Genomic DNA, 144,179 nt, shown 5'->3' with positions numbered 1-144,179 from the left:
GCTCATCAGTGCAGGAAAAAACGTATCTAGTTACAAAATTTTATAACCTAAACAAAAAACTTTTTTTTTTTTCAAACTTTTCAGTCTTTTTTTATTTGTGCACCAAAAAAGAAAAAACCTGGCGGTGATCAAATACCACCAAAAGAAAGCTCTATTTGTGGGGAAAAAATGACATAAATTTGGTTTAGGTACAGTGTTGCATGACTGCGCAATTGTCATTCAAAATGCAACAGCGCTAAAAGCTGAAAATTGGTCTGGGAAGGAAGGGGGTTTAAGTGCCCAGTATTGAGGTGGTTAAGGTTTGGCATGTTGGGTATCTACTTACTAGGTTCAACCTTGTCTTTTATATTTTACCAAAATGTGGGTAATGTATTGCGTTTCTTAGTCCTAAAATTCACTTTAGTGTGTTTTTTACAGAAATTTGGCGTTTCCTAGACCTTTGCGGTAATATTGTGTGAAATAAAAAATTGTAACTACTACTATTTTATTCCCTAGGGTATCTGCATTCAGAAAATATAAATGTTTGGGGATTTTACATTATCTTCAGGGCTAAAATTATTTTTTAAACATGTGCGCAGAAAAACGCAATAACGCCTCTGGCAGCGAAAAGGTTAAAAGTCCCATGGTTTTAAAGGTACTCAGTTTAACATTAACTCTAAACAATGGGTCTAGAATTATCGGGCTCACTCCAGCATGCGCAGAGATACGTAACCTGTGTAATGTAAACAACGTTTTAGGCCCCGTTCACATAGGGGCGACGCTACTTCGCACCGCGACCTCCGAGGTTGCGGTGCGAGCAGCGCGCCGCGACCTCGGAGCGGCCGCCACGGACTTCATAACATTGAAGTCTATGGCGGTCACCTCCGGGTCGCCCCAAAGAAGCTCCGGACCCTTTTTCTAAGTCGGAGCGACTTGTGTCGCTCCTATTAGAACGGTCCACAGCTTCCCTATGGGAGGCGACCTATGGCGACCTGTGAGGCGACCAGGTCGCCTCACAGGTCGCCTTAGTGTGAACGGGGGCTTAGTGTATGGGCCCTTTAGACACATGCATTTACGTTCCTAAGTGCATGTATGTGGGGGGCTCAAACTTTTTTGAGTGGGATTTTAAGTAACTCAAATTTTTCACACTTTTACAAAGCTTTTCTACAAAGGCATCACCCCGGTACTGTTTTTTTTAGAGAGAACGGTGGGCTCTCTAGTAAATACAACTGATGTGACTAAGCAGCCGTTCAGCTGTTATAACAAGCAGTTGGAGGGGATGTCCCCCCTGTCCCGCCACCTTCCGCCACACCGCCTGGCTCTCCTGTCCAACCAGGAGACACAAGCGATCAGCCGGCATTTCCGCCGGCTGGCTGGAGACCCGAACAAAACCAGAACCAGCTTTGATTGGGTCTCCAATGTAGTAACCCCGAAGGGACATCACAATGTCACTTCCAGTTTACTCAGCAGCCAACACCCCCAGTTTTAAAAAATCCAAAGTATTCAAAAACGCCAATCTTGGGGGTTTGAATACTTTCAAGCACAGAGGATAGATTTGGGGTCTTATAGACCCCAGATCCCTCCATAAAGAGTACCTGTTACTGCCTATTACTGTCACAAGGGAAGTTAACATTCCTAGTGACAGCAATAAAAGTGTTTAGAATTTTTTATTTTTTTTAAAGGGACAGTGTAAAAATAAAAAATAAATAAATAAGATTTTTTTTTTTTTTTTAAAGTGCCCCATCCCTCTGTGCTCGCGCGCCAAAGGAAACTCATGCATAAGTCGCACCAGCAAATGTACACAGTGTTCAAATCACACATGTGAGATATTGCCACGATCATGTGAGAGATAATTTTAGCACAAGACCTCCTCTGTAACTCTAATCAGGTAACTGTTGACATTTTTTAAAGCTTCCACTATAGAGATTTTTAGGTGCCGTAGTTTGTCCCCATTCCACGAGCCTGCGCAATTTTAAAGCATGATATGTTAGGTATCTGTCTACTCATCGTAACATAATCTTTCACATTATATAAAAAAAACTGGGCTAACTCTACTGTTTAGTTATTTTTTTATTTATTGAATTGTATTTTTTTAATGAAAAGTAAATAAAAGACCATTGCGCAAATACAGTGTGACATAAAATATTGCAACAACCACCATTTTGTTCTCTAGAGTCTCTGCTAAAAAATAAATAAATATATATATATATATATATATATTTATATATATATATATATATATATATATATATATATATATTTATTATTTAGGGGTTCTAAGTAATTTTCTGTCAAAAAATACTGATTTTACCTTGTAAACAATAATGGCCAGAAATAGGCCTGGTCTTGAATGCATTTTTGGTGACAGGTTATCTTTAATGAGACATCAAAGGTCTAAGATCCCTAGTGTTTTATCTGCCCTCCAAAAAAAAACAATGCAGTGCATATTGCTTTGCAATAAGTGTCTTTCTTGGCCATCCCAGCTTGGAAAAGTGACATGGGGAACCCATGTTGATGTTTTTCACATTGTTTCTGGGTCAGTAACATGGAAAGGAAGAGCAGTAAATGGACGTTCACTGGTCTCCCTCACCTTCATGGGACAGCAGCAACTATGCTCATGCCAGGCCTGCCAAGGGTTGTATGGACACCCTCCAAAAAGAAAATTGCGATGCTGAGCACCCTGCTCCTGCACTCAGAACCAGGTTCTCAGGCTGCCTCTATCCCGAAACTCACACTTGGCATCCACTATGGCTAAGCTTTGCTGCCCTCTACGACCGGGGTGGTCGACAAAACACTGCAAATAAGAACAAAGAAAAGGGCGCACCAGCCTAGCGCATTATCCTCAGTGGGCTTTTATTGAAAAAGTTAAAAATAAACTACTCACAAACATGCGATAAAATCCAGCATATCAATTCCATAGAGCAATGTCCTCAGAGCTCTGAGGAAGAGGCACGGCCTCGAAACGCGTTAGCCCTTCGTCTTTACGAGACATTGGACTTATAATAAGGACGTTGCTCTATGGAATTGATATGCTGGATTTTATTGCATGTTTGTGAGTAGTTTATTTTTAACTTTTTCAATAAAAGCCCACTGAGGATAATGCGCTAGGCTGGTGCGCCCTTTTCTTTGTTCTTATTTGCAAGGGTTGTGTGGAGCCTGGGAAAACATGGTAGGGACTCACTATGGAGGGAGGGGCCATTACCAGCATGTTTGGAAGTGATCTGGTTGCTGCAGAGCCACCAGATCACTTCAAACTGACAGCCGACAGTAGGAATGTCAGATTTACACACACAATCCCAGTGGCTGCAGCTGGCAGGAGTGTGTAAAAAAAAAACCTCGCTGCCATAGACGTACTGTACTACATATGTTAGTAACTGTAAAAGGGGCATTGTCCACACGCTGCACATATGCGTCCATAGGCAGCAAGGCTTTCTATGCTGAGAGCGCACTCACTGCGGGAAGGGACTAAAGAATATCAAAACCAAAACACTGAAACCTCATAAAATCTTTGTTGATGGAACTTCCAAAGCGAGAAAAATGAGGCTGCAGGAAATCGGCAGCAATGTGATAACAACACAAAATAAAAAAGTTGAAAAATTTTTTGTTTAAAAAAGGTCATTTTTCATGATACACAGTTGCATCGATCTGCTGTCCTCTACCGTTAGCTGCTGATATCACAGTGTTATATATGTATTAGCACTTCCTTTCTCTGGTAGGTGGGTCTAAAAACCCCAGAAGTTGGAAGTGGAGAGAAGGGGGGAACTGACACCACTTCCACAAATAGGGGCTGCATTACTGCAATACTGTATTTTATCCAGGCCAGAAGCAGAGACTTATATAAAAGTAGTCCTATGTTAGCTGCCCATAGCTTCTGGATCTGAATCCTAGTGACACACTGAGTAAAGTCTTTGTCCTATTGTTATTATCTCACATGCACAGTGCCAGACAGCTGGGTCTGTGCTACTGTATGTGTGTAGTGGCCACCTTCCAGTATACTAGTAGGTGAACCTGTTTATATGCAGCTCCTGTTATTTTAGCTATATACAGCTCTTAACCTTGTCTCTTCTGGTCTGGGATTCTATAGCTGGCTTTAGCTTTAGCTTAGAGCTCCATAACCCGCATAGGCTAATGCCAGGTTAGGCATCCGATGGCCACTTCTGGTAGTTAGCGGTCCGGTTGCATGACAGATTAGAAACTACTAGGGACTAAGCGCAGAGTGAATAGGCAGACTCTGAGTTCCAGTTTCACATCACAGTTCCTGTCAGTAAGAAGCTGTGTTCCAGGCTGGTTGGACATCACCTGGAGTTACATAGTTACATAGTTAGTCAGGTTGTAAGACACAAGTCCATCTGGCTCAACCAATAAAAAACAAAAAGCAGTAAAGGAAACCCAACCATACAATCCCATATACACAATCCTATACCCGCAGTTCATCCAGAGGAAGGCGAAAAAACCCCAGCAACGCATGATCCAATTTGCTACAGCAGGGGAAAAAATCCCTTCCTGATCCCCAGAGAGGCAATCGGATATTCCCTGGATCAACTTTACCTATAATTAACATTTATATTATGTACACCTAGGAAATAATCCAGGCCTTTTTAAAGCAATCTACTGAGCTAGCCAGAACCACCTCTGGAGGAAGTCTATTCCACATTTTCCCGGCTCTTATGGTGAAGAAACCTTTCCGTATTTGGAGACTAAATCTGTTTTCCTCTAGACATAAAGAGTGCCCCTTTGTCCTCTGTATTGACCTTAAAGTGAATAACTCAACACCAAATTCACTATTGACCCCTTATGTATTTATATATTTTGATCATATCCCCCCTTAATCTCATAGCTGAGCTCCTCCATACCTCTTATCAGTTTGGGTGCCCTTCTCTGCACTTTCTCCAGTTTCCGGATATCCTTTGAGAACTGGTGCCCAAAACTGAACTGCATATTCCAGATGAGGTCTTACTAATGATTTGTACAGGGGCAAAATTATATCTCTCTCTCTCTGGAGTCCATGCCTCTGGAGTTTCTCCCCATCACCACAGATCTTGTCTTCAGGACACGAAGACAGACACCACATTGTGATCATCCTTAGGGGCCCCTGCAACTGAACTTTGCTGCAACATTCATCTGGAAGTATCTTTATTAACATTTATATATACCTAGGTGTACAGTATGTGTACAGTTGCACCAGGACTCCTATCGGACCCTTTTCTGATACTACCTGTTTGTTCACTGGATGTATGTATTGGTATTAATCATTTCTTAAATAAGGGTTGTATTATTTCCATATTGGTGTGTATCTAAAGTATATACTTATAGTCATTGTTATATGTTGGTTGCAGTCGTCCCCTGCTCCCAATTACTTGGTTTAATTCCCCTGGAAGGGAATCCCCTCTGTCACAGAGGCCCTGTCCTGGGTGTAGGCACTGCAAACTTTATTATCAATCCCACTCTTCCACTTAGCGAAGGTTCTCTTACCTACAGGTTTAGCGCAATATCCTGTTTGGGGAGGGTCATTTCCCATAACCCCCCAAAAGAGAGCTACACAGAGATTTAGCAAACTAAATAATTTAGCTAAAGTATGGGTGCTTAACCTGTGGCCCTCCAGCTGTTGCAGAACTACAGGTCCCATGAGGCATCGCAAGGCTGACAGTTCCAAGCATGACTCCCAAAGGCAGAGGCATGATGAGACTTGTAGTTCTGCAACAGCTGGAGGGTCACAGGTTGAGCACCCATGTAAGGTATCTTTTTTAGCTGCCGCTATATTTAAACACATTCTAGAAAATTCTTATCCGTTATATTCCAGTCATGTGATTTTCCTGCTGGAATTACACAAATATCAAAGGTATAATTTAAAAAAATAAATAAATAAAAAGGTTTTATTTAGTGACTAAGCAGCACAGCAGTAAAAAAATCAAAACACTTATAATAAATCACAGTGACTCCTAGATTAATCCTTAAAATAAAGTGCAGTGATTAGGATTTATTCAGCAATATTTGAAGTTCCCTGAAATTTTCTCTATAGGGATAATCTGTAAATCCATAGAAGGAAAAGAAAACCCCCATGGACATTTCTGGCCAAATATGTTTCACAAGGTGAAGATTTATTTTCTAAACCCAAATTTAGCAGTTGGTTTAACCCTTTGGCTGCCAGGCCCTGCTCTCCACTTGTAACTTCAGATGGCTGGACCAATTTTGTTATTTTTTCCACAAGGTTTCACCTTTTACTAATAGCTTTGACAGTTTGTAAAACACATCCCTAAATCATACATTTTCCCCAAGCACAGGACCTGTAGAATGAAAAGATGCTGCTGCTGATTTCTTTACAGACCCCAATAGTTCCAAAAATGTTTAGCAAAACGATATTTTCTTTAGTGCTCATGTAGCACTACCCCCCCCCCCCGCAGGAGCCGCTTACGTATAACGGGTCCTGCACTCTGCCTTTTAACTCCTTGCTGGACACATGTCTGGCATGCTTGGCTGAATTAGGCGACACCCAGTCTTGTCAGCCAGCTGCACACTGATCCCTTGGAAACTATCAGGGATCCCTAGCTTCCACTCTAGTAGTAAGTAGGTGCAAGAAGTCCCTTGGTCTGGTCTAACATCAATTACCCAAGCCTTCCTGTCTGGGACCAAGGTCTTCACCACTTGGCTGATCTGCTCTTCAGTCCAGGCCTCCCTAGGGAGCTCGATCACCACGCTTGACTCTGGGCGGGCGCCTTCTGCAACACACCACTGGGTGACAGGGTCCATCTTGGTGTTGTCTTGAGGTGTTGCTTGCAGAGTAACGGTAATATCCTGGACGAGCCCCCACATGTATCGCTACCCCCGCAGGAGCCGCTTAAGTATAAAAGGGTCCCGCACCCTGCCTTTTAACCCCAAGAACAGGTTCTGCCCCACTGGCACACCTGGTAATTTGAGAGTGTGTATACACCTTTAAGGAACACACTGACAATATAAATGAGTTTTGCCCTTTTACTTAGTGAAAAGACAGATATAATTATGGCAGCTGAATCCCACCTTAACCAGCAGGATTCAACAGGACTGATGCAAATCAACAAGAACAATGATTTGCAATATCAAAGAACAATGTTAGAACAACACTCTATGATCTAGAATGGTAACTGATGATCTCTATGATAATGATGCAATACTCAGATTAAAGAAGAACTCTGGACTATTTTTTGCACTATCAATGTACTAACTAGCAATACTGCAACAAAATAGAGCGTGTCCCCTTTAAGAAGTAGTATACATCAATACCCCTCCCTTAACAAGGCCTTGCTATATCTTCACCGGCAGTTGGAGCTCTTAAAGACTTTCCAGTGTAATTATAAAATAGCAGGAGGATCAGTTGTTAATTTGTAATCCCATAGGAAGTGATGTATATTGCTGTGTCTGCAGTCAGTGTATAGATGCAAAGGTTATACTTGCGGTCCCACCCCGTCACAGGTACCCTCTCCCTTGGCTGTCTGTCCGATAAGGCCCTGTAAGATAGGCGATGTGCTCTCCCGCGCTCCAGCATTTGGGAACAGGCCGTGCTCTGCCTTCTCAGGATGTCCGGCCGACCTCCACCCTCTTCCTCTTTAGCTATACTGTGACATCTTCCACAGTATAGCTATCAGCATCTGCTTAGTTGAGGCTGAGTTCCACAAGCAGGTCAGGCCTTGTGCACTAGGCCGCAGCTACAGCCGGTCCTTCACACACAGCAGGCTGATGTGCACTTGCTGGGTCCTGGAAGCAAGAGAGAGTTCAAGCTGTGGAGCAGATAGATTTATACCCTCTCCCATTAGGGATGTAACGATATCAAAATCTCACGGTACGATACAATTTCGATATTGATCTCACGGTACGATATTTATTGCGATATTGTGGAAAAGCTCACGGTATTGTTAAATAGCACATTTTGGGCCTCATGCTCTTGTTCCCACTAGCACCTACTATGATACCTCTTCTCTTAGCACTGTCTTCTCAATGTGCTTACTCTGAGACTGTTACTAACAGGTGTTGTACTCATGTACTTCTGATGTCCATCCCATTCCACAGTGTTACCATATCTAGGTAGGTAATGTCTTATACAGCTTGGTAACACTTGTTTTGCAGATTTCTGCAGCCAATTACTGTTTTAACACTAGGACCGAGAGGCCATGTGTGGTTTCTGTGCTCTTTTGGTGTTATCCATCAGAAACCACTATTTAAGACCTCTACATGACTTCCTTGTAGTGAATGTGTCATTTATTTAGAACACAGAGAATGTCATGGGCTTGCTCTGCAGCATGAGTGTAATGCAAAAACAAGTAACACTACATCTTTTACCATGTGCTTTAGTAACTATCCTCTCTTTCTGTGTAAATGAATCCAGTAGTAAAGTACATGAGTGGCGTCAGTGTTTTTTTTTTTTTCATTTAATTTCTTACACATTACTCACCGGCGGTCCGGTGTCACTGTCTTGCCGTGGTGCTGTGGTGCCTGCCTGGTGGAAGCTAGCTCTGCTCCGCCGAGTCCGCCGCTCTCGTGCGCTGGCTCCGCCTCCGCCCCACAAGCCCGCCCACCCACACTGCTCCAAACCAACTGGCAGATGCTCGCCTCGGCTCGGCCAGTAAGCAAGCAGCGCTGCAGCATAGAGGTGAGTGAGTGACAGACAGGAGCCGACGAGACACATAGACGGCGGCCAGACCGTGCACCCACCACGACGATATCGGGCCATGTAAACCACCGCGATACCGCGATAGCGGTAATATCGTTACATCCCTATCTCCCATGGTCCTCTACTTTCCCATTGCTTCCCGGGACAATAATCCCCTCCTTTTTCTGCCTCCTGCAGATCAGCTTCTCTCTTCACTAATACGGGCCCCTCTGCTGGCAGGGAGGGTAAGGGATCACAACCGGGGACAACAGGGGCTACCAGCTGCTTCACCAGATCTGTGTTGGTCCCTACGATCAACAAACTTCCTAGAGACTCTGGTAACTGAAGGCACACAATGGCCAGTGTGTCGAAGTTCTGACGCTTTCCAATCAATGGACCACACATTAACCTGATCTGCAGATAGCCATTACAGAGGTAATCTTCTGTTTGAATACCCTGGATCTCAATATCTTCCAACTTCCTCAGAGCTATATATGACAAATACCTTTCATAAAAGTCTCTAGTCAGCAAAGTCACCTGAGAACCTGAATCAAGAAGGGCTCTTGTATACATTTCTTCCACCAAAACAGGCACTACTAACTTGGCAGAAGGTTTGGTGGGAGCATTTGAAATGTTAGGCCCATCTGACTGGATTCGCACTTCTTTCCTCTTATGGTGCTGGGGACGCTTTTTCCGGGGACTTTTTGGAGGTCGGTAGGCATTCTTCACTGAGACAGCATAAGTGGATACAACCGCAGGTAGTGTCCATTGTTCCCTTGCAGTCTCATTAAGAGTTCTTCTTGAAGGCCCAGGTCTTTTCTCCATACTTGGGTCACTTCTTTGTGGGCCACGTCAGCCATCTACCCTTTTCAATGGACTTGGGCATACTCTATGGGAATGACCCACACCTCCACAATTCAGGCAGATGTCAGAATTTGTTAGCCTCTTGCTAGGCACAACAGGCGAGTCCAGGGGTACATTCCGACCCGTAAGACCCTCGTAGGATGACTCGGTGAACTTTGCTGCCAACATGTTTACCATGTCCATCATCTGAGACATTTGTATCTTTAACGCAGCTATTTCAGACTTGATGTCTGATGGCTCTGCTTCTTTGCACAACCTAGGGCTGGTGACTGGATCAATTTTTACAACTTGACTGACTTGGCTCGATTTCCCAGTCATTGTCTCTTGTAACTGGAACACCTGAGTCTTCAATAGCTCGGTCTCTGGGTCACAACCGGTTGTACTGACCACCCTGACTCCAACACAGACTCTGACCTTCGGCCCTTCTTCTTTTTGTTTTCCAACATGGCCTCTTCCTCCCCGACAATCTGGATTAAATCTGGGTATTTCAAGATGCCACCATCTTGCTGGGTTCTCAACAGTAGAGTGATAGGATCTAAGGGCTGGGCACTCCTCAAAACCTGTTGGGCTCTGACTTCATCTACTTTCCTAGGGTCGATGCCCTTCTTCAACAAGATCTGGTGTATAATCTTGTCTAAACGCCTTGTGTAATCAGGCAACTTCTCTTCTTCATTCTGGAAAGTGTGCTCAAACTGGTACATTTGGTCAGAAGCCTTCTTTGTTCACCCAAACACATCCTGCAGAATATTCAGGTAATCTTGAACGACACAATCTTTCTTACTGAGCTTCAGATTATGGATGGCTTCTGAGGCAGGCCCTCTTAAACTCTCTATAATTCTCTGCTTCTTGTGTACCTCAGCAATGTCCCATTCATCCAAGGTTTGTATGGCCTGGTCCAGCCACTTTTCAAAGTTGTCCTCTCCTGTGGGCACGGGTTATCTCCCTGAAAAAACTTGAAGCTTCCGATACCCATTCCCTGAGTATGTTGGAGCATCTTTCTGACACAAAGTCTCCTAGGGCAACAAAGAACTCTGGCCCATTCATGGCCAGGGATGTCATGGGAGGGACTTCTTCCTTTGTGGCCCCAGATCTACTAGAACTTGCTGGACACATGTCTGGCATGCTTGGCTGAATTTAGGCGACACCCAGTCTTGTCAGCCAGCTGCACACTGGTCCCTTGGAAACTGTCAGGGATCCCTAGCTTCCACTCTAGTAGTAAGTAGGTGCAAGAGGTCCCTTGGTCTGGTCTAACATCAGTTACCCATGCCTTCCTGTCTGGGACCAAGGTCTTCACCACTTGGCTGATCTGCTCTTCAGTCCAGGCCTCCCTAGGGAGCTCGATCACCCCGCTTGACTCTGGGCGGACGCCTTCTGCAACACACCACTGGGTGACAGGGTTTATCTTGGTGCAGTTAGGGGTGTTGTCTTGAGGTGTTGCTTGCAGAGTAACGGTAATATCCTGGACGAGCCCCCACATGTATCGCTACCCCCGCAGGAGCCGCTTAAGTATAAAAGGGTCCCGCACTCTGCCTTTTAACCCCAAGAACAAGTTCCGCCCACTGGCACACCTGGTAATTTGAGAGTGTATACACCTTTAAGGAACACACTGACAGCGTCCACAGTATAGCTTTCAGCATCCGCTCCGTTGAGGCTGGGTTCCACAAGCAGGTCAGGCCTCGTGCACTAGGCCGCAGCTACAGCCGTTCCTTCACACACAGCAGGCTGATGTGCACTTGCTGGGTCCCGGAAGCAAGAGAGAGTTCAAGCTGTGGAGCAGATAGGTTTATACCCTCTCCCATGGTCCTCTGCTTTCCTATTGCTTCCTGGGAAAATAGCCCCCCCCCCCCAGCAATCCAGATAATGATCCTCTATATGTCCAGAACTACATGTCCCACAATCCTGTTCTTCCACTTCCTGTGAGAGACCGATCTCTTCTGAAATCAATCTTAAAGGGGCAAAGAGACAGTCTGAAGGAGCAGAAGGTATATCTGCATTATCAAAGAATGGCAGTCCGCTACACTCACTTGGACATCCAAAGAGATCTGAGTGCCCATTATTGCACCTAATGTGTTAAGATACGTTAAAGGTGCGTATTTGATGTGTTTTTGTTGCATTAAAAATGCTTGCCAGGCGTCCCCTCTGTGCTGGTGTTTTATTAATGTATGGATTTTCGTATTATTATTTTGTAATATCTCGACTAGTAACTATTTCTAAACACACCTCAAACGTGTTGTAAATAGCCATAGGAGCATTTGTGATGCATTTGCAGTGTGCTTACATTGACACCAATAGAAATGTTTGGGGAGCAGCAAAGCCTAGCAAACAACAAGTCAGGCAGGGCCAGGTCTAGCCTGTCTGATGTGGGGTGCAGTAAAAAATGTCAGGGGGCATTGACAGAGGCCATTTGTTTGTAGAGCAGTGTACAGTGGTCTGCAGGGTGGATAAGAGGGGTCAGAAAGGAAGAGGAAAGTAGATATGTGCAGAACGGAAAAATTTGGTTTTGTTTCGTATATATATTTGTGATGTTACTAATTTCCTTTTGTTCCGGAATTCATTTAGTATGATTTTCGGAATTAGTTAATCTTCATTTTGTTTCTGAATTTTTTAACATATGGTTCGGGGAGGGCGCTCGCTGTTTTTTTAATTTTATTTTGGTGTGGGGTTCCCCTTAGAATCCATACCAGACCCAAGGAGCCTTGAATTGATTGGGGTTTTTTTTTTACTATTGTCGGCATTGTTTGGTATATATTTCAGCTGTCAGTGGGGAAGCCAGCTGACAGCTGATGACTCATAGGTTGTTAAGGATGTGGCAGCGAGCTTCCCAGTCCACTGCTTAACAACTAGCTATTCTTCACACAAATCGGCCTATCATTTTTCAACCGATCTGAATTCTAATTGTTCTCAAAATTTGAATTTGTTAGAAAATGAATAAACAAAACAACTTTAGCGAAATGCAACGAAATTTGTTTATATTCTTTGCTGTTTCAAATCAGAGATTCGGATACATCCGAATCCCCCAATAACCATAAATTTGTCAGAATTTGTATTTGGACCGAAAAGAATTGGACAGAATCTAAAGGAAAGGGGGCGAGCAGGGCAGAGCACAAGGGTCAGAAGGGAAGTGTACAGGGTCTGCAGGGTAGAAGACAGGGGTCAGAAGGGCAGAGCACAGGAGTCAGCGGGGCAGTGTACAGGGGTCAGCAGATCCAAGGATAGGGGTCATTGTTGGCAGGGCAGACGAAAGGGGTCATTCAGCAGAGCTCCTTCTCCCATCTCTGCACTGCACACAGCCTGGGCACAGGTTGTTTTCTTTTGGGGGGGGCTCAATTGAAATCTTGGAGGGCATAGCCCACCCCAGCACCCCCCTACATCCAGCAATGGCATCTGGTCAATTTTGATGCGATTCATTACGATGCGATGCTAACGCAACCAAATGAACAAAACTGGGCACTGCAATGCACACAATTTTGACAGGTGTTCATGAAGCTTCAAAAACGCTCATGAAAGCCTACTTTTGAAACTAGAGTAACTTAGTCTAAGGGCCCCTTCACACTAGAACACTGGAAGAACACCAGTCACCACTAGGGCATGTAGAAAACAATTGCTTTCTATGTGCCCCATTCTCACTACAACGTAGCCTGGCCCCCTTGCCCCCCCTTGCGGACGCCCATGTGGAGGTGCAAGAAAATGCAGTCATGCTGCATATTCTTGCACCTCACTAGATGGTACCGCCTATCACTGCATAGCAGGTGCAACACAATGTGCTGCTGTGTGGTGACATGAATCTTGAAGTGTCCCTTTGTACACTTCAAATAAAGTTCCCAAAAAGAAGCGGGCTGGAAAACAGACATAACATCGACCTCTGCCGAAATGAACTGCAGCCCAAAACTGACTGCTGTCTGCACACTAAACCACTCTGGTTTAGGTGTCTGTTTATGAAACTAAGATATGTTTCGATCCTGATGATCGCAGCTCATCTCGGATCATTAGCGGTGTATGAAACTGAGATAAAGGAAAATAAATTGGCAGCACTCCAGGTTGAGTCAAAATCCAGATTTATTGACTGGACATCCAAATATGACAATCGTGACAAGGTAGACGCGTTTCACACACTGACTGTGTGCTTAAGGTAATGATTAAGCACACAGTCAGTGTGTGAAACGCATCTACCTTGTCACGATTGTCATATTTGGATGTCCAGTCAATAAATCTGGATTTTGACTCAACCTGGAGTGCTGCCAATTTCTTTTCCTTTATCAAGTTTTCACGGAGGCGAGCCGGGGCATGCACCGGTGTGAGTCATCAGGCAATTACACCACCTTGAGCAGTGAGTTCTTGTCTCTTCATATGAAACTGAGATGACCAGCAGAGAACCTGTTCTCCACTAAACATCTCAGCACACAGAGAATCTGTCATTGACAGAATCAGAAACGGCCAGTTTATGAAGGTGCGATCTCGGCACCTCACTGGCGATGTCAGTGAAAATTCTCCCTCTCAGATTCTGCAGTCCAGAGGTGGAGAATCGGGGAGAGAAGAGAAAATCCCCGGACCGCTGAGAAGAAGGGAGGAAGATTATGGATCTCTTTCTTTCTCAATCAGACTCCCCAACACAGTAAAAAGGCCCCCTACCTTTCACAAACCGTCAAAACCGGTCAAGCAGGTTAGAAACACAATATACAGGTATTATATACAGTATCTCAAAAAAGTGAGTACACCCCTCACATTTTTGTAAATTTTTTATTATATCTTTTCATGTGACAACACTGAAGAAATGACACTTTGCTACAATGTAAAGTAGTGAGTGTACAGCTTGTATAACAGTGTAAATTTACTGTCCCCTCAAAATAACTCAACACACAGCCATTCATGTCTAAACCACTGGCAACAAAAGTGAGTACACCCCTAAGTGAAAATGTCCATATTGGGCCCAAAAAGTAATTTTCCCTCCCCGGTGTCATGTGACTTGTTAGTGTTACAAGGTCTCAGATGTGAATGGGGAGCAGGTGTGTTAAATTTGGTGTTATCGCTCTCTCTCTCTCATGCTGGTCAATGGAAGTTCAACATGGCACCTCATGGCAAAGAACTCTCTGAGGATCTGAAAAAAAAATTGTTGCTCTACATAAAGATGGCCTAGGCTATAAGAAGTTTGCCAAGAACCTGAAACTGAGCTGCAGCACAGTGGCCAAGACCATACAGAGGTTTAACAGGAGAGGTTCCATTCAGAACAGGCCTCGCCATGGTCGACCAAAGAAGTTGAGTGCTTTTGCTCAGCGTCATATCCAGAGGTTGTCTTTGGGAAATAGACGTATTAGTGCTGCCAGCATTGCAAGGGGTGGGGGGTCAGCCTGACAGTGCTCAGACCATACGCCGCACACTGCATCAAATTGGTCTGCATGGCTATAGCCCAAGAAGGAATCCTATCCTAAAGATGATGCACAAGAAACCATGCAAACAGTTTGCTGAAGACAAGCAGACTAAGGACATGGATTACTGGAGCCCAAGATAAATTTATTTGGTTCAGATTGTGCCAAGCGTGTGTGGATGCAGCCAGGTGAGGAGTACAAAGACAGGTGTGTCTTGCCTACAGTCAAGCATGGTGGTGGGAGCGTCATGGTCTGGGGCTTCATGAGTGCTGCTGGCACTGGGGAGCTACAGTTCATTGAGGGAACCATGAATGCCAGCATGTACTGTGACATACTGAAGCAGAGCATGATCCCCTACCTTCAGAGACTGGGCCGCAGGGCAGTATTCCAACATGATAATGACCCCAAGCACACCTCCAAGACAGCCACTGCATTGCTAAAGAAGTGGAGGGTAAAGGTGATGGACTGGCCAAGCATGTCTCCAGACCTAAACCCTATTGAGCATCTGTGGGGCATCCTAAAACAGAAGGTGGAGGAGAGCAAGGTCTCTAACATTCACCAGCTCCATAATGTCATCATGGAGGAGTGGAAGAGGACTCCAGTGGCAACCTGTGAAGCTTTGGTGAACTCCATGCCCAAGAGGGTTAAGGCAGTGCTGGAAAATAATGGTGGCCACACAAAATATTGACACTTTGGGCCTAATTTGGACATTGTACTCACTTTTGTTGCCAGCGGTTTAGACATTAATGGCTGTGTGTTGAGTTTTTTTAGAGGACAGCAAATGTACACTGTTATACAAGCTGTACACTCACTACTTTACATGACAGTGTCATTTCTTCAGTGTTGTCACATGAAAAGACATAATAAAATATTTACAAAAATGTGAGGGGTGTACTCACTTTTATGAGATACTGTAATATATACAGTATGTATATATATATATATATATATATATATATATATATATATATATATATATACACAGTGTCTTGCGAAAGTATTCCGCCCCCTTGAACTTTGCGACCTTTTGCCACATTTCAGGCTTCAAACATAAAGATATAAAACTGTAATTTTTTTGTGAAGAAACAACAACAAGTGGGACACAATCATGAAGTGGAACAAAATTTATTGGATATTTCAAATTTTGTTAACAAATAAAAAACTGAAAAATTGTGCGTGCAAAATTATTCAGCCCCTTTACTTTCAGTGCAGCAAACTCTCCAGAAGTTCAGTGAGGATCTCTGAATGATCCAATGTTGACCTAAATGACTAATGATGATAAATAGAATCCACCTGTGTGTAATCAAGTCTCCGTATAAATGCACCTGCACTGTGATAGTCTCAGAGGTCCGTTTAAAGCATAGAGAGCATCATGAAGAACAAGGAACACACCAGGCAGGTCCGAGATACTGTTGTGGAAAAGTTTAAAGCCGGATTTAGATACAAAAAGATTTCCCAAGCTTTAAACATCCCAATGAGCACTGTGCAAGCGATAATATTGAAATGGAAGGAGTATCAGACCACTGCAAATCTACGAAGACCTGGCCGTCCCTCTAAACTTTCAGCTCATACAAGGAGAAGACTGATCAGAGATGCAGCCAAGAGGCCCATGATCACTCTGGATGAACTGCAGAGATCTACAGCTGAGGTGGGAGACTTTGTCCATAGGACAACAATCAGTCGTATACTGCACAAATCTGGCCTTTATGGAAGAGTGGCAAGAAGAAAGCCATTTCTTAAAGATATCCATAAAAAGTGCCGTTTAAAGTTTGCCACAAGCCACCTGGGAGACACACCAAACATGTGGAAGAAGGTGCTCTGGTCAGATGAAACCAAAATCAAACTTTTTGGCAACAATGAAAAACATTTGGCGTAAAAGCAACACAGCTCATCACCCTGAACACACCATCCCAACTGTCAAACATGGTGGCAGCATCATGGTTTGGGCCTGCTTTTCTTCAGCAGGGACAGGGAAGATGGTTAAAATTGATGGGAAGATGGATGGAGCCAAATACAGGACCATTCTGGAAGAAAACCTGATGGAGTCTGCAAAAGACCTGAGACTGGGACGGAGATTTGTCTTACAACAAGACAATGATCCAAAACATAAAGCAAAATCTACAATGGAATGGTTCACAAATAAACATATCCAGGTGTTAGAATGGCCAAGTCAAAGTCCAGATCTGAATCCAATCGAGAATCTGTGGAAAGAACTGAAAACTGCTGTTCACAAACGCTCTCCATCCAACCTCACTGAGCTCGAGCTGTTTTGCAAGGAGGAATGGGCAAAAATTTCAGTCTCTCGATGTGCAAAACTGATAGAGACATATTTTTCAATTTTTTATTTGTTAAAAAAGTTTGAAATATCCAATAAATTTTGTTCCATGATTGTGTCCCACTTGTTTTTGATTCTTCACAAAAAAATTACAGTTTTATATCTTTATGTCTGAAGCCTGAAATGTGGCAAAAGGTCGAAAAGTTCAACGGGGCCGAATACTTTCGCAAAGCACTGTATATATACACACTGCTAAAAAAAAAAATGAAAGAAACAGTTTTTAATCAGAGTATAGCATAAAGTCAATTAAACTCCTTCGATATTGATCTGGTCAGTTAAGTAGCAGAGGGGGTTGTTATTCAGTTTCAGCTGCTTTGGTGTTAATAAATTAACAACAGGGGCACTAGATGGGCAACAATGAGACGACCTCCAAAACAGAATGGTTTTACAGGTGGAGGCCACTGAAAATGTTTTCCCTACTCCTTTTCTGACTGTTTTTCACTATTTTGCAATTGACTAGGGTCAGTGTCATTTATGGTATCATGAGGCAATACCTGGACCCTATAGAGGTTGCACAGGCATTGCAACCCCTCCAGGATGGCACATCAATTTGTGCCATTGCCAGAAGGTTTGCTGTTTCTGCCACAACAGTCTCAAGAGCATGGAGGAAATTTCAGTAGTTATTCTAGGAGAGCTGGACAGGGCCAAAGAAGGTCCTTAACCCATCAGCAGGACCGGTATCTGCTCCTTTGTGCAAGGAGGAACAGAATGAGCACTGCCAGGGCCCTACAAAATGACCTCCAGCAGGCCACTGGTGTGAATGTCTCTGAACAATCAAAAACAGACTTCATGGGGGTGGCCTGAGGGCCCGACATCCTCTAGTGGGCCCTGTGCTCACTGCCCGGCACTGTGGAGCTTAATTGGCATTTGCCATTTAACACCAGAATCGGCAGGTCCACCACTGGTGCCATGTTCTTTTCACAGATGAGAGCAGGGCACACGTGAAAGAAGTGAAAAGGTCCGGAGAAGCTGTGGAGAATGTTATGCTGCCTGTAACATCGTTTAGAATGACCGGTTTTGTAGTGGGTCAGTGATGGTCTGGGGAGGCATATCTATCGAAGGACACACAGACCTCTACAGGCTGGACAATGGCACCCTGAATGCCATTAGGTATTGGGATGAAATCTTTGGACCCATTGTCAGACCCTAGGTTGGTGCAGTGGTTCCTCCTGGTGCACGAAAATGCCTGGCCCCATGTGGCCAGAGTATGCAGCCAGTTCCTGGAGGATGAAGGAATTGATACCATTGAATGGCCCCAATGATTGCCTGACCTAAATCCAATAGAACACCTCTGGGACATTATGTTTTGCTCCATCTGACAACACCAGGTTGTACCTCAGTCTGTTCAGGAGCTCAGTGATGCCCTGGTCCAGATCTGGGAGGAAATACCCCAGGACACCATCCGTCATCTCAAAAAGAGTATGCTCTGACGTTGTCAGGCATGCATACAAGCACGTGGAGGCCATACAAACTACTGAGTACCATTTTGAGTTGCTACAATGAAATTTCAGCAAAATGGACTAGCCTGCTGCATCATTTTTTCACTTTGATTTTCGGGTGTTATTTCCAATAAACTATGTGGCATCCTTTTTTTCCTAACACATTACCAAGTCCATATCAGTAGAGATATCCAGCATGATATTTCTCTCCATTGAAATCTGATGTGTTTTCAAAGTGTTCCTTTAATTTTTCGAGCAGTATATACTGTATATGTGTGTGTGTGTGTATATATATATATATATATATATATATATATATATATATATATATATTATAAAAAGGTGCAATAAAATCACTCTAAATGAATCAGTTTACAGCCCTAGCAGCGCTAAATTAAGCATGACAAAACAATGCCTAAACCATACAAATAATGAAAAACATCCACTGTCAGCAACATGGAAGTCCCAGCTACTGAATGAGTCACAGTCCAGCCTGGATAAACGTCATATGGAAGGGAGGGTGTGAAGGATTCACAGACACCACTGATGGATCCCACCACCAAGACGTGCTCCCCGTCAGAGAAAACACTCACCAGACCTCTGCAAAGTAAACGCCTGTAACTCTCAGACAAATCCTTATAGCATGGACATCATGTCAGCTGTACTGCGGTTCCAGACTTAAATCTAGCCTCCGTGTATGTTCACCTCACCAAAGCCATGATGCCTCCGGTGCTGTCCAGTCGTCGCCTCGCCTCGTACACGTCTCTGCGCTCTTTCTCTCACTGACACAGCCCCGGGACGTTGCCGTGTGCGCTACGTCTACGGAGGGGCGTTTACTTTGCAGAGGTCTGGTGAGTGTTTTCTCTGACGGGGAGCACGTCTTGGTGGTGGGATCCATCAGTGGTGTCTGTGAATCCTTCACACCCTCCCTTCCATATGACGTTTATCCAGGACTGACTGATTGGACTGACATTTTTGACACTTTGGGGTTACCAGTGACATTACTACAGTAATCAGTGCTATACATATGCACTGTTACTGTAAAAATGACACTGGCAGGGAAGGGGTTAACTTTATTAGAGATCCAGGCGTTAACCACTTGCCGACCGGTCACGTTGACCGTACTGCGGCAAAGTGGCTCGATATCGTCCAGACATTGTTTTCCGACAGTGGATCCTGCAGCTGTCACAATACACTGATCAGGAAGAAGCCACATGTCCCTTTGACATAATTCAGTTAAATAAATAACTTCTGCCAAGTGGGTGAGGCCACACTGTGATTGAAGTTTGGACTGTTTCTGCTGGACTGGCTGAAGATCAATCAGTGTACGGCATGCCTAAGAAAATTCTCATCAGTATATTCAATGACATGACAATTGTTCAAAGTACTCCAAAATTGTATTTGCGTTTACCTTAGATGTTAGAATGAATGGACCTTGCTAATGAAAGCCACATACGCTGGTAGTAATTCTTTCCTTCCACATACATTTTCCATTCTGCTCCTTTGAATTTTCTCATCAGTGCGGTTGAAAACAAACGGTAAATTGACCCCACTAATGATTCAAAAGTTCCTGATATGACAGTTTTTGAACAAATTCCTTCTAAAAAAGAATGACGGCACTGAATGCAGAAGAGAGGAAATTATTGTGGCTTCCAGTTTCATTCGGGGCAGAGATGATGAAGGAATGGATATTCCTCGGGCTCCTCCTGCCAGTCATTATGAAGCCCTTCAATGTGGTCTTGGTAAGAGTGGGATAGTCCCGGAAATGGAAAGGAAGGGGAGTGGTGCAGGGGACACCCCGCTGCCCACTACAGCCATCGGACCTTTTTTTTACTTTACAGCCGGTAGCCGGCTGAAGAAACTGGGCAGACGCCGATGGCTGCTGATGGCATCTACTTTGGCTTGACCCTTCACTCTTTGGAGGTACATAGCACATCCAGGGCCGGTGCTAGACTATTTTACCCCCTAGGCAAGACCAGCTACTTGTGCCCCCCCCCCAAAAAAAAAATAAAAATAAAAAGGGTAGGGGTTAAAAACTTCTCTATGTCATACCCAGTGACCCTGATCTGATGGTTCCTCCATGTTATGCTGTCGTACCCAGTGACCCCCATATTCCTCCATGTCACACCTGGGGACCCTGATGTCATTCTATGTCACACCCAGGGACCCTGATGTTTTTCCATGTCACATTCTGGGACCCCAATATTCCTTCATGTCTTGCTGTCATACCCACTGACCCCGATGTTCCTCCATGTCACACCCAGGGAACCCGGTGTTCCTCCATGTCATGCTGTCATACCCAGTGACCCCAATGTTCCTCTATGTCAGACCCTGATGTTTTTCCATGTCACATTCTGGGACCCCAATATTCCTTCATGTCTTGCTGTCATACCCACTGACCCCGATGTTGCTCCATGTCACACCCAGGGAACCCCGTGTTCCTCCATGTCATGCTGTCATACCCAGTGACCCCAATGTTCCTATATGTCACGCCAGGGGTCTCTGAGGTTCCTCCATGTCATACCCGGAGAGACCCTGATGTTTTTCCATGTCACACCTGGGGACCCTGATGTTCCTCCATGTCACACCTGGGGACCCTGATGTTCCTCCTGGCACACCTGGTGACCCCGAATCCCTGTTACACCCGGTGACCCTTATCCCCCATGTCACACCTGGTGACTCAGATTCCCCATGACACACCTGGTGACCCCAATTCCCTTTCACACCAGGGATCCTCCATGTCACATCCAGGGGCCCCGATCCCCTGTTCTGGGGACGCTCACTGAGCGGTATGAAGAGACTGTCCTCCTTCACTGTGATTCCTTTTCCCAGGACACTCCTCTCCTGGACCACAGTGCTCACCACAGCTCCAGCCGAAGAGGATCATCATGCAGGCAGCACTCCGGTGGGCTCCCTTCCTGCCTCTTGGGGCCCCCCCAACATTGGTGGAAAGCCAAGGCTTGGTAGTTCCGCCACTGCCCCAGACACCTAGCATCTTCCTCTGACCCTTCTTCCTCCCCCACTGCTGCCCCTCCCCTCAGCTCACAGGGATCATTAATAAAGGAGAGTGCCGATTCGTGGCTGCGCCCCTAGGTGGCAATGCGCCCTAGGCGGCTGCCTAGTTTGCCTAGTGGAAGCACCGGCCCTGAGCACATCCAAAGAGCTGAACTGGTTATAGTGGAAATCTGCAAATACACAAGATCCCTTCTCTGCAACAACATCTTCTCCAGGCTTCTTCCAGGTGCAGTGTCTTCATCTGTCCTAATTGGATGGCAATAGATGATGTGTGTGGGCATGGGAGTAAAATCCCAAAACCAGAAATTTACCAGTGCAGCCCCCTGACCCCAATGCTGCAAGTTTTAAAGTGTTACTAAACCCTCAACAGTAAAATCAGTCTGTATATGCAGTAAAGCATGCTTGTTATACTCACTGTGGAACCTAAGGGGTTAATCCTGCACATTGTGCAAAAAGGCCATTTGATCCTGTCTTCTCTGATCCTTCCCTTCTTCCACAGTCCCCAATCTGTCTGCTGATAGTACAGAGCCTTTTTGAGACACTCTGCACATGCTGAGCTTGGTGTGTATTGCTAGAGAGTTTTTTTTTCCTTGAGAGTACATGTGATCTGTATAGGGCCAATCCTCTGTGTATTGTTGCTTCTCCTCCCCCTAGCTCTTATGCAGCTGAAAACAGAGGGAATGTGATCACTTATAAAAAAGGGAAATAAAGGTATTTAAAATGTTTTGTTTAGATCTATCATTGCCTATCATTTCTATTTTAAACTGAATGGGTTGTTTTATAAGGTGATAATTTAGGCCTCGTGCACACAGGGCGTTTTTGCAGCTGCTTTTAGGAGCGTCAGATGTTTTTTTTTTTGCAGCTTAAAAATGCCCCTTCATTAAGGCCTCATGCACACACAGACGTTTTTAAGCTGTAAGTGGCATAGGCATTTTCAAGCTGCAAAAAAACCCCAGGACCAGTGCATTCTGAGGACCGGCGTTACAGCTGTAAGAACGTGTGACGCTGCTAAAGGCTGATTAACATTGCATAACGTTGCTTATACAGTGTTAAGCCACGGTATACGTTTTTTTCTTATGTGAAAATCCATGGTTCCCTATGGGAGCACATTGATTTGAATGGAAGTCGCATCCAAGTCAGATCAGGATGATCCGACACTTGTGGTGCAACTTGCATTCTGAGGCTCTTGAGGGGGAACTCCATGCCACAAAAAAAAAAAAAAATGGCGTGGGGGTCCCCCCCAGGTTCAATACCAGGCCCTTCGGGTCTGGTATGGATTTTGAAGTGAACCCTACGCAAAAAAAACGGCGTGGCCCCCCCCCCCCCAAAATCCATACCAGACCCTTATCCGAGCATGCAGCCCAGCAGGTCAGGAAAGGGGAGGGGACAAGCAAGCGGCTCTGTACCGCCCCCCACCCCAGAGCACCTTGTCCCCATGTGAATGAGGACAAGGGCATCTTTCCGACAACCCTGGGCGGTGGTTGTGGAGGTCTGCAGGCAGGGGGCTTTACAGAATCTGGATGCCCCCTGTAACAAGGGGGCCCCCCAAATCCTGGACCCCCTATGTGAATGAGTAGGGGTAGATTGTACCCCTACCCATTCACCCCAAAAAAGGCAGTGTAGTGTAAATAATGACAAGAGACGGTCTTGAGAAGTCCTTTATTAGAAATCTTCCTCCGATCTTCTGCCTCCGATCCTCTCCCTCCGGTCTTCTTTCTCCGGTCATCTCCCTCTGGTCTTCTTTCTCCCGTCTTCTCCCTCCAATCTTCTCCCTCCGATCTTCTGCCTCCGGTCTTCTTTCTCCGGTCATCTCCCTCTGGTCTTCTTTCTCCTGTCTTCTCCCTCCGATCTTCTCCGCTGCCAACCCGGTCCTCCTCAGATGATGTCTCCCGTGACTATGCCGGCTCCGCTCTATGCAGATTCTTATATAGCCATGGGCCGTGGCCACCCGGTCACATCACCCAAAAACCCTGCCCCTTGTGTGGTCACACATCATCAAGTGACCACACAAGGGTGCGGGGTCTCCGGTTGATCATGCCCCATGGCTATATAAGAACCCGCAAAAAGCGGAGTCGGCATATTCACGGGAGACATCGTCGGAGGAGGACCGGGTTGGCAGCGGAGAAGACTAGAGGGAGAAGATTAGAGGGAGAAGATTGGAGGGAGAAGATTGGAGGGAGAAGACGGGAGAAAGAAGACCGGAGAAAGAAGACCAGAGGGAGAAGACCGGAGAAAGAAGAAGGGAGGGAGAAGACATGAGAAAGAAGAACGGAGGGAGAAGACCAGAGAAAGAAGAACGGAGGGAGAAGACCAGAGAAAGAAGACCAGAGGGAGAAGACCGGAGAAAGAAGACTGGAGAAAGAAGACCAGAGGGAGAAGATCGTTTGGAGGAAGATTTTTTATAAATCACTTCTCAAAACTCTCTCTTGTCATTATTTACACTGCCTTTTTTGGGGTGAATGGGTAGGGGTACAATGTACCCCATACTCATTTACTTGGGGGGGGGGGGGTCCGGGATCCGGGACAAAACAAAACATGGAGCAGACTCTGTCAAGCAAATCCAGGTTCCCATCCCCCTGCTGATGCATAACAGAAACAGCTCACTGTTATCTATGGGGCGGTCAGATGGAAACCATTCGATCTACTAGATGGATGGGGAATGGGATCCCCATCTGTCTGTTTTTAGTGGACCGAATCACATCGGATGTAGGCGGTTGTAAACTGACTCATGTCCATTTACATCAGCCTCTATATAGAAAACAATGGGTGGTCCAATTGGACCCACTTGAAAAATGGAGAGGCAGACCCGATTGGTGTGCTTGTGTGAAAGGGGCCTAAGGCCTTGTTCACACCGGGCATACACAGCGCACCTTTACACGGATGCACACGTGTTCCGTGCATCCCGTCCCATTGAGGTCATTTCGGATGTAGCAACTGCACGAACAGAGCCGTCGCTCCCAATTTGCCATCCATGTAAGTCTAGTGCATGTTCCTGAGCTCACACTGTCTGTGTTCGGGATCGTGCACCCACACCCACACGGATGTCAGATTGGGAACAGCAGCTATTCCTGTGCAGCCGTTGCATCCCAATTGACATAAATGGGACTGCCTGTACAGGGTTGCACGGAACACCTATGCCTCCCTATGCAAGTAAACATGGCCCTACATGGTCGTACACTTTATTATACCACATGTGAACAATGCTTTAGTAGTAATTTAGAAATTTTGCAACTTATGTTGTGTTTATGTGCACTATTAATGATTAGTGTATGCACATCACATGCAAAGTCTGTGCGATGCAAATTCAGCCATAAAAACTGTATGGCAGAATTTGCATCGCATTCAGATCAAACCCACGCAGGACCCTTTTTTTGTATGCACCAGAATCGGATCGCATAGGTGTTCACACCCATGCAATTCGATTCCTGTCTGAAATTACAGTTCGCACTGGGATCTGCAAACAGATCTGGGGGTGTCATTAAATTTGTATTGACACCCGCAGCAGTTCGCAGAGGGCAGTGTGAACTGCCTGCGATTCAGGTGCGATGCGGGAACTCGCACTGGATTCGCAGGACTTCCAGCATCGCACCAGTGTGAACCGAGACTGTGGGGACTTTTCAAATTCTGAAAGCTGTAAGTGAAAAATGGTAACCTCTGGATTTTTAGAGTAAATTGTTTTTATTTACAGTTTTGCGAACATTCAATTTTCACCATTTCACAAAAAGGTACAATTTAAATGTACAAATATTTGTTATTTATTAACTCAATACAGTTTTAACTTTTATATTTAGTAGGAATTTTTTTTACATTTTGCCATGTATTAATTCACTATTAATGATTTTAATATATTTTTAGCGAAAATATTGGTTTGAGAAACATTTGTGCAAATATCAAGGTGCCTTAAAAATCAGTAGCACTTTCTTTTTATTGTACTGGCCATGTGCTTTCAGACAATATATGGTTTGGGGGGTCTTTTATAAACTCTGAAAGCTGTAAGTGAAAAAAGCAAACCTCCATATTTTTAGAGAAATTTTTGCGTATGTCCGATTTTCACTATTTCTCAAAGAGGCGCAATTTAAAATGTACAAATATTTGTTAATTATTAACTTAATACAGGTTTAACTTTTATATTTAGTAGGATTTTTTTTACATTTTGCCATGTATTAATTCACTATTAATGATTTTAATATATTTTTAGCCAAAATATTGGTTTGATTAATATTTGTGCAAATATCAAGGTGCCTTAAAAATCAGCAGAACTTTCTTTTTATTCTACTGGCCATGTGCTTTCAGAAAATATATAGTTTGGGCGGTCTTTTATAAACTCTGAAAGCCGTAAGTGAAAAAAGAAAACCTCCATATTTTTAGAGAAATTTATGCGTATGTCCGATTTTCACTATTTTTTAAAAAGGCGCAATTTAAAATGTACAAATATTTGTTAATTATTAACTCAATACAGGTTTATCTTTTATATTTAGTAGGATTTTTTTTACATTTTGCCATGTATGAATTCACTATTAATGATTTTAATATATTTTTAGCGAAAATATTGGTTTGAGAAACATTTGTGCAAATATCAAGGTGCCTTAAAAATCAGTAGCACTTTCTTTTTATTGTACTGGCCATGTGCTTTCAGACAATATATGGTTTGGGGGGTCTTTTATAAACTCTGAAAGCTGTAAGTGAAAAAAGCAAACCTCCATATTTTTAGAGAAATTTTTGCGTATGTCCGATTTTCACTATTTCTCAAAGAGGCGCAATTTAAAATGTACAAATATTTGTTAATTATTAACTTAATACAGGTTTAACTTTTATATTTAGTAGGATTTTTTTTACATTTTGCCATGTATTAATTCACTATTAATGATTTTAATATATTTTTAGCCAAAATATTGGTTTGATTAATATTTGTGCAAATATCAAGGTGCCTTAAAAATCAGCAGAACTTTCTTTTTATTCTACTGGCCATGTGCTTTCAGAAAATATATAGTTTGGGCGGTCTTTTATAAACTCTGAAAGCCGTAAGTGAAAAAAGAAAACCTCCATATTTTTAGAGAAATTTATGCGTATGTCCGATTTTCACTATTTTTTAAAAAGGCGCAATTTAAAATGTACAAATATTTGTTAATTATTAACTTAATACAGGTTTATCTTTTATATTTAGTAGGATTTTTTTTACATTTTGCCATGTATGAATTCACTATTAATGATTTTAATATATTTTTACCGAAAATATTGGTTTGATAAATATTTGTGCAAATATCAAGGTGCCCTAAAAATCAGTAGCACTTTCTTTTTATTCTACTGGCCATGTGCTTTCAGAAAATATATAGTTTGGGGGGTCTTTTATAAACTCTGAAAGCTGTAAGTGAAAAAAGCAAACCTCCAGATTTTTTGAGAAATTTCTGCTAATGTCCGATTTTCACTATTTCTCAAAAAGGCGCAATTTAAAATGTACAAATATTTGTTAATTATTAACTCAATACAGGTTTATCTTTTATAGTTAGAAGGAACTTAGCAGGGATTTTGTAAAATTTGCTGTGTTTGTATCTGCTAATAATGATTTTAGTGCATTTTTAGCAACAATATTGTTTTGGCAAACATTTGCGCAAATATGGCAGAGGCCTTAAAAATCAGTAGCACCTTCTATTTATTCTACTGGCCCTTTGCCTTCAGAAAAAGTATAGTTTGGGGGGACTTTTAAAAACTCTGAAAGCTGAAAGTGAAGAATGAAAACCTCCAGATTTTTAGAGAAATGTGGTTATTTACAGTTTTGTGTACAAATATCGCTGATCGCGGGGTTCTCAGGGCTTCCTTAGCATAGAGCTGGTGACGCTCAGTCATTGGCTCCCTACTCTGTCCCCCCCCCCCCTCCTCACTGGAGCACTGGGCTGTGGAGGTGGGAACGGCTGGCTCAGGCTCTCAGCAGCTCACTGAGAGGCCGGTCCGGGTGCCGGTCCAGGCATGTGGGCGGACCCTGACCATATGGTCACAATCTTGCCCAAGCCTGGACTGGCTCTGTGATGTTGGCAAACAGCTGACTTCAGACCGCTGTCTGCTAAAAACGGCTTACAGGAGTGCAGAATGAACTGCACTCCTGTGATCCACAGAAGTGCACCCAAACCAGCTTTGGCTGTACTTCTCCTTTGAAAGTGTATTTTTTGAAAAATTGTGTTTGCAAAACCGCTGCGCAAATACCGTGTGACATAAAAAATTGCATCAATTGCCATTTTATTCCCTAGGGTCTCTGCTATAAAAAACACATAATGTTTGCTGGGTTCTAAGTAATTTTCTAGCAAAATATACTGATTTAAAATTGTAAAAAAAAGCCTGAAAAAGCCTGGTCTTAAAGTGGTTACATTTTTTTTTAAAAAACTATCTAACCAAACTTGTAAAAAAAGTGCTAGAAAAAGCCTGGTTTTAAAGTGGTTTGCTGTGCAAATACCATGTGACAAACTATTGCAACAATCGCCATTTTATTCTCTAGGGTCTCTGCTCCAAAAAAAAAAAAAAAATGATAATGTTAGGGGGTTCTAAGTAATTTTCTAGCAAAAAAAATACTGATTTAAACTTGTAAAAAAAAAAAAGAACCAGAGAAAGTCTGCTTTTAAAATGGTTTGCTGTGCAAATATTGTGTGACATAAAACATTGCAACAATTGCCATTTTATTCCCTGGGGTCTCTGCTAAAAAAAAAAAAATTATAATGTTTGGGGGTTCCAAGTAATTTTCTAGCAAAAACTACTGATTTAAACTTGTAGAAAAATTCTGGTCCTAAAGTGGTTACATTTTTTCTAAAAAATTATCTTATTTAAACTGGTAAAAAAAATCCTGGTTTTTAAATGGTTTGCTGCGCAAATACTGTGTGACATAAAAAATTGCAACGATTGACATTTTATTCCCCTAGATCAGTGATGGTGAACCTTGGCACCCCAGATGTTTTGGAACTACATTTCCCATAATGCTTAATTACACTGCAGAGTGCACGAGCATCATGGGAAATAACTAAACAACTAAAAAAAATCGGCGCTAATTCATTAAAAGGACTTTGATAAAATAAAGAATCAATTATCCACATCTGTGTTGGTGAACAAATCTATATAAGTGAATTAATGGTGAAAAAAGTGTATAATGCTCAAATGATGTATATATAAATAATCCTGTGTAGTAAAATATTGTGTCTCAAAATAAATATCCAAAATATCAAAAACAGTGCTAATGGATGAATGCTGTGAATTGGTGGTACAGATGGACGAATCTCTTACTAATCCTTCAAGGGGCAATCATAATCTGAATAAGTGAAGAAATATTATGAAATATTGCTACTGTGAAATCAATACAAATGTCCCAATAAATAAAGATGTGTGAACAATAAAAATGGTACTAATCCAAATCCAATAAATCATATGAAAGGTCCCAATCATATATAGCTAGTGAAAACAATTGTGTTAAACAATAAATGTCCCAATCAGTCCAATAAAATCTTTTTAAATGACCGTGCAAAAAAGGTGTGCACTCCTATGTGCTTAAAAAAGTTTCCACAATAGTGTCCGAGATCTGATGCAATAAGATGAAGCAAACCAACAGAATAAAGAATCCCAATCTTGATGCTCTAAAGTGTGCAGTGGCCGCTTACCTCAAACACACAGAAAAAATGCATGTGTGTAATCCAATGATGAAGGGGATGTACTTCAAAGACGTTCCACAGACCGCTCTTATGAATGGATGAATGGCGGGGTCTTTGTGCTCCGTAGTACGTATATATCAATAAGACTCTTCCACCATAGGCATCGGTCTCATGGGGGTGTAAAAGAAAAGAGCGCTCATGGTGTAGTATCCTCAAGAATGATTTATTAAATAAAAGTAATGCACTTACATGTATAAAGATAACAAACGCTGACACCGCTCACCAGCGGTACACAAATGGACTTCCGGTTCCGGCCGTGAACACGGAAGTGACGTCACCCGGCTCCTCCCGACGAGTTGCGTCACTAATCATGTGACTTTATCAAGGGATATCACAGCATTCATCCATTAGCACTGTTTTTGATATTTTGGATATTTATTTTGAGACACAATATTTTACTACACAGTATTATTTATATATACATCATTTGAGCATTATACACTTTTTTCACCATTAATTCACTTATATAGATTTGTTCATCGACACGGATGTAGATAATTGATTCTTTATTTTATCAAAGTCCTTTTAATGAATTAGCGCCGATTCTTGTAGTTTTTTAGTTATTTATTGACAGTGGGGACACTGATTAAAATTGGCTGCTTTTTCTCCTGATTTATTCTCATTGCGGATTTGCACATTTATTGTCAGGGTCCAGACTGGCGGCAGGTGACTGTACTGGAGGTGGATCCTCTGTGTCAGTGAGGGATTGGCGTGGACCGTACTAGGGGACCGGTTCTAAGTTACTACCGGTTTTCACCAGAGCCCGCCGCAAGGTGGGATGGACTTGCTGCGGCGGTAGCAACCAGGTCGTATCCTCCGTTAACGGCTCAACCTCAAAGACAGCTGATTTAGGTGCGGTACAAAAGGACTAGGCAAAGGCAAGGTCAGACGGAGCAAAAGGTCAAGGCAGGCGGCAACGGTTCGTAGTCAGGGGCAACAGCAGAAGGTCAGATACACAGGCAGGGAAAATACACCAAAAGCTTTCTCAAGGCACAAAAGGCAACAAGATCCGGCAAGGACAGGAAGGGGAAGTTGGTTTTTATAAGTTTTGGTACTGATTGGACCAGGCACCAATTAATGGTGCACTGGCCCTTTAAATTTCAATGCAGCGGCGCGCGCGCCCTAGAGGGCGGGGCCGCGCGCGCCGGGAGGAGGAAGGCACCCGGCGTGTACCGAGCGGCTGGGATGACGGGACCCGGCGGGTAAGTATTGTAGATGCGGGGGAACAGCCCGCGGGACGCCTCGAGTGCTCCGGGGAAGCCACGGGACCCGGAGCACTCGGCGGCGTTACATTTATATTTATTTTTACCTGTTGTTTACACCACTTACACCTCATCAGTTTCTTGGAGGTCAGATTATCTCTTGGTAGCGCATTGGTTCTCGTCATTTTACATCATGGGAAATGTAGTTCCAAAACATCTGGGGTGCCAAGATTCACCATTACTGCTCTAGGGTCTCTGTTAAAAGAAGAAAAAAAATGTTTGTTGGGTTCTAAGTAATTTTCTAGCAAAAAATACTGATTTAAAATTGTAAAAAAAAAATGCCAGAAAAAGCCTGGTCTTAACCACTTGCCGACCACCCGCCGGCTTTTTACTGCGGCAGGGTGGCTCGGCTGCGTCCAGTCACATAGTACTACGTGACTGGAGTGCATGTGGTTTCGCCATGCTCCCGCTGTGTTTAGACACAGCGGGAGGCGGGCCACGGGAGGAGCGGCAGTGATTGCCGCCTTCCTCCCGTGATCGTCCGGGAAACGGAGAGAAAACCCGCCTGCTTATGTAAACAAAGCAGGCGGATCTTCTATCACACAGGCAGGGAGATATCAGCAGTTTCAGCTAAGCTACCACCCTGATCTCTCTGTGCCTGTCACAGAACCATCCCCACACAGTCAGTAAGCATTTTAGGCATACATTTAACCCCTTTAATCACCCCCAGTGTTAACCCCTTCCCTGCCAGTGTCATTTATACAGTAACAGTGCATATTATTTAGCACTGATTACCGTATTAGTGTCACTGGTCCCCAAAAAGTGTCAAAAATGTCAGTTAGGGGTCCGATCTGTCCGCTGCAATGTTGCGGTCCTGCTAAAAATCGCAGATTGCCGCCATTACTAAGAAAAAAAAATTTATAAAAAGTCCAAAAATCTATCCTGTAGTTTGTAAACGCTATAACTTTTGCGCAAACCAATTAAAATACACTTTTTGGGATTTTTTTTTACCAAATATATGTAGCAGAATACAAATTGGCCTAAACTGATAAAAAAATGTAATTTTTAAATTTTTATTATTGGGAATGTTTTATAGCAGAAAGTAAAAAATATGGCGTTTTTTTTCAAAATTTACGCTCTTTTTTTGTTTATAGCGCAAAATCTAAAAACCGCAGAGATTATCAAATACCACCAAAAGAAAGCTCTATTTGTGGGAAAAAAAGGACATCAATTGTATTTGGGTACAGCGTCGCACGACCGGGCAATTTTTGCATTAAAGTAACGCAGTGCCGAATCGCAAAAAATGGCCTGGTCATTAAGGGGGCAAATCCTTCCGGAGCTGAAGTGGTTAAAAGTCAGCAGATACACTTTTTGTAGCTTCTGATGTTTAATAAACAGAAAAATGAGTGGAACTCCGCTTTAATGTATAGAATGCATTAAGATAAAAAACCTTCTGCCTTTACAACTCCTTTAATAAAGGAGACTGGAGGACCTCAATTACATGGAACGACTACAAGCACCAAATGTATTCTCCCTGGAGAAGAGATGCCTGAGAGGGGACATGATAGCGATTTACAAATACCTCAATGGTGATCCCAGCATAGGAAAAAACGATTCAGCCTTGGGGAGTATAAGAAGACATGGGGCCACACAATGAGATTGAAGGAGAAGCTGTTTAACCTTAAGCTGTCATGGCAGTAAGAATGTGGAAATATGGTGTTTTTTTTCCAGCATTATCGCTCTTTTTTTGTTGATAGCATAAAATCTAAAAATCGCACAGGTGATCAAATACCACCAAAAGAAAGCTCTATTTGTGGGAAAAAAAGGACATCAATTTTATTTGGCTACAGTGTTGCACGACCGCGCAATTTTTCGTCAAAGTAACGCAGTGCTGAATCACAAAAAATGGCCTGGTCATTAAGGGGGTAAATCCTTCTGGGGCTGAAGTGGTTAAATGAAAAAAAAAAAATGATCCAACTAAACTTGTAAAAAAGAGCCAGAAAAAGCCTGGTTTTCAAGTGGTTTGCTGTGCAAATATCGCGTGACATAAAACATTGCAACAATCGCCATTTTATTCCTTAGGGTCTCTGCTAAAAAAAAATGATAATGTTAGGGGGCTCTAAGGATTTTTTTTTAGCAAAATCTACTGATTTAAACTTGTAAAAAAAGTACCAGAAAATTCTGGTCTTAAAGTGGTTAAAATTAAAACTGTAAAAAAGATCTGTAAGATGTTTTATTACAAATGACTTCTGTGGTGTGCATTTGCAAAAATAGGAATTTTCTGTGCTGGTTTTACTCTGTTTTGCACTGATTTCAAAAGGCAAAAAAAAAATACGATAGCAGTTTTATATGGTAAATATCGCCATCTAGTGGGGAAATGCAGTAAATCCGTCTAATCTATTCTTTTCCTAGGGTCCTATAGCCTGAGAGCTCAGCGGGTCGCCAGCAGATGTCGCTGTGGGAGATTTCCGCCGATCCTTTTGTACGGAGCACACAGGCAATGTTCAGTGTCCTGGTATAGCGGAGGGATAGGACAGTGTCCGCTCCTACTCGTCTCCTATCACAGCTTGTCATGAGGGCGGAGCCGGGACCGGATATCCGGCCGGGGAGCACTTCCTGATGTTAAGGTAAGGCTGAGCACACGTGTAGGTGCTGTATGTTTATGTAGGACTGGCCTGTGCATATGAGGACAGACAGAGTACTTTACATGGGAACTTTCCCCACAACCTAGTAAATGAGGGGAGCTCTGCTCACTTCTATCTTGTCCCACAATGTTTATTTCCCTTGTATGTGATTGGCTGTTCTCTGTAAAGTGGAGTTATATCTCATTTAGGAAACTGGGGAAAATTCCCTTGTAAAGTGCATAGCCCATCATTTCTGTGCTCCAGTACACCCTGAAGAGTGATCTGTGTCACCCCCGCTCTTCACCTCTATGCTGATCACAGTACACAGTGACTGGTCACTGCTAGGGTTGTCACCTCATCCCTATAGACTAGGACAGATATGAATTACACAGGTTCTGAGGCTGATATAATGCACAGAAGGCACCCAGTGACATTATTATCCCCTTATCAGCCAAAGAACCTGTGTAATTAACCACTTCTGGACTGGAAGGATTTGCCCCCTTAATGACCAGGTTATTTTTTGCGATTCGGCTTTAACGGACAATTGCGCGGTCGTGCGACGCTGTACCCAAATACAATTGACGTCCTTTTTTTCCCCACAAACAGAGCTTTCTTTTGGTGGTATTTGATCACCTGAGATTTTTATTTTTTGCGCTATAAACAAAAAAAGCGACAATTCTGAACAAAATTATATATATTTTTCACATTCTGATATGACATTCCCAAAAAAAAATGTAAAACATTTTTTTTTACATTTTAGGCCAATTTGTTTTCTGCTATATATTTTTGGTAAATAAAAATTGCAATAAGCATATTTTAATTGGTTTGCGCAAAAGTTATCGCGTCTACTAACTACGGGAAAGATTTGTCATTTTTATTGTTTTTTTTTTTCTTTTACTAGTAATGGCGGCGATCTGGAATTTTTTGCAGGACTGCGACATTGCATCGGACTCCTAACTGACATTTTTGACACTTTTGGGGGTACCAGTGACATTACTACAGTAATCAGTGCTAAAAATTTGCACTGTTACTGTAAAAATGACACTGGCAGGGAAGGGGTTAACACAGTATGTGATCAAGGGGATAAATGTGAGCCTCGGGGCGTGTTTCTAACTGTGAGAGGCGTGGCTTGTGAAATTACCATAGAGACCTGTGATATATACCTATATAGAAGGATCACAGGAGCTCTATGATCATTTCAGGGAGAACGGTCAGCTGTTTTTACAACAGCCGACCGTCCTCTCTCAGCAGGGAATGATTACGGGTGTCAGGCGGCAATTGGGAGCCACCTGACTGCTGCATCAGCTTCCCTGCTGCCGAGTGGGAGGGTGCTCTCCCCCTAGCTGCAGGTGTGCAGCCGACGTATACCTATGTTGGTTCATGCAGGAGGGCCGCCCTGCCTCAGTATAACTGCGGCGGGAAGTGGTTAATCAGCCACAGAACCTGTGTAATGTGTGTCCTGGTTTTACCCCCCTTAATGACCAGGCCATTTTTTGCAATTCAATTGCTTTAATTGATAATTGCACGGTCATGCGACACTGTACCCAAATACAATTGATGTCCCCCTTTTCCCACAAATAGAGCTTTCTTTTGGTGGTATTTGATCACCTCTGCGATTTTTAGATTTTGCACTATAAACAAAAAAAGCAACAATTTTGGAAAAAAAAACCAATATTTTTTACTTTCTGCTATAAAACATTCCCACTAAAAAAAATAAAATCTAATTTTTATATCAGTTTAGGCCAATTTGTATTCTGCTACATAATTTTGGTAAACAAAAATCCCAAAAACCATATATTAATTGGTTTGTGCAAAAGTTAAAGCGTTTACAAACTATGAACAAATTATATAAAAGAACATCCGTGCTAAATCTGAAAAATAAAAATGTATACAGTAAACCCCCGCTACATCGCGGTTCAGTTTTTGCGGTCCCGGTATATTGCGTTTTTTTTAGTAATGTTATTTTACTATATAAATCATTAAAAATGAAATATTTTTGTGTTTTCCATAGCTCTTGCTATGTCTCTCAGTATCTTTTATGTGTTTAACCACTTAAGCCCCGGAAGATTTTACCCCCTTCCTGACCAGGGGTTTTTTTGCAATTTTTTCACTGCGTGACTTTAACGGACAATTGCGCGGTCGTGCGACGCGGTACCTAAACGAATTTCACGTCCTTTTTTTCCCCACAAACAGAGCTTTCTTTTGGTGGTATTTGATCACCTCTGCGATTTTTTTTTTTTTGATCATGCGCTATAAACAATAAAAGAGCGTAATTTTTGCAAAAACAACATTTTTCACATTTTTTATATGAAATTCCCCCCAAAAAAATGTAAAAATCAAAATTCTTTAACATTTTCGGCCAAATTGTTTTATGCTACATATGTTTGGTAAAAAAAATCGCAAAAAGCGTATTTTTATTGGTTTGCGCAAAAGTTATCGCGTTTACTAACTAAGGGAAAGATTTCTGTCATTTTTGGTGTTTTTTTTTTTTTTTTTTAACGAGTAATGGTGGCGATCTGTGATTTTTTTTTTTTTTTTTTTGCGGTACTGCAACATTGGGGCGGACAGATCGGACCCTTGACTGACATTTTTGACACTTTTGGGGTTACCAGTGACATTACTGCAGTAATCAGTGCTATACATATGCACTGTTACTGTAAAAATGACACTGGCAGGGAAGGGGTAAGTGTGTCCTAGGGGCGTGATTCTAACTATAGTGGGACATGGCTACTAGTGTAAAAACGGAGCGGGAGAATGACAGGCGGCTTGTTTACATAAGCCGCTCTGCCTTTCTCCCGCTGTACCGACGATCGTAGTGTGACCGGCGGACGATCGGGTCGCCGTAGGTCCCCTTCCATAGGGAAGCTGCGGACCCGTTCTAATAGGAGCGACACAAGTCGCTCCGACTTAGAAAAAGGGTCCGGAGCTTCTTTGGGGCAACCCGGAGGCGACCGCCATAGACTTCAATGTTATGAAGTTCGTGGCGGCCGCTCCGAGGTCGCGGCGCGCTGCTCGCACCGCGACCTCGGAGGTCGCCTGGGGAAGTCGGATCGCCCCTATGTGAACGGGGCCTTAAAATACCATGTTTATCTGCTCCTCAAGTCTGACTTTAGAATTGATACTTTTCAGTGAGCTGGATGACTCATTCACTCACTCAATAGAAACAGCTCTGGTAATATGATCCTAGAGTGAGAGACTTAGCTCCTCCCTGTAACCAATCAGACGACTCCCACTCAGCACACACCCACATGCTTTTTCCAGGGCTCAGACACAGAAACACTGCTAATACAAGCAAGTTTCTGTAGATAGAATTAGATAGATAGAATTAGCTATATATATATATATATATATATATAGATAGATAGATAGATAGAGATATACATACATACATACATAGGCATAGCAGCATATCATATACATATACACACAGGCATAGCAGCCCACATTACATTATTATATAGCCATCAAGCAGTGTCTGGCCTACCTGGTGATGACGGTCCTGGCACTCTGATCCGATTGCCTGGTCTTTAAAGGGGCAAATCCTTGCGGTCCAGAAGTGTTTAAACCTGGAGGAGGACCGGTGTTTTTATCTATTAATGACTTTACTATTGCTTTAGGCCTGGTTCACATGTATGCGGGTTGGTGGTTCACATGTATGCGGGTTGGGGGCCCACATTTGCACAGGCATAGCAGCCCATTGATTTGAATGGGCCTGAGCTGCTATGCCTGCGTTTTCGGGTGAAAAAAGGCACATGCAGAATTTAAAAAAATGCAGTGGCCATGAAATCCATCCTTCTTTTGCACCATGCGACTTACCTGCCGTTGCTGCACACGCAAACTGTGTTTTTAAATGCCGTGCCCGCGTATATAAAAAAACGCAGAAAGCTTGCCAGAGCAGGAACTGCAGGTAAATTTCTTGGTGCAAAAGCAGGATGGATTTCAAGGCCACTGAATTAAAAAAAAATGCTGCATGCACCTTTTTTCTGCGGAAAATGAGGGCATAGCAGCCCGTTCAAATCAATGGGCTGCTATGCCTGTGCAAATGTGGGCCGCCAACCCGCATACATGTGAACCAGGCGTAAAGCAATAGTAAAGTAATTTATAAATAACAACACCGGTCCTCCTTCAGGTTTAACCACTTCTGGACCACAAGGATTTGCCCCCTTAATGACCAGGCCATCGGATCGGAGCCGAGCGCCAGGACCAGTTAGGCCAGACACTGCTTGATGACCTATTTTAGGCCTGGTTCACAGAGTCTGTACTGACTGACTATATAATAATGTCCATAAGTGAACCAAAGCCCCTAAATTCAGCAATGAAATTCAAGTGAGGTAGAAATTTAATAATTTAAATTCAATAATTGAATACCGTGATAATACCGTATACCGTGGCAAAACCTTAATCAATTAATCGCAGCATGAAAATCTGATACCGTCACAAGCCTACCTGCACCATGCCCGCAGCCCCTGTTTTGGGTCTCATGGTGGTCCAGTTGGGTCAAGTAGCTGCTGCATTTCCCACCCTATGCTTATACTGCTGCATTTCCCACCCTATGCTTATGTTTTCCCAATTTTCTGAGGTAAAATTAGGTGCCTCGGCTTGTATTCGGGTCGACTTATACCCCAGTATATACGGTAAGTAATTTTTCTCCTTCACTGATGTGCGCTGATGAGGCGGCACTGATGAGGTGGCACTTATGGGCACTGATTAGGAGGCACTAATATGCCACACTGATGGGCACTGATAGGTGGCACAGATGAGCAGGCACTGATAGGCGCTGACTGACACCCCTATGGGCACTGATTGTGGGCACTGATGGGCATTGGTTGGGGTGACTTATGGGCCCTGTTTTTGCTTTACTGTAATCAGGGCACTGATGATCAGTACCCTGATTACCTGTCCTAGACTCCCCTTTGAGGAGGAGCTGCTGATCGGCTCTCCTCGCCACACACTCTGACAGTGTGAGGAGAGGAGAGCCGATAAACGGCACTTCCTCCTTTACATGTGACCGGCTGTGATTGGACACAGCCGATTACATGGGTAAAGAGCCATGTCATATGACGTCCTCCCAGAACGAGAGCTGCACTGCTCTGCCGTCATTTGACGGTGGGCGGGCGGCAATTGGTTAAACTTGGAAACAAACCGTGCCAGAAAAAGCCTGTTTTTCAAGTGGTTAAAGGATCTGCTACTGAAGGCTTGGTGCCAAATACCACAACATATCTTCAGAGGTCTAGTGGTGTCCAAGCCTAGATGAATCAGGGCTGTTTTGGCTGCAAAAGGGAGACCTACTAAATATTAGGTGGGTAATCATAAAGGTATGGCTGATCTGTGTATATGCATACAGCCAGCATCTGTTTGCTGGAAGCCATCTATCTAATCCTGTGTTCACAGAAATTAACATCTGGGCATTATGTATAGGATTGACAGGTTACTCTACATCATGTACTTCCTATCTAGCCTTTGCATGGATGTGATCATACAGGTGTGTGCAGATTTAAGGCTTGACTTGTTGGGTATCTATTTACTCATCACAACCTCGTCTGATATATTTTACCAAAATTGGGTCATCTCATATTTGTAGGGTCATCGAGTCTTTGGCAGCCTGTGGTTACAGGAAGCAGGTGAGGCCAAGAACATTTAGTTGTGGGAAGGAATTACTGCTGGGGACGGTTCCAGATGGGGGGGGGGGGGGGTTGTTGCAGCAAAACCAAATTTTTTTTCTCCTATACAGCAGGACAACAAATAAAAAATAAATTAAAAAAAAGACACATGTTCAGATTTAGGTCTTGTATACCAATTAAACAGCATGGCTGTAGTAGGATATCACTGTGTCTAATATATGTGTCATTCAGTCCAGCAGAGCTGTTCGCGGTGCGAAGTCGGCAGCAAAACATTCCTCAGCGCTCTCATGGGCAGAAGGACTTTTTACCAGATGGCTCGGAAGTTCAGGAGACGAAGTTGCAGATCTGTCGTACAGAACAATGGGAACTCTTAGGAGAAGAACGAGTTGAGCGTTTGTAAGTAAAAGAGTAACAAATCCAGTTTACCTTAGAGCGAAGTTCCTGGGAGCTGGCTCATTAAATCCATTTCCCCTAGCAGCGTGCTACAGAAGGTAGTGCTTTGCTGTGATGTCATTTATTCTGTTTTTCAGGCATACTTGTAATGCACAATATACAATGGGGAAAATAATTATTTCATCCCCTGCGGATTTTGTAAGTTTGCCCACTTACAAATAAATAAAGGGTCTATCATTTTTTTCATAGGTGTATTGTAAATGATAGAGACACAATATCAACCAAAAATCCAGAAAAAATACATGAAACAAATGGTATATACAGTTGTGGTCAAAATTATTCAACCCCCCAATGCTGTAAAGGGTTTAGGGAATTTAGTGTACATTTGTAATTGTATTCAGAATGAAATCCTACAAGGACTTCTTAACCTTCCTAGCGGTATTCCTGAGTGTGACTCGGGGTTAGATTTTAGAGCCAAAAGCGGTAACCCCGAGCCACACTCTGGGTAGCGCTAGGAAGATCGCTGAATCCTGTAAGAGGTTTTACTTACCTTTTCTCCGGGATCCAGCGATGTCTGCGGGCGGTATGCGGCGGCGGAGCTTCCTCCCGATCATCTGCGAGCCCCGGCTTCCGTCTCCGGCGACATGACGTCCGCCGGGGGGTGGAACCGGCAGCAAATTCAAATGTAAAACACACCAAACACACTGATACTATTCAAAATAAAATAAAATCACATTACATTGCCCCCCAGTGCCCTTTCCTGCAGTTTTACTGTACTTTTTATGTAAATATATGTGTGTGTGTGTGTGTGTGTATATATATATATATATATATATATATATATATATATATATATATATATATATACGTGTGTGTGTGTGTGTGTGTGTGTGTATGTGTATATATATATATATATATATATACGTAATTCTTGTGAATGAGCAGCCCAAACCATGTATGCATATATATATATATATATATATATATATATATATATATATATAAAATAAATGTATACAGTTGGTTTGGGCTGCTGATTCACAAGAATTACATGCAAAATAATGGTACCGCTTTCAGCACCTAAAATCCAAAAGAATCATACCGCCAGGGAGGTTAAAGAACCATATGCAACTAAAATGACATCAATTGGTTTTGTAATACAGTAGTAAATGTTTCTTTTGTGAATTCTTCATTGACACAATTATTCAACCCCTTAAAGACTACCACTCTGAAGAACAGAGGTTCATTGAAGTGTTTTCAATCAGGTATTGAAAACACCTGTGGATGTCAGGGAGCAGCAATAAAGCCTAATAAGCACCAATTAGGCAGCTTTAAAATGACTGTGATACTCAGCTCCTTCTAGACATTTACTAGTGTGGTTACAAACATGGTGAAGTTAAGAGAATGGTCCAGGAAGACAAGAGAAGAGGTGATTACTCTTCACAGGGAGGGCAATGGCTATAAGAAGATTGCAAAGATGGTAAACATACCAAGAGACACCATAGGAAGCATCATTTGCAAATTTAAGGCAAAGGGCACTGTTGAAACGCTACCTGGTCGTGGCAGAAAGAAGATGCTGACTTCGACTGCTGTGCGCTACCTGAAGCGTACGGTGGAAAAGTCCCCGTGTGACTGCTGAGGAACTGAGAAAAGATTTGTCAGATGTGGGTACTGAAGTTTCTGCTCAGACAATACGGCACACACTGCGTAATGAAGGCCTCCATGCCAGAACTCCCAGGCGCACCCCCTTGCTGTCTCCAAAGAATAAGAAGAGTCGACTGCAGTATGCCAAAAGTCATGTGGACAAACCACAGAAGTTTTGGGATAGTGTTCTGTGGACTGATGAAACAAAATTAGAACTGTTTGGGCCCATGGATCAACGCTATGTTTGGAGGAGGAAGAACAAGGCCTATGAAGAAAAGAACACCTTGCCTACTGTGAAGCATGGCGGGGGGTCAATCATGCTTTGGGGCTGTTTTGCTTCTGCAGGTACAGGGAAGCTTCAGCGTGTGCAAGGTACCATGAATTCTCTTCAGTACCAGGAGATATTGGATGACAATGTGATGCAGTCCGTCACAAACCTGAGGCTTGGGAGACGTTGGACCTTTCAACAGGACAATGATCCTAAGCATACCTCCAAGTCCACTAGAGCATGGTTGCAGATTAAAGGCTGGAACATTTTGGAGTGGCCATCGCAGTCACCAGACTTAAATCCGATTGAGAACCTCTGGTGGGAATTAAAGAAAGCAGTTGCAGTGCACAAGCCTAAGAATGTGACTGAACTGGAGGCTTTTGCCCATGACGAATGGGCGAAGATACCCGTAGATCGCTGCAAGACACTTGTGTCAAGCTATGCTTCACGTTTCAAAGCTGTTATAACTGTAAAAGGATGTTGTACTAAGTACTAAGATTGAATGTCACTTGGGGGTTGAATAAAACTGATAATGATGTGAGCACAGAAAAGACATTTGTGGTTATTTCATTATAAATGTTATGTTATATTTGTCTGACCTACACGTGCCTCTTTGATTTAATTGTAAGCAGGATGACTGAATCATCAAAATCAATGTCAAACTGGCCAAAACAATCAACTTCAGTGGGGGTTGAATAATTTTGAACACAAATGTATTTAGTTGCAGTTCAGTGAGTAAAATAAGTATTTGATCCCCAACCAAAACATGACTTAGTGCAGAAACCCTTGTTGGCAAGCACAGAGTTAAGACGTTTCTTGTAGTTGGTTACCAGGTTTGCAAACATTTCAGGGGGATTTTGGTCCACTCTTCTGTACAGATCTTCTCTAATTTCTTAAAGGTGATTGTAAAGTCTTGTGTTTTTTTGTTTTTAAATAACAAACATGTCATACTTCTCTCCTCTGTGCAGATGGTTTTGCACAGAGCAGCCCGAAACCTCCCCCTCTCGGGTCCCTCTTTGCTGCTCCTGGCCCCTCCCTCCTGTCGAGTGCCCCAACAGCAAGTAGCTTGCTATGGGGACAGCTGAGCTGCAGCTCTGTGTGTCCATTCAGACACAGAGCTGCTGTTCAGCCCAACCCCCTCTCTCCTCTGATTGGCTAACTGCCTTTGATTGACAGCCACGGGAGCCAGTGGTGTCTCTACTGTGTCTCAACCAATCAGGAGGGAGAGTTTTGGATGGCCGAGGGACTCGTGGACATCACTGGACAGAGATGGGGCTCAGGTAAGTATTAGGAGGTGCTGGGGAGGCTGCTGCACACAGAAGGCATTTTATCTTAATGTATAGGATGAATTAAAATAAATAACCTTCTGCTTTTACAACTCCTTTAAATTGATTCTTCTTGAGCCACTCCTTTTGTTGGTTTGGCGGTATGTTTTGGGTCATTAACTGGAAGACCCATCCACGACCCATATTCAGTGTTCTAGCTGAAGGAAAAAGGTTCTCATCCAAGATTTTACAATACATGGCCCCATCTATTGGCCCCTCAATGTGGCAAAGTCGGCCTGTACCTTTAGCAGAAAAACAGCCCCAAAGCATAATGTTTTCACACTCCGTGCTTGACTGTAGGGATGGTGGTCATAGTCAGCATTTTTCTTCCTCCAAACACAGTGAGTCAAGCTCAATGTTGGCCTCATCTGACCACAGCGCTTACTCCCAATCATTCTCTGAATCATTTAGATGTTCATTGGCATTACTGTACATGTGCCTTCTGTGTTTGAGGAAGAAGAATGCTGACTATGACCCTAAGAAAACTATCCCTACAGTCAAGCACAGAGGTGGAAACATTATGGTTTGGAGCTGTTTCTCTGCTAAAGGAACAGGCTGACTTTTACGCATTGAGGGGCCTATGGATAGGACCATGTATTGTAAAATCATGAATGAGAACCTTCTTGGATCAGAACACTAAAGATGGGTGAAGGATGGGTGTTTCAGCATGACAATGACCCAAAAAATAGCACCAAGGCAACAAGGGAGTGGCTCAAAAAGAAGTGCATTAAGGACATGGAGTGGCCTAGTCAGTCTCCAGACCTTCGTTCTATTGAAAATGTATGGAGGGAGCTGAAACTTCGAGTTGCCAAGCAACAGCCAAGAAACCTTAAGGATTTAGAAAAGATCTGTAAAGAAGAGTGGACCAAAATCCCTTCTGAGATGCGTGCAAACCTGGTAACCAACTACATGAAACGTCTTACCTCTGTGCTTGCCAACAAGGGTTTCTCCACCAAGTACTAAGTCACGTTTTGCTTGGGGATCAAAAACTTTTTACTCACTGAACTGCAACTCCATTTATAACGTTTTTGTATCATGTGTTGTTTCAGGATTTTTGGTTGATTTTCTGTCTCTAGCATTTAAAATACACCTATGATAAAAATTACAGACCTTTCATTTCTTTGTAAGGGAGCAAACGTGCAAAATCTCCAGGGGATCAAATTATTTTTCCCACTATATGCTGCTAATCACTTATAATATTCAGTATATTTTAATCCTGTTACAAAATACAAGAAAATAGGGATTTTCAGGGTGCCATTAAGTATATGATAAAAAACAGTTTTATTAAGTTTTACAAATGTTAAAACCATCACAGAAGAATGTGCGGCTTGAGCATTAATGCAGTGACTTCAGCTCTACATGTTTCACCATGATATGGCTTCTTCAGGAGTCTTATGAGTGCTGCATAAATGAGAAAACACACACAAATAAAAAATGCTGACAAATAAAATTATTAACAAACATTTACAAAAACTAATTTTATTTTTGTAAAGGTTTATTTGTTATTATTTGATCTGTCAGCATTTTACTTGTGTGTGTGTTTTCTCATTTATGAATGGTATATTTTATTTATTTTGAAAGCCTACACTAATAAGACTCCTGAAGAATCCATATCGCGGTGAAACATGTAGAGCTGAAGTCGTTGCATTAATGCTCATTTTCTATACCAGGGATCCTCAAACTACGGCCCTCCAGCTGTTGCAGAACTACACATCCCATGAGGCATTGTAAAACTCTGACATTCACAAACATGACTAGGCATGATGGGAATTATAGTTCCTGAACAACTGGAGGGCCATAGTTTGAAGACCCCTGTTCTATACCTAGTCAGTCGCTCGCTCAGATTTTTATGACAATAACTTTGCTTAGGCTTCCATACACACAGCTTTAGTCCTTGCAGGCAAGGGTGACTCCATACAATTTTACCCAAAAAAACAAGAGAATTGCCCTAGGCGTTCAATAATAAATCCTAACCCAACAGCCCCTATGCTCCTAAGAATAATAATATGCACCAATTCACCAAATGCCTTAAGGCATATGGCTACATTAATTATTAAAATTATATAAAAATATGTGAAGGAATCATGATCAACATTAACCACTTCTGGACTGGAAGGTTTTAACCACTTAATGACCAGGCCATATTTTGCGATTCGGCACTGCGTTACTTTAACGGACAATTGCACGGTTGTGCAACGCTGTACCCAAATAAAATTGATGTCCTTTTTTTCTCACAAATAGAGCTTTCTTTGGTGGTATTTGATTACCTGTGCCATTTTTTTTTTTTGTGTTCTATACAAAAGAAAGTGACAATTCTGACAAAAAAAAAATATTTTTCACTTTCTGCTATAAAAAATTTAAAAATTTAAAAATTTTAACATTTTAGGCTAGTTTGTTTTCTGCTACATATTTTCGGTAAAAAAAAATCGCAATAAGCGTATTTTGATTGGTTTGCGCAGAAGTTATCATGTCTACTAACTACGGGAAAGATTTATGTCATTTTTATTGGTGTTTTTTACATTTTTTTTTTTTTTACTATTAATGGCGGTGATCTGCGATTTTTTTTGTGGGACTGCGACATTGTGGCGGACAGATCTGACCCTTGACTGACATTTTTGACACTTTTGGGGGGACCAGTGACATTACTACAGTAATCAGTGCTAAAAATATGCACTTTTACTGTAATGACGCTGGCAGGGAAGGGGTTAAAACAGTATGATCAAGGGGATAAATGTGTACCTAGGGCAGTGATTCTAACTGTGGGGGGGGCGGGGCTTGTGAAATGATCACAGAAACCCGTGATCCTATATATATATAATGATTGCAGGCGCTCTATGATCATTCCAGGGAGAAGAACGGTCAGCTGTGTTTATAACAGCTGACCGTTCTTCTCTCAGCGGGGAGCGATCGCTGGTGTCAGGTGGCAATCAGAGCCGCTTTCCCTGTGCATTGGGATGCACAACTGACGTATACCTACGCCGGTTTGCCCAGGAGCGGCTGCCTGCCGCAGTATGACTGCGGCGGGCGGTCGTTAATTGGTTAAATACCCATTACAGCAGTGTTAAAGGATAGGTTCACTTTTTGCAGGTAAAAAAAATATGCATTTATTATTTATATTTAAGTCTGTAAAGCGTTGCACCAGTGATCAGCAGATCACTGGTGCCATGCAGGTCTCCAGCAGAGCCAGTGTATCTGCCTACCACATTTTTTTAAAATTGTGACAGGGGGAGAGAGAAGAACCCCCCCCTAGCTGTCACAGCGGGGATGGGGGAGGTGCGGGGGCTGGTCTGTTTGAATATGGGTGTAACATGTAACGTGTTACGGAAGGTGAACTTATCCTTTAAAAATGTCCTGTGTGCATGAGGCCCACAGCACCTCTGTTCTATGTATGTTTTGGATTTGAGACTTGTGTGTGAAGAGCTGATTGAAGTGCCTGTGTTATGTGACGCATACAGTATGTGAAGTGCAGAGATGTAAATGAACAATCCTGTTCATGGCACAGAACTGTGAAAAAAATTTCTTGACCAGTTTCCACAGGTTCAAGAATCTTTGCCTAATTCTTGTTTTTTTCTTTTTTTTTAGAGGAAGTTTGGGGAAAGGAGTATGGAAGTCAGAGGAAAACCTAGTGGAACTGACACGGCCTGCGGTATGTATGTTGGTTCACTTTCTGGGGACATTTATTATCTTAGAGCTCAGGGTAGAGCAGGTAAGGGTTAGAACCTCTGCCTGTTATCAGTATACAAGAGAATTCCTCTGACAAGCCCAGCAATGGGAATAATCTGTTTTTAAGCAATGTGTAAAGTACATCCCACCTAACTAATGTGTAGAATATTGTCTCATCCTTATGATGTGTGCATTATAGCCGTCAGGAATGGTGTTCATTGCTGTCTGGAACTAAAATGACGAAAGAGGTCAAATCCTACACCTTCATTTGTGAAAACCTGTGTCTTTAAAGTGACACTATACAGTATCCTAAAGCCCCGTACACACGTACCGAATGTCGGCCAAACGATCGGCCGTCTTTTGTCCGGTGCTGTCCTGTCGGCTGAAAAGTGCAAAAGACTGCACACAAATTTTGTCGGCCAGCAACAGCCGACTGCAGAAGTGATGTCATGTGATGGTTAACTTTCCGTTAGGGATGCACCGAATAATCGGCGGCCGAACATTATTCGGCCGAAAATAGAAAAAATAGCACTTTCGGTGTTCGGCCGAATAAGTCAAAAGGCCGAATAATTTTGTGCCGAATAATAGGGCTGAACGATAGTCGATATGATATTGACTATCGTTCTGTGGCCGTAGGCGATATTTACAGGGGGAAGGGACTCGGAGGAGGACAGGAGGACTCACAGACTTCCGTGTTAGGCAGGGGAAGCCGGGACACTTCAGCGGTGAGCATACATACATTACTCACTCGTGCACTGCAGCCCGCCCCACACATTCAGTGAGTCTTACTCTCCTCCCTAGTTTTTTCAATGGCACATTCAGGAAGCCAATCACGCCGTGATTAGCTGCACAGCGAACCAATCACGCGTGCCTGCACACCTGATTGGTTCCGCTGTGCCGCTACTCACGGCGTGATTGGCTTCCTGAATGTGCCATTGAAAAAAACTAGGGAGGAGAGTAAGACTCACTGAATGTGTGGGGCGGGCTGCAGTGCACGAGTGAGTAATGTATGTATGCGGCTGTGCTCCTTTCCAGGCTCCTACTAGTCCACCTCCAGCCTCCTACTACCACCACTATGAGAGACTGTCTGTCACTGTATAATCTGATCGAGTCCACACTGACACTGACTGACTGTCACTGAGTAATTGATGTTACCACATTAACCCTGACCTGCCCAGTGCCCTGTATCTGCAATTAAAATTTACAAGGCTGCCTGCATGCTTCCTGATTTCCATTCCCAGCATCCTTCCCAATCCCTACAGTGTCACTAACATTAACCCTATGGTACAAGGCTGCAGTGTGCACTGAATCCCATTCCCTACAGTAACATTTAGGGAGAGAGAGAGACATGAGAGGACACGAGAGAGACATGAGAGGACAAGAGAGAGAGAGAGAGAGACATGAGAGGACAAGAGAGAGAGAGAGTGAGAGGACAAGAGAGAGAGAGAGAGACACGAGAGGACAAGAGAGAGGACAAAAAATTGGCAAAATAAATGGAAAAAATGCAAAACACCGCGTTCGGTATTCGGCCTTCGGCCTTCGGCCAAACATTTCATTATTATTCGGCTTCGGCTTCGGCCAAGAATTTCATTTCGGTGCATCCCTACTTTCCGTGTCTTTTTTCTTTTCTGAGCATGCCCAGTCTTGCTAATCTGCTGTTTGTCGGCCGAATTCTGTACTGACTGGCGAACAATCAGCCGTTCTGGTGTTGGCCAACAAAAATTTTAATGCCTGCACACCCGATTCTGTTCGGCCGAAAATGCGCTGTCGGCTGTCGGAAGCATCATACTAACAAGCCTACAATCGGCCGATCGGTCGTCGGCCGAATATTTACGGCCGACAATCGGTACGTGTGTACGAGGCTTAAGTCTTCAAAAATAATCCCTACACATCCACTACTTAATAGTAGTGATCAACCGATTATCGGCAATGCCAATATATCAGGGGCCGATCTGCACTTTCCCCGATATATCAGAATCGGCCCCGGAGGTGACCGATATTTAGGGAAAGTACTGGAGTGATGCCTGCAGCTGCACTTTGCCCGATATATGGGAATCAACCTTTTGATTTACGGATATTGCCGATATTTCAGGAAAGTGCTGTACGGGAGTGATGCCTGCAGCTAGAGGCATCACCCCGGTACCGGCGTCCATAGCCGACGGTCGCCTGTCTTGTAATGACAACCGATGCGGCTGAGAAGCCACTCAGCTGTCATTACAAGGAGTGGGAGGGGACGCCCTCCCGCCACCTTCCGCGGCTCGCCCCGGGGCTCCTGTCCCACCTGGAGACGCCCGCCTAACAGAGGACCCGATCAAAGCTGCATTCTGCAACCCGGAAGTGATGACATGACGGCCAAATTCAAAAAAATTCAAAACAGCCAAACTTGACGTTTTGAATGCTTTTAACTGCCGAGGAGGGGTTTGGGCTCTTTTAGACCCCCCCCCCCCCCCAGTTCCCTCCACAACAGTACCTGCAAAAAAAAAAATTTTAATGTCCGAAAATATCGGCCGATACCGATATCCGATGACCAAAATATCGGTATCGCCAATAAAAAAACAATATCGGTCGATCAGTACTTAATGGTCCTGTAACCAATTTTTTACGAAATTGTTTCTTAGGCCACTTTCACACTTGTGCGACCTGAAAGTCGTGCGATTTTGCCGCGACTTGAAGCAATGCCTATATAAACTTGAGGTCTATGTCACAACAAGGCCAGGCTAAAGTAGTGCAGGCACTTCTTTGAAGTGGATGCGACTTGAAGTTGTACAGATATGAACAATACTCCTTAGAAATCATGGGGTACGACTTGTCATGCTACTTTGCAGTCCCAAGTCGCAGGACAAGTTGCACGGGTGTGAAAGGGGCCTTACTGTGTTTTTCTGTAATGTTCTCAATGAGCTCCCAACCCTCTTTTTTCCCCCCTCATTTGCTTGTAATGAGCAGTGCAGATTAGTAGCGGTCATGTGCACTGCTCTATGCACTCTACAAATTCATAGCCCATCTCAGGAGCAAACGAGAGGCTGGCTACATCCCTACTATACATACAACAGCCTCGTGTAGCCACTCTTTAACAGGAAGTCAGATTACAAAAAAAATGGACTTTGGAGATTTCGAGCAGGCTGAGAGCAATAGAAGAGACTTTTCTGAGTTAAGAATAAATACTTGAATAGATTTTTTTTTTTTTTAAACCGGTATTTTGGATCACTTTATACCTCCAGCAACATAAATTGGTCATTTTATCTGCTATAATGTTTGAAGAGGTGCAGCTAATTATTAAACGTGTTGGAGAGAATCGCTGTATGTCTGTTAATACAGTAACCACGTCAAAGGCCTATTTAACAGAACATTTGATTCATAAAGTAAAACCTGTATTTTTAGAATGGTAAGTAGGTACAGAGCTCTTGGCAGCTGAAGTTATTTGCAGCTCTCGCAATGTTTCTGTAAAATCCAGGCCCCACCCACTTTTTCCTTCAAAGCTTTCCTGTTAATAAGTGAGGCTGCCATTACATTAACTCCTTACCACTGGCTCCCGCCAATCCTTTAAGGCAGGGGTTGGCAACGTACAGCCCACAGGTCGCCGCTAAATGTCTGGCCTGTCGATGCACGTGATGAATTAACGTGCACCTGGCCCGCGGACATTTAAAAGTGGTTGTTAATCCACGTTGTTATGTTTACACAAAGGTTCCGGTTTGCTAATGACAAGCGTCCCACTACATATGCCGCTATATTCCTGATTTACGAGCGGCGCTCACGTGACCGTCTGGCTCTCCTCTCTCCTGATCTGACAGCTAGAGTGGGAGGGGCTGAGAGTCCCCCGCTGACATCAGCAGGGAGGGGAAAAGGAAAGACCTGGCTGGACACATGAGCGCCGCTCTGAAATCAGGTATATAGCGACATTATACAATTAAAACACAGGCACTGGGACACTTGTCATTAGCACACAGGAACATTTGTGTAAACATGACAAAGTGGCTTAAGTGGTAGCTTAAGAAGATATGGGAGGGCTGTATAATGTGTGTGTGTGGGGGGGGGGGGTGGCTGTGTAATCTATAGGGGCTGTGTATTGTAAAGGGGCCAGAGGTGCAGAGGCTGTGCATTTTAAAGGGGCCAGAGGGCTGTGTAATGTAACGGAAGCCAAAGGTGTGGTGACTGTGTAATGTAAAGGGGGCCAGGGGTGTGGGGGCTGTGTAATATGTAGGGGGAGCTGTGTAATGTAAAGGGGTCCAGAGGTATGGAGGCTGTGTAATGTAAAGGGGTCCAGAGGTATGGAGGCTGTGTAGTGTAAAGGGGTCCAGAGGTGCAGGGGGCTGTGTAATGTAAAGGGGCCAGAGGTGCAGGGGGCTGTGTAATGTAAAGGGGCCAGAGGTGCAGGGGGCTGTGTAATGTAAAAGGGCCAGAGGTGCAGGGGGCTGTGTAATGTAAAGGGGCCAGAGGTGCAGGGGGCTGTACTATGTAAAGGGGCCAGAGGTATGGAGGCTGTGTAATGTAAAGGGGGCCAGAGGTATGGAGGCTGTGTAATGTAAAGGGGTCCAGAGCTGCAGGGGGCTGTGTAATGTAAAGGGGCCAGAGGTATGGAGGCTGTGTAGTGTAAAGGGGTCCAGAGGTGCAGGGGGCTGTGTAATGTAAAGGGGTCCAGAGGTGCAGGGGGCTGTGTAATGTAAAGGGGTGCAGGGGGCTGTGTAATGTAAAGGGGCCAGAGGTATGGAGGCTGTGTAGTGTAAAGGGGTCCAGAGGTGCAGGGGGCTGTGTAATGTAAAGGGGCCAGAGGTATGGAGGCTGTGTAGTGTAAAGGGGTCCAGAGGTGCAGGGGGCTGTGTAATGTAAAGGGGTCCAGAGGTGCAGGGGGCTGTGTAATGTAAAGGGGTCCAGAGGTGCAGGGGGCTGTGTAATGTAAAGGGGTCCAGAGGTGCAGGGGCTGTGTAATGTAAAGGGGTGCAGGGGGCTGTGTAATGTAAAGGGGCCAGAGGTATGGAGGCTGTGTAATGTAAAGGGGTCCAGAGGTGCAGGGGGCTGTGTAATGTAAAGGGGCCAGAGGTGCAGGGGGCTGTGTAATGTAAAGGGGCCAGAGGTGCAGGGGGCTGTGTAATGTAAAGGGGCCAGAGGTGCAGGGGGCTGTGTAATGTAAAGGGGCCAGAGGTGCAGGGGGCTGTACTATGTAAAGGGGCCAGAGGTATGGAGGCTTTGTAATGTAAAGGGGGCCAGAGGTATGGAGGCTGTGTAATGTAAAGGGGTCCAGAGCTGCAGGGGGCTGTGTAATGTAAAGGGGCTAGAGGTATGGAGGCTGTGTAGTGTAAAGGGGTCCAGAGGTGCAGGGGGCTGTGTAATGTAAAGGGGCCAGAGGTATGGAGGCTGTGTAATGTAAAGGGGTCCAGAGGTGCAGGGGGCTGTGTAATGTAAAGGGGTCCAGAGGTGCAGGGGGCTGTGTAATGTAAAGGGGCCAGAGGTATGGAAGCTGTGTAGTGTAAAGGGGTCCAGAGGTGCAGGGGGCTGTGTAATGTAAAGGGGTCCAGAGGTGCAGGGGGCTGTGTAATGTAAAGGGGTCCAGAGGTGCAGGGGGCTGTGTAATGTAAAGGGGTCCAGAGGTGCGGGGGCTGTGTAATGTAAAGGGGTGCAGGGGGCTGTGTAATGTAAAGGGGCCAGAGGTATGGAGGCTGTGTAATGTAAAGGGGTCCAGAGGTGCAGGGGGCTGTGTAATGTAAAGGGGCCAGAGGAGCAGGGGCAGTGTTATGTAAAAGGGCTGTGTAATGTTCTCTTCATTTATTAGCAGGTGAATGCTGCCCTCCATGCATTCACATACATTGAATCCGTCCCTTAGGTGAAAAAAGGTTTCTGACCCCTGCTTTTAAGGGGTTCTTTACAACAGAGGCTGGTAGGCAGGCTCTCGGTCATGTGATCGCCATCATTGGCTTCCCATCATAAATGGTGACCTGGTGATGGCTCAGTCACAGTTTTGGGGGTGCTGAGTTAGCACACTTGCAGCACAGCTGCCAGCTATACACTTTTACTGTATATGGCAGCACAGCATTGTAGATCACCACCATGATGCTGTATGTGTTTGTCTGGCTATAGCAGATTAAATGACAAATGTGGAGGCAGAAATAGGCCAAGCAAACAATGCATGTAGGTCTCCTGATTGTTTAGATATACAGTCTTTTCACTGAAGAAAAGATTTTGCTTCTTCAGTGTGATTTGCCCATGTTTGTGACTGTTAACTTCAAATTATGGGAAAACAGTGAATATAATGCTGCCTTCTTTTTGCGTAGGGGAAATTTTGGCATACAATGGGCTTCACCAAGGCAGGCAGACAGTGCCTGCTGCCAGAGGAAGCGCTCTACTTGCTTGAATGTGTAAGTATAATTATGTAATTCTATAATCGTAATAATGTAAGTATTATTTATTTTTTCTATATTCCGGTCTATAATATCCAGGCAGATATATAAAGGATCTCCGGTCTTGTTAAAAAAAAAAAATAATAATTAAAGTCAGCAGCTACAAATCCTGTAACTGCTGACTTCTCCAAGAAAGACACCTGTCCAGGGATCCAGTGCTGTCCTCATTGGTCTTTAGGTCCTCGGCGCCACCAAGCTGACAATGACTTCCTGCTGGCTCCTTGCTGTGCGTGCACAAGATGCACAGTGCTTTCTGATTGGTCCCACAGTCTACGTTGCCCTATGGCTTGTCCAAGGAGGTTGCGGGTAGGTGGAAGGGGGGTACCTGTCAGAAATGGGTACCTGCTTCCTGGAAAATAAAAAGCTTACAGTGAGGAAGGGGGAGGAGGATGATAAGCGGAGCTTATCTTTTCAGGTGAAGTTCCTCTTTAACCACTTCAATACAGGGCACTTTTACTCCCTTTCCTGCCCTGGCCAAGTTTCAGCTTTTAGCGCTGTTGCACTTTGACAATTGCGCGGTCATGCAACACTGTAACCAAAATACATTTTTATTATTTTGTTCACACAACTAGATCTTTCTTTTGGTGGTTAATCACCACTGGGTTTTTTATTTTTTGCTAAATTCTAAAAAAAGTCAAAAAAAAAACCCACTTTTTCTTTGTTTCTGTTATAAAACTTTGCAAATAAATAATTGTTCTTCACAAATGTAGGCCAAAATGTATTCTGCTACATTTCTTTGGTGAAAATAACCCAAATCAGTGTATATTATTTAGTCTGTAGAAAGGATATAGCGTCCTAAAACTATGGTATATAAATCTAAAAATTGACCAGTTCAGATGTGCTGAGGGCCTATCTTATTTCTTCAGGCCCAAACATGCCAGGACAGTACAGATATTCCCCAAATGACCCCTTTTTGGAAAGTAGACAGTCCCAGGTATTTAGTAAGAGGTATGGCGGGTTTTTTGAAGTTGTAATTTTTTTGGGGAAAATTTAAGAAATTTAAAAAAAAAGTTCACTTTTTTTATTTTTTTACATACTGTCACCAGTGCAGTACAGCATCATCATATAACTGGTGTGGCGGTGATCAGGGATGATGACTGGTCACAGAAGGGAAAAAAAATTGTAATTATTTTTTATTACCTTTTTTTAACCACTTAAGCCCCAGAAGATTTTACCCCCTTCCTGACCAGGGGGTATTTTGCAATTCGGCACTGCGTTACTTTAACGGAGAATTGCGCGGACGTGCGAAGTTGTACCCAAATTAAATTGACGTCCTTTTTTTCCCACAAACAGAGCTTTCTTTTGGTGGTATTTGATCACCTGTGCGATTTTTTGATCATGCGCTATAAACAAAAAGAGCGACAATTTTGCAAAAATAACAATATTTTTCACATTTTTTTATATGAAATTCCCCCCCAAAAAATGTAAAAATCTAAATTCTTTAACATTTTAGGCCAATTTGTTTTCTACTACATATGTTTGGTAAAAAAAATTGCAATAAGCGTATTTTGATTGGTTTGCGCAAAAGTTATTGCGTTTACTAACAAAGGGAAAGATTTTTGTAATTTTTATTGTTTTTTTTTTTTTAACGAGTAACGGCGGTGATCTGCGTTTTTTTTTTTTTTTGCTGGACTGTGACATTGCGGCGGACAGATCAGACCCTTGACTGCCATTTTTGACACTTTTGGGGGTACCAGTGACATTACTACAGTAATCAGTGCTATACATATGCACTGTTACTGTAAAAATGACACTGGCAGGGAAGGGGTTAACTTTATTGGAGAAGGAAGGGTTAAGTGTGTCCCTAGGGACGTGATTCTTACTGTGCAGGGATGTGGCTTTACATGTAACAGCAGAGATCTACGATCCTACATAGCAGGACCGTATGATCTCTGCAGTTACACAAGGGAGAATGACAGGCGGCTTTGTTTACATTAGCCGCCTGCCTTTCTCCCTCTGTAACGGACATCAGGTCCGCCGGTCACATGCACGGGGATCACAGTGAGCGAGCGGGGGTGGGAGCCCCCTATTGGCTCGCAGGCGAGTGACGTACCCATACGTCACTTTGCCTGCACGGGGCTGACCGCTGCAGTATATGTACTTGCGGCGGTCGGCAAGCGGTTAACACTTTTTGACCAAAGCAACATAATGTTACCATTGTAACACTATACTACTCTGGGTAAGTGATTAGGATTTTTTTTTTTACAGATGATTGCTTATAGCAGTGAATTTCGTTGCTATAAGCTAGCATTTTACTGAATTAAATCCATTAATTCAGTTTGTTTTGTTGTAAGTAGCTGTCACAGGTAGCAACACAATTGTATACAATGAATGGCATCTCTCTCCCCCTCTCTTGGAGAAGCTGCCAGTATAAACAAGGCTATGAAGACAGGAGATCATGGTGAAGGATAGGAGGGATGGGGGTGGGGCTGAGCAGGCCTAGGCATGCCTGTCTGAAAGACCGACAAACTTTTCAGGAAGTGAGATACAGCTTATCAAATTCAGATAACAGGAGATAAGAGTTGCCAGTGAAGAACAGGAAGAAGCGGTTTGTCCAGCTTAGATAAGACTTTCTAAGCTACACAATCAGCTAGCCAAAAAATTAATAATATCAAAGATAAAGATATTTAACATACTAATAATAGGAACAATTTCATTTTTGACTGGAGTTTCCCTTTAATCAAGTGCCTAGTACTTCAAACATGTTGCTAGCACAAAAAGGAAGACTGGAATGATATTTTCTCAAAGTCGTCTTCCAGGACAGCCCATGAGACCTTAGGCTCCTCCCCCAGGGACAGGAAACACATTCCAAAATTCAAATAAAAGGCGGTGCCTTAGTCCTCACCTTCAGTATTTCATGAGAACCGTAGGACACCCTGTAAAACATATACATAGATATATATATACACATATCATTTATTTAGTGTTTCCTCCGGACAGGGGGTAACATGTTCCTGGAACTGAAGCTCCCGGTCTCCTGGACTGTCCTTGGAAAGACTTGGAAAGATGCATCTCCTCAGCCCATAGCGGTACCCCCTTAGTGCCGCAATAGGGGCTGACCGCTGTCTCCTGTTCTTCTAGCCTCTCGGCAGGACTACGGATGCTGTCTGGTGGAACGTTGGGGAGTCCACTCCGTTGGTCGGCCGGTTCCTTGGAGCAGAGTCCTGTGTACCCGTGAACCGCTAACTTCGGAAGAAATTTTGAAGTTGGCGCCAAAAACGGAGGGGGCGGAACTCAGCGTATCCACTCTGGCCTCACGGGAAGCGACAGTGTCACTTCCGGCGCAGTGACGGCATCCGCGGGCGCCGGAAACCCTCGTTCCAGTTTCCGAAGGCGCGAACAGTGAGTACATATGGGCGACCGATGTTTGCTGGGACCACCATACAGAGCGATGGACACGACAGTAACCGCACAGGCGGTGGAAGTCGGCTCTGGCATCGGCACCTCTCAGGTAAGCAAGGGGAAATGTACACCCTATTTGCAGATACCTGTTAGGAACTCCGTTCCCCTTCCCCCCTCTCTTTTCTATCGTTAGGGGCAGGGGTTAAGCAGCACCGCTCCCTCTTTTCTAAATCACAAATGGGGGATAAGCGGGAGGTGGGAGGAGGACAAGTTTCCCTGATTATAATTCTCTTGTCTTTTATCTTCCAGGCCAAGGCTCAGGACAATAACCCACCTCAGCCCCCCAAAAAGAAGTGTGCTGTATGCGGAGAGAAATTGAGTTCCTCTTGGAACAAAGCAGTGTGCCGGGCATGTATAGCTAAACTGGTCAGAGACGACCCTGCAGTCTCTACCCAGAAAATGCTGACCTCAGTGAGAGATGAACTAAAAAGTACCATTAGTTCATTCAAAACTCTCGTTGAAAAGATGCAGGCACCAGTCCAGCCTTCCACCCCAGCTCAGGCTCCATTGGCCCAGGCCCCATCTTTGAATGTCCCAGTGGGTTTGGAGGAAGTTTCTTCTTCCCACTCCTCCGGTGGGGAGCAAGAAGGATCAGGATCAGGGGAGGAACCCATAGACAAGGATTCCCATGATAGCTCCAACTTTAAATTGAGCTTGGAGGATGTAGATAACCTACTAAAGGCAGTTTATACAACTCTAGAAATTGAGGAGGAAGAAGTGCATCTCTCTAAGCATGACTTGATGTACGCTTGTCATAAAAAGCATGCTAGAGTGTTCCCTGTGCATAGCTCCCTATTGGATATGATTAAACAGGAGTGGAATTCTCCTGATAAAAAGCCTTTTTTTCCAAAGACTTTGAAAAGAAGGTATCCATTTGACAACAGTGGGGATCAGCCTTGGAACAAAATCCCTAAGCTGGATGCCTCCCTTTCCAGAATCTCCAAAGGCACTGACTTGGCATTTGAGGATTCAGGAGCTCTAAAAGACCCTATGGATAAGAGAACTGATATCTCTTTGCGTAGGGTCTGGGAAGCCTCCATTATGAGCTTAAAGCCAGCCCTGGCATCCACCTGCATAGCCAGACACCTGGAGCTCTGGCTATCTCAAATCCAAACACACTTGTCTGCTGGAACATCGAGGGAACAGATTAATAAATCATTTCCGCTCTTGTTTCAGGGAATTGGATTCCTGGCGGATTCTTCAGCTGAAGCTGTAAGAATGGCAGCAAGGACCTCAGCTTTGGCTAATACGGCCAGAAGAAGCCTATGGCTCAAGACATGGTCAGGTGATGTTACTTCTAAATCTCGCCTTTGTGGTCTTCCCTTCACAGGAGACCACCTTTTTGGCCCAGGCCTAACAGAAGCCCTGGAGCGTACAGCGGATAAAAAGAAGGGATTCCCAGAAAAGAAGAAATTCCCCTATGCTCAGAGGAATGCTCGTGGCAGGGGTAAACAGCAGAAGTCTTTTGAAACCCAGCAAAATTTCAAAAAACATTGGACCGGGCATAAAGGAAAAGGGAAGGGCAACATTCTGTTTAACCCTCCTCAACGCCCCGACAAGCCCCAATGACTCCCTTCCCAGGGTGGGAGGAAGTTTAGGGGCCTTCCTCCCACTATGGAAGAGGATTTCTTCCAGCCCTTTTATTCTAGACCTAGTAGGCCAAGGACACAGGCTGGAGTTCTGTCTTCTACATCCAGAAAGAATCTGGGTCTCTCTGAGGGACGTCACAAGAAGGATGTGCTTGATGACCTCCTGTTTCCCAGCGGTCCCCTGGGCAGGGTTCCAACTACGTCCACTCCAAATGTTCTTCCTACAGAATTGGGATGGATAGTCAAGTTCCTTAGAACAGAAAGTAAAGGTTCCCACCAAGTTGAAAAGGACCCTTTGGGGGTGGAAATCCTCTCTTCACCTATCAATAAGGCGAAGCTGGACCATCCAGGTATCACAGACATATCTGCACCACCACCAGATGAACCAGGACAATTGGTTCCTCAACCAAGAGGTGTTTTTCAAAGTCACAACCCCTTGGGGCCTACCGGTAGTGGATCTGTTTGCCTCCTAGGCAAACAGGAAAATAGAAAAATTATTTTCCATAATCCTAGTAGATATAGAGATGATCCTGATAACCCCATACTGGCCCAAGAGGCCATGGTTGGCACGCCTTCAGGCATTGGCTGCACTACCTCCAATGACCTTCCCTTGGAGACTAGATCTCTTAACTCAAGGTCCGGTGGTCCATCCATTTCTCAGGACCCTAAACCTGTCGGCCTGGTATCTGAGGAACAAATTCTAGGTTCTCAGGGGTTCTCAGACAGAGTCATCCAAACATTGACCAGCTGTCGTAAGCCGGTCACTAGGAAAATATATGCAAAAAGTTGGAAGAAATTTCATTTTTGGATGGTGGAGAATCAGAGATTTTCCCCAGATATTCCAACTATCTTAGATTTTTTTCAAGAAGGCATAGACAAAGGTCTCTCCCTAGGGACCTTAAAGGTACAGGCTGCCGCCCTTAGTGTCTTCCTTCGGTTCTCCCTTAGAGAAGACCCTAATGTGAATGCCTTTTTCAGAGCAATTGCCAGGACAAAGCCAACCAGGATTAAAACGTGTCCAGCTTGGGATCTATCCCTGGTACTCCAGGCTTTGGTTACCAGTCCGTTTGAACCCTTGGTAGACCTGTCAGTAAAAATGCTCACCCTAAAAACTTTATTTTTAGTAGCTATTACTTCGGCTAGAAGAGTTAGCGAATTACAGGCTCTCTCAATCAGAGAACCTTTTCTTATGATTTTTGACGACAGGATTGTGCTAAAAACAGATCCAGGATTTTTGCCCAAGAGGGTCTCTTCTTTTCATAGGACTCAGGACATAGTCCTTCCTTCCTTTTGCAATTTCCCAAACAACAATAAAGAAAGAGAATTTAGTTGTTTGGATGTCAGAAGAGCCCTTCTGAGATACCTGGAGGTGACTAAAACCTTCAGGAAGAATGATACTTTGTTTTTACAATTTTCCGGCCCCCATAAAGGGGAAAAAGCTTCTAAGGCAACCTTAGCTAGATGGATCAAACAGGCTATCACAGAAGCCTATATGGTGAAAAAGGTGACTCCACCTTCCATTACTGCACACTCTACTAGAGCACTGTCCACGTCTTGGGCTGAAAGGGCCGGTGCCTCTCCAGAACAAATCTGTAAGGCAGCTACCTGGTCTAACTTTTCGACCTTTGTTAGACATTATCGCCTGGACCTCCTATCTTCTCAGGAACAGGCGTTCGGTCGAAAGGTGCTCCAGGCAGTGGTCCCTCCCTAGACTGGTAAGTTTCTTGCTTATCGTCTCATGGGCTGTCCTGGAAGACGACTTTGAGAAAAGATGGGTTATACTTACTGATAACTCCTTTTCTAATAGTCTTCCAGGACAGCCGGATTCCCACCCGATTTATCTGGTATTATGTATAAATGATATGTGTATATATATATATCTATGTATATGTTTTACAGGGTGTCCTACGGTTCTCATGAAATACTGAAGGTGAGGACTAAGGCACCGCCTTTTATTTGAATTTTGGAATGTGTTTCCTGTCCCTGGGGGAGGAGCCTAAGGTCTCATGGGGTGTCCTGGAAGACTATTAGAAAAGGAGTTATCAGTAAGTATAACCCATCTTTTCTACACGAAAAGTAGGTTATTCAGCTCTACTATTACACTGCGTGTGTGTGTATATATATATATATATATATATATATATAACTGCTCAAAAAAATTAAAGGAACACTTTGAAAACACATCAGATCTTAATAGGGAAAAATATCATGCTGGATATCTATACTGCTATAGATTGGGTAATGTGTTAGGAACGAAAGGATTCCACCTTGTTTGATGGAAATAAATATTCTCTACCGAAGTTTCATTGCAGCAACTCAAAATGGTACTCAGTAGTTTGTATGGCCCCACGTGCTTGTCTGCATGCCTGACAACGTCGGGGCATGCTCTTAATGAAACGACAGATGGTGTCCTGGGGTATTTCCTCCCAGATCTGGACCAGGGCATCACTGAGCTCCTGAACAGACTGAGGTACAACCTGGCGGCAGATGGACCAAAACATAATGTCCCAGAGGTATTCTATTGGATTTAGGTCAGGCGAGTGTGAGGGCCATTCAGTGGTATCAATTCCTTCATCCTCCAGGAACTGGCTGCATACTCTCACCACATGAGGTCGGGCATTGTGGTGCAGCAGGAGGAACCCAGGACCTACTGCACCAGGTAGGGTCTGACAATGGGTCCAAATATTTCATCCTAATACTTAATGGCAGTCAGGGTGCCATTGTCTAGTCTGTAGAGGTCTGTGTGTCCCTCCATGGATATGCCTCCCCAAACCATCACTGACCCACCACCAAACCAGTCATGCTGAATGATATTACAGGCAGCATAACGTTCTCCATGGCTTCTCCAGACCCTTTCATGTCTGTCACATGTGCTCAGGGTGAACCTGCTCTCATCTGTGAAAAGCACAGGGCACCAGTGGTGGACCTGCCAATTCTGGTGTTCAATGGCAAATGCCAATCGAGCTCCATGGTGCTGGACCGTGAGCACAGGGACCACTAGAGGACGTCGGGCCCTCGGGTCACCCTCATGAAGTCTGTTTCTGATTGCTTGATCAGAGACATTCACACCAGTGGCCTGCTGGAGGTCATTTTGTAGGGCTCTGGTGGTGCTCATCCTGGTCCTCCTTGCACAAAAGAGCAAATACCGGACCTGCTGATGGGTTAAGGACCTTCTACGGCCCTGTCCATCTCTCCTAGAGTAACTTCCTGTCTCCTGGAAGCGTCTCTATGTTCCTGAGACTGTGCTGGGAGACACAGCAAACCTTCTGGCTATGGCACATATTAATGTGCCATCCTGGAGGAGCTGGACTGCCTGTGTAACCTCTATAGGATCCAGGTATCCCCTCATGCTATCAGTAGTGACACTGACCCTAGCCAAATGCAAAACTAGTGAAAAACAGTCAGAAAAGATGAGTAGGGAAAGAAATGTCAGTGGCCTCCACCTGTAAAACCATTCTGTTTTGGAGGTTGTCTCATTGTTGCCAATCTAGTGCCCCTGTTAATTATATTACCACCAAAGCAGCTGAAACTGAATAACAACCCCTCTGCTACTTAACTGACCAGATCAATATCACAGGAGTTGAATTGATTTGATGCTATACTCTGATTAAAAAGTATTCCTTTAAATTTTTTTGAGCAGTGTATAATTTATCCCAGAATGGTCTTCAACCTAGATTTCTATTATTTCTAATCTATAGATCTAGGTTTTGTGTTTGCATATATTTATACTTATTTACCCAGCTTGGGAAATTCTAGGGGAATACCAGGCGTAGGTTTTGGTAATACCAAGCAATGACTTGTTTGCTTTCATTTAATAGCCTGCAGTGTAAAAATAGCAGCAGTTCTGTTTGATGGACTTTGCTCCATTTTCATTTTTATATGTCATTCACAATGCTATTTTCTCTGTTTAGGGGACAATCCAGCTGTTCTATAGGGATCTACCACTGTCTGTCCAGGAGGCCTACGAGAAACTACTTTCAGGCGGTTCAATCACCTTGCCATACTATCAGGTACTAACTTGATTTTGTTCTGTTCAAAAGGTCTTCTCATTCTAGTCATTCATTTACAGAACAATTGAATCATTATTGACTCGGGTGCTTTGAGGCCGAATTCTGCTTTCACTTCATTGTCTGTGCATGGTTTGTTCTGCAGGTCTATAGCCATTTGAAGAGACTGGGCTACATTGTCACACGCTTTAACCCAAGGTAAAGGTGCCGTATCCATTTAGTTTTATCTGTGGGTAACAAAACGTCTAAATGCAAGAACAATTCCTAATCCTACTGTTTTCTTCTCTCCCTGCAGTTTATTGCAGCTTTGTAAATAGCCACAGTCTGTGCTGACTATATACTATTGTAATTATCCAAGATAATCTGAGCACACATAAACTGGGGAAATAATCAAACTTCCTGTGCCATTATAAGGTTGCAGGAAATTGTCAAAAGTTGCATGTGCCACATCAACTAAGCAGATGCACTTGTTTCAGGTTAATTTCAAAGTGAAATAAAAAAAAAAAAATTAGCACAGGTCTGCCCCTAAATAACAGAGGGAATATGGCAGTTTTCAATATAGAAAACTGCCTTTGATTCCCATAAGGTGTGACCTTGTCGTAGGGGATGAGAGCGGTCAGCAGACAGCTCACGTCCCCCTCTCTGCATGTGCAGTGATTAACACCCTCCTGCTCCCTCTATTCTAAGCTAAGCAAGGGTGGCGCATGTTACACCAGGTTTCTGTTCTCTATGAATTGTGCTGTGCAGAGAACTGATTGCTCCTAATTAACAAAGGGGCACTTCTAAATTTAGAAGAGTTGTGCAAGTTTGTGCTTGTACAACTCTTTGTTAATTCACCCCATTGTAGGTAAACCACAATAGTAATTAATAGTTGCAGCATTGAGCATTCTTTTGCAAATTGTGGATTCCTGTTAAATTTTTCTGAGGTTTTCTTCCTTGAATAGAATCTAAAGCAGAAACGTTGAGTGAGTGGCGAATCCCCCTATCTTTTGTTAGGCAGATATACTTTCTTTGACTTGCCTAGTCACCAATTCACTGGAGCTACCAGAACCAATAAAACATGACAGGAATAGTGCCGTACTCTATCCAGAAGGAAAAAATAAGGTTTGGCTTTATTTATACATTAAAATGGAAAGAAAAAAGGGGTCAAATAACCAAGCTCATTCTTTTCAACCTGCTCTGCACTAGCCTGTCGTGTGAGCCAGCACATAACCACAGTAACATCCACTCAATTGGCAGCATTGCTGATCAGTGTATTGTGACAGCAGAGGAGTCCCAGCTGTCAAAATACATAAAGGCTGGGTTCACAATTATGCAAATCGGGTGCGTTTTACACAGCATCCAATTCGCAGAACATGGGAGTGTGACCGGCTTTCAATGGAGCTGGTTCTCACATGTCCGGGGTGGCTGCTGTGCGAATTTGAAAAGGGTCCTGTGCGTTTTTGGGTCCAGTTCAGGTGCGAATCAGTTCGCACCTGAACCGGTGAACACAAATGCACAGGACACCGGACTGCAAACCGCAGTCAGACCTGTGTGAACCTTTACTAATACAGCGTGGAGGATTCCTCCTATTCACCTCACTTATGTGGATAGATAAATCCATTTAGTTTTTTGATCGGCCCACTGGATGATTGAAAAAAAAAAAAAAAAGATCCTTTTATGGCCAGCTTAAAAACACTGCATTCACACACAGGGCAACACAATAAACTATAGTATACTGTTGGCTTCTGTTCCTGAGTCCAGGAATTCAGTGGGGAGATTTACTACTACTGGGGCACTAAGAATCTGCTGCAGCTATGCATGGTAGCCAATTAGCTTCTAACTTCAGCTTGTTCAATTAAGCCTTGGCAATAAAACCTGGAAGCTGATTGGTTTCTTTGCAGATCTGCACCAGATTTGTACACTCCAGTTTTAGTAAATGGCCTTATGTGTGTGAAAGGGCAGGCTCTGCAGTATTTCTCATGCGGATGTAACGGACTGTAGGGAAGTTGTGTGGACCACATATAATACAGCAGGAATGACTGACACCCTCTGATACCCAGGGGGCATGTCTAAGACAGTCAGTTGGTCAGATTGAGCATCTGTTGACAGAAGGTTTACCTGCCACAATGCCCTTCTGTGAAAATTCAGAGGTACACCATGGGCAGGGGGAGAAAAAAGACCAGCCCTGTTTACCACTAAGCACAAGAGGCAGAAGTAAATTGTACAGATAAGTAAAGCTGGAGTTCTCCTTTAACCATAGTTACCGACGTATATTGAAAGCTGGTTAACCTTCAGCTGCACTGTGTATGTGTGTTTTCTTTTTCTCTAGTATACAGTTATTTTTTTTTCTGACCTTTGCATTTTAAATGTATTTCTTGTTCAGCATTTTTATGTGTGCTACTCTAATCTTTTGCAGTTCTGTAAAAACACCATATGAGAGGCAGATAAACTTGGATAGCCATGTTTCACGAAGCCGTAAACGTAAAAGAAGCTCAAGTCCTTGGTAATTATCAGAGCTCTTGGATCTGTTTACTGCAGTGATATATACGAAAAGTGTAAAAGCCCATCTCTTAACTAGTTTTATGGGGAACAGGAATAGCAGAATTCAACATACAAGTCTGTGATAGCAAGATTAAACACTGTATGATCCTGTCAGAAAATTTAAATTTTATTTATAGATAGAGATATATATATCTCTCTATCTCTAACATATACATACACAGTATCTCACAAAAGTGAGTACACCCCTCACATTTTTGTATATATTTTCATGTGACAACACTGAAGAAATGACACTTTGGTACAATGTAAAGTAGTGAGTGTACAGCTTGTATAACAGTGTAAATTTTTCATCCCACATCTCAACACACAGCCATTAATGTCTAAACTGCTGGCAACAAAAGTGAGTACACCCCTAAGTGAAAATGTCCAAATTGGGCCCAATTAGCCATTTTCCCTCCCCGGTCTCGGGTGTGAATGGGGAGCAGGTGTGTTAAATTTAGTGTTATCGCTCTCACTCTCTCATACTGGTCACTGGAAGTTCAACATGACACCTCATGGCAAAGAACTTTCTGAGGATCTGAAAAAAAAGAATTGTTGCTCTACATAAAGATGGCCTAGGCTAAGAAGATTGCCAAGCCCCTGAAACTGAGCTTTAGCACGGTGGCCAAGACCATACAGAGGTTTAACAGAACAGGTTCCACTCTGAAAAGGCCTCCCCATGGTTGACTGAAGAATTTAAGTGCACATGTTCAGCGTCCTATCCAGAGGTTGTCTTTGGAAAATAGACGTATGAGTCCTGCCAGCATTGCTGCAGAGGTTGAAGGGGTGGGGGGTTGGCCTGTCAGTGCTCAGCCCATACGCCGCACACTGCATCAAATTGGTCTGCATGGCTGTCGTCCCAGAAGGAAGCCTCTTCTATAGATGATGCACAAGAAAGCCCACCACAAACAGTTTGCTGTAGACAAGTAGACTCAGGACATGGATTACTGGAACTATGTCCTGTGGTCCGATGAGACCAAGATAAACTTATTTGCTTCAGATGGTGTCAAGTGTGTGTGGCGGCAACCAGGTGAGGAGTACAAAGACAAGTGTGTCTTGCCTACAGTCAAGCATGGTGGTGGGAGTGTCATGGTCTGGGGCTGCATGAGTGCTCCCGGCACTGGGGAGCTACAGTTCATTGAGGGAACCATGAATGCCAACATGTACTGTGACTTACTGAAGCAGAGCATGATTTCCCTGCCTTCGGAGACTGGGCTGAACACATGTCCAAGATGACCACTGCCTTGCTAAAGAAGCTGAGGGTAAAGGTGATGGACTGGCCAAGCATGTCTCCAGACCTAAACCCTATGGAGCATCTGTGGGGCATCCTCAAACAGAAGGGGGAGACGGTAAGACCTTTAACATCCACCAGCTCGGTGATGTCGCCATGGAGAAGTGGAAGAGGACTCCAGTGACAACCTGTAAAGCTCTGGTGAACTCCATGCCCAAGAGGGTTAAGGCAATGCTGGAAAATAATGTTGGCCACACAACATATTGACACTTTGGGCCCAATTTTGACATTCTCACTTAGGGGTGTACTCACTTTTGTTGCCAGCGGTTTAGACATTAATGGCTGTGTGTTGAGTTATTTTGAGGGGACAGCAAATTTACACTGTTATACAAGCTGTACACTCACTACTTTACATTGTAGCAAAGTGTCATTTCTTCAGTGTTGTCAATGGAGAAGATATAATAAATTATTTACAAAAATGTGAGGGGTGTACTCATTTTTGTGAGATAATAAATATAAATATATATATATATATATATATATATATATATATATATATATATATATATATATATATATATATATATATATATATATATAATGATATATATATATATATATAATGAGAGAGATATTTAATAAAATATATATATATATTATATATTCTTGGGAGGGCAGGTGGAACACAGCAGAGTTCTTTATATGTAGCTAATTATATCATCACATGTGACAATTTGGTTTTGAAGTGGTTTCCTTGTCTGTGGTTACAAGGCTTCTAGCTTCTGATGAATAGATCCTCTGTTCACAGACTCCACCCTCTCATAGGAAATCATTTTAGTAAACCCTGTTTTTCAAATGGGAGTTCAGAGCATCCTATAGAAGGCATTAATGTTCATTGTAGCTTCAAATGTTTTTTTGTATTCTGGTGCATCACACTTGCATTTAATATCAATTGGAGATGCTTGTGTGATCATTTAGAATCCATTGACAGGTGCATTTACCTGCAGTTAATCTCCTTTAGACCTGCTTTTTGCCTGGTTTACATCTATGCAGTTTGCTTTTGAGACGTTTCTGCAGTTCATTTTACATTTTTGCACTTGTGTTTTTGATTGGTTTTGCACTTTTTAAGCTTTTTTTGTTTGTATGTTTTAACCACTTGACCTCTGGAAGATTTACCATCCCCTACCCCCCACCCCCCCTGCCATCATGACCAGGCCATTCTTTGCTTTTTGCCACCCCAATACTTTAACTAGTAATTGTGCGGTCTTGCAATGCTGTACCCAAACAGAAGTTTTTTCCCACAAATAAAGCTTTTTTTTGGGGTATTTGATTGCTACTGGAATTGTGTTGCACTATAAATGAAAAAAGACCTAAAATTTAAAAAAAAAAAAAAAAAAAACAATAATTTTTGCATTAGGCTATGAAACATATCCAGTAAAAAATCTAATGTCTTCATAAATGTAGGCCAATATGTATTCTGCTACATATTCTTGGTAAAAATCCCAATAAGTGTATATTGATTTACACAAACTTTAAAGCGTCTACAAACTATGGTATAGAGATTTTTATTTTCAGTACTAGTATTGGCGGCTTATAGCGGGTCTGCGATAGTAAGGCGGGAAGTCTGACGCTAACTGACACTTTGAGGAAACCAGTGGCATGAATACAGTGATCAGTGCTAAAAACATGCACTGTCACTGTACTAATGATTCTGGCTGGGAAAGGGTCAGGAGCGATCAAAGGATTTAAAGTGTGCCTAACCAGTGTTTGTATTTAGTGTGAGCTGCTTTCACTAAGGGATGTAGTGCTTTTTTTCCCCCTGGTTTGCAGGGACACAAAAGCGCTACATTCCCACTGACAGGACAGAGCTCTGTCCTGTCTTCCTCCTTGTTGATCAGCGGGTGGTGGCGGTCATCCATTGGCCGGCACCCACTGGTTGGCTTGTGCTTTGTCTAATCACATCACAGCTGGCGCGTGTGGCCCTACCTGGAAGTGCCAGATCACATACTAGGTACATGATCTGGCACAGGAGAGACACTTTTCCGCCGTATAATGGCGTTATATGGTCGGCAAGTGGTTAAGGGGAGGTGTTTTTGTTGTTAGGCAGGTTAAAAAATGACTTAAAAAAACTCATCAAAAATGTTGAAAAAAAATCAAAAATGATTCTGAAGAATGTCCATTGAAGTCTATTAAGCCAAATCCCTAACCCTTTCCTAAAACCCAGCGGCTAAAAAACGCATAGATGTGAACGTATCCCATAGGAATCCAAATTAAATGGACTGTAGTACGCTTCTGCAAAATGCACTAAAAAATGCATAGGTGTGAACCAGGCCTTGGATTGGACCTCCATTTAACCTGCATCAATTTGCTTTAGCCCTCGTTCATACTGAGGGTGGGTTTGAAATCGTGCAAGTTCAGCTGAAACTGTTTTTTTATCTGTCTAGTATTTCTGTAAAATAAAATATGAACATTACAATCAAGTACTGTTGTGGTTGCAGTTTAGGATCAAAGCCTGAAACCTCAATAAATGGCAAAGAACAAATCAACTTGATTTCTACTAGTACCTGCTGCCCCAGTGAAGAGAATACATCTTCCACAGTGCCCTTACATCAGAGTAGTCAACAAGCCAGTGAAGAAATAGACAGCCATCATTCAGATACCCATGTAAAATCTCCATGTAAGACTTCCCGACCAGACATAGAAACATGCGAGTCGGGATCAACATTCCCAACCGGTTCTCGATGGGACTTTGCCAAACTTTGTTTTCCAAATTGTGCCCCTGATCAAGCCTGTGTTAGGCTTCAAGATCCAGAGCCGACTCTGATACCAAAGAACGTGGCCTGGCATCCCGTGGACATATCACTTTGGTTAGGGAAGCTGAACTTGCGTAGGGAGAAGGCATCTCGAAGAGAGCAAGAACAATGGGACTGGGAGCGCAAGTACAAAATCAGTATCAATGCTGACCCCAAAATAAAGAAATGCACCAACTGGAAAGAATACAAGGCCCTACTGCAGGAGAAGGCATGTCAGCAAGACCAGGATAGGCCTCCACATCTCTGGAAGAGTACTGTTCAACCACTGCTGATGCCTGGACCCAATAAATCTACAGGTGACGATGTTCCATGTAGTTCTATTTTTACAATTACTTTTTAATCTCCTTGTATTACTTACATTTTAGTAAAAATTTCATACGTGTAAATATTTGGATATTTTTCTGTCTTGTCATTTTATCCATATGGTTTTATATTCATGGGATTTTAGTTTTTAATACCTGTTTTTCTGTATCCAGCTTCTGTTTTAGAAGAGATCACCTTAATGAGCCAGTCTACTCTTCTGGATGATAGTAAGAGGTAAGTACTGAGTACCTGTGGTTTTTCTCTTGCTACATGGCTGAAATGCAGTTTATTACAAGATATCGATTTAATCCGTACTATTTTTTATATATATATATATATATATATATATATATATATATATATATATATATTAGGGATCGACTGATTATCGGCAACACCGCTATATCGGGGACCTATATGCACTTTCCCCGACATATCGGAATCGGCCCCTGGAGTTACCGATATTTCGGGAAATTGCATGTACCGCAGTGATGCCTGCAGCTAGAGACATCACCCCGGTACCAGCATCCATAGCAGATGGTCGGCTGTCTGCTAATGACAACTGATGTGGCTGAAAAGCCGCTCAGCTGTCATTTCAAGGAGCGGGAGGGGACGTCTTCCCCCCCCCCCCCCCCCTCCTGCCACCAAGATATATATATTAGGGATCGACCGATTATCGGCAACACCGCTATATCTGGGGCCGATATGCACTTTCCCCGATATATCAAAATCGGCCCCTGGGGTACCGATATTGCCGATATTTCGGGAAAGTGCATGTACCGGGGTGATGCCTCTAGCTGCAGCCATCGCCATAGCCATAGTCCATAGCCGATGGTCGGCTGTCTTGTAATGACAACCGATGCGGCTGAACAGCCGCTCGGCTGTCATTTCAAGGAGCGGGAGGGGACGCCCCCCCCCTTCCTGCCGCCTTCCGAGGCTCGCCCAGGTCTACCGTCCCAGCGGGAGACCCGGGCATCCTACCTGCACGGCCGCCGAAGACCCGATCAAAGCCGCATGTGGCTCTGATCGGGTATTCATGACATCACTTCCAGGTACTCAGCGCCAAATTTAAAAAAATGACAGCATTCAAAACAGCCAAACTTGGTTTTGAATGCTTTTCAGTGCAGAGGAGGGGTTTGAGGTCTGGGGGAACATCGGTATCATTAAAAAAAAACAATATCGGTCGATCACTAATATATATATATATATATATATATATATATATATATATATATATATATATATATATATATATATAGCACTAAAAGGGATTCTGGCTATTGCAACTTCCTGTTTCGCTGCTGGAGGATTTGCTACCAGATGTAAATTTTAGCATAACAGAGCAAGGCTCTACCTGAGAGATCCCATCCCTACCACACACTTGGGTCTCTTCCCAGTATCCAGCCCCATGCCACCACTTTGCCCACTGCACAGGGATAATTGATTTCCAGCACCAACAAGTGATATTTGCATACAGCTCGCTTCCCGCATCTGTCACCAGTGAGACCTGCTTTTCCAACACGTCTTACTTCCCATTCTCTATGTAACCAGTGGGATGCTTTCACTACACAGCACTCACTAGCCAGTATTCATGCTCACAGTGCCTGTGTACCAACCTCTCAGGGACTGGTCTTTACTGTATGAGCGGTGCCCCCCAGTGACCAGTTTTCTGTATGTGCATTGACACACTTAGTGACTGGTTTCCAATCTATGTGCATTAAAGAGTAACTTCACTTTTGTTGAGAAAAACATTCCTCTCTGGGTGATCTATGTACATTACAAGGATTTCAACAATCTTTGTTGCAGATTCCTACCTTTTGTTATTTTGAAGAAATCACTGTTTATTCATCTGTGCAGAGTGGGTCTAATGGGAGCGGTTTTGTAGTTATCAATCAGCTGTGGCAGCTGCAGGGCACTAATGAGAAAAGCTGCTGGGCCTGCATCCCTTTTGACATGTTCCTATTGGGAGTATCTCAACAAAAATGTTTCAGGGGATGCCAGAAATCTGACTTGTATCTTAGTGCAGACTTCTGGGAAAAGCAGTGAGCCAATCACACAAGCAGGAAATTATGTTTCTGAAGAGCGTTCTGTACACATTTTGTGTACACAATAAGTCCTGGTAGCCATATTGCATTGCATTTTCAGAAAATTACAGAGTCTGCAGATTAAAAAGAAAGGTCATTTTTAATAACATTCAATTACAATATGATTTGTGTCGTAATTGTATATGGTATATTGTTTTTTGTTTTTATTTTCTATTTTGTTCCATGAAAGTGGAGTTACCCTTTAAGTGCACCAATCTCTAGTGATATGTTCTTCTGTAATAGGGCAGAAATGTTTTAGTCTAGATTTAGTGGTGAACTCTAGCCAAAGCAGCCCCCATGGCATCTATGGGACCTAGGGTTAGAAGGGGGCCAGTAGGGAGTTTGTTGAGGTAAATTAGGCATAGAAAATGTGTGTGTATGGAAGATAAAACAGATCATATACTGTTCTGTTGGTCTTGGAGAGCTTGCAGTTGACTCTCGTGACATCTCCAATAGAAGAGCTGACGACATAGGAAGTCTGAGATTGTGGTGTTGCTAGTCAGCACTCTCCCTCTCAGAATTTGTGTATCTTTTGTGTAGGCTGTTGGGTATCTTGGCTATACAGCCTGGTCTTCTTCCCTATATGTGATTCCATTTATTGCTCTGAGTATCAGCTGCAGCCCAGCCAACTTCAAAGTGGAACTAAACCCACCGATTTAACAGTTTTAAATGGTTACATTGTGGCACATACCAGGAATGCTTTCACATTGGTTGTGCTCTCAACCAAACTATCAAACCATCAAATGGCTGGTGTCATAACTGATCACATGTGCAGCATCATGCCAGTTGAAGATCAAACAGAGGCCAAGATGGCAGCTTCCTTGGCTGAAAACGATAGGTTTAGTTCTGCTTTAAAGTGGTTGTAAAGGCAGGTTTTTTATCTTAACCACTTTACCACCGGAGGATTTTGCTGTCTTACGACCAGGCCACTTTTTGCGATTCGGCACTGTGCAACTTTAACTGACAATTGCGCGGTCGTGCGATGCCGTACCCAAACAAAATTTACGTCCTTTTTCCCCACAAACAGAGCTTTCTTTTGGTGGTATTTGATCACCTTTGCGATTTTTACTTTTTGCGATATAAACAAAAAAAGACCGACAATTTTGAAAAAATAACAATATTTTTCACATTTTTTTATATGAAATTCCCCCCAAAAATGTAAAAATCAAAATTTGTTATCATTTTAGGCCAATTTGTTTTCTGCTACATATTTTTGGTAAAAAAAATCGCAATAAGCGTATTTTGATTGGTTTGCGCAAAAGTTATTGCGTTTACGAACTAAGGGAAAGATTTCTGTCATTTTTGGTGGGTTTTTTTTAACGAGTAATGGCGGCGATCTGCCTTTTTCCAATCCAGCAAAGCAACATCCCCATATATTTAGAGAAGAGACATCTCTATCCAGTAAAGAGATGGTCTCATATATTCAGCAAAGAGACATTTCAATCCAGTAAAGAGATGGCCTCATATATTCAGCAAAGAGACATCCCAATCCAATAAAGAGTTGGATGTCTCAGTGCAATCCTCAGGGTTCGTACGGTCCTTGAAAACCTGGAAAAGTTTTGGAATTTGGAGATGACACTTTCCAGGCCTGGAAAGGTCATGGAAACTTAGGATTCCACTAAGGTTTTGGAAAAGTCATTGAAATATATACTGGGGAGGAGCGGGGAGCGGCGGGGAGCGGATGCTTAAAGTTTAATTTATTATTTTATTCCGTAATGTTTAATAAATTATTGCCAGTGCCACATACTATTTGCCTTCCGGGTCCGCGGTATGCCCGTGCGCTGTCACTGGCCAGCAGCAGCCGAGGAGATGATCGTGAACCAATCACTGACAGTGGGGAGGGCCGGCCGCGGTTTGCCTGGATGTGACTGGCCAGCAGCAGCAATAACAGCCAGGAGATAACAAACCAATCACAGGCAGCGAAGCGTCACTGGAGGGCGGGCCGGCCGCATGAATGTGATGATGACGCGGAAGGGGGCGGTAACCGTTTCGGTTACAAATTTAAGCCTCTGACCACCTCCTATATCATGTCCGCAGCCTCCTGCCACCTCCTGTATCATGTCCGCAGCCTCTGACCACCTCCTGTATCATGTCCGCAGCCTCTGACCACCTCCTGTATCATGTCCGCAGCCTCTGACCACCTCCTGTATCATGTCTGCAGCCTCTGACCTTCTCTTGTATCATGTCCGCAGCCTCTGACCACCTCCTGTATCATGTCTGCAGTCTCTGACCACCTCCTGTATCATGTCCGCAGCCTCTGACCACCTCCGGTATCATGTCTGCTGTCTCTGACCTTCTCTTGTATCATGCCCGCAGCCTCTGACCATCTCCTGTATCATGTCCGCAGTCTCTGACCTTCTCTTGTATCATGTCCGCAGCCTCTGACCACCTCCTGTATCATGTCCGCAGCCTCTGACCACCTCCTGTATCATTTCCGCAGCCTCTGACCACCTCCGGTATCATGTCTGCAGTCTCTGACCTTCCCTTGTATCATGTCCGCAGCCTCTGACCACCTCCTGTATCATGTCCGCAGTCTCTGACCACCTCCTGTATCATGTCTGCAGTCTCTGACCACATCCTGTATCATGTCTGCAGTCTCTGACCACCTCCTGTATCATGTCTGCAGTCTCTGACCACCTCCTGTATCATGTCCACAGCCTCTGACCTTCTCCTGTATCATGTCCGCTAAATGTACAGTGTGTGTCGTAAAACGTTTGACATTTCGAACATGGGAGAGGCAGCGCTGTCTAGCCACGCTAAAGGTGCAAAGCACCAGTCTGCAGCTGCGTGCTTGACAGCTTCCAATCCGATCGCTGGCTTTTTCACCCGTGCGCCTGAAGTGACACTGGCCTTCAGCTGCGGCAGCGGTGCTTCCATCTCATCCACTGTAAAACAAGGGACCATTTTGAGTCACGCTGTATCCAGAAACGAAACCCTAACTGCAGAGGTACTGTACACTACAAAGATTGTCATTTATTTTAGTAAAAATATGCTGGGTGTGACATGGATTTTCTTCTTATTTAACATGTATACATAGACATTTCATGAAACATTAGGTCATGAATATTTACGTGAAGTCATGGAAAAGTCATGGAATTTTATTGGTGAAAATGTGTATGAACCCTGAATCCTGCAAAGAGACATCCCTTCAGCTGCATCAGCTTACTCTGCAGCTGCCCTGCTTTAGCAATTGCTAGTTAATACAGCAGCAACAACTCGATCTCGTTGGTTGGGGCCTGGATGGCCGGGCCCCTCGGAACACTTGGGCCCCCTACATGTGTATGGGCTCTCCCCCCCCCCCCCCCCCCCCCCTGATGGCTGCCCTGCTCCTCACCACCTGAAAAAAAAAAACCATGATTGCTGTAGAGTGCATGTGATTGCGACATGGTAGTACGGCAATTAGAGGTTTAAATCTGGTGTGAGGAGGCAACACTGTGCCCAGTGATCTTTGACTTCTCCCATGTTCAGGTAGATCTCCACCTCTTTAAGGTTGCCTACCCCAGCTTCATCTAGTGTCCTAAATTCCTAAATGTGGAAGAGTTTTGTGAAACACCTTGAAGAGAAAACAATACAGCATTTTGACCACTAGATGGAGCTGAGTCACATTTTTGTTTAGCACGCACAAATGCTCCCCCCCCCCCCCCTCCCCCACAATCCAAAGCACAGATCAGGTACCGTTCAAACAAGCTCATCCAAGCTAGCTGAAACGGATTGGAGGACAGATGGTGGAAGCACTGCACATCTTCTATCTTCTCTTCTTCTCACATTTGTGCCACTAATGTTTTATAAATAAGGGGCCTAGCTCTAACCGACCCATGAAGTCTATATAAAGACTACCTGTAACCTACACAATACTATGACAAGAAGCTTGTCAGTCATGTTGTCATAAAGATAAAATTTAAACAAAAAAAATTTGTTAAAATATTAACCATTTCAGTACCGGGAACTTTCACCCTCTGTTTGTTTGCTCAGGGCAATTTTCAGCTTTCAGCGCTGTCCCAATTTGAATGATAATTGCACAGTCATGCAACACTGTACTCAAATGAAATTTTTATCATTTTTGGGGTCATAACATCAGTATTGAACGTCAAAGAAATTACGTATATTCACTGTGGGCGGTGGGCAACTAAGAACCTTTTATGATATACATCAGTGGTCCTCAACCCTGGCCTACAGGGCCCACTAACAGGCCAGATTTTCAAGATAACTGAAATACATCCCAGGTGATATCATTTGCTGCTCAGTGATTGCAGTACTCTAGTCTGCATCTCCCCAAGGTAATACCTAAAATCTGGCCTGTTAGTGGGCCCTGTAGGCCAGGGTTGAAGACCACTGATATACATGACAGCTCTTTCCCAGCCTGTTTGCAGGAAAACACTAGTAGGAGGAGCTTCTAGTCCTCTACTGCTGGTTACATGTTCCAAAAAAAAAATTATTTGAATACAGAGTAAAAATTAAAAAATTAGCAGATGTTCACCCAAAACCTAACTTGCTGTAAACCTACTCAGAGCTACATTTTAAAATGAATCTATCTAGCCCTGTAAAGAAGAAATCACTATACATACCTTTCCTGAAGCCGCTCCGGTCTCCAGAGGCAAATGCTGTGTACAGGAGAGAACCAACAATGCCTGGGAAGTGAGGTAACACATAGTTACTATATGACTTCCGTTGTCTGCTGCCTCTCCTGCACACACCCACACACTGAAGCCACCGCTGACAGCTGAGCCTGCAACTGGAGTGGCTGCAGAACAGGTAAGTATAGCAATTTTTTTTTTCTTCTTTACAGGGCTAGATAGATTAGTTTTAGAATGTGGCTGCTAGTAGGTTTAGACTTAGGTGTTGGCTGAACTTCTACTTTAACCCCCCTGGCGGTAATCCCGAGCGAGACTCGGGGTGGATTTTTTAGGTTCGGATCGGTATCCCCGAGTCACGCTCGGGGTGAATGTGCAGAGAGCGCAGCGGTGTCTCTTACCTTCTCCTGGCGATCCAGCGATGATCTCTCATTGCTGTGACCGCCAGCCGAGAGTCCCGCCGCTCGTCTGTCGGTGTGATGACTTCCTAGTTCCGTTCCCTGCAGCAGCAATGCTGCATGGGAGCGGAACTAGGGAGGGAAATTCAAAAAACGTTGCACAAAACAGAAACACATAACACATTTTATATTATATATATATATATATATATATATATATATATATATATATATGTGTGTATATATATATATGCACACATACACATATATAATATATAACGCATGAATTATAATCTAATCAATAATATAATTTTATTATATATATTATATAATAAAATTATATTATTGATTTAGATTATAATTCATGCGTTTGTGTTTCAAATTTATCACATCTGGGATGTCTTCTAGAGTCTTGTTTTGGTCAGGTTTAAGTCAGTAATTACTAAGAATTGTAGGCCTATAATACATAACGCCAAATTTCAATGAAAAAAATTGTACCGCTTTTGGTATATAATTCCTGACAGAATCATACCGCCAGGGAGGTTAATATCAATAAACTGTTTTCAATTGTCCTACAAATATATATTTGAAATTAAATCTTTATTTTTGGCAATAACATGGTGTGGGCAGATGTCTGTCAGTCCCAAGCTGTGTCACGCCCATCCAGTCTGTGTCTTAGAATAAGAGGTAGGTGAAGCCTCCATCAATCAAGATGTAATATCCCACCCTTATTGTGTTTAGCTGATAAGTGGGCATGGAGGAAGAGGGAGTGGGCGGAATGTTGTCATTTACCACTGTGCATACGCCCACAAGTGACTCTATATTCACATGGGCTGCCCAACTGTGATAGGGAGTAATTGCTCAGCAGAGAAACTCATTGAAAACTGAGCATGAGCAGAGCTGCCACCACAGCTGCAGAATCCTTAGCTGAATTGGGGACATGAACAGAAGGTGGAGATGGAGAGCAGCAGGATCAACCTGTTTTTTTTGCAGAGTACAGAAAAATAATTCTATAGTGAGTGAGTATGACCAGCATGTAATACACCATTTATTGATAGTTTTTTATGATGTGGGTTTAGTGACACATTGAAGTGGGAGTAAACTCCCTTGGTTGATTTTTACTTATAGGAAAGCCTATAATAAGGCTTACCTATAGATCAGGGGTGTCAAACTCAATGGCATTGCAGGCCGCATCAGTAGTGTGCTTGCCCTTTAAAGGGCCAGTTGTATCTGAGCTGAGTACAGGGTTTAGGAGTGCCTTACATGTAGAGTTCAGGACTATGCTATGTACAGAGTGCAGAGTTCAGGACTATGCTATGTGCAGAGTTCAAGAGTGCTTTACATACAGAGTGCAGGGTCCTGGGGAACAGAGTCCAGTATTCAGGAGTGTGCTGTGTACAGAGCGCAGGGTTTAGGGGTGCGCTATGCACAGTTTGAAACCCCAACTCCCCTTCCCGCAACGCTTCCTCCCATCTTTTTCACCTACCTGGCCTGAATACTGGACATCATTAGAGGAAAGACTCTGCAGACACTGTTTACTTAATGATGTTTACTTAATGCAGACACTGCTCTTTGATACTTCCTGGATAGGCGGGGATACTCGTCTTTCCTCCAATGATGAATACCGGCTGTCCATCGGGCCGGCTTTAAAAGACTGCTGTTAGTGTGGGGGCTCCACCTCTACTGTTGAAGTCAGCGCTCAATAGGCTTAGATGTAACGTGTATAGGGGGCGGAGCCTTCCCTGCTGCTCGGTGTATCCTCTCAGCTGTGCGATCTAATTTTTACAAGCATGACTCCAAGTGGCTGTTTGTGAGTATATTGATTTTAATAAACGGCTGTTACCAGCTTATCCACACGGAGAGCATTCGATTTCTTTTTGCTTCTTTGCTTATGTGGTGATCTCTATGTGCCCTGTGTGAAAGCGGCACCATCGCTGTTACCTTGTCCCTGTGCATCCGTCTGAGACCTCCTTACCATTTGGTGACACCTGCCTGTGACCCCAGAGGGGTAAAAAAGCTTTTTTTGACTGGGTCAAATCTTAAGGTGAGAGGCTTTGATCTCTGGTTGCAGTGGAGTGAAGCACAATATCATATATTAATCACGTGTGTGGTGGCCATTACTTTGAGGATTGGAATGCACATATTTATGGACATTTCATTTCATGATTTTGAGTGTATGCACATATTGATTTATTGACACTTATTTATTTTTTGATTTTTTTTGTGTGATATTGGGAAGCACTTATGATTTACGGTCATTGAGTTTGCTTATTTACACATATTGTCATTATCAGGGTTCATACGGTCCTGGAAATCCTGGAGAAGTTTTGGAATTTTTAGATGACACTTTCCAGGCCTGGAAAGGTCATGGAAAATTGGGAAACACCCTAGGTTTTGGAAAAGTCATGGAATTAAATTACTGTGGAGGAGCGGGGAGTGGCGGGAAGCGGATGCTTAATTATTTTATGATAATTATATTGCCACATACTGCATTTACATTTCGCTGTATTAGCGTCCTTCCGGGTCTGCAGTATGCGGGTGCTGTCATTGGCCAGCAGCAGCCGAAGAGATGACCCAATCAGGCAGCGGGGCGGGCCGGCCGCGGTTTGCCTGGAGACACTGTGACTGGCTAGCAGCAGCAGTAACAGCCGGGAGATTATCAACCAATGAGGCAGCGGAAGCGTCACTGGAGGGCGGGCCAGCCACATGAACGTGATGATGACGCGGAAGGGGGCGGTAAACGTTTCGGTTACCGCACCCCCGCGTCATCACTTTCATGCGGCCGGCCCGCCCTCCAGTGACGCTTCCGCTGCCTCATTGGTTGATAATCTCCCGGCTGTTACTGCTGCTGCTAGCCAGTCACAGTGTCTCCAGGCAAACCGCGGCCGGCCCTCCCCGCTGCCTGATTGGGTCATCTTCTCAGCTGCTGCTGGCCAGTGACTGGCAGTAAGGGCAAACTGCGGACCCGGAAGGACACCTACCTGTACCAGTGCTATACGCTGAATGTAAAAATGCCCCCCCCCCCCAGTGTTCTTTAGCCCCCCCAGTGCTCTTAGTCCCCCCCAGTGCTCTTAGTCCCCCCCCCCCACCGGTGCTCTTCAGCTCCCCACAGTGCTTTTCATCCCCCCCCCCCCATGCTTTCTGGCTCCCCCAGTGCTCTCCAGCTCCCTGGCTCCACCCTCAGTGATTTCCAGTTCCCCCCAGACAGTGCTCTCCAGTCCCCCCCTCTCCCCCTGGTTTTCCATGCTCCCCCCCCCGCGCCTTCCAACCCCCCTGCAATGCTTTCCAAACCCCCCCTTAATTCTCTCCAGTCCCCCCCCCCCCGTGCCCTTCAGCTCCTCCAGTGCTCTCTGCTTCCCCTGTGCTCTTCTATCTTCTATCATGTCTGCAGTCTCTGACCTTCTCTTGTATCATGTCCGCAGCCTCTGACTACCTCCTGTATCATGTCCGCAGCCTCTGACTACCTCCTGTATCATGTCCGCAGCCTCTGACTACCTCCTGTATCATGTCCGCAGCCTCTGACCACCTCCTGTATCATGTCTGCAGTCTCTGACCTTCTCTTGTATCATGTCTGCAGCCTCTTACCACCTCCTGTATCATGTCCGCAGCCTCTGACCACCTCCTGTATCATGTCCGCAGCCTCTGACCACCTCCTGTATCATGTCTGCAGCCTCTGACCTTCTCCTGTATCATGTCCGCTAAATGTACAGTGTGTGTCGTAAAACTTTGACATTTCGAACATGGGAGAGGCAGCGCTGTCTAGCCACGTTTGCCTGAAGTGACACCGGCTCCCAGCTGCGACAGTGGTGCCATCTCATCCACTGTAAAACAAGGGACCGTTTTGAGTCACGCTATATCCTGTACAAAGATTGTCATTTATTTTAGTAAAAATATGCTGGGTGTGACATGAATTTTCTTCTTATTTAACATGTATACATAGACATTTCATGAAACATTAGGTCATGAATATTTACGTGAAGTCATGGAAAAGTCATGGAATTTTATTGGTGAAAATGTGTATGAACCCTGCATTATACATATATTTTTTTTTACATATTCACTATTCATTTTTCTGGTGCAGCACCTGTTTGTTTTGAATTACATGATCAGCTTTGCTGTAAGGATACACAAATCTTAAATCACTCATATGAGGTCTGCCAATGTGTGGAATCTGGGAATTATTGCAATTGTGGCCATCTGTAGTGTAGTGTTTGTTGTAGGTTTAATATTTTTGACTGTGTCATATGCAGTTTAGTTTTGGATGTACATATTTTAGGTTTACTGTGCTTTAATGGCACCTTATAAGACACAATTCACCCAACCTACAGAATTGCCTTTCTGTTTTACCAGGATTCAAAATATGCCAAACCTTCCACAGATCCACTTTAACCTGTATCAGGCTGATGGAACCTCGGTATTCAAGAAGTCTAAACCAGGGAAGCCCTATGCACATTTGTGTGTACGAAGGTGGGTATCTGGGTGAAACCCCATTGCTCAGAATAACACAAGACTTCTTCAGGTTGGTTGTCATTGTCACTGGAAGACTCACCAGGTGTGAGTGGGAGAAGTACAGTGCCAGGTACATTGTTATCCTTTACTGACTAAGATCAGCTAAACATGGGTTGCTGCTTATGTGTGCTAATATTTGGTTCTGTGCACATAACATGTTATCCATTTACGGACCGCCTGCCGCAGTTTTACGTCAGTACTTTTATGTTAAATACCAGAGTTATGGCAGCAGATAGCAGATACCCCGGTATTTTTTAAACAGCGGGCGGTCTGCTTTAACATGAGGGTGGTCTCATCAGATTTACCGCGGGATCACCTTTATGGTCGGCAGGAGAGGTGCTCCCCCCCTCCTGCCGCTTCCCGGTCGACCGGAGCCGTCGGTAGCAGGGAAAACGATCCGGTCCACTGTCCCCTCAGGCAGGAAGTCGAGTAAGGGCAAGATGGCCTCCACTCCACTCTTTGGCCTTGGAGGACCGGAGCGATGTCATATACATCGCTTCCTAGCAACCGATTTAAAGAGCCCATTTTTTTTCAACATGGAAAAAAAATGACTTTTTTTTTTTTTTTTTTTTTTAAAGGTATTTTTATTAATAAACATAAAACACAGACAACAGTCCGATATAAACCAGAAAGTACAACCAAGAAGGAAATAATGCATATCCAAAAATCATACAGACAGAAGTACAGGGTAGTAAGGCAAGTAACATCAACCACAGTAGCGCACATATAGCAACCTCAATTGACTGCCCCCGCCCCGCCTCTCCCGCACCAACCAGAGACTTCGTAGGATGATATTCAAAAAGTTTTTTCTTTTTTTTTTTTTTTTTTTTTTTTTTTTTTCCGTTTTTTTTTTTTTTTTTTTTTCCCCTAACAAAACCCTTCACGGAATGCATTCCTATCACATCAGCAAATATGCAACCCACCATATGGAAGAAGCACCACCCCCCTCCCAGCCCCGGGCACCCAATAGGTGAAAAAAAAAAAAAAAGAAAAACAAAACGTCCCCAAGGCGGAGCAATAAGTTTGACAGACAGTCACATAGCATCTCAGAAGTTTAGACCTCTCTGGACCCTAGAACCGAGTCCATCCAGGAGGACCATACCTTAGCAAATTTTTTCTTGGAACCCCTAGCCAGATATGTTAATTTATACATAGGAAGAGCATTGTTGACCAGTTCCACCCAGGCTGCCACCGTAGGCGGAGCGTCCTGTTTCCATCTCAGGGCAATCAATTTCTTGGCATAGAAAAAAAGTATACACAACAGAGTCCTCTGGGACTGCCGAATACCCTCCTCCCCCAGATTGCCAAGTAGGCATCTGTCCGGCGCGAGAATATTCGGCAGTGCCAATTTTTCCGCAATAAAGGTACATACCCCCTTCCAGAAGGACTGAATCAGCGGACATAACCAGACCATGTGAAAGAAGTCCCCCCTAACTTCCTGGCAGCGGAAACACAATGGGGAGGCAAGCCTTCCCATCGCAAAGAGACGGCAGGGAGTATAGTAAATTCTATGTAAATAATTCAGTTGAATAACCCTGTCCCCCGCAGCTATCAATCCATGGAACTGGGCACTGAGCAAATCATCCCAGTCCGCCAGTTCCAATTGAGGTATATCAGCCTGCCACTTTGCCCGAAGGGACCCCATCCTCCCCTCACCCTGGTCAAGAGTCAACCCATATAGTCGAGAGATGAGTTTAGTGTGGTCGGGATTCATCAATTCCTTTTCCAACCGAGTCGGAGCCAGGTGGACCCCCCGAAGACCAAATTGGGCCGCCACTGCGTGTCGAAGTTGCTGATACAGAAACCAGCACGTCAAGGGAATCCCCAGCTCCATCCTCAGCTCAGCAAAGGACTTAAAGGTCTGATTCACAAACAATTGGTGGGCATATTTTAAGTCAAATCCCGCCCACCTCCTAGAGGAATCCAACTTATGCAAATCTGGCAGTCCCGGGTTAAACCATATAGGAGCATTAGGGGATCTGTTGAAGGAAGAACCCCCCATTCTAACGTTACAAATATGCACAATTTTGTAGGATAATCTAAGGATAGCGGCACCCTCCTTCGGGTAAGGACCATTCCTATATAGTGAATTAAGGAGTGCCTCATAGGAGCCCATCACCGCTGCCGACGTGGTGACCGCTGCGTTCGGCAGGTCCGGGAAGAACCACGCATGGACATGTGTCAATTGAGCAGCCAAGTAGTAAGCCTGCAGATCAGGAGCCGCCAGACCCCCAGCGTGAGCGGGGAGTTTTAGCGTGCTGAACGAGATCCGCGCCGGCTTCCCACCCCATAGAAAAGAGATCAGTATGGATTCAATGCTTGCAAAGAACCGTTTGGGAAGGTACACCGGTGCCTGCCAAAAAAGATAGAGGAAGCGGGGCAGATAGATCATTTTAAATATATTGATTCTACCCATCAGGTTAAGGGGCAACTTGCTCCAGGTGACCAAGGTTTGTTTCAACCGTTGTATCAGTGGAGTAATATTGTTGTCAACGTACATGCCCACCGGTTGCTGAATGACCACACCCAGGTATCGAAATTTAGTCACCACCTGAAGGCTACGTGGAAGCACTAGGTCAGGTGCCCGATTAGGGTCGAGGGGGAACGCCACCGACTTATCCCAGTTAACCTGGAATCCCGAGAATCGCCCGAAGGATTCTATCACCTCCAGGGCAGCATCCAGGGACTCCCGGGAGTCAGCCAAATAAAGCAGCATGTCATCGGCATATAGAGATGTTTTCTCTTCCAGCTCCCCCACCCTGCAACCACGTATCCTCTCATCACGCCTGAGCAAGTTGGCCAGTGGTTCCAGGGCCAGGGCAAACAGCAGGGGGGACAATGGGCACCCCTGCCTAGTGCCACGGGACACCGGAAATTGTTCAGTAACCCTGTTGTTGACACGCAAGCGCGCCACTGGCGAGTCATAGAGTAATCGCACCCATCTGATAAACTTTGGACCAAATCCCATCCTGCCCAGCACTGCGAATAAATAGGGCCACTCCACCGAGTCAAATGCTTTATGAGCATCCAAGGATAATATCAGTCTGGTGTCCACTCCAGAGGGTGGAGCCTGTAGGTTGATGAAGAGACGACGCAGGTTTATCGCCGTAGAGCGGCCTGGAATGAATCCAGTTTGGTCGGAGTGAATAATCTTAGAGACAACGTTATTCACCCTACGGGCCAAAACCTTTGCCATAATTTTGACGTCAGCATTGATCAGGGATATAGGCCTATAAGACTCGCAGTACATCGGGTCCTTTCCTGGCTTGGGTATCAACACTATCAGGGCCTCCCGAAGGGACGGTGGGAGCTTCCCAGTCTCAAAAGCTTCAGCATAAACCTTGGATAGTCGGGGGACTAGAGTCCCCGAGTAGGCTCTGTACCACTCAATCGGAAACCCGTCCATCCCCGGTGTCTTATTAGCCGCAAAAGAGGAAATCGCAGCCGCGATCTCCTCAGCAGTAATAGGGCCCTCAAGCGACACACTATCCTCCACCTCAAGCGTCTCCATCGGGATGTCCCGTAGGTAGGAGTCCAGTTCCTCTTGAGAGTAGGAGGCCCTTGAGGAGTACAAGGACTTAAAAAAATCTAGAAAGGCTCCCACTATCTCCGTGCCCTCCGTGCACCGCCGATGCTGGGCATCGTAAACACTGGCAATAGCCGTGACCGGGTGCTCAGAACGAGAGAGATACGCCAGAATCTTACTATTCTTATCGCCATATTCAAACACCCGCTGCTTTTGATAGAGTAATTTTTTCTGAGTCTTTTCTACTAAAATGAGATCCAGCTGCCGAGCACTGTCCCGCCACACAGAATAGTTCTCAGATGAGGGGTTTTTAATATATTCCAATTCAGCCTTAGTCGCCTCCGACTGGAGAGACTCCACCCTCCAGGCCCTATCCTCCCTGAGTTGCTTAATCACCCCGGACACTGAGCCCCGCATGGTAGCCTTGAAGGCATCCCACACCATAGCGCCAGAGGCCGTCTCCTGATTGACCAGCCAGAAATGAGCCATCTCCTTCTCAGTGATATTGAAAAAGATTTCCTCGTTGAGCCACTGAGGGCTCAACCTCCACAGTTTGTAACCGATTGAGGAGGAGAGGCCAATTGTAATAAGCAAAGGAGAGTGGTCCGAGACGGCCCTAGGCAAGTAGGAGACGGAAATTAGTCTCGGGAGCAAGTCCGGGGAGACCAAACATATATCCAACCTGGAGAGGGTTTTATAAGAGGCCGAGTAACAGGAATATTCTCTAGCGGTCGGGTTCCTCCACCTCCAGCAGTCCACCAACTGATACTTGTCGACTGAAGCCGCAAGAGAGGAAGAAGCCGACACATCGCCAGGATACCTATCCACCGCAGGGGACATCACTGCATTAAAATCACCCGCAATCAGCAAAGGCCCTTCGGCCACCTGCAACAATTGGGCCATTACCTTGTCCCAGAAGGCTAGTGTAAATGGGGGCGGGATATAAACAGACAAGAAAGTATACACCACATTCTCAATTTGCAATAAAACGATAACATATCGCCCATATAGATCGGTAACAACCCGTTTCACCAGGCACCGAAGTGAACGAGTCACCAGGATTGATACCCCCCTGGCGTGTGTGGAAAACATGGAGTGGAAGCCATGCGCCACAAACGCCCGCTTAAGGGCAAGAACCTTAGACCCAGTCAAATGTGTTTCCTGTAAAAATACAATCTGAGGGGTATATTTCTGTAAGTAATTAAAAACCAGGGCCCGTTTCACTTTATCGTTAAGCCCCCTAACGTTCCAGGAGAGCACAGTTAATTTGTCCACAGCCATGGTAAGAAAAAAGAGGACAGTCCCACGCTGATGAGGTCCCCCAAAAACCGGGCAACAGGGGGCGGTGCATCAACCGCCGTAGGAAGCGTCTGTAGACAGAAGGTAAGGAGCGCAGGAAGCATCCGTGAAGGGTAGAAACCAGTCCCGAAGAAACAAAAAAACAAAAAGTCCCCAACCCCCCACCCTGCCCGTAGCCCCAACATGCCCGAGCCTGAACCCCAAACCAAACCAAGTCAGTGGAACTAGTGGAGAACCGAACCTAAGTAACGTTCCTAGAATGCCACCATACAGTCACACCACATAGAAGTTACCATCCGGGAAGGGGAATCAGGAGTACACCTCCCACAGGTAAAGAAGAGGAGACGGGTAATAATCCAAGGCACAAAAAAAAGGGGTATCCCCAACCTTGCGACAGGCTCAGCATCCGGAGAGATATCAGGAAAAAAGAATACCCCACTCAGCAAAGTCCTCAGCCCCTGCCCAAGGAGTCCAGCCATTGAGCAGCATCCGCAGGATCCAGGAAGAATTGCGTCTTGCCTCCACACACCACACGTAATTTAGCAGGATACAACATACTGTAAGGTAGCTGCCGCTCCCTGAGACGTTTCTTGACATGCACAAATGCTGCTCTCTGTTTTTGCGTGCCCGCTGAGAAATCCGGAAAGATGGTAATGACAGCATTGTCAAAGCGGAGATCCGGTAGTTCCCTGGCCTTCCTCAGAGCTGCATCTCTATCCCTGTAGTGAAGGATCCTTGCCAGCAAGGGTCGGGGCCTAGCTCCCGGTGCAGGGGCCTTAAAGGGGACCCTATGAGCCCGCTCAACAGCAAATAGTGGGGAGAAGGAATCAGGGCCCAGCGCCTGTTTCAGCCAGGATTCTACAAAGGCCTCAGGATTTCTGCCTTCAGCTCCCTCCGGGAAGCCCAGGAATCGCAGATTATTGCGCCGCAGGCGGTCCTCCATGTCCCCTAACTTAGCCGCCTGGGCCTTCTGCTCCGCCTGTATGCCTCTAAGTGCTGCAGGGAGAGGGAATACATCGTCCTCTACGGAGCTTATACGGTGTTCTGCAGTGGTGACCCTCTGCCTGAGCTTGTGGACATCGTCTTTAAGGAGGGAGAAGTCCACCCTAAGAGCATCAATCTGGGATGTAAGGGAGGTCTGACACATTTTTATGGCATCCATTATTTGCGACAGGGTGGGTTCAGGTACCTGGGATATGCGTGGTCCCACAGGTTCTGCAGCGGTATGGGCACTCGGTGACAGCGCAGGCCATTCAGGACTGTCTCCCATCCAGGATGCGTGAGCAGCTGCAGCGGAGGTCCCGGCAGCGTGAGAGGATCGGGCGCCATCTTGGACCTGCGCCGAGGGATCCGGATCGCGATCCTCCGGGGACACCGGCCTGTCCCTGCCGTACTTCACCATAGCTGTCGGATGCGGGAGTGATCAGGGAGCCGAGGGAGGTAAGTAGACAGCGAAACAGAGCCCGGATGGCAAAGGATTAGGTACAGGAGAATCGATCGGCAGCGGAGCTAGGAGAAGAAGCTCCTCACATCCCGGAAGTCAGCCACGCCCCCTTTTTTTTTTTTTTTTTTAGTGTAGATGTGAAATCAGGTCTTTTTGACCCCAGATCTCACAATAAAGAAGACCTGTCCTGCTTATTTCTATTACAAGGGATGTTTGCATTCATTGTAATAGGAATAAGTGATCAAAAATGTAAAAAAAAAAAAAAAGTGTAAAAATAAAAGCTAAAATAAATAGGAAAAAACAAAAAAAAATTAAAGTGCCCTGTCTCTGTTAGCTCGTGCGCAGAAGCGAACGCATACACTAGTCGCACCCACATATGTAAACGGTTTTCAAACCACATGTGAGGTATCGCCGCGATCGTTGGAGCGAGAGCAATAATTGTAGCCCTAGACCTCTGTGACTATAAATTGGTAACCTGTAGAAATTTTAAGTGTCGCCTAAGGGGATTTTTAGGTACCAATGTTTGTCGCCATTCCACGAGCGTGCGCAATTTTGATGCATGACCTGTTGGGTATCTATTTACGCGGCATAACATTATTGTTCACATTATAGAAAAAATTGGGCTAACTTTACTGTTTTCTCGTTTTTTATTGAGAAAAGTGTATTTTTTCCGAAAATCTCTGCTAAAGAAAAAATTTATAAAATGTTTGGGGGTTCTAAGTAATTTTCTAGCAAAAAAAAAAAAAAAAAACGATTTTAACTTGTAAACAAGTGTCAGAAAAAGGCCCGGTCCGGAAGTGGTTATTCCAGCCATACACCCAGCTACCAATTCAAACATTTTAACCAATTGGATTTACAAAACAAGCACTACGTTCACTTTTAGTATCTAGTTGTTTGTTTTCAGTTTGATCCTTCTAAATATGTTAAATGACTGAAACAGCTGTTATAAATACCAATTATTTTTCTTGGATTCAATTAGAATATTTATTATTTATGGGATCTTGTTATTAAACATTTAGATTGGTATGTGTATGGCTGGTCAGACTTTGGGTATGGTTATGAATTATTCATTCCTATACACAATCATAAGTCACAGATAATAGTGACCCCTTAGCTCATGGGCTCTCATGAGAGAAGCACTACCATTAATAAATCCATGAACTATAAGTGTGCAACAATTTTGGGTTAGGCACCAAGCTTCTAGTATGGGGAGTCACTGTCATTACTAGTGCAAGAGCTCAAAAGGTTTTTGGGCAAGCTGAAAAATGGCTTGCGTTTGAGGTTTGATCTTTTCACTGTGCACAGGTCACAGATAACATTGCAGAGTTGAGTTAGGATATATATATATATATATATATATATATATATATATATATATATATATATATATATATATATATATATATATATATAGGAGATATATATAAATTTTATTATTTACATATATAGACACACTAGATTACCAAAAGTTTTGGGGCGCCTGCCTTAACTCGCACATGAACTTTAATGGTATCCCAGTCTTAGTCCGTAGGGTTCAATATTGAGTTGGCCCACCATTTGGACAATTTCATGCTCCCAACTTTTTGGGAACGGTTTGGGGACGGCCCCTTCCTGTTCCAACCTAACCGTGCACCAGTGCATAAAGCAAGGTCTATAAAGACATGGATGAGCGACTTTGGGGTGGAGGAACTTTAATGGCCTGCACAGAGTCCTGACCTCAACCCGATAGAACTCCTTTGGGATGAATTAGAGCGGAGACCGAGAGCCAGCCCTTCTCGTTCACATCATTGCTTGACCACACAAATGCTCTTCTGGAAGAATGGTCAAACATTCCCATAGACACACTCCTAAACCTTGTGGACAGCCTTCCCAGAAGAGTTTAAAACTGGTATAGCAGACTAACACTGGGATGCCACTAAAGTTCATAAGCTTTTAAAGGCAGGCATCCCTATACTCTTGGTAATATGGTGTGTGTGTGTGTGTGTGTGTATATGTATATATATATATATATATATATATATATATATATATATATATATATATATATATAATCTATCACACACACAGAGAATATTGTATGTATATATACACCTGTACATCCTCTCAACCACTGATATGGAGTATATCTGACTAGAACAATCTTGGGAGTAGACAGAGGGCCTTTCATTTATTATTTGCTCCTTAAACAATTTGTAGTAGTTTCTAACCTTATAGAGGCCAGGGCCTGGGATATTCATTCAGAATCTTCCATGTATATATACACTACCACAAAAAGGTATGGGCATACAATGCTGAAAGGCGTTGGATGGAGCTGGGTGTGACTATGGGGGAGATGGGGGTTCTGAACAGGGTTGAGGACTCTGCAGGGCTCTGTAAGGGATTCTGGAGGGAGCTGGGAGCCACTTTGGGGTATGAGGTCTCTAGAGAGGTCTGTGCAACTCTCCAGGAGGCTGGGGGCTTTCTGGAGCACTGTGGTAAGCTAGAGTGCCCTTCAGGGACTAGGGGGTAATGTGGGACACTGTTGGAGTTTTGGGCCAGGAGGAAATGTGGGAGGTTAACAGGGGTGGGCTTGTGGAGGCTGAGGGCCCTCAGGGGGCCTCAGAGCTCTTTGGGGGGGTTGAAAGGCACGATGGGCCACTAAGGGAACTGAAAGCGCAGGAGGTCTGCAGCTGGCTCGAGGTCTAAAGGAGGAGGGGAGAGGAGGGAAAACCCCTGCTTCAGAGGGTTACACTGGTTTATACATTAGGATGACTTCTCTTTCCTAATCTAAGCACCATTATTCTTTTTTTGCCATATGACTTTGCTGTCTTTAGGCATTTAAACAGAAGCACAGATCAGTGAAATGCAAAGGGGCCTTAGATTTAAGAAAATACTGAAACATTGAAATGATCTACCTTTTTTTTTTTAAGTAGATTCAGTATATAGTCATAGAGTTATTATATTGTTGTGCTATAATGAATTACCAAAACTACACTTAAGAATTTTGGTTTGTTTTTGTATTCAATAAAAAAAAAAAGGATTCCTTTAGGTAAAAAGAAGAAAAAGAGCTGCATATTGGCATTTTAGACCCCATAGGGGCAAATGGGTACAAAATAGGGTAACTAGGGTTTTCTTTAGAAAATAAGCTAGTGCTTCACTAAACTATACACACCTCAAAGAGTGTATCAAACTGTTTTTTTCTCTTACGTCCTCCGACAGTCGCCGCCCCTCATAAGTTATCACTATTGGGTATTGACTTCCGCTCCGCAGGAGTAGCTAGGTATAAGACTTAGTTAAAAGAACAAAAGCATTTAGCATAGACACACCCATGGGGGCTGTCCCACTGGTCAATACCCCCCTGCAGTAATCCCTCCCTACTCAGTTTGTCTCTGCCTAGCGTCAGGAGTAGGAGCAGGCTTTCCTGTGCTGGTTCTTCAGTCTCAGAATTTCTTATCTTTTCTTTGATCTTTATTTGCAAAATGTCCGTTTTTTCTTTGCTTTACTAGCTGTTTATTTTGTCAGCTTTAGTTTAGTCGGATCTTCGGATGAAGATGGATCATGCGGAGCTGGGAATCGGACTGGCCGCCCTGGCTCTCCAGGGCAGAGGGTCAGATGGATCCCCAGCCCGCCATCGAGCGTTCGGCTATGGTTCGCCCTGGCGCTATGAACGACCCATCCCTGCTCGCAGCAGGGATGCAGCCTGTGAGGTGGCTACCTCACTGGACAAATCTGCGGTTCTGTGCTGCAGTGTCCTGCGTTTTTTGGCTGACGGCATTCCCTTTCATCTGAGGACAGAGGCTTTCCGTTCATAGAGGCACCCCACGCCATCCGGTACAGGTAAGTACTTTCTGTGTGGGGAGCTCTGTCTGGGGTGGCAGTCCTGTGTTGCTGTGTGTCCCCTCATGTCTGTGCGTTTGTGAGGCTCCCTGATGCGATCCCTGCGGGGGTCTTCTTTAATACACTGCTGGCACTGTGTGGGGGCCCCTCTCCTGTGTCACTTTTAGTGTTTGGGAGGTGCAGACTGTGTGTGAGGCGACCGCTGCGGCTAAAAGGCCCACCCCTGTTAACCTCCCACATTTTGGATGTGTGGGCTTTTACTATAGCTTGCTATGTAGTGATTTTGGCGCCATCTTGTGTGTGGCAGAACGATCGTTCCGAGCACGTCGGCCGCCATCTTGCCAAAGCCTTCCATTCATTCCTATGGGCAGCCATTTTCCCTGGGCCTTGCAGCATATAGTTCAGCTTCTGGTGACCTATCTTCCTTTTCCTCTGGAGCAGCGATCGGTGTGGTAACACTCTGTGGGGTTCTGCAGACTGTCTCTTCCATGTCTCTCTGTTCTATCCTTCCTGGCTCAGTTTTGTCCCTTTTGGGGGGTCTGTGTACACGGTGCTTATAGCGGTGGGCTGCGCTATCCGCAGCGCTTTTAAAGGGCCAGTACTTTTACTTATTGGTTTTTACAATGGATTCTCAGGACAGCAAATTCCCTCCAGCCTTGGTGGGGGACCCCAGTTCTGCTGAACCCCCCGTTATACCTAATTTGGCCACTGTGGTGGCGTCTTTGGTGTCAAAAATGGAGGTGCTGATGGCTGAACGTGCTGCTAGGAAAAGGCCCAGATTATCTTTCTCCTCTAATTCAGATGGTGATGTGGCTGCTGTGGCTGGCGTGCCCTTTTTTTTAGGGTCTCGCTCGTCCCTGGACCCTCTGGGGTCTGAGGGGGAGGCGGAGGTGGAGGGGGTTGATGACTCTTCCCCGGGGTCGCCTGAAGAACGCGCACACATGGATGATTTGTTTTCTTCTGTGAAAGAAACACTACATTTGGAGGATGAGCCCACTCCTCCGGCCATTGTGTCCTCATTTGGTACACATAGGGTCCGCAAGTCGGCGCAGGTTTTTCCCTGCCCCGCTCAGTTTCATCACACAGTGAATGAACAATGGCGCAGTTTAAAACGACTGCCTAGTCGGTTTAAACTGCTGTACCCCTTTGCGCCTTCTACGGATGCACGCTGGTGCGTGGCCCCCAAGGTGGATCACGCTGTGGCCATGTTAAACAAGGCTACTCTGGTTCCCACTGAGGATACCCCGGTGTTCCGGGATCCTACGACAGGAGGTTGGAGTCTCTTGCCCGCCATGCCTATGCGGTGGCGGGCTCTATGCTCAAACCTATTTTCGCTTCTGTCATGGTGGCTCAGGCGGTGGCGGACTGGACTGAGGTGCTTAGACGCACTCTCGTGACGGATTCTGCCCCACCTGCTACGCTGGAAATGGTGGACCAAATTCATCAAGGGGTCATGTTTTTGTGCGATGCGGCCTTAAATGAGGCCCCTTTGGCTGCACGCCTGTCTAGTGTTGCGGTGCTTAACCGTCGACTGATCTGGCTGAAGAGCTGGTCGGCTGACTAGACGTCACGGAAAACGGTGGCTGACTTTCCTTTTGCTGGGTCTCGCCTTTTTGGCGAGGCCTTGGATACTTTGGTGAAAGGAGTCACTGGGGGCAAAGCACTCTGCTGCCCCAGAATCCGAAGAACAAGTCCTTTCGCGGCAAGCGGGGTCCCGCCTTTAGACCCACTCAGGGGTCCTTTCGTGCCTTTAAGTCACAATTCAAGGGCAAACCTTTCAAGGGCCAAGGTGGCCAGAAGAAGCCCTGGGCGGGTAAGCAAAAGTCCGGCCATGCCGGTGTTCCGTGAGAATTACCTACCCCGTGAGAAAAACCTACCCTGGCAGTGCGCATGCTCACAGCTCCTAGTGCGCATGCGCACTAGTATGAAATGATGGTTGTTCCGTGAAAAAAACCTACCATCGCGGCGGGTACGTTAAAACAGCTGGGCTGCAATATGAGTAAGCTCCGCTCCGGTCCCTGTCACTTCCCTGATCTTGTCTACTAAATATAAAAGCGGCTCTCGGCTCCGTCATTAATGTTGTCATACAGCCGCCGCCGGTTTTATTTTTAGTAGCCAAGACCAGGGAAGTGTCAGGGATAGCAGCGGAGATGACTCATATTTCTGGCGAGCTGTTTTAATGTAAACCGCCGCGTTGCAGACACTTTCGTACACCGGAAGTGACGAGGGGTAGGTTTTTCTCACGGGTAGGTATTTCTCACGGAACACCGGCACGGCGGCTCAGCCCACCTCTGCCTGAAGGGACGTCCTCACCCGTTTCAGGGGTGGGGGGACGTTTGCGCGGTTTCCTCCAACCTTGGCTGCTCCGTATTCCGGACAGGTGGGTTCAGGAAATCATTCGATCAGGATACAAGATTGAATTCCTTTCACGGCCGGCGGACAGATTCTTTCCCTCAAATCTTCATTTGACCCCAGGGCGTTTACAGGACCTGCATCAAGCGGTGCAGGACCTCCTGGTCCAGGGGGTAATTGTCCCGGTGCCTCACGGGACAGGTTTTGGGGGTTTTACTCCAATCTGTTCACTGTGCCCAGAAAGGAGGGCAAGGTGCGTCCTATCCTGGACTTGAAAGCTCTGAATCGCTTTGTGCGCGTTCGGAAGTTCCGCATGGAATCCCTCCGCTCAGTGGTGGCCTCCCTGAGTCCAGGAGAATTCCTGGCCTCTATCGACCTGAAGGATGCTTATCTGCACATCCCCATTTTTGAGGGTCATCAGAGGTACCTTCGGTTTGCCATTGTGGAGGACCATTATCAGTTTGTAGCGTTACCTTTCGGTCTCGCTTCGGCTCCAAGGGTCTTTACCAAAGTGTTGGGCCTGTTGAGGGCACAGAGCATTGCGGTCTTGGGATATCTGGACGATCTTCTGTTAAGATCGAATGCCAGTCAGAGCCTGACGGGCGATCTGTCAACTACGGTACAGACGCTACAGGAGTTCGGTTGGACCATCAACGTTCAGAAGTCGACGTTGTCTCCTTCGGTTCATCTTCCCTATCTAGGAATGTTTCTGGACTCTGCTCAAGTGAAGGTTTTTCTGCCGGAGGACAAGCTCCGGACCCTTCAAAACGAGGTCAGGTCCCTCGGGGACAACCAGTCCTCGTCACTCCTGTATCCGGTGACTGGGTTGATGGTATGAGCCTTCGAGGCGATACCATTTGCTCAGTTTCACACTCGGTCTCTCCAAGCGGAGATCCTGGCCAGGTGGGACAGACTACCTCAGTCCTTGGATCTGAGGGTCTCGTTGAGTCGCCAGACCAGAATGGGTCTTCTGTGGTGGCTTCAGTCCCCGGCTGTGTCAGAAGGAAGATGCTTCCGTCCGTTGCTGTGGACAGTGATTACCACGGATGCCAGCCTGTCGAGCTGGGGTGGAGTCCTGGGCAACCTTTCTGCCCAGGGCACTTGGTCGGAGGAGGAATCCTCCCTTCCGATCAACGTATTGGAATTGAGAGCAATCAAACTCTGTCTCTTCCAATGGTCGGAGCGACTTCGGGGCCGTCCTGTTCGGGTACAGACGGACAATGTTACCGCGATGGTTTACATGAACCACCAAGGGGGCACCAGGAGTGCCAGGTCGGCCCGGGAGGTGACCGACATTCTGTCCTGGGCCGAGACTCATGTCCCGGCGATTTCGGTAGTTCACATTCCGGGTGTGGAGAATTGGCAGGCCGACTATCTGAGCCGCCAGACCCTGGACCAGGGGGAATGGTCCCTACACCCGGAGGTCTTCCAAATGCTGTGTGCGGAGTGGGGATCCCCGGACGTGGATCTGTTCGCGTCTCGGCTAAACCTCAAGGTGGAAAGGTTCGTGGCAAGGACGCGCGATCCGCGGGCAGACGCCTCGGATGCGTTGGTGGCCCCTTGGCATCAGTATCGTCTGATGTATGCCTTTCCTCCGATTCAGCTGTTGTCCAGGTTCCTTCGCAGGCTAGCCTCGGAACCGAACTTGGTGATCTTAGTGGCGCCGGACTGGCCACACCGGTCCTGGTACGCCGACGTTGTTCATCTGGCGGTCGAGCCTCCTTGGCGGCTGCCACTGCGGGAAGATCTGCTGTCTCAGGGACCGATCTTCCATCCTGCTTTACAGTCGCTGGCTTTAACGGCCTAGCTGTTGAAAGTCAGGTCCTGAGAGACAGGGGTCTCTCCCCAGAGGTTATTCCTACGTCTTGCGACCTCATTCGTCTTTTCTCCCTAAGGTGGTCTCTGATTTTCACCGTAATGAGGACATTGTTTTGCCTTTGCTCTGTGCGAAGCCTAAGCATCCTAAGGAGGTTGCATTGCATTCCTTGGATGTTGTCAGGGCGATCAGGGTATGCCTGTCGTCCACTGAATCCTTTCGGAAATCGTATTCCCTTTTTGTCCTTCCTGAGGTACCTCGGAAGGGCATGGCTGCGTCTGCAGCGACCATTGCCAAATGGATCAGACAGACCATTGAACAGGCCTATGCTTTGAAGGAACGGGTTCCAACCTTCCCTGTTAAGGCGCACTCTACCAGATCATTGAGTACGTCCTGGGCATACCGGCATCAAGCCTCGGTGGCCCAGGTGTGCAAGGCTGCGACTTGGTAGTCGGTGCACACCTTTTCAAAATTCTATAAGGTGGATGTTCTGGCATCAGCTGATGCCTCCTTTGGCCGCAAAGTTCTCAGTGAGGCAGTGCCATAGGGGACCCTTGTTTTTTTGTGGGTCCCTGGCTGTTGGGGTTGTTTATACCCTGGGTTATTTGCTTTCCTGGGCTGTTGCTCCTGTTGAGCCTTTTCTGTTGCACAGAAGGTTCTCTTACTGTGCGTGTAAGGTTCCTTTCTCTGATGTGGGTACTGCGTTTCCTTTTCTACGGTTGCGTCTCCCACCTCTCATGTCTACACTGCTTTGGGACATCCCAATAGTGATGACTTATGAGGGGCGGCGACTGTCGGAGGACGTAAGAGAAAACTGAATTTTTGTAAAATCTTACTGTAAAATTCCTTTCTCTGAGTCCTCCGACAGTCACCGCCCCGCCCCTCTTTTGGGGGTTTTTTCTTGTACACCTACTACTATTCTACCAAACTGAGTTGGGAGGAATTACTGCAGGGGGGTATTGACCAGTGGGACAGCCCCCATGGGTGTGTCTATGCTAAATGCTTTTGTTCTTTGAACTAAGTCTTATGCCTAGCTACTCCTGCGGAGCGGAAGTCAATACCCAATAGTGATGACTTATGAGGGGCGGCGACTGTCGGAGGACTCAGAGAAAGGAATTTTACGGTAAGATTTTACAAAAATTCAGTTTTTCTCAAATTGTTATGACCAAATTCTTGTTTCACTTTGTCCTCTATCAGAGCCATTTTGGAATGGGGTAGTCTGCCTTCATTTAATCTGTGTGATCTCAGTGTTTTAAGGATAAAAGCGGTAGTGTCTGCATCTTTTTAAGAAGTGCACATGCCTTATGGCTTTGCAGTAAGATCATGCCTGCTGCGCAAATATTTTATATAAAGCATAAATGGTGATACAATGCTCATTAGACTGAACAGTAACCCTTTTTCTCTTACGTCCTCCGACAGTCGCCGCCTCTTCATATTCGTCACATATGGGGTATTAGACTTTGCTCCGAAGGAGTAGCTAGGCAACAGAATATGTTAACAATAAAGCTTTAACATATCCCACCCTCAAGGGGTGGTCCCCTCAGTCAATACCCTCCTACTTCCTGCAACCATATCTCAGTTTTAATGTCTAGCTTGTCAGGAGTGGCTGGCTCTCTCTGTGCTGGGACTTTCTGTCCCAGACTCTTTCTTCTTTTTTATATTTTGTTTGAGTTTTCTCTCTATCTTTACTTAGCTGTTATTTTTGTCAGCATTAGTTAGTTCTTCGGACGAAGAGGATCATGCGGACTGGGTCTCGGGCTGATCCCCCTGGTCGCAGGTCGTGGGTCAGTGGCTTCCCAGTCTGCCATCGAGCGTTCAGCCAGGTAACGCTCCTGGCACAGTGAACGACCCATCCCTGTTCGGTGCAGGGATGATTGGTGAGGTGGCTACCTCACCGGACGCTGTGCGGTTTCTTAACCTCCATTGTGTGCGTCTTGAATTGCGACTCTCCCTGCCTCATGTGCAGCGGCTTGTTCGCCTGTGCGGGTTCCCCACGCCATGTGAGGTAAGTGTATTTATGTGGGGACCTGTCTGTCTGGGAGGGTCTCAGTCTGGGACTGTGTAACCTGCCTTTAATCACACTGCTTGTCTCCCTATCTCTCGGCTGCATGCTGTGGGCTGCAAGGGGGGGGGGGGAGCTGTATGACACTGTGTGTGTCAGGCTGGGCAGTGTGAGAAGCTGTGTGCTGTGGGGCATGTTTTTTCTTGGCATGTTTGGGCATATACAGCGATCGCTGCGGCGATCTAACATGTATCCTTATATTGGGATGTAATGTGTGTGTTTTTATGCACTGTGGAGCGGCGTTTTCGGCGCCAAACGACGCCATTTTACCGGCGCCCGCTCCGGCCGCATGGTTTACATGCACGGCGGCCATTTTCTTGTAGCCTCCATAGGCTTACTTAGAGCGCCCTGGCAGCATCACTTCCTCTTTCCAGGAACACCGATCGAGGCAGCAGCAGCAGCGGGGTCTCCTCAGGTTTTATCCTTCTGTTCTTGCTATCCATTGCCTGTATTCAGTTTGTATATTCCCTGTGGGGGTCTCATTGTGCCGGAGTGTGGTGCGGTGGGCTGCGCTTGCCGCGCTTGCTAAAAGGGGGCAGTTAACCCTTGGTTGTCTGGCATTGCAGGGGCAATGGATTCTCAGGAGGGCAAGTTTCCTACAGTATTGGTGGAAAGCCAGGGGACCGCTGTTTCTCCCCCAGGGGGGGATTTAGCCGCTATTGTGGCTGGCCTTGCTGCCCAGGTGCAAATGCTGGTGGCTGCTCAATCTACTAAACGGCCCAGAGTTGCTCTGTCCTCTGATTCTGAGGGTGAAGGTGATGGGGCTGTTCTGGCAGGGACCTCCTTATCGGGGTCCCGCTCCTCTCTTGATCTAGTGGGGTCTGAGGTAGAGGCTGAAGTTGAGGGGGTTGATAATTCTCCCCCTGGCTCGCCTGAAGAGCTTGCAATCATGGATGAGTTGATTGCTTCCATTAAGCAGACGCTACGTTTGCAGGACGAAGTGTGTCCCCCCGCTGCCTTGGCGGCTTATGGGACGCAGAGGAAACGCAGGACGCCGCAGGTTTTTCCCTGCAATGCTGATTTTCAGCGCGCTGTTAAGGATCAATGGCGCGATCTGCGCAAGCCTTTTGCGGTACCAAGTAAATTCAAGCTGCGTTATCCTTTCTCGCCTGCCACTGATGAACGGTGGTGTGTGCCTCCGCCAGTGGATCATGCAATTGCGGTTTTGAACAAAGCCACTGCGATTCCTGCAGAGGGTTCCCCTGTTTTCCGTGATGCCACGGATAGGAGACTGGAGTCTCTTGCCCGTCATACTTATTCTGTTACGGGTTCTATGCTTAAGGCTCTGTTTGCTTCTCTCATGGCGGCCCAGGCGATCGCAAGTTGGACGCAGATGCTTAGGCGCGTCCTAGTGGCCGATTCGGCCTCGGCGGCGACCCTGGATATGGTGGATCAGATCCACCAGGGTGTCATGTATCTGTGTGATGCGGACCTGGACCTGATTCCGTTGGCTGCACGTGTGCACAGCGTGGCGGTGTTGTCTCGCCGTCTGGTTTGGTTGAAATGTTGGTCGGTGGACCAATCTTCACGTAAGACCTTAGCCAATCTGCCTTATGATGGGTCTCGCCTTTTTGGGGAGTCCCTGGATGTGTTGATTAAGGGGATCACCGGGGGTAAGAGCACTCTCTTGCCCCATTTCCCCAAGGCTAAGGGGGCTTCTGGGAAGAAGCATGCTAATTTTCGGCCCCCTCAGGGGTCCTTTCGTGCCTTTCGGCCGCACTACAAGGGCAAACCGTTCAAAGGCCAAGGCTCTCAGAAGAAGCCCTGGTCTGGGAAACAGAAGTCCGGCCAATCCGGACCTGCAGCCCATAACAGTTCGGCCTGAAGGGGCGCCCTCACCCAGTTTTGGGGTGGGGGGACGCTTGCTCGGTTTTCTTCAGCCCTGGTTGGCCCGTGTGCGGGACAGATGGGTTCTGGAAATCGTTCGATCTGGTTACAAGATCGAGTTTCTCTCTCGGCCGGAGAGCAGATTTTTTCCCTCAAATCTTCGACTGTCTCCAGAGCGCCTGCGGGATCTGCACCTGGCGGTGCGGGACCTGAGGGCTCAGGGAGTGGTGGTTCCGGTGCCTCATCGGGACAGATTTCGGGGGTTTTATTCCAATCTGTTCACCGTGCCCAGGAAGGAGGGCAAGGTTCGTCCGATTCTGGACTTGAAGGCTCTGAACCGCTCTGTGCGGGTTCGCAAGTTCCGCATGGAATCCCTGCGCTCGGTGGTGGCTGCCCTCGTTCCGGGGGAATTCATGGCCTCCATCGATTTGAAGGATGCGTACCTTCACATCCCCATATTCGATGGTCATCAGAGATACCTTTGATTTGCCATTGCGGAGGATCACTACCAGTTCGTGGCGTTGCCCTTTGGTCTCGCCTCGGCTCCGCGGGTCTTCACCAAGGTGCTTGCACCGGTTCTGGCATTATTGAGGGCCCAGGGCATTTCTGTCCTGGGGTATCTGGACGACATTCTGGTTCGGTCTGCGACCAGACAGAGTCTGGAGGAGGACCTGTCTGTCACAATGCAAACTCTGCAGGAGTTTGGTTGGACGATAAATGTTCCAAAGTCGACACTGAGTCCGTCGGTTCGTCTCCCCTATCTGGGAATGATACTGGACTCGGTGCAGGCGAAGGTCTTCCTGCCGGAAGACAAACTCAGGACTCTTCAGGAGGAAGTCAGGTCCCTCAGGGACGTTCCACACTCGTCTCTGCGGACGTGTATGAGGTGTCTGGGATTGATGGTCTCGGCCTTCGAGGCGATTCCTTTCGCGCAGTTTCACACGCGGGGTCTCCAAGCGGAGATCCTGTCCAGGTGGGACGGGCGACCTCAATCTCTGGATCTTCAGATCTCGTTGAGTCATCGCACCAGGGAAAACCTTCTGTGGTGGCTCCAGTCCCCGTTGGTGTCCGGGGGCAAGTCGTTTCGTCCGATCTCGTGGACGGTAATCACCACGGATGCCAGCCTGTCGGGCTGGGGTGGTGTTCTGGGCGTTCTGTCCGCCCAGGGGACCTGGTCGGAGGGGGAGTCTTCCCTCCCGATCAACATTCTGGAATTGCGTGCGATAAGGCTCTGTCTTCATCGCTGGACGGACCGGCTGCAGGGCTGCCCGGTTCGGGTGCAGACGGACAATGCCACGGCGGTGGCCTACATCAACCACCAAGGGGGCACCAGGAGTGCCCGAGCGGCTCGAGAAGTGGCCGACATTCTATCTTGGGCCGAGACTCATGTCCCGGCGATAACGGCGGTTCACATTCCGGGAGTGGAGAACTGGCAGGCGGACTATCTGAGTCGCCAGACCCTGGATCAGGGGGAATGGTCTCTCCACACGGCTGTCTTCCAGATGTTGTGCGCGAAGTGGGGTCTTCCAGATGTGGACCTGTTCGCGTCTCGCCTCAACTACAAGGTGAAGAGGTTCGTGGCAAGGACGCGCGACCCTCGGGCAGACGCGTCGGACGCGTTAGTGGCCCCGTGGCATCAGTACAGGCTGATGTACGCGTTTCCACCGATCCAGTTGCTGTCCAGGTTCCTTCGCAGGTTACACTCGGAACGCAGCACGGTGATTCTTGTGGCACCGGACTGGCCTCGCCGGTCCTGGTACGCAGACCTCGTGAATCTGGCGGTCGACGCCCCCTGGCGTCTGCCTCTTCGGGACGATCTACTGTCTCAAGGACCGATTTACCATCCTGCTTTACAGTCGCTGGCTTTGACGGCCTGGCTGTTGAGACCGAGGTCCTGAAGGAGAAGGGTCTCTCTCCAGAGGTCGTTCATACTTTGATCAACGCGAGGAAGTCTTCCTCGGGGAAGGTTTATTACCGTACTTGGAAGGCATATTTTGCCTGGTGTGAGTCCAGGGGGTTTTCACCCCGCACGTACTCGGTTTCCCGTGTGCTGTCTTTCCTTCAGACGGGTGTCGATCAGCGTTTGGCGCTGGCTACGATAAAGGGTCAGGTGTCTGCGCTGGCCGTTCTGTTTCAACGTCCCGTGGCTTCCAACTCCTTGGTTGGCACCTTTATTCAGGGTGTACGGCATCTGGTTCCTCCTAGGAGGGATCCTTTGCCCCCTTGGGACTTGAATCTCGTTCTATCTGTGTTACAACGTGCTCCTTTTGAACAGATCAGGGAGATCTCGTTGTCTATGTTGTCCAAAAAGGTCGCCTTTTTGGTGGCGATCACTTCGGCTCGCAGAGTGTCGGAACTGGCGGCTTTGTCCTGCAAGTCTCCGTACCTGGTTGTTCATTTGGATAAGGTGGTCTTGCGACCTAATCCTTCTTTTCTGCCGAAACGAGTTTCGGAATTCCATCTTAACGAGGATATTGTTTTGCCTTCGTTGTGCACGAAGCCTAAACATCCAAAGGAGATGAGATTACACTCTCTGGATGTTGTTCGGGCGATAAGGGTTTACCTTAAATCGACTGAGTCTTTTCGTAAGACGGACTCCTTGTTTGTTCTTCCAGAGGGTCCTCGGAAGGGCATGGCGGCTTCGGCCTCTACCATCGCCAAATGGATCAGGCAGACCATTGAACAGGCCTATGCCTTGCAGGGGAAGGTTCCCCCTGTGCCTGTGAAGGCGCACTCTACTAGATCTCTGAGTACGTCTTGGGCCTGCCGTCATGGGGCTTCTGTAGCCCAGGTGTGTAAGGCGGCGACTTGGTCGACCGTGCACACTTTCACAAAATTCAACAAAGTAGATGTTCAGGCATCGGCGGATGCTTCCTTTGGCCGCAAGGTTCTTAGTGCGGCTGTTCCCTAGGGTCCCTTGTGGGGACTCCTGGCTGTTGGGATAGTTTTTTGTATCCCCTGGGTTTTTTGTCTTTTCCTGGGTTGTTGCTCCTGTTGAGCACTTATTTTTGCTGTTGCCCAGCTGGTTTCCTTCTTTTGGTAAGGTTCCTTTCTTTGATGTGGAGACTGCGTTGCCTTTCGGCGCGGATGCGTTTCCCACCCCTCATGTTTGCACTGCTTTGGGACGTCCCCATATGTGACGAATATGAAGAGGCGGCGACTGTCGGAGGACGTAAGAGAAAACGGAATTTTTGTAAAATCTTACCTGTAAAATTCCTTTCTCTGAGTCCTCCGACAGTCGCCGCCCCCGCCCCTCTTTTGGGGTTTGAATGTATACTCTACTTCTATTCCACTAAAACTGAGATATGGTTGCAGGAAGTAGGAGGGTATTGACTGAGGGGACCACCCCTTGAGGGTGGGATATGTTAAAGCTTTATTGTTAACATATTCTGTTGCCTAGCTACTCCTTCGGAGCAAAGTCTAATACCCCATATGTGACGAATATGAAGAGGCGGCGACTGTCGGAGGACTCAGAGAAAGGAATTTTACAGGTAAGATTTTACAAAAATTCCGTTATTTCACTTTGCAGTGGTTGTCTATCTGTAACCTTTTAATGACCTGCCATCATTGCTGCCCAGACCAACTTTATCAGCTTCAGTAGGCATAAGTTAACTTTTCGATAAAGATGAGGCTAATTCGTAAACTAAAATAATTTTTACATATATTTTATAAGGACATAGAAGGCTGTTAATTGGTACACTCTTTTAATGCAAACTTGTTATAAGTTAACAAATGTTTTAAAATATTTGTATTATTAAAATATTGTTGTTCTGATTTATTTTGTTAATTTATTATTTTTGTTAATGTAATTGTGTCTGACAAATGCATTATTCAATAGATGGCACCGCAGATCCCACTTCAGGCATAAGGTGGCAGTGTTCATAGATGGCACCGCAGATCCCACTTCAGGCATAAGGTGGCAGTGTTCATCTGCAGGCTGAAGGCTTATTCTGCCATTAAAGTCTGTAGCCTGCTGACTGGTTGGTTTCCCATTCATCAGTTGGGACTGGAGTTGTTAAAGTGGAGCTCCACCCAAAAGGGCAAGCTCTGTTTTTTTGCACCCACCCCCCTCCACTGCCACATTTAGGGGAAAGCGGGTACCTGGCTTTTCCGCTCCCATTTCTGGGTAAGATAACCGATTGGCAATCTATGAAATTTCTGACCCCTCCTCCTTCCCTGCCCCGCCTTCTGGGACACAGAGGTCTCAGGAGACAGTGGGATCATTCAGAAAGCGCAGCGCGACTCGCGCATGCGCAAAAAGAAACCTGAAGGCTTCACTGCTGGTTTTCCTTACTTTCATTGCCACTGCCTGCACCCAAAGCCGATTGATGAATTGGCTAGGGGTGCCGACCATAGTGGGATTCCTGGACAGGTAAATGTCCTTATATTAAAAGTCAGCAGCTACCGTATTTGTAGCTGCTGACTTTTAATTTTTTGTTTTTTCCAGACTGGAGCTCCGCTTTAATGACAGCAGGGATTGAAAACCAACAGCTGCAATTTACTGGTGACTCTCAAGGGGAGGATGTTTTCCCAGCACAATGCCGCCTTAATATACAGATTGAGGGCAGGAAGGGGTTAAAGCCCAACTTTCAGATTAGTCCGCTCACACACATTAAAGTTTTGAACAATTTCCAGTGTACATTTTTAAATTCCAGGTGTCTTCTGCACTGTCACATGACAAGTAGGGTACTCTTACTTTTCTTCCTGCAGTGGATGAACCTCCGTGCTATAGGGAATGCAGATAAAGCATTTTTCTGTCAGTCCAGGCTGCTTGGTGACACCCCCAGGGAGTGTCTATGACAACCTGAGCTTACAGAAAGTAGGTTGAATGATGCTCTGCTTCATTTAACTGGCGTCCAGCTGAGGAGGATGAAGCTGCAGTGTGGAAAGGGCGAATAGTGTTTTTTTTTTTTTTTTCCCCACTGAAGACTCTTCTTTAACCACTTTAGCTCTGGAAGGTTTTACCCCCTTAATGACCAGGCCATTTTTTGCGATTCGGCACTGCGTTAGTTTAACGTAAAATTAAGCGGTCATGCGACGCTGTTACATACATAGTTACATAGTAGGTGAGGTTGAATAAAGACAATAGTCCATCCAGTTCAACCTGTGTAGGTGTGTGTGACTGTAATCATCTAACATAGCCCTTTATCTCCTGATCCTTGAGATGTAAGTCTAAGAGTCTTTTGAAAGTCACCATACTACCCGCAGAAACCACCTCTTGTGGTAGACAATTCCACAATCTTGTAGCCCTAACAGTAAAGAACCCCCCACGTTGCCTGAGGTTAAAACGCTTCTCCTCTAATCGCATTGTATGTCCTCGAGTCCTCATGCAATTCCTTCGAATGAACAGCTTTTTTTCTAAGCTGAGATCCCCATTAAGATATTTATAAATTGCTATCATGTCCCCTCTCAGACGTCTCTTCTCCAGGGAAAATAAATCGAGCGATTGCAGCCGCTCTTCATAGGAAAGGTCCTCCATTCCCCTAATTAGTTTAGTTGCCCTTCTCTGGACTCTCTCCAGCTCCAACACATCCCTCCTGAGGACTGGCGACCAGAACTGGACAGAATACTCCAGATGCGGTCGGACCAGAGTTTTATAAAGTGGAAGGATTATAGTCTTATCTCTGGAATACATCCCTTTCTTTATGCATGCTAATATTCTGTTGGCTTTGGAAGCTGCCGCTTGGCATTGCATGCTGTTGCCTAATCTATCATCAACCAAGACTCCCAGATCTTTCTCCATTTTTGAGTCCCCCAAGGGTTCCCCTCCTAACATGTATTGTGTTTTTATGTTTTTGGTCCCCAAGTGCAAAACCTTACACTTCTCCACATTAAACCTCATTTGCCATGTCGTTGCCCACTCCGTAATTTTGTCCAGGTCATTCTGTAGGATATCTGCTTCATGCTGTGCAGTTATTGCCCTGGCCAATTTTGTGTCATCTGCAAAAATTGATAACGAACTACTGATCCCGTCCTCAATGCTGTTTATGAATAAATTGAACAAGGTTGGTCCCAGGACTGAGCCCTGGGGCACCCCGCTTACTACCTCAGCCCAGTCTGAGTATGCGATGTTTATTACCACCCTTTGGACACGGCCTTTTAGCCAGTTCCGTATCCAAGAGCAAACCCTGCTGTCGATACCTGCAGACCTTATTTTATAAATTAAGCGCTTGTGGGAAACTGTATCAAACGCCTTAGCGAAATCCAAGTACACCACATCCACTGGTCTGCCCCTATCTAGCTCACAGCTCACTTCCTCGTAGAATGCTAAGAGATTGGTTTGACAAGAACGCCCATTTGTAAACCCGTGTTGGTTACTACTGATGATGTTGTTGTCTTTAGCATACTCTACGATATAGTCCCTTATCATCCCCTCCAGAAGTTTACATACTATTGATGTCAAACTGACAGGCCTATAATTTCCCGGGATATGTCTCTGGCCCTTTTTGAATATCGGAATCACGTTAGCCTTCCTCCAATCCCCTGGTACATCTCCTGTCCTAATACTGTCAGCAAAGATTAGGAACAGTGGTCTAGATATAACCATACTGAGTTCCTTGAGCACTCTCGGATGTACGCCATCCGGGCCCGGTGATTTGTTTGTGTTAAGTTTATCCAGTCTTTCCCTGATTTCCCCCTCTGTTAGCCATAGTGGCAAGTCCTGTGTATTACTACTAACCATACAGTCATGGTCAGTGTACCCCTCCTTTTCCTGCTGTATCCTAATACAATTGATGTCCTTTTTTTCCCCACAAATAGAGCTTTCTTTTGGTGGTGTTTGATCACCTCTGCGGTTTTTAGATTTTGCACTATAAAAAAAAAAGAGCGACAATTTTGAAAAAAAAAAAAAAACCGCCATATTTTTTACTTTCTGCTATAAAACATTCCCAATAAAAAAATTAAAAAAATCTCATTTTTTTTATCAGTTTAGGCCAATTTGTATTCTGCTACATATTTTTAGTAAAAAAATCCCAAAAAGCGTATTTCAATTGTTTTGCGCAAAAGTTATAGCGTTTAAAAACTACTGGATAGATTTTTGGACTTTTTATTTATTTTTTATTAGTAATGGTGGCAATCAGCGACTTTTTTGCAGGACTGTGACATTACGGCGGACAGATCGGACCCCTAACTGACATTTTTAACACTTTTTGGGGACCAGTGACATTAATACAGTAATCAGTGCTAAATAATATGCACTGTTACTGTATAAATGACACTGGCAGGGAAGGGGTTAACACTGGGTGATCAAAGGGGTTAAATATTTAGTATGCCTAAAGCCTCGTACACACTCGTAGAAATTCGGCTGGGAATTTTTGTCCGACGACCGATCCGCTGATTTTCGGCTTGTTAGTATGATGCTTCCGACAACTGACTCCAGAATTTTTTTCGGCCGAAAAGTCGATGTGCAGACTATAAAATTTTTGTCCTCCTTTAAAACACGTCCGATTTTCGAGCAGTCAGTACAGATTTTGACAGGGAAAAATCTTATGAGCAAGACTAGGCATGCTCAGAGACGAAAGAACACAAAGAAAACAAACCAACACATGACATCACTTCTGAAGTAGAATTCTGTCGTGCGGGAAAATTTGTGTGCAGTCTAGGCACATTCCAACCAACAAAACACCACTCCGGACAAAAGACGGACGACCGGTCAGCGGAAATTCGTTGCGTGTGTACTAGGCTTTAAGTGCTTGCTCACTGTGTATGGGAAGTGTTCTGTGACAGGCACAGAGAGATGGGGGTTTTAGCTTAGCTGAAACTGCTGATCTCTCCCTGCCTGTCTTGACAGAAGATCCGCCTGCTTTGTTTACATAAGCAGGCGGGTCTTCGTCAGTTTCCCTGATGATCGCGGGAGGGCAGCAGCCCACCTCCCACTGTGTCTAAACATAGCGGGAGCGCGGCTCTGGCGGCACGTGAGCGCCGCCGAAACCATTTGCACAAAATCACGTAATACTATGTGATTTTGTGCAGCCGATCCGCCCTGCTGCAGTAATGCTATGGTGTGGGCGGTCTGCAAGAGGTTAATACAGTAACAAAAATATGGAATAATAACTGTGTAAAAGTAACATTCAAAGTGGCAACACAATAGTAACCTAAATGATGCGTTTAATGAAAATACTCAATACTTCCTCTGTTATTACTTAGTTCAGTTAATAGTGATTGTCCTTCTTCTAGCTTTGATGAGCAGATTCCCACTCTGCTGACGCTGAAGAGCCTGGCCTATCAAAGCGGAGATGTACCTGCGGTGTTTGCTCTGGTGGATTGTGGAGAAGTGGCCTTTTACACTTTCAAAGACTTTCAGCTGCCTGTGGATGTATATCCTTGAAGAAGACCAACTGCTGAGCATGTACACAGAGCCATGCATTCAGATGAATTTGGGAATAAATGTCATTGATATATTTTTCTTGAACTTTTACAGAATGAAACAAAATGCAAACATGCTTGTTTTAGTAAAATGACTTATTTTATTAAATACAAAATTGTAAAACTATAAACTGAAAAACTTCTACATTTTCTTAGTGTATGCTAAACTTGCATGCAAAATAACTCTCACAACTGACTGTCTAATATAGAATAATAAAGGGTATGTAAACCCTAACCGAGAACAACCAAGTGAAAGTATTTTCTTATATCTGTTTGATAAATGCAAGAAAAATACCTGCTGATCCCACCAGAAATCCAGTGCGCTCCTGACTTGATGATTCTACCTGTGCTGCACTCCAATCTCTGTGATACCAGCCTTACCCAGTTTTCTCTGAACTACACAACACCCCCCCCCCCTAAATGTTATTTAATTGAGGAACTGGAGAGAGGTTTTAGGATAGAGCAGCCTAGGGTGAAAATGCTATTTTCTACACTAAGCATGGTCACCCTGTCCTGTCAGAAGTGTGTCACTGGGAGTGTCATCAGATGAAAATAAAGAAAAGGAATGCAGACCCCCACATCCATGGAGTTTTGTTCTTGGGTTTGAATACACTTTGTCACTATGTAATAGACTGTGTCTTTTTATATTATCTTTAACTACTTCTGGACCTGAAGATTTTCCCCCATAACGACCAGACCATTTTTTGCAATTTGGCAATGCGTTCTTTTAACAGACAATTGTGCGGTCGTGCGATGCTGTACCCAAATAAAATTGATATTCTTTTTCCCCACAAATAGAGCTTTCTTTTGGTGGTATTTGATCACCTGTGCGATTTAGATTTTTTGCGCTATAAAAAAAAAAAAATGAGCCACAATTTTGAAAAAAAAAAAAAAAACATTATTTTTCACTTTCTGCTATATAACATTCCCAAAAAATGAAAGAAAAAATGTTTTCAGCAATTTAGGCCAATTTGTTTTCTGCTACATATTTTTGGTAAACAAAATCCCAATAAGCGTATTTTGATTGGTTTGCGCAAAAGTTATCGCATCTACAATCTAGGGGAAAGATTTGTCATTTTTATTTAATTATTTTTTACTAGTAATGGCGGTGATCAGCAATTTTTAGCGGGGCTGCGACGTTACAGATCGGACCCCTGACACTTTTGGGGGGACCAGTTACGTTACTATAGTTAACCAGTGCTACAAATATGCACTGTTGCTGTAATAATGACACTGGCAGGGAAGGGGTTAACCCAGGGCCCATCAAAGGGTTAAATGTGAGCCTAGGGGGTGTTTTCTAAATAGGAGGAACCCAGGAGCTTTGCATTGATACCTGGGAGAACACCGGTCTGCTGCGTTTACAACAGCAGAGCACTGTTCCCTCTTCACGGGGAGCGATTGCGGGTGCCCAGCAGCAACCGCAGCTGCTGGCCCCGTGCATCGGCTTCCCCGCTAGCGGGTGGATGCGCGCCCCCCAGGATCGCTCACAGGAGCCACCATACAGGTACAGCGCCCTAGTGGGAACCTGCCAACCTGCTGTCATATATAGGTGGCGGCTGGTCGGCAAGTAGTTAAAGGGTTAGTTCATCTTTTCAGAAAAAAATTAAACTGTAAATTAATATCAGACACTTTCACCACCCCCTGGTCCCTGTTGTGTGTACACTTACCTCACAGCTGGTGCAGCAGTCCAGGGATTTGAAATCCTTGCTCTTCTCCATTTTCTTTTTGAAATAAAACCAGAACAAATCAGAGCAATGCTCTGTCCCAGTGCTGGCCAATCAGAATTGCTCTGATCCATCCTTGGAAGCACTGAGGAAAGAGGGGAGAAGAGCAGGGATCTCAAATCCCCCCCAACTGCACCAGCTTCATGAGCACTGACCCCCCTCATCACCCATGGAGGTAGGTACAGGTGGGCCTGGAGGGCAGGAAGGATATAGAGTGTTAGTTCACTTTTTTATTTTTTCCAGAAAAGGTGAACTTACAGTTTATTTTATCAGATGGAGCAATTACAATAGGAAACAGACAGTTACAGGCTCTGTTCACACTCAAAAACGCTCAACAAGCAAAATCCCATTTATTTCAATGGCCCCTGTTCACATGTGAGCATTCTGTCCCTTGTAGCAAAACGCCAAAATCGCTCCAAAAAGCTACTTTTCAGGCAAAATTGTGCATTTTGACCCCATAGCTTAACATGAACGTTTTTTCATGTATTTTCCGCTCAGACTTCAGCACTCCACACCTTTTTCAGCAGCACCCCACACCTTTTAGTTGAAAAACACTGGATAAAAGCTGCAAAAATGTGCAATTTCTTCAAAAAAATGCTTGAGAACGCAACATCCAGGTGTGAATGTAGCTTAACCACTTGCCTACAGGAGACTTTCACCCCCTTCCTATCCAGGCCAATTTTCAGCTTTCAGCGCTGTCACACTTTGAATGACAATTGCGCGGTCATGCTACACTGTATACCCATATGAAATTTTTTTCACACAAATAGAACTTTCTTTTGGTGGTATTTAATCACCTCTGGGTTTTTTATTTCTTACAAAAAAAAAGAAAAAAGTCAGAAAATTTTGAAAAAAAAAAAAAAGTTTTCTTATTTTCTGTGAGTAAATTTTGAAAATAAATAAATTTTTCTCCTTCAATGATGTGCGCTGATGAGGCGGCACTGATGGGCACTGATAGGCTGCACTGATGAGGTGGCACTTATGGGCACTGATGAGGAGGTACTAATATGCCGCACTGATAGGCGGCACTGATGAGCACTGATAGATGGCACTGCTGGGCACTGAGAGGCGGCACTGAGAGGCATCACTGATGGGCACTGACGGGTGGCACTGATGGACACTGACGGGTGGCACTGATGGGCAGCACCATCAGTGCCCACACTCAGTGCCCATTGTGCTGCTAGTCAGTGCCTAGATGAGCAGGCACTGACTGGCAGCACTATGGGTGCTGATGGCATTTTTTTTTTTTTTTACCTCTTGTGAAATCAGGGCACTGGTGATCAGTGCCCTGATTACATTCCTCTGTGTCCCCTTCGGCTCTCCTCTTCCTCACACTGCAGTCTCTGTGTGAGGAAGGAGCGCTGGCGATGAGAGATGATCTCATATGCTTACATATGAGATCATCTCTCATTGGATGGTCCAATCACATGGTAAATGGCCGCTGCGATTGGCCATTCACCACGATCTGTGATTGGCCGTGTCCGAGGGACACGGCCGACACAGATTTTTCCCGATGCGCGCCCGCGGGAGCGCGCGGGGAGCCTGTCACTGGGAGGCCGTATAAAGACGGCCTCCCGGAAATTAGAGCCCGCGCTGTACCTGTCTTTCGGCTATAGCGCGGGCGGCAGGAAGTTAAATGTTTCTATCTGTACAGAGGTTTTTTTTTTTTGTTTTAATAAAAAAACAAAACTTTTACAGTTCCTGCATTGGTGACATTTACTGTATCCTTTCCCTTTATCATGCCTCTGCACCCTCCACAACTAATTTAGTAACAAGGCAATTAACCTAGTTGCATGCTTAATTCTACAACATTTTACAATGATATAAAAAGGTGTTTCTGCACCTGCTGTATAACTCCAGAAACGGTTTTGAGTTGCATTAAAAAAAAAAAAACCTGGAGCAAAGAAAAGCTTTGAAAGATTTCTAATAGCAGCCAAGAACATTCCATGATTCATTCTCTTTTGTGATGGTCGGAGAGTGAATGCAAAAGATTTAAATTGAAATCCAGATCTGACTATTTCATATATATATATATATGTGTGTGTATATGTATGTCTATATACATACACCCACCCACACCATATTACCAAAAGTATTAAGATGCTTGCCTTTACACGCACATGAACTTTAATGGCACCCCAGTTTAGTCTGTAGGGTTCAATCTTAGCCCACCCTTTGCAGCTATAACAGCTTCAACTCTTCTGGGAAGGCTGTCCACAATGTTTAGGAGTGTGTCTATAGCAATGTTTGACCATTCTTCCAGAAGCGCATTTTTGAGGTCAGGCAGTGATGTGAACGAGAAGGCCTGGCTCGCAGTCTCTGCTCTAATTCACCCCAAAGGTGTTCTATCCATTTGAGGTCAGGACACTATGCAGGCCAGTCACGATCCTCCAAACCAAACTTGTGTTTAAAAAATGTCTTAATGGACCTTGCTTTGTGCACTGGTGTGCAGTTATGTTGGAACAGGAAGGGGACATCCTCAAACTGTTCCCACAAGTCTGATGCCTTAAGAGTTCCCTTTACTGGAACTAAGGGGCCAAGCTCAACCTCTGAAAAACAACCCCATACCATAATACCCCTCCACCAAATGATTTGGACCAGTGCACCAAGCAAGGTCCATAAAGACATGGATGAGCGAGTTTGGGGTGGAGGAACTTGATTTGAACATGGAGTCCTGACCTCAAACCAATAGAACATCTTTGGGATGAATTAGAGCAGAGAATTTGAGCCAGGCCTTCTCGTCCACATCAGTGCCTGACCTCACAAATGCACTTCTGGAAGAATGGTCAAACATTCCCATAGACACACTCCTAAACCTTGTGCACAGACTTCCCAGAGGAGTTGAAGCTGTTATAGCTGCAAAGTGTGGGACAACTCAGTATTGAACCCTACGGACTAAGACTGGGATGCCATTAAAGTACATGTGTGTGTAAAGACAGGCGTCCCAATACTTTTACATTCACTTTGAAAACACATCAGATCTCGATGGTGAAAAATATCATGCTGGATATCTATACTGGTATGGACTGGGTAATGTGTTAGGATCTATACTGGTATGGTCTGGGTAATGTGTTAGGATCTATACTGGTATGGACTGGGTAATGTGTTAGGATCTATACTGGTATGGACTGGGTAATGTGTTAGGATCTATACTGGTATGGTCTGGGTAATGTGTTAGGATCTATACTGGTCTGGTCTGGGTAATGTGTTAGGATCTATACCTTTTATGGACTGGGTAATGTGTTAGGATCTATACTGGTATGGACTGGGTAATGTGTGTGGATCTATACTGGTATGGACTGGGTAATGTGTTAGGATCTATACTGGTATGGACTGGGTAATGTGTTAGGATCTATACTGGTATGGACTGGGTAATGTGTTAGGATCTATACTGGTATGGACTGGGTAATGTGTTAGGATCTATACTGGTATGGACTGGGTAATGTGTTAGGAAGGAAAGGATGTCACATCATTTGATGGAAATTAAAATTATCATGCTACAGAGGGCTGAATTCCAAGACACCCCGAAAATCAAAGTGAAAAAATGATGCAGCAGGCTAGTCCATGTTGCTAAAAATTCATAGCAGCAACTCAAAATGGTACTCAGTAGTTTGTATGGCCCCCCACATGCTTGTATGCATGCCTTGTATCATCGGGGCATGCTCCTAATGAGCCGACGAATGGTGTCCTGGGGTATTTCCTCCTAGATCTGGACCAGGGCATCACTGAGCTCCTGAAAAGACTGAGGTGCAACCTGGTGGCGTCAGATGGACAGAAACGTAATGTCCCAGAGGTGTTCTATTGGATTTAGGTCAGGCGAACGTGGGGGCCATTTAACCACTTTACCACCGGAGGATTTTGCTGTCTTACGTCCAGGCCACTTTTTGCGATTCGGCACTGTGCGACTTTAACTGACAATTGCGCGGTCATGCAACGCCGTACCCAAACAAAATTTACGTCCTTTTTCCCCACAGAGCTTTCTTTTGGTGGTATTTGATCACCGGTGCGATTTTTATTTTTTGCGATATTAATTAAAAAAAGCAACAATTTTGAAAAAATAAAATTTTTCTGCTTTGACAGTTAAAAAATGTCCAATATATTCAATTTTTGTCATATATTTAGGCCAAAATGTATTTAGCTACATGTCTTTGACAAAAAAATTCTCAATGAGCGTATTTTTAACCGCTTTATGACCGGAAGCTTTTACCCCATTCCTGACCAGGCCATATTTTGCGATTCGGCACTGCGTTAATTTAACGGACAATTGCGCGGTCGTGCAACACTGTACCCAAATTACATTTATTTCCTTTTTTTCCCCACAAATAGAGCTTTCTTTTGGTGGTATTTGATCACCTGTGCGATTTTTACTTTTTGCGCTATAAACAAAAAAAGAGCGACAATTTTGAAAAAATAACAATATTTTTCACTTTTTTATATGAAATTCCCCCCCCCAAAAAAATGTAAAAATCTAAATTTTTTATCATTTTAGGCCAATTTGTTTTCTGCTACATATTTTTGGTAAAAAAAATCGCAATAAGCGTATTTTGATTGGTTTGCGCAAAAGTTATTGCGTTTACTAACTAAGGGAAAGATTTTTGTCATTTTTGGTGTTTTTTTTTTTTTAACGAGTAATGGCGGCGATCTGCAATTTATTTTGCAGGACTGCGACATTGCGGCGGACAGATCGGACCCTTGACTGACATTTTTGACACTTTTGGGGGTACCAGTGACATTACTACAGTAATCAGTGCTATACATATGCACTGTTACTGTAAAAATTACACTGGCAGGGAAATGGTTCATTTTTACTGGAGAGGTAGGGGTTAATGTATGCCTGGTGCTTACTGACGTGTGTGGGGGGAGGTGACTGAGTGACACAGGGACAGATCGCAGGTTGAGCTATGCTGAACCCTGCAATCTGACCCTGCCTGTCACTTAGGAGATCCGCCCGCTTTGTTTACACAAGCGGGCAGATTTCCACACAAGATCCCCGACGATCGGGGAAGAGCGGCAGTGATCACCGCCGCTCCTCCCCTGGCCCGACTTCCGCTGTAACTGAATACAGCGGGAGCGAGCCTCCGGCGGCGCGCGCGTGCCGCCCACAAGGGGAGGAGTCCAGCGACGTAGGTCTAAGTCGCCGGACGATAATGAGCCACATTGCCGTTGCAGTAGCAGCAATGTGAGCGGGGGTAAAGTGGTTAATGGTATCAGTTCCTTCATCCTCCAAGAACTGGCTGCATACTCTCGCCACATGAGGCCGGGCATTGTTGTGCACCAAGTTGAACCCAGGACCTACAGCACCAGCATAGGGTCTGACAATGGGTCCAAGGATTTCTTCCCTATATCTAATGGCAGTCAGGGTGCCATTGTCTAGCCTGTAGAGGTCTTTGTGTTCCTCCATGGATATGCCTTCCCAGACCATCACTGACCCACCACCAAACCGGTCATGCTGAACAATTTTACAGGCAGCATAACGTTCTTCAGACCCTTTCACTTCTGTCACATGTGCTCAGAACCTGGTCTCATCTGTGAAAAGCACAGAGCGCCAGTGCTGGACCTGCCAATTCTGGTGTTCAATGGCAAATGCCAGTTGAGCTCCACAGTGCCGGGCAGTGAGCACAGGGTCCACTAGAGGATGTTGGGCCCTCAGGCCACCCTCATGAAGTCTGTTTCTGATTGTTTGGTCAGGAACATTCACACCAGTGGCCTGCTGGAGGTCATTTTGTAGGGCTCTGGCAGTGTTCCTCCTGTTCCTCCTTCCACAAAGGAGCAGATACTGGTCCTGCTGATTGGTTAAAAACCTTCTGCGGCCCTGTGCAGCTCTCCTAGAGTAATTATCTACTGGAATCTCTTCCATGCTCTTGAGAATGTGGTGGGAGACAGAAAATCTTCTGGCAATGGCACACAATAATGTGCTCTCCTGGAGGAGTTGGACTGCCTGTGCAACCATAGGGTCCAGGTGTCGCCTCATGCTACCAGTAGTGACACTGACCCTAGCCAAATGCAAAACGAATGAAAAACAGTCAGAAAAGATGAGTAGGGAAAACAATTTCAGTGGCCTCCACCTGTAAAACCATTCTTGTTTTGGAGGTTGTCTCATTGTTGCCCATTTAGTACCCCTTTTGTTAATTTCATTACCACCAAAGCAGCTGAAACTGATTAGAATAAATTAAACTTCAAACAGTGCTGCGCCATAAATATATGAATAAACCATATAGTGCAATATTACAAATCTAAATGGTGAAATGATACTCAAAGTGAAAAAAATAATCCCATGATCAAGTGCCCAAATTAGAGTCTCTCATAAGTATATCTTGATAGAATTAGTCAACATGATGATCCACCATCCAGTGCAAACAAACAATAATTTGCTAGTGCTCTCCTCCTCCTGTGCAATCAAGCCGCTCACCTCATATTTTGACCCCTGTGGTACCAGTGGGTCAAAATCAACGGTTCCCCTCTGGGGACAAGTGATAGATCCGGTAATTCTCTGTGGCTTAATCTCCTTTCAGCCAACTCTATTACCAGTCGTTACCTCGTTACCAGTCGCCGGTATATAAGGGAACAATAGAATGGCAGAATCTAGTGCTCTCTATTAGATTAAAATGTATTGTACTGTAAAAAAAATGATCAAATACTCACACGTGTGGCATTTAAGCAGTGCAGGCTAATCCGACATGAATTATAAGTATCTCTTCAGCTGAGATGGCCGCGATGTGACATCAGCACGTAGGCCCCGCCCCCTATATGCGTTACGTTAGGGCATAGACTTCTTCAGTAGGGGTAGGGTAGGTAAAGACGTCACTCTGCTCTTTAAATAATCTAGACTAGATCAACGGCACCGCATCCCTTTGGTCTCAATCACACTCAGGCAGCATATTCAGCCGCCCATCACTGGAAAATGTCTGGAAATGGCATGGCGAGAGGAAGGAATCACCAAAAGAAATATACTGGGGACACCACTTAAAAAAAAATAAATAAATACGTAAACAATAATTGCAGACATGGATAACTATACTCTCAGCTAGCACCTTAATTGCGGAGCATACCTGCTCACCAATTCACATCAGGGCCACCTTTACAGAAAAAAAATTGACAAATCACAAAATTATTAAAATAACAGGTTACAGAATAGGATGCACCCCCCTAACCCATTATTGAAATTTAGAATAAACAATTAATTTGTAAAATGTAGAATAGATCGTTCCATATTACAGTGGATAAAGATAAAATAATTTGTCACTAATAAAGTAGTTGAGATCAAAGTCAACATTGAGGCCTCTAGGTGAAAGGACCTTGGCCTTGAAAATCCAAAAGGATTCTGTCATGGACTTGCAATAGTGTTTGGCAAGCTTACCTGTCCCTTCATGTCTGTATTAGAGGTCATACTGCACTTCTGGTTCCTTTTTATCACCTCTACTTCCTGTTCCTGCCCCACCCCAGGTCATCACAGGAAGTCTATATTAACCAGTGCACTGCAGGTCTGCTTTGCTGTTCAACAGTGTTTGTTTCCTGTTTGCCGTGTGCTTGATCTACGTTTTCTGTGTACCGACTTTGGCTTGTCTCTGACTATTCCTGTTTGCCTGTTACCCTGACCTTTGGCCTGTCCCTTGGTTACCCTTGTCTGCCTGTTACCCCGACCTCGGCTTACCCATCACCATTCCGTGTGTCCTGAGTGGCTGCTTCCCTTCTCTCCCTACGGAGCGTGACCTGGGGGACCCCAGGGGCCGCGACCTGGGCCCAGCTGCAGCCAAGTCCATCCTCACCACTAGAGGCTCTGGTGAACACCTGCTGGGTCTTAGACTCTGCGCCCTGGGGAATCTTGGGCTCACGTTCCGGTCCATCCGCAGCAGTCTGCTATCGGGTCCACTACCTTGCGCTGCGCCCCTGCCTCCAACAGGGTGCAGTGGTCACCTGGCCACAGGTGACCTGACAGATTCTCTTCTGCTCAATTGCCAAAAAGAAAAAGTAGAAAGACATTGGAGGGGAGGGAACTATATAAGGCAATTGAGCAGAAGAGAAACCTCTTGGATTTTCGAGGCCAAGGTCCTTTCACATAGAAGCCTAAATGTGGACTTTGATCTCCACTGCTTTATTAGTGACAAATGATTTTATCCTTATCCATTGTAATATGAAATGATCTTTTTTACTTTTTTTTATACAAATTAATTGTTTATTTTAAATTTCAAAAATGGGTTAGGGGGTGCGTCCTATTCTGTACCTTTGATCTTATTTTAATAATTTTGTGATTTGTAATTTTTTTCTGTAAAAGTGACCGTGATGTGTATTGGTATGAGCGGGTATGCTCTGCAATTAAGATGCTAGCTGGAAGTATAGTTATCCACGTCTGAAATTATTGTTTACATATTTTATTTTTATTTAAGTGGTGTCCCCAGTATATTTCTTTTGGTGATCCCTTTCTCTCGCTACGCCATTTCCCGAATTTTTCCAGTGATGGGCGGCTGATTATGCTGCCTGAGTGTGATTGAGAGGTGGGGTCGTTGATCTAACCTAGATTATTTAAAGAGTAGAGTGACGTCTTTACCCCACCCCTACTGAAGAAGTCTACGATCTGACGAAACGCATATAGGGGCAGAGCCTATCGCTCACGTCACATCGCAGCCATCTCAACTGAAGAGATACTTATGTTTTATGCCGGATTAGCCCGCACTGTCTAAGTGACACACTTGTGAGTGTTTGATTGTTTTTTTTATAGTACAATAAATTTTAATCTAATAGAAAGCACTAGATTCTGCTATTCTATTGTTCCCTTATATACCGGTGACTGGTATTGAGGCTCATAGAGTTGGCTGAAAGGAGATTAAGCCACAGAGAATTATCGGATCTATGACTTGTCCCCAGAGGGGAACCTCTGATTTTGACCCACTGGTACCACAGGGGCCAAAATATGAGGTGAGGGGCTTGACTGCACAGGTGGAGGAGAGAACTAGCACATTATTGTTTGTTTGCACTGGATGGTGGATCATCATGTTGATTAATTCTATCAAGATATACTTATGATATATGGACTCTAATTTGGGCACTTGATCGTGGGATTAATTTTTTTCACTTTGAGTATCATTTCACCATTTAGATTTGTAATATTTCACTATATGGTTTATTCATATATTTATGGCGCAGCACTGTTTGAAGTTTCATTCATGTTTTTAGTGTAGTGAAAACACTGTGTCAGTGACAGCTGCCATTCATAACTATTTGCACATTTTATGTTCACATTGGTTTTGCGCTGGTTTACTTTTGGTATTGAAACTGATTAACAACCCCCTCTGCTACTTAACGGACCAGACTAATATCCCTGGAGTTTAATTGACTTGATGCTATACTCTGATTAAGAAGTGTTCCTTTATTTTTTTTGAGCAGTGTATATATATATATATATTGTAAGGGATTAGCTCGGTGGCGGGTGTGGATGACCCCTTGGGGGGTGCGTTTTCCCAGAGAGGTAGCCGACAAGTGCTTGCAAACAAACAGTGTGGTTTATTAAATGGTGTTTTCTTCACCAGGCTGTATGCAGCAAAACATCCAAAATAAAATAAAACAGAAAATAAATCCTTGCCTCTGTGGGCGGCTACCTTCTCACAACTGGAACCTGCCTAAGTGTCTGTCTCCAACCTACCGTCGGGCAGACTTCCTTGTCCTACAGCGGACACTCAATAGTCCTTTTATAATAGCTTCACAGGGCAACACAGTCCTTTTGTTTCTTTCACATCAACAGTTCGTCTTCTCACCTTTGAGACGTATTCACCCTTGGTTACCGTCCCGGGCACACATCACTCCGGGGGGTCTTCTCCCAGGCCCACACATCCTGTCGGGAGGCACACGCTGACTGTCCTCCTGCTCCCAGCCCACATGGCTTCAGGACACAGCTTCTGGAGGCAGCAAATGCATAGACTTTCTTTGGACCAATTATAGAGGCCTTAATTTCCTCATTCTGAACAGCTGAAGGCCTTTCAACTTCTTTACACCTTCCTGCTGCCTTTGGCAGCCGACACCCTATAGTAATTACTGAACTTTTCAAAGCAGGTGGGAATGTGTCTCCTCTCAGTGACTACATTCCCAGATTTACCTGACTTCCTGTCACATACCCCCCCCTCTTGTTTCAACCCTAGGGTTGGGACACATATTTCCAGGCACGCATGTGTCAGGCACTGCTGACTCACTGATAAGCCTCTTATTATCCTCAAGCTTCCGGATGAAACTGTTTCTGTCATCTTCATTGACAGTTTTCTCATAAATGCCACACAGTTTGTCTTTAATCTCATATACACATTCTTCAACTGCATTTTTGGCATCATTTTGCTCCTTCTCGTTTCTGTCATCTTCATTGACAGCTTTCTCATAAATGTCAGACAGCTTGTCCCTCATAACCGTCTGTCCAATCCACCATGGAGGACCGTGATCCATAGGTAACTCAATTTTGCTAGTCTTAAAGTCTTCAACATTCTTAAGACGCCTCTCTCTGCAATCAACAAATGATTTCCACAACACTTTGAGAACCTCTGCTTCACTTAGCTTTGTTCCAAGAACTGTCTGTACTTTATCAACTTTCCTTCCATCATCATATGGGTCAAAGGCAACAACACAGTTGAACCCAGCGATCTGGGTGGTATCCATTATAGACCTCCTCTCTGCATCAGTGAAGAAGCATGGAACTGCAACACATTCTTTTACAGGTTTCTTCAATGCACTTTCTGCTGAACTATTTGACCGCTCAAGGTCACCTAGTTCTTTTTCTCTATCTGAATTCCACATGGAATGCATCTCAAGATCACGATCAAACTTCTGCCACCCGTCTTTCACCAGTTCCATTTTGGAAACACTCCCTGAAAGGCACTTATTCATTTGCTTCACGTTTTCACCAACAGCCTTAGTTTTCTCCACTAGGTTTTCAGCCTGAACTGAGAAATCACCACATTTCTTACTCAGCTCCTTTGTTTGCTGAAGTTCTAATGATACATTTTCCAATGCTTGAAGTTTTTGAAGGAACGGTTTATTCCAAAGGGGTGATTCAAGCCACATGTCATCACATTTCTGAGGCTCACTCAGGACAGACCCCAAAACACTGATCCTTTTAAAAACTGCATCAGGCACACTATCCCCTCTTTGGGACAGATCCTCTGTTGCCTGGAATTCCTCTTCCAGTTCCTGCAACGGAATCTTCATCTCTTCTACTTGCTGTTCTAAGGCTCGCTTAGACTTTTCTAGCTCCTGAACGCTTTTCACAACATCATCCTTGGAGCTGACCAATTCTTCCATTTCTGTACGCAGCTGTTTGTTAACACTTTCTAGTTTAGCCTTACACTCTAGAGCTTCCTCCAAAGAGCGAGCCAAGAACAGGGCTTTGCTCTCGTTATCACGCACCTCCGTTTCTGCACGTGCGCGTTCTTCTTCATATTTTGCAGACACAGTCTTCAGTTCACCAAGCATCTGATCAAACTTCTTTTTCACATCTTCAACACACTGTAATGAACCAACGCTTTCTTCCATGCGTTTTTTCATATCCGCTATCTGAGCTTGCAATGTTGCGACTTGCTCTGATAGGTTTTTCTTTGCTTCCTCCTCCTCTTTTAATTGTTCCAGGAAGCCATTTTTCTCATCTTCCATTTGTTTGAGCTTTGTGCTAAAACTCAGCCTTTGACACCTCTCCTCCTGTAAGAGTTCCTGCGTGTCTTGCAGCTGCGATTCCAAGATAGAAAAATCTTCCGCAATTTCTCTAGATTTGCTGTCTGCTTGAGAAAGCTGATTTGTAACATTGTCCAGCTCAACCTGCAGTCGGTTTGCCTTCTCTGACAGCTTAGCACACAATCGGTCACCTTCTGACACCTTCACTTGCGATTCCAGAAGCTGTGCCTCTACTTTTTCCCTCTTATGTTCACAATCTCCTTTTCCCTGCATAAGAGCCTTCACCTCATTGGCTAGTTTCTGGGAATGAGACTGTAATTCTGCCACACAGGCTTCTTTCTCCTTTAACTGCTGCTGGAAACGTTGGGCTTCCCCTTTCCAACTTTCACAGTCCGCACGCCATTCATCTACCACATTGCTCAAAGTAGTGAGCTCATACACAGTACTCAGTAATTTAGCCTCTCTTTCACTTTTCTCTTTGTCGCTGAGAGACAATGTCGCTTTCAGAGCAACATTCTGTTCCTGCGACTCCTGCAGGTCTATTTTTGTAGCTCCCAAAGACTGAAGACTTTTTTCCAGCTGATTACGCAACTCCAACATATCAGCCATACTTTGCTTCTGCAAAGTCTGAATTTCACTTTCCTTTTCCATGAGGATGGTATCTTTCTCCATTATAGCCTCTCTGCGTTTTTGCAACTCGACCAAAAGAAGAGCAGTGGATTCTTCCCACTGTAACACATGAGACTTGAGTAGTTCATTCATTTCCTGCAAGTTTCTATGCTCCATTTTAAGCAATTCCAAGGCTTGTTCCTTTTCTTCCATTTTCCGTTGCAAGGCATCCAACTCAGCCCTGCACACATACTCGGTTTCCTCCAAACCGATGGCCTCCATTGGCTGCTGGCGTCTCTGTTTCCAGCCTGCCATGCTCTCTTGATGAGCCTTTTGTTGAGCTGCAAAGCTCTGCTGAAAATCCGCATTTGCCTGCTGTTGAGCTGCATTTGCTTGCTGTTGAGCTGCATTTGATATAATCAGATGTTTCAACATCTCCTCCATTTTGAGTTTACTTTTCATCTGAGCACACTGCGTCTCCATAGCAGTTTCATCAGTGTTGCTAGGGACAACAACCTTCCTCTTTAGTAGACTCTCTTTAGGCATGGATGGGGCTGGTTCAGACGGCAACATCCCCTCCATCCATAGAATCCGGTCTCTCATTTCATCTATCTTTGCATTTTTCAGGCGTTTGGACCGCCCCATCTTCAATAACTCCACAAACAAATTTTTCACAGTCCAGCAAACAATTTTCAGACCACTGTCTCTTCAACACATGTAGTTTTTCTCTCTCTTGCAGGATCTCTTTTCCTGCGCACACAGTTTGTGCAGTCACTTGCACCAGACACAACAAAGTTCATCAAAAAATTTTGAGACCCCTGTCTCTTTAAAACACTTTTTTTTTTTTTTTTTTCTGTCAGGATCTTCTCTCCTGCACACATAGATTGTGCAATCTCATGCACCAGATAAAGTTCATCAAACATTTGCACTTCCTTGCAGGGATCTCTGCTTATGCCCGCATCCTCCACCATATGTAAGGGATTAGCTCGGTGGCGGGTGTGGATGACCCCTTGGGGGGTGCGTTTTCCCAGAGAGGTAGCCGACAAGTGCTTGCAAACAAACAGTGTGGTTTATTAAATGGTGTTTTCTTCACCAGGCTGTATGCAGCAAAACATCCAAAATAAAATAAAACAGAAAATAAATCCTTGCCTCTGTGGGCGGCTACCTTCTCACAACTGGAACCTGCCTAAGTGTCTGTCTCCAACCTACCGTCGGGCAGACTTCCTTGTCCTACAGCGGACACTCAATAGTCCTTTTATAATAGCTTCACAGGGCAACACAGTCCTTTTGTTTCTTTCACATCAACAGTTCGTCTTCTCACCTTTGAGACGTATTCACCCTTGGTTACCGTCCCGGGCACACATCACTCCGGGGGGTCTTCTCCCAGGCCCACACATCCTGTCGGGAGGCACACGCTGACTGTCCTCCTGCTCCCAGCCCACATGGCTTCAGGACACAGCTTCTGGAGGCAGCAAATGCATAGACTTTCTTTGGACCAATTATAGAGGCCTTAATTTCCTCATTCTGAACAGCTGAAGGCCTTTCAACTTCTTTACACCTTCCTGCTGCCTTTGGCAGCCGACACCCTATAGTAATTACTGAACTTTTCAAAGCAGGTGGGAATGTGTCTCCTCTCAGTGACTACATTCCCAGATTTACCTGACTTCCTGTCACAATATATATATATATATATATACACAGTGCCTTGCGAAAGTATTCGGCCCCCTTGAACTTTGCGAACTTTTGCCACATTTCAGGCTTCAAACATAAAGATATAAAACTGTCATTTTTTCGTGAAGAATCAACAAGTGGGACACAACAAGTGGGACACAATCATGAAGTGGAACGAAATTTATTGGATATTTCAAGCTTTTTTAACAAATAAAAAACTGAAAAATTGGGCGTGCAAAATTATTCAGCCCCTATACTTTCAGTGCAGCAAACTCTCTCCACAAGTTCAGTGAGGATCTCTGAATGATCCAATATTGACCTAAATGACTAATGATGATAAATAGAATCCACCTGTGTGTAATCAAGTCTCTGTATAAATGCACCTGCACTGTGATAGTCTCAGAGGTCCGTTTAAAGCGCAGAGAGCATCATGAAGAACAAGGAACACACCAGGCAGGTCCGAGATACTGTTGTGGAGAAGTTTAAACCCGGATTTGGAGACAAAAAGATTTCCCAAGCTTTAAACATCCCAAGGAGCACTGTGCAAGCGATAATATTGAAATGGAAGGAGTATCAGACCACTGCAAATCTACGAAGACCTGGCCGTCCCTCTAAACTTTCAGCTCATACAAGGAGAAGACTGATCAGAGATGCAGCCAAGAGGCCCATGATCACTCTGGATGAACTGCAGAGATCTACAGCTGAGGTGGGAGACTCTGTCCATAGGACAACAATCAGTCGTATACTGCACAAATATGGCCTTTATGGAAGAGTGGCAAGAAGAAAGCCATTTCTTAAAGATATCCATAAAAAGTGTCGTTTAAAGTTTGCCACAAGTCACCTGGGAGACACACCAAACATGTGGAAGAAGGTGCTCTGGTCAGATGAAACCAAAATCAAACTTTTTGGCAACAATGCAAAACGTTATGTTTGGCGTAAAAGCAACACAGCTCATCACCCTGAACACACCATCCCCACTGTCAAACATGGTGGTGGCAGCATCATGGTTTGGGCCTGCTTTTCTTCAGCAGGGACAGGGAAGATGGTTAAAATTGATGGGAAGATGGATGGAGCCAAATACAGGACCATTCTGGAAGAAAACCTGATGGAGTCTGCAAAAGACCTGAGACTGGGACAGAGATTTGTCTTCCAACAAGACATTGATCCAAAACATAAAGCAAAATCTACAATGGAATGGTTCACAAATAAACATATCCAGGTGTTAGAATGGCCAAGTCAAAGTCCAGACCTGAATCCAATCGGCAATCTGTGGAAAGAACTGAAAATTGCTGTTCACAAACGCTCTCCATCCAACCTCACTGAGCTCGAGCGGTTTTGCAAGGAGGAATGGGCAAAAATTTCAGTCTCTCGATGTGCAAAACTGATAGAGACATACCCCAAGCGACTTACAGCTGTAATCGCAGCAAAAGGTGGCGCTACAACGTATTAACTTAAGGGGGCTGAATAATTTTGCACGCCCAATTTTTCAGTTTTTTATTTGTTAAAAAAGTTTGGAATATCCAATAAATTTCGTTCCACTTCATGATTGTGTCCCACTTGTTGATTATTCACAAAAAATTACAGTTTTATTTCTTTATGTTTGAAGCCTGAAATGTGGCAAAAGGTCGCAAAGTTCAATGGGGCCGAATACTTTCGCAAGGCACTTTATACAGTGGGTACGGAAAGTATTCAGACCCCCTTAAATTTTTCACTCTTTGTTATATTGCAGCCATTTGCTAAAATCATTTAAGTTCATTCTTCTTCCTCATGAATGTACACATAGCACCCCATACTGACAGAAAAACACAGAATTGTTGACATTGTTGCAGATTTATTAAAAAAGAAAAACTGAAATATCACATGGTCCTAAGTATTCAGACCCTTTGCTGTGACACTCATATATTTAACTCAGGTGCTTTCCATTTCTTCTGATCATCCTTGAGATGGTTCTACACCTTCATTTGAGTCCAGCTGTGTTTGATTATACTGATTGGACTTGATTAGGAAAGCCACACACCTGTCTATATAAGACCTTCCAGATCACAATGCATGTCAGAGCAAATGAGTATCATGAGGTCAAAGGAACTGCCTGAAGAGCTCAGAGACAGAATTGTGGCAAGGCACAGATCTGGCCAAGGTTACAAAAAGATTTCTGCTGCACTTAAGGTTCCTAAGAGCACAGTGGCCTCCATAATCCTCAAATGGAAGACGTTTGGGACGACCAGAACCCTTCCTAGAGCTGGCCGTCCGGCCAAACTGAGCTATCGGAGGAGAAGAGCCTTGGTGAGAGAGGTAAAGAAGAACCCAAAGATCACTGTGGCTGAGCTCCAGAGATGCAGTCAGGAGATGGGAGAAAGTTGTAGAAAGTCAACCATCACTGCAGCCCTCCACCAGTCGGGGCTTTATGGCAGAGTGGCCCGACGGAAGCCTCTCCTCAGTGTAAGACACATGAAAGCCTGCATGGAGTTTGCTAAAAAAACACCTGAAGGACTCCAAGATGGTGAGAAATAAGATTCTCTGGTCTGATGAGACCAAAATAGAACTTTTTGGCCTTAATTCTAAGCGGTATGTGTGGAGAAAACCAGGCACTGCTCATCACCTGTCCAATACAGTCCCAACAGTGAAGCATGGTGGTGGCAGCATCATGCTGTGGGGGTGTTTTTCAGCTGCAGGGACAGGACGACTGGTTGCAATTGAGGGAAAGATGAATGCGGCCAAGTACAGGGATATCCTGGACAAAAACCTTCTCCAGAGTGCTCTGGACCTCAGACTGGGCCGAAGGTTTACCTTCCAACAAGACAATGACCCTAAGCACACAGCTAAAATAATGAAGGAGTGGCTTCACAACAACTCCGTGACTGTTCTTGAATGGCCCAGCCAGAGCCCTGACTTAAACCCAATTGAGCATCTCTGGAGAGACCTAAAAATGGCTGTCCACCAACGTTTACCATCCAACCTGACAGAACTGGAGAGGATCTGCAAGGAGGAATGGCAGAGGATCCCCAAATCCAGGTGTGAAAGACTTGTTGCATCTTTCCCAAAAAGACTCCTGGCTGTATTAGATCAAAAGGGGGCTTCTACTAAATACTGAGCAAAGGGTCTGAATACTTAGGACCATGTGATATTTCAGTTTTTCTTTTTTAATAAATTTGCAACAATGTCAACAATTCTGTGTTTTTCTGTCAGTATGGGGTGCTATGTGTACATTCATGAGGAAGAAGAATGAACTTAAATGATTTTAGCAAATGGCTGCAATATAACAAAGAGTGAAAAATTTAAGGGGGTCTGAATACTTTCCGTACCCACTGTATATATTAAAACCTACCTGCACTTTACTTTCCCATAAGATGTAGATTTCTGATTACAAATGCTGAAATCCTCATTGATCACTACCCCAGTTCTGTGAGAAATATGGAAGTTACCATTGCTGGCTACATCTGCTTTCTTTCATTACTTCCTAATTAAAACAAGCATGCTAAAAATAAAAGTCCGTATTTTTTTTTTTTTAAGTAAATGTGGGATAGTGATTCAGAGTCAAAACCAGAGGACCAGTCAGGTAACTAGCAGGTGTGAGAGCAGTACAGCATTGGCTGCCTACATAGAACTCTCATCACAGGTTTCCTTTAGGGTCCATTCACGCTATTGTGTTGAGATAATTTATGAAAATGCAGTGGCATGCATGGGCCCTTAAAGCCCAGCTGTAATGAGAGAATTAGTATGCTGCTATTGTTAGCCCCTTGTTTTCAGAATATTAGCTGCCTTGTTATAGTCCTTAATGCAGTCTGAGTCACCGACCCGAACAAAGTACAGAGAAAAGGAACTGTGAACACACTTATATAGAGCATGCTTATACTGTGCGTGTTTTTCCATGTATCGACTTTAACACAGCCAGCCCACAAGCCTTGTTTTTCCTTCTTCCCTATTTCTGCAGTGGTCTTTTGAATCAAATCCTAGTTAAGACCTAACCTTAGATGAAGCAGAAATGAGTTTTGGGAAAAGAGTTCTGAGTGTTATAAATACACTTCCCCTTCATGACTGAGTCAAATACTGACTACAGGTAGGAAGAATATTACCCTGTGAACATGCAAGTAAGCCTCTCCATGGTACTGCACATTTGGACGAGGGCCATTAGCCTCACGACCCAATCCAAATTTATTTCTTTAGCCTTTATTATGGACACAGGAATTCAAGTCAGTGCTGCCTGCAGTTCTGATGGGCCTGATATTGGCAGCCTGGGCTTTTGCCCTGTTTTTGAGTTTATGCCATCCTTAGAGTCTTCCTTGGCTCCGTTGGGTGTCACCCCCCTCCAGAGCTCTGTACTCGGAAGATGTCATGCAGGATTTTTTGGGCCAGATAGCAACTTTAAAGTGATATTATAGTCTTGTTTTTTTTGTATAACCACTTGCCGGCAGCCTAACCCAGATTTACTGCGGCAGGTCGGCTCGGCTGCGCATAATCACGTACATCTATGTGATTGTGTGCACGTGGTCGCGGTGGCGCACTTCCGCTGTGATTGAACACAGCAGAAGGCAGACTGGGGGAGGAGTGGGCTCGATTGCCGCCAGCCTCCCGCGATCTTTGGCAATACTGACAGGAGAGCCGTCTGGTTTGTAAACAATGCAAGACAGCTCTCCTGTCAGAGAGGCAGGGAAAAATCGTGTGATTCAGCTAAGCTGAATCGCAGATCTCTCTCTGCCTCTGTTCAATCCATCACCCACACAGTTAGAAAGCACATCTAGGTAAGACATTTAACCCCTTGATCACCCCCAGTGTAAACCCCTTCCCTGCCAGTGTCATACAGCAACAGTGCATATTATTTAGCACTGATCACTGTATTAATGTCACTGGCCCCCAAAAAGTGTCACATAGTGTCACATTTGTCCACCGCAATGTCGCAGTCCCGATAAAAATCGCTAATCACCGCCATTCCGAATAAAAAAAAAAAAAAAAAGTCCAAAAATCTATCCCATAGTTTGTAAACGCTATAACTTTTGCACAAATCAATTATTTTACACTTTTTGGTATTTTTGTGACCAAAAATATGTAGCAGAATACAAATTGGCCTAAACTGATAAACAAAAAAAATTTTTTACATTTTTATTGGGAATGTTTTATAGCAGAAATTAAAAAATATTGTTTTTTTTCTTTCAAAATTGCCGCTCTTTTTTGTTTATAGCGCAAAAACTGAAAACCGCAGAGGTGATCAAATATCAATTTTGAGGATATCAATTTTATTTGGGTACACCGTTGCACGACAATTAGTCAAACGCAAAATCAACGCAGTGCTGTTTCCCAAAAAATGGCCCTATCATTAAGGGGGTAAAACCTTCCGGAGCTGAAGTGGTTAAAGATAACAAACGTGTTATGCTTACCTCCTCTGTGCAGTTGGTTTTGCACAGAGTGGCCCAGATCCTCCTTTTATCGGGTCCCTCTTTCCTGCTACTGGCCCCTCCCTTCTGCTGAGTGCCCCCACAGGAAGCAGCAGTCGTTATGTGGTTAAAGGGATTGTAAAGTCAGGTTTTTTATCTTAATACATTCTATGCATTAAGATAAAAAGCCTTCCTCAGCCCCCCTAATACTTACCTGACCCCCTTTCTGTCCAGCGATGTCCACTAGTCCCTCAGCCGTCCAGGACGCTTTCCTCCTGATTGGCTGAGATGGCCATGGCGCCATTGACTCCCGCAGCTGTCAAAGTCAGTGAGCCAATCAGGAATGAGGGGGGGAAACAGTAGCCTGAATGGACACACAGAGTTGCAGCTCAGCATGGGTGCCCCCATAGAAAGCTGCTTGCTGTGGGGACACTCGATAAGAGGGAGGGGCCAAAAGCAGCAAAGAGGGACCCGAGAAGAGGAGGATTCGGGTTGCTCCGTGCAAAACCAACTGCACAGATGAGGTAAGTATAACACGTTTGTTATTTTTTTTGCATTAAGATAAAAAAAAAATGCCTTTAGAATAATTTTAATTGCTGATTATTATTGCAGAAGTGGTAAATACAAAAATCAATTTTTTTCTGAATACCAATGTATCTTAAAGGCTCAGTTCACACTGCTCCGAGGGCAAAGTCGTACAGCTTTGCCTGCGACTTCCTTCCAACTTGATCCAATTTGGATGCTATTTAGGAGCCATTGCAAGGGCTGAATTCGCACCCAAAGTAGTGCAGGAACCTTTTGTAAAGTCGGAGTGACTTGTGTAGTGTCAGTTAAGACGGCTGTCATAGGGCAACATTGACTTTGACATGTCATGGGACTTGGGGTCTCACAAGTCGGATCCCAAGTCACAGCAGTGTGAGCAGAGCCTCAGATTGCATTCACACCTGAGTGTGGCGTTTTTTTGCACAATTTGTGTTTTTATACAGTGGTTTGAGTTTTTTTTTTTTTTTTTTTTATTAGCAATGGAGAAAACTATCATCTGTTGCATTGTTGCTAGGTTTTTGAGCTTCTTTAGCTTTCCATCAGCTCTTATTTCTTTTTTTAATTATTATTTGTTTATTTTTATTTTTTTTTGTTAGTGTAAGGGGTTAGAGTTTAGGTTATTTTAGGGTTAGGATTATATATTATTGATTTATTTTTTTTGTTAGGGTGTTAAAGTGTTACTAAACCCAGGAGCCCACATTCACGATATCTGGTCTCCCACTGTACACAGAACATGGAATTACAATTATTTTAGTAAATATAAGCTGCTAAATACCTTTTCTCATCAGCAGTATATACAGTAGCAGTCCTGTGACTTCTATTGTGCTAGAAATATAAATGTATACCAAAATAGCAAAAATAATATAGAACATTCCATGTTACACCAGGTGGAGTTTTTGGCATAGAAAGTACATTCCATTATTTTCTTTATGTCAATGTGCAGTTGGAGAGAATTGCATATCTAAAGATATCAAGTATAGTGAGCTGTAGAAAAATACAATAATATTCCAAGGATGTTGTCAGAATGTTTATACTGCTCTGATATACAATGTCTATTTATGCAAATAAGCAAAGATCTGTAAGTAAGGAGATTCTTAACTTATTTCCGTAAATCAACAAAAATACGAGATCGTTTAAGTGGCACTAACCTGAAGATAAGAAGAATACAATTTTGTGCAAAAATATATATTTATTAAATAATTCAATGCAGAATAATGTCAAAAAGGTAATTGGTAATAAACACAAATGTGGAACAATAAAATGTATCACATAGGTAATGTGAGAAATGTAATCATAGAATTTATTACAGAATATCAAGGTAACCAAAACCCATAACTTCTAGAATATGATTAATAGCCTTCCATGAGTTCATAAAAGATGGCAACAAAATCTAACAGATTTGACACATGACCTCTCTCAGCCAACCGATGTTCACAACTCAATGTTTAAAAGAAATGCATGGACAAAAATTGTTACACCATGCACCAAGACTTGTTAAAAGTTCAGATAGTTTTTGGTAAAATAAACTTCTATTAAGTTAATCTATTTTTAAGAATACATCAGAACTGCCCCATTTACCATGGCTAAAGTTAGCCTGAAAATTTTCAAAATAAACATTTTAGACCAATCATACTGCAGTTAGAATGATCCAAGTTCAAATCTTGATGCTAATAAGAAACAAAAATGGTTCAGTCACATGTATATATATATATATATATATATATATATATATATATATATTGAATTGCCTGTAGGAAAAACAGAAATACAGTGCCTTGCGAAAGTATTCGGCCCCCTTGAACTTTGAGACCTTTTGCCACATTTCAGGCTTCAAACATAAAGATATAAAACTGTAATTTTTTGTGAAGAATCAACAACAAGTGGGACACAATCATGAAGTGGAACGAAATTTATTGGATATTTCAAACTTTTTTAACAAATAAGGCTCGGTTCACACCACCGCGACATGAGATCCAACTTGTGAGACCCCAAGTCACATGACTTGTGAAATTCTTATATTAGTCAATGAGAGATGTCTTAATTAGCACTACTGACGTTGCCCTGACTTTAGAAAAGGTTCCTGTAATACTTCAAGGCAACTTTTATCTGACTTGTGCACATAGACTTTGATGAAAGTCGCCTCCAAGGCGGATCCTCATCTATATTGATGTAATTTGAATCCGAAATTACAGGAAGATTACCCAGGCATTCCTGAAAGTCTCCCACAAAGTTGCATCAAGTCGTATCAAACTAGTACTCAAGACGCTAGCAGGTCGTCAGGAAGTCGCCTGGGAAAGTTGCACTGTACGTCGTGTGACTTTCAGGTCGCAGTAGTGTGAACTGAGGGTAAAAGTGTATGTAAACCCTCACCTTGTAAAACAACCCATTCAGTTTAACATGGAAATGAAGGGCAAAACATTTGTTTATATTGTGACAGGAAGTCAGGTAAATCTGGGAATGTAGTCACAGGCAGGAGATACATTTCCACCTGATTTAGAAAGTTCACCAATTACTATAGGGTGTTGGCTACAGAGCTAGCAAACAGGAAGTTGAACAGACCTCAGCTGTTCAGAATGAGGAAATGAAGGCCTCTATAATTTGTCCAGAGGAAGTCTATGGATTGCTGCCTCCTGTCGCCGTGTGGGCTGATAGAGGAGGGCAGACAGATGTGTGCCTCCCGACGCTGAGGAAGCCTGGGAGAAGGACTGCTGCCTCCTGTCGCCGTGTGGGCTGGGAGAGGAGGACAGACAGATGTGTGCCTCCTGACGCTGAGGAAGCCTGGGAGAAGGACTGCTGCCTTCTGTCGCCGTGTGGGCTGGGAGAGGAGGACAGACAGATGTGTGCCTCCCGACGCTGAGGAAGCCTGGGAGAAGGACTGCTGCCTCCTGTCGCCGTGTGGGCTGGGAGAGGAGGACAGACAGATGAGTGCCTCCCGACAAGCTGGTGAGCATGGGAGAAGACCCCCTGAAGTGATGTGCGCTAAGGAGGGTAAACAAGTGTGAAGACTACTCGAAGTGAGGTCTTGGATCGTCTCAAGGTGAGAAGAGAAACTATTTCTATGTGGAAAGAAATAAATGAACTGTGTTCAATGTGGAGAGACAAAGGGACATGTTCCATATGAAGAGGAAAAGGGACATGTTAAATGAACTGTTTGCTGTGTGAAGAGATAAAACATGGACTGTTGAGTATCCGCTGTAGGATAAGAAAGTCTGCCCAACAGTAGGTTGGGGACAGACTCTTAGGTAGGTTCCAGTGTGAGAAGGTAGCCGCCCCCAGAGGCAAGGATTTATTTTGTCTTTTATTTTATTTTGCTGGTTTTGACGCTTGCAGTCTGGTGAAGAAAAATGCATTAATAAACCAAACTGTTGTTTGCAAGCACTTCTCTGCTATCTTCTTGTGAAAACGCACCCCCCAAGGGGTCATACACGCCTACCACCGAGCTAATCCCTCACATATGGTGGAGGATGCGGGCAGAAGCAGAGATCCCTGCAAAGAAGTGCATATGTTTGATGAACTTTGTCTGGTGCATGAGTTTGCACAATCTATGTGTGCAGGAGAGAAATCCTGAAAGAGAAAAAAAGAGTGTTTTAAAGAGACAGCGGTCTCAAAATTGTTGATGGACTTTGTTGTGTCTGGTGCAAGGGACTGCACAAACTGTGTGTACAGGAAAGGAAATCCTGCAAGAGAGAGAAAAACTACGAGACAGTGGTCTCAAAATTTTTTGCTGGACTGTGAAAAATTTTAATGTGGAGTGACTAAAGATGGGGCGATCAAAACGCCTGAAAGATGCAAGGATCGCTGAAATGAGAGACCGGATTCTATGGATGGAGGGGATGCTACCGTCTGAACCAGCCCCATCCATGCCTGAAGAGAATCTGCTAAAGAGAAAGGTTGTTGTCCCTAGCAACACTGATGAAACTGCTATGGAGACGCAGTGTGCTCAGATGAAAAGTAAACTCAAAATGGGGGAGATGCTGAAACAGCGGAGCTTTGCAGCTCAACAACAGGCTCACCCAGAGAGCATGGCAGGCTGGAAACAGAGACGCCAGCAGCCAATGGAGGCCATTGGTTTGGAGGAAACCGAGTATGTGTGCAGGGCTGAGTTGGATGCCTTGCAACGGAAAATGGAAGAAAAGGAGCAAGCCTTGGAATTGCTTAAGATGGAGCATAGAAACTTGCAGGAAACGAATGAACTACTCAAGTCTCATGTGTCACAGTGGGAAGAAACCACTGCTCTTCTTTTGGTCGAGTTGCAAAAACGTCAAGACACTATAAAGGAGAAAGATACCATCCTTATGGAGAAGGAAATTGAAGTTAAGACTTTGCAGGAGCAAAGTATGTGTGAAATGTTGGAGTTGCGTAATCAGCTGGAAAAAAGTCTTCAGTGTTTGGAAGCTACAAAAATAGACCTGCAGGGGGCGCAGGAACAGAATGTTGCTCTGAAAACGACATTGTCTCTCAGCGACAACCAGAAAAGTGAAAGAGAGGCTAAATTACTGAGTACTGTGTATGAGCTCACCACTTTGAGCAATGTGGTAGATGAATTACGTGCAGACTGTGGAAGTTGGAAAGGTGAAGCCCAACGTTTCCAGCAGCAGTTAAAGGAGAAAGAAGCCTGTGTGGCAGAATTACAGTCTCATTCCCAGAAGCTAGCCAATGAGGTGAAAGCTCTTATGCAGGGAAAAGGAGATTCTGAACACAAGAGAAAAAAAGTAGAGGCACAGCTTCTGGAATCGCAAGTCAAGGTGTCAGAAGGTGACCGATTGTGTGCTAAGCTGTCAGAAAAGGCAAACCGACTGCAGGTTGAGTTGGACAATGTCACAAATCAGCTTTCTCAAGCAGACAGCAAATCTAGAGAAATTGCGGAAGATTTTTCTATCTTGGAATCGCAGCTGCAAGACACGCAGGAACTCTTACAGGAAGAGAGGTGTCAAAGGCTGAGTTTTAGCACAAAGCTCAAACAAATGGAAGATGTGAAAAATGGCTTCCTGGAACAATTAAAAGAGGAGGAGGAAGCAAAGAAAAACCTATCAGAGCAAGTCGCAACATTGCAAGCTCAGATAGCGGATATGAAAAAACGCATGGAAGAAAGCATTGGTTCATTAGAGTGTGTTAAAGATGTGAAAAAGAAGTTTGATCAGATGCTTGGTGAGGAGAAGACTGTGTCTGCAAAATATGCAGAAGAACGCGACCGTGCAAAAACGGAGGCACTTGATAATGAGAGCAAAGCCCTGTTCTTGGCTCGCTCCTTGGAGGAAGCTCTAGAGTGTAAGGTTGAACTAGAAAGAGTTAACCAACAGCTGCGTACAGAAATGGAAGGTTTGATCAGCTCCAAGGATGATGTTGTGAAAAGCGTTCAGGAGCTAGAAAAGTCTAAGCGAGCCTTAGAACAGCAAGTAGAAGAGATGAAGATTCTGTTGCAGGAACTGGAAGAGGAATTACAGGCAACAGAGGATCTGTCCCAAAGAGGGGATAGTGTGCCTGATGCAGTTTTTAAAAGGATCAGTGTTTTGGGGTCTGTCCTGAGTGATCCTCAGAAATGTGATGACACGTGGCTTGAATCACCCCTTTGGAATAAACCGTTCCTTCAAAAACTTCAAGCATTGGAAAATGTATCATTAGAGCTTCAGCAAACAAAGGAGCTGTGTAAGAAATGTGATGATTTCTCAGTTCAGGCTGAAAACCTAGTGGAGAAAACTAAAGCGGAGAAAACTAAAGCAAGTGATATAAATCTGGGAGAAAAAAGCAAACCCCACCTAGTGGAGAAAACTAAGGCTGTGTAATGTTCTGGTACCTTTGGTACCCTTATTCCACTTTCCAATTCCGTGTATGCGTCCCACCATTCTCTTCTGGTAGGTGCGCATACACCTTTAAGACCGATGCTGTCATCACTGAGCGCCGCAGAGCGGCTATTTCAACCGCCGGCGTTCTCACTCACATCGTTCGTTCAACCTGCCGTGAAGCTCATATGCTTACAAGCGTACCTCACTGTCGGAACCTCGCTGCTGATCCCTGTATCCCGCTACCGGATCACTTGCTCATACCTAACCACTCTACTACTGCTTACTATTAGTGATAAGTACCCCGCAGGGGAATCCTCCATAACCTTCCTACCAAGCTTACACTATTTAGCTCTGCATACTAAGGACTATTACTATCATCTGCACTATTTAGATTGCTAGCTCTTGAGCCTACTAACATCTATCCTTGCACTGGGTTAGTCTCTCTTGTATGTCATCTGCTATCCTACCACCTACTACCATACATGATTGCTAACCTATCTACATCCCACCTGCTACCATCTATACTCTCATGAACATTCCTCTCAAGTGTTTGTCTCCTGTTGTCTCCATTCAAACCTGTCTCTCTAGCTCATCATCACTATACTGCAATATACATATATCACTCTAGGAACATCTTATTGAGTGTGTATATTTGTATGCTGAATCAGACAGACCACTGTGATGAGTCTTGGGAGTTGGGATTGGTATTTCAACGTATCTCTGCATGACTACTGAGTGGAGTTTTTCTGCAGCTGCAAATCCATCTTGTTCAAAACGCAGGAGCGTTACAGGCTGTTGGTGAAAACGTGAAGCAAATGAATAAGTGCCTTTCAGGGAAGATTTCCAAAATGGAACTGAAAGACAGGTGGCAGAAGTTTGATCGTGATCTTGAGATGCATTCCATGTGGAATTCAGATAGAGAAAAGGAACTAGGTGACCTTGAGCGGTCAAATAGTTCAGCAGAAAGTGCATTGAAGAAATCTGTAATGGATACTACCCAGATCGCTGGGTTCAACTGTGTTGTTGCCTTTGGCCCATATGTTGGTGGAAGGAAAGTTGATGATGTCGCTGGAAAAATGAACAGGGGTCACTTTGAAGAAATGTGTGACAGCCTGTTGTGGCCAATGGAAGGCCCTCTGCACAGCATCTTAGAGCAAGCTAAGCTCAAGAAACAAAGAGTCAATGATTGTGTACAGCTGTATGGAGAGGCAACTCAAGTCACAGAGGGACATCAAGAGTCCCTACTTGGAACAAAGCTTAGTGAAGCAGAGGTTCTCAAAGTTTTGTAGAAAACATATATGGATTGCAGAGAGAGGCGGCTCAAGAATGTTGAAGACATTAAGACTAGCCCAATTGAGTTGCCTATGGATCACGGTCCTCCATGGTGGATAGGACAAACTTGTATGCAAGAGAAACTTGAGAAGAAGCGAAATGATGCCAAAAATGCAGTGGAGGAATGTGTATATGAGATGAGAGACAAACTGTGTGACATTTATGAGAAATCTGTCAATGAAGGTGACAGAAACAGTTTCATTCGGAAGCTTGAGGATAATAGGAGGCTTATCAGTGAGAGTCAGCAGTGCTTGACACATGCGTGCCTGGAAATCTGTGTCCCAACCCTAGGGTTGAAACAAGAGGGGGGGGGGGTATGTGACAGGAAGTCAGGTAAATCTGGGAATGTAGTCACAGGCAGGAGATACATTTCCACCTGATTTAGAAAGTTCATCAATTACTATAGGGTGTTGGCTACAGAGCTAGCCAGCAGGAAGTTGAACAGACTTCAGCTGTTCAGAATGAGGAAATGAAGGCCTCTATAATTTGTCCAGAGGAAGTCTATGTATTGCTGCCTCCTGTCGCCGTGTGGGCTGGGAGAGGAGGACAGACAGATGTGTGCCTCCCGACGCTGAGGAAGCCTGGGAGAAGGACTGCTGCCTCCTGTCGCCGTGTGGGCTGGGAGAGGAGGACAGACAGATGTGTGCCTCCCGACGCTGAGGAAGCCTGGGAGAAGGACTGCTGCCTCCTGTCGCCGTGTGGGCTGGGAGAGGAGGACAGACAGATGAGTGCCTCCCGACAAGCTGGTGAGCATGGGAGAAGACCCCCTGAAGTGATGTGCGCTAAGGAGGGTAAACAAGTGTGAAGACTACTCGAAGTGAGGTCTTGGATCGTCTCAAGGTGAGAAGAGAAACTATTTCTATGTGGAAAGAAATAAATGAACTGTGTTCAATGTGGAGAGACAAAGGGACATGTTCCATATGAAGAGGAAAAGGGACATGTTAAATGAACTGTTTGCTGTGTGAAGAGATAAAACATGGACTGTTGAGTATCCGCTGTAGGATAAGAAAGTCTGCCCAACAGTAGGTTGGGGACAGACTCTTAGGTAGGTTCCAGTGTGAGAAGGTAGCCGCCCACAGAGGCAAGGATTTATTTTGTCTTTTATTTTATTTTGCTGGTTTTGACGCTTGCAGTCTGGTGAAGAAAAATGCATTAATAAACCAAACTGTTGTTTGCAAGCACTTCTCGGCTATCTTCTTGTGAAAACGCACCCCCCAAGGGGTCGTACACGCCTACCACCGAGCTAATCCCTCACAATATATATATATATATATATATATATATATAAAGAGATCATAAACACGTTTCCCCTTTTTATAAGTGATCACATTCCCTCTGTTCTCAGCTGAGCTAGGGGGAGGAGAAAGAGCAGTACACTGATCTTCCCAGTGAAAGGCTGTGCAAAGGGGGTTGTCAGGACACGTTTTATCATTGGAGGAGAGCAGACTGAGTTCCCAGCATAGCTAGAGAACTGAGTTCTCATGCCTAGTGTGTTCAGTTTTTATGAGGACTGACATGAACACCAAGGATTTTACACAAAGGAAGCAATACAAAGAGAACAGGACATGGTACAGCAGGCACAGATCAGGAATTTGACATTTTGGGCTTACAAACTCTTTAGCCTCCAGGATACAAAGATTTTGGTAATCTGATCAATGAGGCTAGGTACATTGTTCAGGCTTTCTTGCTGAGTAGTAGTCACCATGGAGCAGGATCATAGACAAGCAGCCCAATTTCACAACTGACCATTCTCTTCGAGGTCCCATTGACACTTTTGTGTTGCAGCATGAAGCATTAAAACACACTTTATTCTGCTGGTTAAAGCAACACACGTTGCCCACCCAACTAATCTGGGCAGTGTGTGAAGCATTTGTATGATGTGGTGGGATGCTTTAACCACTTGCCGATCACCGCACGACTGTTTACAGCAGCGGACAGCCTCTCCTGGGCAAAGTGACGTACAGTGCCTTGCGAAAGTATTCGGCCCCCTTGAACTTTGCGACCTTTTGCCACATTTCAGGCTTCAAACATAAAGATATAAAACTGTAATTTTTTGTGAAGAATCAACAACAAGTGGGACACAATCATGAAGTGGAACAAAATTTATTGGATATTTCAAACTTTGTTAACAAATAAAAAACTGAAAAATTGGGTGTGCAAAATTATTCAGCCCCTTTACTTTCAGTGCAGCAAACTCTCTCCAGAAGTTCAGTGAGGATCTCTGAATGATCCAATGTTGACCTAAATGACTAATGATGATAAATAGAATCCACCTGTGTGTAATCAAGTCTCCGTATAAATGCACCTGCACTGTGATAGTCTCAGAGGTCCGTTTAAAGAGCAGAGAGCATCATGAAGAACAAGGAACACACCAGGCAGGTCCGAGATACTGTTGTGGAGAAGTTTAAAGCCAGATTTGGATACAAAAAGATTTCCCAAGCTTTAAACATCCCAAGGTGCACTGTGCAAGCGATAATATTGAAATGGAAGGAGTATCAGACCACTGCAAATCTACGAAGACCTGGCCGTCCCTCTAAACTTTCAGCTCATACAAGGAGAAGACTGATCAGAGATGCAGCCAAGAGGCCCATGATCACTCTGGATGAACTGCAGAGATCTACAGCTGAGGTGGGAGACTCTGTCCATAGGACAACAATCAGTCGTATACTGCACAAATCTGGCCTTTATGGAAGAGTGGCAAGAAGAAAGCCATTTCTTAAAGATATCCATAAAAAGTGTTGTTTAAAATTTGCCACAAGCCACCTGGGAGACACACCAAACATGTGGAAGAAGGTGCTCTGGTCAGATGAAACCAAAATCAAACTTTTTGGCAACAATGCAAAACGTTATGTTTGGCGTAAAAAAGCAACACAGCTCCTCACCCTGAACACACCATCCCCACTGTCAAACATGGTGGTGGCAGCACCATGGTTTGGGCCTGCTTTTCTTCAGCAGGGACAGGGAAGATGGTTAAAATTGATGGGAAGATGGATGAAGCCAAATACAGGACCATTCTGGAAGAAAACCTGATGGAGTCTGCAAAAGACCTGAGACTGGGACGGAGATTTGTCTTCCAACAAGACAATGATCCAAAACATAAAGCAAAATCTACAATGGAATGGTTCACAAATAAACATATCCAGGTGTTAGAATGGCCAAGTCAAAGTTCAGACCTGAATCCAATCGAGAATCTGTGGAAAGAACTGAAAACTGCTGTTCACAAACGCTCTCCATCCAACCTCACTGAGCTCGAGCTGTTTTGCAAGGAGGAATGGGCAAAAATTTCAGTCTCGCGATGTGCAAAACTGATAGAGACATACCCCAAGCGACTTACAGCTGTAATCGCAGCAAAAGGTGGTGCTACAAAGTATTAACTTAAGGGGGCTGAATAATTTTGCACGCCCAATTTTTCAGTTTTTTATTTGTTAAAAAAGTTTGAAATATCCAATAAATTTTGTTCCACTTCATGATTGTGTCCCACTTGTTGATTCTTCACAAAAAATTACAGTTTTATATCTTTATGTTTGAAGCCTGAAATGTGGCAAATGGTCGAAAAGTTCAAGGGGGCCGAATACTTTCACAATGCACTGCATATACGTCACTCGCCCGCAAGTCAATAGGGGGCGAGCGCGCGCCGCTGGAGGCGCGCTCCCACCCCCGCTCGTTCACAGGGATCCCCGCGCGAGTGACCGGTGGTTCGGATGTCCGCCGGCCAACCGCGATCGTCCGCTACAGAGGGAGAAAGGCAGGCGGCTGATGTAAACAAAGCCGTCTGTCATTCTCCCTGATGTAACTGCAGAGACTATACTATTATTTAGTCTGATAGTATTGTGGCTTGTGTGTTTCCCCAAGGGGACCAAACCTTTTCAAATTTCTTAGGGCAGTCGCGGACCTCATATGCTAACTTAAGCCTAGTACACACAGGCTGAATGTCAGGGGGCATTGGCTGGTTCAATAGAAACCGGCTGACATTCGGCCCATGTGTACTACAGTCGGTCCAACAGAAGATGCCTGTTTGGCTGGCTACTTTTAAAGGGGCATGACCGAAAATGATCTGCAAATCGGCTCCCCATCATCGCTCGCAACCAATGGCTGAGAGCGCAGACCGGAGTGTTCTGGCTGAGGGGTCTTCCCCCTGTCACAACACAATAGCTCAGCAGGGGAGAGCACTGTACTGACATCGGATAGTTAGTACAGCGGCTCCTCCTGAACTGTTTTTTTTTTTTCGTTCAGCCCACTGGGTTCAACAGGCTTTATACATTGGGATACCCTGGTCAATGAGTCTAAGCCTATGGGTTAATGTGGGAACAGTTTGTGATTTCCACTGAATAATTATTTTTTTAGCATAGTAAAACAACAGACAAAGAAGGAGTTTTGTAGAATTGGGCAGGGTGTCATCATCTAGATATCCCAATAGACACTCTGAGGGGTTGCATTTATTGGGTAGCTGGAGTACAGAGAAAAAGGGTTTGTTGTATGGGCGCCAGTGGCGTAGCATGGGTTGTCAGCACCCGGGGCAAGGCAAGTAATTTGCGCCCCCTACACAAACCTACTAGACCACTACACAGACCTACCCCAACCCCCCATACACTGGCACCTACACTGACCCCCCTTCACTTACCCCCACTACACTGACACATACACTGACCCCCCATACACTGACCCCTACACTGACTCCCCCTTACATTTCTATACACTGACCCCCCCATACACTAACACCCCCTACACTGACACCTATACAGACCCCCCCTACACTGACCCCCCCATACACTGACCCCTACACTAACACCTATACTGACACCCCCTACACTGACCCCCCCCATACACTGACAGCTACACTGACACCTATACTGACCCCCTTACATTCCCACATACACTGACCCCCAATACACTGACCCCTACACTGACTCCCCCCTACATTTCCTCATACACTGACCCCATACACTGACCCCTACACTAATAGCTATACTGCCCCCCCTACACTGACCTCCCCCATACACTGACACCTATACTGACACCTATACTGACCCCCCTACATATCCACATACACTGACCCCCCCTACACTGATCCCCCCCATACACTGACACCTACACTGACACCTATGCTGACCCCCCTACACTGACACACCCTCCTCTACACTGACCCCCCCATACACTGACACCTACACTGACCCCCCCCCGTACACTGACACCTATACTGACCCCCTTATATTCCCACATACACTGACCCCCCCCTACACTGACCCCCTATACTGACTCCCCTACATTTCCACATACACTAACCCCCCCCATACACTGACACCTACACTGACCCCCCCCCCGTACACTGACAGCTACACTGACACCTATACTGACCCCCTTACATTCCCACATACACTGACCCCCCCATACACTGACCCCTACACTGACTCCCCCCTACATTTCCACATACACTGACCCCCACTACACTGACCCCTACACTAATAGCTATACTGACCCCCTCATACACTGACACCTATACTGACCCACCTATACTGACCTCCCCCATACACTGACACCTATACTGACCCCCCTACACTGACCGCCACATACACTGACACCCCTACATTTCCACATACATTGACCCCCCCTACACTGACCCCCCCCCCCCATACACTGACACCTACACTGACCCCTACACTGACACCTATGCTGACCCCCCTACACTGACACACCCTCCTCCACACTGACCTCCCCCATACACTGACACCTACACTGACCCCCCCGTACACTGACAGCTACACTGACACCTATACTCACCCCCTTACATTCCCACATACACTGACCCCCCCATACACTGACCCCTACACTGACTCCCCCCTACATTTCCACATACACTGACCCCCACTACACTGACCCCTACACTAATAGCTATACTGACCCCCCCATACACTGACCTCCCCCATACACTGACACCTATACTGACCCCCCCTACACTGACCCCTATACTGACTCCCCTACATTTCCACATACACTGACCCCCCCTACACTGACACCTACACTGACCCCTACACTGACACCTATGCTGACCCCCCTACACTGACACACCCTCCTCTACACTGACATCCCCCATACACTGACACCCCCCTCCCTCCCATGTCCACTTCCCCTACACTGACACCTATGCTGACCCCTCTACACTGACACCCCCCCCCACTTCCCTGGGCCCTGGGGGCAGGCAAGACATCACTTACCTTGTTCTGTGCCAATACACTGGCGACTCGAGGAGGGGAGAGACAGCATGTCGGTGGCCGGCCGGACAGCAGGGGGAGACTCCGGAAGCGGTGCGGCACATGCACCGAGCCACAGACTGGTATCTTCATCCACGACCAGCCCCGCCCCCTGGCCGCATGACACCTTCAGCGGTCCGCCGCTCGTCTTGCACAAAGCGGCGGCCACTGAGCCAAGAGGTGGAGTGCGGGCGGGCGCCGGGCGGGCAACTTCAGAATAAAGGGACACTTTGATCCCGCCGATTGCGGGCGTGGGATGCGCCCCCCTAAATGTTGCGCCCGGTGCCAGTGGCCCCCCCTGCACCCCCCACGCTACGCCACTGATGGGCGCTTCCGTGGAATACAGAGCCAATAAGGCTTGTAACTGCAGACCAAAAGGAGCGTATAACCAAGCATTCCCATACCATATGATAAAATGTACCATTCGCTCTCAGGTATTTGGGGTATGAGGGGAATGGCAGCCTACCCATTCTATAAAGGACACAAGGGGTATAGTATACATGCAGGGCCGGCCTTAAGTGTTCAGGCGCCCTGTGCGAGCTAATCCTGTGGCGCCCCCCCCTCCCCCCGCGCGCGCGCGCGCATTTTCTTGCACCTTTTTTGCACTTTATTTGACTTTTCTTTTTTATGATCACTAATAACTTAGCCCCCCTTACATCAGAGACCCCCCACACATCAGAGACCCCCACACAAAGTCCCCCTTAATTTAGAGCCCCCACACAGAGCCCCCCTCACATCAGAGACCCCCCACACAAATCCCCCCTCACATCAGAGACCCCCCACACAAAGCCCCCCTCACATCAGAGACCCCCCACACAAAACCCCCCTCACATAGAGCCCCCTTTCATCAGAGACCCCCCACACAAAGCCCCCCTCACATCAGAGACCCCCCACACAAATCCCCCCTCACATCAGAGACCCCCCACACAAATCCCCCCTCACATCAGAGACCCCCCACACAAAGCCCCCCTCACATCAGAGACCCCCCACACAAAACCCCCTCACATAGAGCCCCCTTTCATCAGAGACCCCCCACACAAAGCCCCCCTTACATCAGAGAGCCCCCCTTACATCAGAGACCCCCCACACAAAGTCCCCCTTACATCAGAGACCCTCCACACAAAGTCCCCCTTACATCAGAGACCCTCCACACAAAGCCCCCTTACATCAGAGACCCCCCACACATCAGAGACCCCCCACACAAAGCCCCCCTAACATCAGAGATCCCCCACACAAAGCCCCCCTTACATCAAAGACCCCCCACACAAAGCCCCCCTTACATCAGAGACCCCCCACACAAAGCCCCCCTTACATCAGAGACCCCCCACACAAAGTCCCCCTTACATCAGAGACCCCCCACACAAAGCACCCTTACATCAGAGACCCCCCACACATCAGAGACCCTCCACACAAAGCCCCCCTTACATCAGAGACCCCCCACACAAAGCCCCCCTCACATCAGAGACCCCCCACACAAAACCCCCCTCACATCAGAGACCCCACACACAGAGCCCCCTTTCATCAGAGACCCCCCACACAAAGCCCCCCTTACATCAGAGAGACCCCCCACACATCAGAGAGCCCCCCTTACATCACAGACCCCCCACAAAAAGCCCCCTTACATCAGAGCCCCCCTTACATCACTGACCCCCCCACAAAAAGCCCCCTTACATCAGAGCCCCCCCCACAGAGCCCCCCCCCCACATCAGAGAGCCCCCCTTACATCACAGACCCCCCCCCACAAAACCCCCCTTACATCAGAGCCCCCCCACATCAGAGAGCCCCCCTCACACAGAGCCCCCCACATCAGAGACCCCCCTTACATTTTTTTAAGGAGACTTCACTTACTTCACGCTGTCTGCTCTGCAGCTTTTTTTTTTTCTTTAAACTTCCCGCCTTCCCGGGAGTGTGGGCGGGGTAGGAGGAGGAGGAGCTGACAATCCCTGCAGGGAGGAGGGAATCTGTCACCGTGGTGGATCGGAGGCTGAGCTGTGTGTGATACACAGCTTGCCTCAGACTGTCAGCACAGCACTGCAGTAGGTGAGGTGTCCGAGGCACAGTGGGAGGTAAGCGGCGGCCGCGGCCTGTGTTAACCCTGTCCGGGCCGCGGTCGCCGCTTACCTCCCGCTGTGCCTGATCTTCTGCGAGCTGTGATGGCTGCACGGCGCCCTTGTTGCCCATGGCTCCCTGTGCGGCCGCACGGCTCGCACACCCCTAAGTCGGGCCCTGTATACATGATGCAGATATTTCACTTGAATAGCTTTGTCTCTAGAGCACATATTTCAAACACAAGGCCCGCAGGTCAAATCTGGCCCTCCAGGCCATTACATGTGGCCCTCACACCTCTCCTTCAGCTGCGGCATCCCCTTCATATCTGTCCCCAACTTCCTCAGTAGTCGAGGTAGCCAACACTGCTTTTTTTCAGTCATTTTAAATTAGGGTACACCCCAAAAGAGTGAGAAAGATCAAAAATATAACAATGGCTGGGTAAGGTCGGTATCCATCTCTATTCTGCACAAGGTACGGAAAAGTCCCGTGGGATCCATGCCTGGTTCATTTTAATGAACGTGAGCTTGTCCACATTGTCTCTGGACAGGCGGCTGCGCTTGTCTGTGATAACGCCCCCAGCCATGCTAAATACACGTTCAGATAATACACTGGCTGCAGGGCAGGCCAGCACCTCCAAGGCATAAAGGGCAAGCTCAGGCCATGTGCCCAATTTGGAGACCTAGAAGTTGAAGGGTTCTTCTGAGGTGCTGGCGGTGCCCTGGCTGCGTTGGCGACCTCTTCCTCCTCCTCCTCCTCCTCCTCCTCTGCCTTGGCCTTGTGCTTCCACTGTGGCCCCACTGTCAGGTTGGAATGCCAGCAGCATCGCGTCTACCCGCGTGCGCT

At 45.0% G+C, this 144,179-nt stretch overlaps 1 protein-coding gene across 1 annotated transcript; it reads left to right on the top strand.

The window, feature by feature from the left end:
* The first annotated feature begins 33,027 nt into the window (after window positions 1–33,027).
* On the top strand, window positions 33,028–106,490 carry TSEN54 (tRNA splicing endonuclease subunit 54). Its single transcript, XM_082271397.1, has 11 exons — window positions 33,028–33,129; window positions 38,979–39,143; window positions 45,960–46,023; window positions 52,304–52,387; window positions 61,332–61,430; window positions 61,573–61,625; window positions 63,826–63,912; window positions 67,680–68,290; window positions 68,471–68,531; window positions 79,701–79,817; window positions 106,177–106,490. Exons 1-11 carry the CDS (start codon window positions 33,122–33,124, stop codon window positions 106,325–106,327), a joined length of 1,500 nt encoding a protein of 499 aa, XP_082127523.1. The 5' UTR covers window positions 33,028–33,121; the 3' UTR covers window positions 106,328–106,490.
* Window positions 106,491–144,179: the final 37,689 nt, after the last annotated feature.

Source organism: Pelophylax lessonae (assembly GCF_965119305.1).
Source record: "Pelophylax lessonae genome assembly, chromosome: 11".
Taxonomy (NCBI): domain Eukaryota; kingdom Metazoa; phylum Chordata; class Amphibia; order Anura; family Ranidae; genus Pelophylax; species Pelophylax lessonae.
The sequence above is the reverse complement of the archived record's forward strand: the minus strand, read 5'-3'. Positions and strand labels throughout refer to the sequence as shown.

Excerpts from the sequence above, each read along its gene's own strand:
- TSEN54 (XM_082271397.1), top strand. Across the intron at positions 39,144-45,959 it reads GAAGAACGAGTTGAGCGTTT|AGGAAGTTTGGGGAAAGGAG; the intron begins GTAAGTAAAAGA and ends CTTTTTTTTTAG. Across the intron at positions 79,818-106,176 it reads GCACATTTGTGTGTACGAAG|CTTTGATGAGCAGATTCCCA; the intron begins GTGGGTATCTGG and ends TCCTTCTTCTAG.